The sequence below is a fragment of the Oryx dammah genome, unplaced genomic scaffold (assembly GCF_014754425.2).
Source record: "Oryx dammah isolate SB20612 unplaced genomic scaffold, SCBI_Odam_1.1 HiC_scaffold_27, whole genome shotgun sequence".
Classification (NCBI taxonomy): domain Eukaryota; kingdom Metazoa; phylum Chordata; class Mammalia; order Artiodactyla; family Bovidae; genus Oryx; species Oryx dammah.
In genome coordinates, this window is record NW_024070211.1 from 10247842 (window position 1) to 10387443 (window position 139602).

Below are 139602 nucleotides of genomic sequence, written 5' to 3' on the forward strand. Positions count from 1 at the left end.
CAGCAGCAGCAGGAGTTTATAGTGTTAGCTTTCACATTTAGGTCCCTGATTCATCGTGGTGTGTTGTCAGGTAGGGCCTGAGACTCACTCCTGCTCTAATTCCTACTCATCTTTTTTTCAGTCTTTTGGCTGCACTTGATCTTTATTGTGGTACGCGGGGTCTTTCGTTGCGGCATGCAGGCTTTCTCTAGCTGTGCTACAAGGGCTTCTCCCTGCAGTGCCTGGGCTTTTCTTGTTGTGGGGTGTGGGCTTAATTACCCCATGGCATGCGGGATCTTAGTTCCCTGACCAGAGATTGAACCCATGTACCCTGCACTGGAAGGCAAATTCTTAACCGCTGGAACACCAGGGAAGTTTCTCCTGCTCATTTTTGACAGTTCAGCTTATCCCTCACCTCCTCTGAGAAGACTTCTTTGACTGCTCCAAGACTAGATCAGTTCTTCCCATACCAAAGCCCAGAGCACCCTCTATTTTATTGTAGCACTTGTCACAATCGTAATTAAACAATTATTTGTGTAATTAGTTGTTTAACATCTCATCTCCTCTTGCATAGTGTAGCTCTCGGAACTCAGTGCCTGTAAAGGTCTTCTTTAAAAACTTTGTATTGAAATAGACATTCTGAAAACCGCGCATATCGAAATATGCAGCTTGATAAATTTTCACAAATGGAAAACACCATGTAACCAGTACCCAGACCACCATGACACTAAACATTTTCTGTACCCAGCAGTCCCTGCATATCTCATCCAGCTATGGCTGTCTTTTTTCACCCTTATATTCTTAGTACTCAGCACAGAGCTTGGCATTATTAAGCTCTCAAAAATTTTGAATGAATGAATTAGTTGGTGATGGTTAATTCTCCTGCGAAGAATTAGACGTGGAACCCGATCTCAGCTCTAGCTCCAGTTCATTGTGACCTTGGGGAGGTCCTTCTGCTTTCTGGGTCTCAGTTTGCTTGTTTATAAAATGGGTGGGTTGAGGGGATGGAAGGAGGTTGGATAATAATCCCTTTGGGACTTTTCCAGATACAGCATTTGAGGCAGAATAAACCCCTCAGGTTCTGACAATATATTGTCAGGGGCGATTGATTTTGGTCTTATGCCTTCTCATGCCTGGAAGGATTAGAAACTTGATCCAGATGGAGCATCAGGAGTCTGGGCCTAAGATTCAGAAGAGCTAGGTCTGAGTCCAAGCCTGGCCTCTGGGTGACCCAGGGCAATTCCTTCCCGTCCCTGGGTCTCCTTGCTTTCTTCACTTAAAATGAAGAGTTGGTTGGCCTCCAAAGCTTGACAAGTGGTGATGCTGGCTCCAGGCCTCTGAGCACCAAGTTTCAGTTCCTGGGGCACAGGAAACTGGCTCCGGGCTCCTCCCTTGCCAGGCACCATGGGGGGAGAGGAAAGCACACAATATGATAACCACCCTAGCGAAGAGAACGCGCAGTCCGGCCGGGGGACCCAGTGTTCAGCCAGGAACCAAGTGGAAAATGGGCTGATGGTCCAAGTGATTCTCTCTACGTGTGGGGCTGGAGGGGAGGAGTTGGAGTGTTCCCAGTAGGGGTAGGAGACCTGGGAGTGGCAGTAAGGGAAGACAGAGATGGCTTCTTTGGGGAGAAGCCTTTGGAAATTGGCAGGGCAGTCCAGGGTGCTTCCCAGAGATGGGAGGAGGCAGGAAGGAGGAAATTGGGTCCAGGTGACCACAGAGCAGCAGCTTGGCCAGGGAGTGGGCGAGGCGGGAGCTTGGGCAGCTGCCCCACAGCTGAGTCCTGAAGGGGAAGGTGGGGGCGGGGCCGGGGGCTGTTGCCTCTGCCTCAGCCCTGGGAAAGCGCCATCTTCTCAGGCCTCAGGCTGCAAAGGAGGGCATGGCTGTGAGCTCAGGCTAGAGGGGTGTCTTTTGGAGCTGTCCCCCAGAGCCCTGCCCAGCTATCCTGGAGCTGAATAAAAAGCAGAGTCCAGCTCCTTCCACAGGGCCCTCCCTTCAGCTTGGATCTCATTTCTGCCTCTTCCTGGCTTTACAACCAGGGGGCACTCAGAGCATCTCCCCTGAAGCCCGTGCCTCAGACAGATGACTGAGGCAGAGTGATTGGGAGCCAAGTTAAGGCACTGAGTTCTACCTCTGCAAATGGTAATAGGCAGCAGAGCCTAGAGTTAAGAGCTTGATTGCCAGGGTTCAGCTCCCAGCTCTGCCGCTTGTGGGCTGTGTGACCTGAGGCAAATCCCTTAACCCTTCTGTGCCTCAGCTTCCTCATCTGTAAAGTGGAATGATCATATTACTTAAAGCATAGGGTTGTTGTGAGGATTAAATGAGGCAGTGGGTATAAAGTATTTAGATATAAATCACTGCCACCTCCGAGGCAGCAAAACAAACAGACTTTTAAGTCGTTCCTCTAGTCCAAGCCTCAGTTTTTTTATCTTTAAAACGGTGCTAATAATGCCTGCCTTTCAGGTCATATGTGAATATTAGTCAGGATGAGCTGACCCCTAAGAAGAGAGTACACTGGAAACCTTTGTCTCACATCCCCTCCCTGCCTCACCATCAGCCTGTTCAAGCTCTGTTCATAGGTCCCCAGCAAACAGCTGCTCCGTGGCCAGCTCAAAGGCCTAGGAATCTACCCTGGCAGTGGGGTTTGGTCTAGGCTAGGACCATTCAGGCTCTGGGACCTAGTTCAAAGGCTTCTAGGATCTGGGTACCCAGAGTAGTCTAGAGGGGGTGGAGGTGGGCTTCAGGTGGGCATGGCCTCTTGAACTCTCTGACTCCTTACTCGGTGAGGGAAGGAGCCAGTAGAGGAGGCTAAAAGTAGACCCTCTGAAATGTGAGGGTTCCTATTTCCCTGGTTGCCTGGGCCTAAAGATCAAACTAATTAAGAAGAAATGACAAAGCCTGTAGTAGTCCCTTGGGAAATATCCATTATCCTGCTATCCATTATCTTCACAACAGCCCTGAAAAGCAGGCACTATTGAGCCCATTTTGAAGATGAAGAAACTGAGGCTCAGAGAGGTAAAGTCACTTACCTGGGGCTCACAGAGCTATATCTAGGGGCACAGCGGAGATTCAAAGCTGGATCTGTCTTATCCCAAAGGGGCTGCCAGCCAAAGGATAGGAATCCCAAGGTCACCAGCACCTTGGTGACCAGCTGGGGCTGGACCAGGGGCCAGATTTAGACTGGGCATGGTGTGGCCCCAGAATGATGACCAGATCCACTCAGGATAAAACAGTTTGATTTACCCTCAGAAACCTGCCTGTGAGCCCGCTCACCGCCCTCTAGTAGCATACTTTTTTTTTTTGGCCATGTTGGGTCTTAGTTGCAGCACGTGGGATCTTTTGTTGCCACACGGGGTACTCTTTAGTTGTGGCCAATCTCTAGCTGTGGCACATCCCGCAGCATGTGGTATCTCAGTTCCCCGACTAGGGATCAAACTCAGGTCCACTGCATTGCAAGGTGGTTCTTAACCACTGGACCACCAGGAAAGACCCAGTAGTAGCTTTCTTACTAAAATTATTTATTCTGTCTACAGACATTTCCACACCTCTTCCATACGTAGAGCCATATGCTCGGCCCTGGGGACCCTGGATGAATCAGGGTCTCAAGGTCCCTAGTCTCCAAAGGAAGACAGAGGCATGGCTAGAAACCTTATAGGGCAAGGTGGACTAAGGAGTAAGCACTGAACTGCAGCCCCCAGCTTTCTGGGTTTGAGCCTCAGCTCTCTCTCTTATTACCTTCAGAAATGGGGCAAGTCACCTAACTTTTCCAAGCCTCAGTTTCATGTGTGTAAAATGGAGATGATATATTTTTTTAAGATGTCCATGAGGATGAAATAATATCATGAACATGAAATGCTTACATATATAAAGTCTAGTATATAGAAGGACTTCCCCTCTGGCTCAGCTGGTAAAGAATCTGCCTGCAATGTGGCAGACCTGGGTTCGATCCCTAGGTTGGGAAGATCCCCTGGAGAAGGGAATGGCTCCCCACTCCAGTATTCTGACCTGGAGAATTTCATGGACTGTATAGTCCCTGGGGTCACAAAGAGTCGGACACCACTGAGTGACTTTCACTTTAGCATATAGAAAGAAGCATCCGATGACTATTAGCTGTCTGTAAATAAGTGAAATGGGGGCGGAGAGGAGAAATCTATTTTTGTTGGGCCACAGGAATCAGGAGAGGCTTCTTGGAGGTGGGGACATCTGAGTTGGGCTCTGAAGGATGACTTCACCTGGAGAAGTGGGGGAAGGCATGCCAGGGACAAGGCCCCAGAGACCAGGAGGATATGACCTGTTTGGGTGTGGCTGGGCAGAGTCAGCTGGGAAGAGTGATTGGAAATGAGGCTGGACAGGCAGTTTCAAGAGCCTCCAGTGCCTTGCTGCCCGAGTTTGGACTTTAAAGGGCCGGGGACAGAGCAGGCCTTTAAGAGCTGGGAAGGGACATGATTGTGCCTATTTTAGGAAGATGATTCTAACTGTAGTGTGGATGGAGCATGAACCGGAAGGGGAGAGACTGGATGTCGGAGCGGATCTGAGCATGTGCCCCGGGGACTAAAGTCCCCCAGGAGCTTCCCCAGCAGCCTGCAGATCAGGCCCTGACCTCTTCCTTCCTGACTGCCCCCAAGCCCCCTCCTCTGCATAGAATGTCTTCCCCTCTCCCTTCGTGGGCTAATTCCTTGTCCTCCCTCTGGTCTCTGTCTAGCCACGCTTCCTCTTGGAAGCCCTCCTGGGCATCCCCCTGGCCAGGCCTAGATTAGGTCTTCTCTTGGGGACTAAACTCTGGTTGAGCGACCACCTACTCAGGGACCACCAGGCCCGGCACATAGGGGGCGCTCAACCCTGAGCAGAGGAAAGACGGAACCTGTGAGTGAAGGGACAAGCCCGTTAGGGGGCAGGTGTGAGAGTCAAGTGAAAATGATGGGGCCTGCAGTGCAGTGAGGAGCGAGAAGCATTGACAAGACGCACGATTGATGAGAAGTGAGCACAGGGTGAAAAAGAAAGAGTTGGCGATAACTCAGAGGTTTCTCCCTCTGATAGCCTGCTGCCTTTCACCAAGAGAGGAAACATGGGTGGGGTTAGAAGTAGGAGGGGAGGGGCGGGCCAGGGCGGAAGATGGGCCCCCAGGGCTGGCTGCTCCCCGGAATGCCCTCCCCACTGCTGGGTCTCCATCAATGTCTGTGACTTGGTCAAAACGTTGCCTCCTCAGAAAGGCCACTGTGAGCCCCCCTAAGCAGGCTGGCCCCCTATAGATTACTGTCTACCAGCATACCCGCTCCGTGCCCTTCCAGCCCTCCGCAGAGCTGTCATCAGGTATCTATTGATTTGTATTTTGTTTGTAGTGCGTTTTTCTCAATAGATGGGAAGATCCTCTGTCACCTTATTGCGTGGACCACGTTGTACCTGGCAGGCTTCCTGAAACACAGTAGGTGCTCAAAACAAGATTTTTTTTTGGTAGGAATAAGTGAAGGAAAGAAGGAAGGCAGGCCTTGAATGCCATGATAAGGAATTTAACTCTTGGCCTCCAAGAAATGGGGAGCCATAGAAAGTTCTTAAGCGAGGCAGGGTCAGGATTCAGCTTGTTTTAGGAAGCTCGCCCTGGGGGCAGTGTGGAAGAGGGATTGGGGAGGGAAGGGGGAGGAATTGAGACAAAGACAGTACCTAGGGCCAGGCTTGGAAGCCCCCATGCCTGTGGGGGCCCCAGAGCCCCCTCCCCATCCTTCCCACCCCCTTCCAGGCCTGTTGTCTCTGAGCCCAGAGGCAGGCGGGTGGTGGGAAGAGCAGGGCTGGCAAAGCTGACACTCACTAATCACGGCCCTCACCCCAGAGCCGCACTGACTGTCTGGTCTCCATGGAGACAAGGCAACCTCCGGCCACTTGTTAATGGCAGCTCAACAAGGCTGCAGCAACGGGGACGGGCCTGACCAGCGTGCCCCAGCCCGGCACCACCTGTCCCAGCCTGGTCCGCCACAGCACACCCCAGGGGTGCCCGAGTTGGGGGACAAGACTAGAGGTCTGGTGGCTGGGAGGCACCCCCTCCACCCTCCACGGCCCCACCTCCCTTGGCACTGCCAAGCAGGGAGAGGGCAGAGGCAGCCTTCTGCCCTGGCTGCCTCCTCCGCTGAGCTGCTGGGAAGCTGAGCTCATGCAGGTCACCCAGGCAGGGCCAAAGGGCTACAGGGGGATGGTGAAGGGAGTATGTGGGGGGGACCGGCCTACATCTCACACAGGAGAGGAATGGACAGGGCGCTTCGCCTGCCCTAACAAACCTTTGCTCTGCTAGCCTGAGGCAGGGACCCGATTGGGAACCATCTGTCCAGAACCTCTTCTCTAGTTTGCTGTCACTACATCTGAAATCTGAAATGCCACCATTAGCAATTCACTCCTTCGGGAGGCTGTGTGGCATAGCGCGCGCGTGCACACACACACACACACACACACACACACACAAACAAAAACAACTCTGGCTTTGCAGTCAGGCAGGCCAGGATGTAAGGCCTGGCTCCGTCTTGCCATCTCTGAGCATTGACCTCCCCATCTGTAAAATGGGATAGTAATTGCACCCCACATAGACTCACATTGAAAGGCACACACATCTCTGGGCTTACTCTGATGTGTCCTGGGAGGCTGATCACAGTACCTGTGAACCCTCCAACTCCTAGAGGCCTTTCTTCACTCCCACAGCTGAGCTGGGTGTCTCCTCCCTGGCCCCCAGGACTGATACCACAGCATTCACCCCACGCAGGTAAGCGTGTATCCCACCTTTGTCTTCCCCACAGATTGCCCTGTTGGGCAGAGTAAGCAGCAGGAGTTTGTCCAGTAAACAAAGGAGGCCAGGAGGGTTGGGGGTGGGGCTCCCTCCACCTTTTGTCCTCCTCCCTCCACAGGGGGTGCTCAGCCCCTGGAGCACTGCTTGAGGGTCTCCTTCCCCCTTCCTCCCCTGCCGCTCTCCTTCATACCTTTGTCCATCTGTCTGTCTACCCAGCCATCCTGCAAAGATGTGGGAGAGGGCCCAGCTGTGACCCCAGCAAGCAGGTGAGGCAGAGGCCAGATTCCTTGGGTCAGATACCTGAGGCCCACCCACAGCTGCCTGGACCTTGCCACAGCTGCCTCCCCCAGTCATTCCCCAGGCAACATTCCAAGCTGAGAGGGCCCTTGGAAATCATCTAGTCCAATGCACTGCAGCCAGATGAAGAAACCAAGGCCCAGAGAGGACCGGGGCTTGCCCAAGAGCCCAGAGAAGCTCTGTTTCTGAGCTGACAATGTACCAATTATGTGGGCCTGTTTGGGAGGTGACTTTTGGCTCTCTTGGCCCTGCTGACAGCTGTGTTCCCAGTGGCAGCTGGAATGCTGGTGGGAGGCCTGTCTGGCCTTTGCACCCTGACTCCCCAGGGCAGAACCAGGTGGCTCTGGGAGGTTGGCGGGGGGTGCTCAGGGCCCCTTTGGGAGGGTAAGACGATGGGTGGGAGGGCCTCAGAGGGGCAGCCAGGATACCAGGGAGGGTGTGGGATGTCTGGAAGATAAAGGAGGCAACATCGATTTTAGAGACTAAATCAGAAGCCTTGAGCTGCTGTCCCAGTCCTGCCATATTCAGGGTGCATCATTTGACCTCCCTAAACCTTAGTCTTCTTATCTGGAAAATGCTGCTACCTTTGTAGAATGAAAACGTACTGTCAACGGTGTCAGCAGTACAGAGGGGAGGGATTTTTTAACTGCTGGACTGAAAAGCTAAGTGTCTGAAAGGGGAAGGGACTAGCCCGAGGCCACGGAGTGAAGCTACCTCTCCCTCCCCTGAGTTCTCGGCCCTGCATTGGATACAAGGTTTGGGAGCTGGAAGAAGCATCCAGAGCAGACTGTTCACTCACTGAAGGAGGAGGAAACAGGATCAGAGAAGGGGAGCAAGTTCTCCAAGGTCACCCAGTGGGTTTGGGGCCAATGTAGGCCCAGAGCCCGGGCTGGGCACGAAGTCCCCCTGCCCAGCTGCCTTGCCTACTCATCCAGCCCCCTTGGCTTTTGTCTCCCCCAGTGAGTGGGCGCAGAATGGGCCCAGCTTCCTTCCTGCCGCCCTGCCCGCCGTCTGCCACGTTGGCAGCCGCCCGCAGCCTTCTCGCCCCTGCTGCTGCTGCTGCTGCTACGGCATCAGCCGAGACCAGCCCGCCGAGAGAGTGTGCCCAGAACAGCCAGGGCTGCTGGAGCTGGGGCTCGGCTGGCTGACTCTGCCAGACAGGAAGAAGCGAGCCAGCCGGCGGAGGGAGGGAACAAGGGCTGAGCCAGCCCCCAATCTTCCCAGTCCTTCCCCACCCTCACCAGCCAAGACAGGGAGGCCAGGCGACTGGGGCTGCGGGCCTAGGGCTGGTGTGTCTGTGTGTGAGCTTCAGATAGCTGGGTCTCCGTGGCTGCGTGCATGCTTGTGTGTGCAAGCGTGGGGGGGATGTTGGGGGTGATTGGTGTGAGTCTACGTTTGCCTCAGTGTGCACAGGCGATGCTGTGTGTGGTGAGTCTGTGCTGGATTGTGAGACACGGGGCAGGGGGGTGAGTACCACTGCGTTGTTTGTGTAAGCACGAGGGAAGACAACAAGATGACAACTGTTAGTGACAAGGAATTGGTGTGTGGATAAAAGGCTCGGCACATGTGTCCGTCTGTGTACTCACCTCATGTCTGAGTCTGTGTACTCACCTCGTGTCTGGGTGTATTGACCCCCTGTGAATTTGTTATCGTGTCCAAGAGGATAACGATGATATTGTGAGTCTGAGCTCCTCTGTGTTTGCCCGGGGGACAGTGACTGTGTGTGCACACCAGAGGGATGCTTGCAGCTGGGATTTGAGGCAGGTCCCAGGAAGACACTGTGGAACAGAGAAGGCTGGCCCAAATGTCCAGGGCGTGGGCACGGAGTGTCTCTCCGTGCCCGGCAGGCTTTGCAAGCATGGTTCTCTCTGGTCACGCAGAGGATGACCGTGTGTGATTGTCGATTGCTGGGCTGTGTGTGCAGAGAATGGGCGGCCTGGGTGTTGTGTTCCTGGGGTTGCATCCACAGGGGCCGCAGCAGCCGTGGTGGTGTGGCGGCTGTGCGGTGCAAGGAGACAATGCGCTACGGGTTTGCACTTGTTTCTCTGCTCGGCAAGGCCCTGTGTGTGACTGTGTTTATGCGTGTCTGTGAGCACCGCGTGCTGGAAATGGCGTGCTTCGGGGTCTGTGGTAAGCTGAGCGTAGGAAGGGGGGAGCACATGGCTGTGTTTGTACTTGTCTGTGAGCCCGGGGTCAGATGCGCTCCATGCGCTACCTCCTGTGTGCACAGGTGGCCGCTGTGTCCAACCGTGTCTTTGTGTGTTTCGGGTCGTCTGAATGTGCACAGGAGGAGGACATGGGGGGGATGGTTTGAGTGCGTGCCTGTGCAGGCCCCTTTAACGTGGCAAGTCGAAGAAATGTCGGCCTTCTTGGCAGCAAATCTGGGCTTGGTTCCACTGGGGGTGTCTGCAGAGAGGGGCTCTTAGAAGGGACGTGCTTGAGCGAGAGAGACAGGAAGGGAAGGGGGGGCCAGCCCCAGCTCGGGGTTTCCAGGAGGGAAAGCCAGACATTGGATCTTGTCAACGCTACCTCCCTCCCCGCCCCCACCTCTCCTCCTGGCGCCTGAAGGCTGCTGGCAGCTGGACAGACAGACAGACAGTGCACACATAGACTGGCTCACCGGCACAGAGCCCAAATGTGAGCCCCTAAATACACAAGCCTGGAAAGCCTAAGGTCCAGAGAGGGCGAAACACATGGCTCAGGCTTAGAGGAGCACATGTGTTTATAGGCACTAGGGGGCAGGGGGTGCTGTTGGCCTCAGGTGCTTCAACCCAGGGGAGAGCCCAGGCCTAGAAGGGGGAGGAGGCTGCAGGGGTGGGGCAGCCCCTGAGGAGGGGCCTCTTATTACTCTAATCAGACTCCCAAGGCTCCCGGGCCCCCTCCCTGTTATACAACTGCTGCAGAGTCTTTGAGAATTTTGGTTGCCTCAGAAATCACCAACGGCAGCTTTCTCTTTGTTAGAAGCAGAAGAGCGACCCAGAGAGGGGCAGCAACGGATCCAGGGTAACACAGCAGAGTCAGAACTGGAATCCACAGCTGCCCCTCTGCCTAGTGTGTCTGCTATGCGTGCTGGCCCAGGGGCCAGTCCATCCTATCCTAGCCTTCCCACTGAGCTGTTTCTCCCTCCTAGTTCTTCAGGATACGACAATGACCTCTGGCTTTTGCTTTGGTTTTTTTGTCCCAAGTGATGTGTCTGCTTGATAGTCCGTCTGTTTATCACAAGGGCGCCAATACCCTCTGGGGCAGCAGAACCTGGAAGAGAAAAGGAGAGTTTGGTTCTGGGCCAAGGGCTACTGGGATGGGGAGATGGAGAAAGAGAAGGAAAGGAACTCAGAAGAGATGGAGGGGACTTCCCTGGTGGTCCACTGGCTAAGACTCTGTGCTTTCAATGCAGGGGTCCTTGGTCAGGGAACTAGATCCCACATGCCCTAAGAGCTGATGCAACCAAATAAATTTTTTTTTTTTTTTTAAGGAGGAAGTGAGGGAGGTGTGGAGGAGAGCAAAGTGGGGAGGGGCCTGGTGGCAGATCTGAGAAGCTTAAACTTTCCTGGCTCCACCTCCAGCCTGGGCACCAAGGGCAGACTCTGAGCTCTGAGGGAGTCCTGCCCCTAGCTGGGTTTCTCTAAGGCCTGGAGTCAACCCTCTAAACCCTGGGGTCAGTAGGGTTGGAATCTTGGGGGCAGAATTCCAGGCGCACGTGTGGTGTGCTGTGACTAGACTCACCTTAAGAGAAAATGGGGTGGGTGTGAACCTGGGTGTGTGGCCTCTTTGGAGCTTGGGAGTTAGGTGTGTATGCGACATTGTGAGTGTGATAAGACACTGTATGTACACCTGTGAACACAGGCACACAGGCTTGGACTTCCCTGGGTAGGGGAAGGATTGTGGGAATGTGTACATGTGTGTGTGTGCTCTAGGCAGGAAGAGGAATTTTACCCTGAGGTTGTGTGCACGTGTGTGTGTGTAAGTACATTCGGGTATGTGGAGGAGGCTGTGTGACCTTGCATTTACATGCTGTTGTGGAGGCTGTATCCTGTGTATGCAGGTAAGTAAATTATGGCTATGCGTAGTGTGTGTGTGGCTGGATTTATGTGTGTGTATCGTGTTTGCATATTTATATGTGAAGTGTATAATTGCATATGAGTGCAGCTGTGTACACATCTGTGATTGTTTTGAGGTACAAGGTGGAGTGGTGTGTGTGAGTCTTGACTAAGGGTGGCGTGTGCAGTTATGTGTATTTGTGGGACAATGAATGTGAGGGAGCTGTTCACATATGTGGTTGTACATTTTGGGGGATTGGGTTCAATGTGTGGTTCTTGAAATGGTACTTTGTCTATTTATGGTCAAACATTCCCCCACCAGAATGTAAACTTCGTGAGGCTGGAATTTTGGTCTGTTTTCTTCATGGTACCTTTTGTGTTTAGAATAGTGCCTAACACAGTAGGCATTAAATCCTATTTCTCGACTAAATGATGAGCGAATGGGCGCATGCTCGGCTATGTGTGGGAAATGTGTTGTATGTCTGAACTGTGTGTGCGTGTATCTGGGTGTATGAACAGGAACATTTTGGTGTCATCCAGGTGTGCGCAGTTTTAGGCTAAAGTGGCTTGTGAACTGAGTGTGTGTGCAGGTGTGCGCGTGTGTGTGTATGTCTAGATCCACACATAACTTGTGTACCTGAAGCTGTGTCCCTTCGGTGAGTGTTGGGAGTGTTGGGGGATGTGTCTGTGTGTGTGCACAGTTGTGTGTGCATGTGCACAGGGGCGGGAAGGCGCTGGCGGCTTCTCCCAGCCTTCAGCACTCACTCAGCTTCACCCCAGGTCGCCTGCTGCGAAATGTCAGTGGCAGAGAAGCTAAAAATATCCATTCTCCTCCTCCTGCTCACTGGTTGGGCTGATGGGGCTGTGGGGCCCCAGCAGGCCCCTCGGGCCCTGGGGGGAGGAGGAACCGCTGGGTGAGGGGTGGGTGTGGGGTGAGATAAGGAGGCCCTCCTCAGCACACCCCCTCCTTCTTCCCTCTTGGACTCCCAAACCAGGCCCCAGGCTCACCTCTGTCAGGAAGCCCTCCAGAACCTCCTGGGAGCTGCCACATGCTGGGGTGTGTGTGTGTCTGTGTCTGTAGCGTCCAGAGCTGCCTGGGAGGGAGATACAGCCTCCATCTGACCAGGGCTGCTGTGGGCAGGACCATGTCTCCTCTGTCAGTCCAGGTGGGGACTTGGGAGGACAGGGCTTCCAACCAGGGGTTCTGGGGATGGGCTATATTTTTCCCCCTCAGCCTGGGTAGGGGGCTCCCAGGGAAGAAGCTGATGCTGTTTCCTCCCTAGGGCTGAGGGTCAAGGGTACAGCCTAGGCTGTGTGGGTTCATCTGGAGCTGGTCCTGGAGCCACTAGGGCCCTCTGACCCCAAGGAACATCTGCTGCTACTCAGGGCTTGTGGGCAGGGAGGAGTCTCAGCTCGGCTCACACCCTAGGCCGGCATGTGTTTCTGTGGGTGCGGGCGGGACATGTCAGGGCCCGTGGTTCTTCAGGGACCTGTGTCCCGTCACATGTTAGGCTCCTGGGTGTGTCTTCGCTTACGTCCGTGCTGTCAGCAGCTGCCTGCCTTAAACCTTGTAGGCAATCAATGAAAGTTTGGGGAGTTGGGTGTTCCCCTGTGTGAATGTTCCTCTGTATGTGAGGCTGGGTTTCTTTCATAATGCAGACCTGCAAACCCTAGGCTGGAATGGACTGTGGTGGTGTGATAGCTGCCGGTGTTACCACATGGAGAATTCGGCGTGGCAGTGTGCTGGAGTGTGTGTCTCTATCAGATGGTCGGTGTCTGTTTGTCCTCTGAACCAAGAGATCCGCGAGTGTGTCTGCATGTTGGGATGTCCGCCATCTGATGACTCTGTTTCCGTGTGTCTGCCTGGACGTCATTTTGTCAACAGGCACCTCTGTGCCGGTGTGTGTGCCTGCTGTCAGCTTGATTTCGTGGGTCTGTGTGTCCATGCATTCCTGCAAATGCTGGAGTTGTCTGTGGGGGTTGAAATCTGTGCACAAACTGAGCACCTCTGTCCCTCAGTCCTTTTTCAGTCTCCCACCATTTCTGTGTTGAAGGCCTCGGGTTTTGTGCCATGTATGTGTGTGTGTGTGTGTGTGTGTGTGTCTATCAGTTGTCCCCAGCCCCAGTGCCTCCAGCTCTGAGATCTGTCCTCCCACTCTCTCTCCCGTTGGACTTGAGGTGGGAGCTGAAGTAAGGAGGGCAGGCAGGAACCAGGCACGGAGCCCACCACAGCCGGGAGCCGAGGCCAGGCTGCCACCAGGGCACTGCCTCAGCTTTCCTCCGAGCAAGCGGTAAGCCAGAGCCTCGGTTACATGTAAACACCAGCTGTGTCAAGACAGCGCAGCTTCTTCTAGGTCAACAGACAGCTGTGGGGTTGCTAGGCAACCGCCTGGCTCCCCCCCTCTATTAAGCCCCCACCTCCCACTGCCTCTACCTGCAAACCCTCTGCCGGCTCCCCCCCACCCCAGGATACGGCCACGCCCCCTCCATGCCAATTAAAACAGCGGGGTTGAGAGGGTAGGGGGTCAAGGCTGCGTGAAAGGGGGGCTCTGGGACTGGGATTAAGGTGTGGGGAGGTGTAACCCTTCTGGTGCCGCCGTCCTCTGGCCCCCAGTCCTCAGCACACTCCTCCACGCTCCCTCCCTCCTCACCCGTCAGACAAGGGCAGGACTGGAGGGAAGGTAACTGATGCCCCCTGCCATAACTGGAGAGATGCTGGAAGCAGATGGAAAGTGAGGGGTGCAGACCGTATTAGCGATTGGTCAAGTCCCCTCCCCCTCCCCGTCAAGCCTGGGGAAGACTGGTTGGAGGACCCTCTGGCAACGAAAGGGTTAAATTCTCCCTTTATTTCCCCCCTCTCCCAGGAAAGCCACCCCCTCCTAGCTACCCCCCACCCCCGTTTCCAAGACAGCACCTGCGCTCCCAGCTGCCAATGCCCGTTTGGTGCCCGTGCCCAGGCCAGGCAGCCCCCGCAGCGCCCCGCTGCCTTTCACCCGGCCTGGGCCTCCTCTGGGGGTCCCGCAGCGCCCCCCTCCCATCCCCGGGCCTCCCGACCGCCCCAGGCCCCAGGCTGGCTGGGTGCGTTGGCTCTCGGATTGGGGTGCGCGGGCCTAGCCGCGGGGCAGGGGCGACTCTGGCTGAGCCGGAGGAAGGAGTGGGCGGAGGGAGCAGGCCGCCGGGCAGGGGGCAGCGCCCGTGGCCGCCCCATTAGTATGCGGTCGCGCTCTGTGCTCCATGGCAACCGCTCCCCCCGCGCCCCGCCGGCCAGGCCGCCCCGGGCGCAGAGCGCACCTCTCCTCCCACAGGTGGCCGCGCACGCGGGCCGGGCACGCTCGCACGGGCCGGGCACGCTCGCACGGGCACGCACACTCAGGGCGCCTGGGGGCTCCCGGGGGCGAGCCGTGGGCGCCAGGTGCGCTGGGCCGCCGGGTCCCCGCGCCCGCCGCCTGTGGGCGTATCCCCAGGTGCTCCAGAGTGAGCCTGGAGTGGGGGGGGAGTGTACCTGAGGATGCTCTGCTTGTGCCTGGGTGTGCCCCTCGGCGCGCCTGTTGTGCCTCTGTGTCTGGTTGTCCTTGAGGGTATTTGCCTGTCTGTGCTCATTTGCCTTCTTACTCCTGATTGTGGCTCTGAGTGTGACTGCCCCAGCGTAACTGAGTGTGTGCCTGTGCCTTTGTGTATCTGTGTTTCAGCGTGTGGCTGTGTGCCCTCTTTGTGCCTGTACGCCTGTATGTTCCTTAAGGGGTGTGTGTGTGTGTGTGTGTGTTTATGTCCGTGTGTATGCCCATGGCCCTGGGTTTTCCTCTGGAAGAATGCCATGTGCCTGTGACTGTATATCCTGGTGTGCCTAGATGAGTACATGTGTATGTGTGATTTCTTTGCACGTGACTCTCGGTGTTTGGCATCCTTGTGTGTGGTGGGGCGAGGCTGTGTGCTGAACTGTGTACCTGTGTGTATGTCCTCCAGAACCTACTTCTCCATGTATGTCATCGTGTGTTCCTGTAAGTGCCCTGAGTTTGTGTCCTGGAGTGTGACTGTGTGTCCAGGAGCTCCTGGCTCTGTGCCCTTCTCAACTTCACTCCCTGCTGCCTGAATGAGCCAACACCTGCTCCCTGAGCACTGGGCCCCCTCCTCCCACCTGGCAAGGACAAGGAAGGACACGGAGACAGAGGCAGACATAGAGACAGAGACTTGGAAGAGGACACAGAGAGGCAAGCAGGCTGCAGAGGTGGTGACCTAGAGTCATGTGATCAGCCTCAGAGCCCAAAACCCAGAAGAGAGCAACAGAGATCCAAGATTCAGACATTAGAGAGACCCAGAGTCACACAGAGACCCAGAGCACCAAGTCCGGAACTGCTGAAACAGACCAGAGATCAAGGATGTGGCTCCCCAGCCTCCCTCCCTCTCTCCCTCCCTTCCTCCCACCCTAGAGTTTCCAGCCCCAGCTGTGCCTCCTCCACACACCCAAAGCAGAATTCTCTTGGCCCTGGGAGTTTGTGCCCTAGGACTGGAAGCCAGCCTCCTCCTTGCAGCAGCTGGCTGTGTGTGTGTGTGTGTGTGTGTGTGTGTGTGCGTGTGCACATGCACACGAGTGCTCCAGTGTGCATGTGCTACCATCTGTGTGCTATTCTTGGCCGGTGCCTACAATTGCACTCGGCCCTCCCAGGGCCACGGGCATACACACGGACACAAATACACACACACACACCCTTAAGGAACATACAAGCACACAGGCACAAAGAGGGCAGACACAACCACACGCTGAAACAGATACACAAGGGCACAGGCACACACACACCTCCCCCCTCACACACACACTGTTGTCTGCATTTTCACTGCCCCAGATCATGTACACCTTTATACACATGCCACACAGCCAGCCACACTCATTAACACCTGGAAACATGCCCTCAGTCTCCCTCTCTCTACACATCTATACACAGGGCCAGAAGATCCACCAAGCATACAGCTGGGGGAACCTTCTTAAGTTCCCCCAGCCTGCCATTCGTCCTTCAGCAACCCCTGAGGGGTTCCCAACACGCCACCCACAGGGAAAGACCTAAGAACAAATTTGTCAGTTCCAGCAGACCATACACACAAAGGCAGGAACCCCACCTGTCTAGTTCTCTGTTGTAGCCCCAGGTGCCTGGGCAGTTCCTGGAATCTTGTAGATGCGTGAGAAATATTGGTTGAATGAATGTGTTCACATAGTGTTTCTAACAGTCACTGAGAGAACCCATGGTAGTTTACAACCAGTCATACAGTGAAAAACAGACGGGTATCCTAGTGTACACACAAAGCATTTTATGCACACCTAGGACAACACGTTAAATATAGGTGTGTGCACACAGGTGGCTGCTTGTGTGCAAACATTCAGCACAATAGTGAGATTCAATGTTCTCAACTTTGGCTGCACATTAGAACCACCTGGGGAGCTTTTAAAAATCCCCATGCCCAGGCCCCACCCAGGCCAAGAGATAAAATCTCTGTGGGGTGAGAACCACTGATCTAGATGAATGGGCTTGAAAATGTTGACGTAAGGATTATTACCAAGAATGGGGGTAGTGTGGGTTTTCACTTTGAACAGTATAGTGAAGCAGACTCCTGAAGGAGATTGCTTGGGTTTCAACCCTGGTGTCCTCATTGAGATGTCTTTGTAAATGACCTCTCTGTACCTGAGTTTCTTGTCTGTAAAATGGGGCTGATAATCACTACAATAAAGCCTCATGGGATTGTCATGGAGACAAAATGATTTTATAGATCTAGTTTAGAACAGTAACTAGTATATAATGTTATGTAATTATTTCTTGATCTTACTTCTATCATTTAAAATTTTAATCACAGAATGGATGAATTTGGGGATGAATTTTATAAGCAAGACTTTTTCCCCTTTGTTATGAAAAAGCAATGGTTCAGAGTCAGACTCTCGGTCAACCTACTTCTGCCACCTCCTGTGGGATCTTGGGACAGGTTACTTTGTTTCTCTGAACCTGTCTTCCCATCTGTAAATGAGCTGAGTATTTTTTTCTACCTCAAAGATTGTCCTGAGGAGGGGCTTAATAAACAGTGGCAAAATCCAAATACCTAGGAGCCAAGTTGCCTTGATGTATTGCGGGGTCAGGTGTGGGACGGTGGCTGTGAAGGGCCAAACTTCTGAGCAGGGTCTCTGCTTCCCTTCCTTCAGAAGCCCGAGGGCCCAAGGGCCAAGAGAACCTTCCATGCCAAGGGCTGTGCCCTTGGCCCTGGGAGCTCCCCCCAGTCTGCTCTCCAAATACACCTCAGGTCCCGCCCTCCTCAGCCTGGACTAAGCCACAGACCCTAGACTGAGACCCCTCCCCTTCCTGAGCTCCAGGAGCCTCCTTTTCACCTTTCAAGGAGCCCCTGTCCTCCTCCCCCAGCCTCCCGCCCATCCCGGAAACCACAAGGCCTTCTCTGGGTTCCATCCCTCTCTGGGCGCCCCTCTCTTTTCAGTGAAACCTCACCCCTCCTACAGAGCCCTCTTCGAGTTACAGAGCCCCCTTGCTGGGCTATAATTACCTCCCTCAACTCCTATTTCCTTCCTGGGTCACCCCTCCCCACCCCCACCCCAATTCCTGGGCACACCACCCTTCTGTGTCCTTCCTCTCTCAGAGCCCCAACAATGCCTTCCACCGAATAATCCTGTTACCCCCTTCCCCCACAGCACCCCCACCCACTCCCGGCCCTCAGCCCTCCTCAACGGGGCCCCACCCTCTACCCAGCCTGCCCCACCTGGACAGCCTCCCTAGGTCTCCTCTGCTTCCTCAGCAGCCGAAGAACGATGAACATACTCATTTTCTCCCTGCAGGCGACTCTTGGGGCTGAAAACAAACATCTCAAGGCTTCCCCCGCTGGTCCCTTTGAGGCCACCCACCCCTTCCAACCAGCCTGCCCCCCGATCGGCCCCCAGCCCTGGGATGACTTCGTGAAAGCTTTCTTTCCTCCCCAGACAGACAAGTGTCTACTCCACTTGGATCTAGCCACGTGCAGCTTCCATCCCCTGGCTCTTTCCTCCTTTGGGAACTCCCTGGGTTCTTCGGCCTCGCACCCTGGTCTCGGCCTCCATGAAACCCTCACCAGGTCTTACCACCCCTGCCAGTCCCACCCCATTGCAGCCTGATGCCTGGGCCCTCACTGCAGGAGGGGGAGTCTTGGGACTGCAAAGGAGGGAGGCTTGGTGGGAGAATGAACCTTCATATCCACCACGAGACTGAGGTTTTAGGGGCTGTTCCTTGCCCCTGTCTGAACCCTCTGGTGTCTTCTTTCAGACAGGGATGCCCAGAAGTTGGGGGTCTATCTTCTTCTCCCAGATCGAGGGTTCCTCTGACTCTCCCAATGCCTGGGCCATGCTGCTTGGGTGGGGAGGGGGGCAGGTGGTACGGAGCTGTCCCTTGGGGGTCACCTTGAGCCTCAACAGACATAAACTGGGGCTATGGGAAAAGCTGTCTGCTCAGGACCAGGCAGCCCAATGTGGGCATTATTTGGTCATCAAGGGCAGCCAAGAGCTTGTCAAGGTCAGGGGGTGGGACAGCTCACCCTGCCAGGTCCACCAGCAATAGGCTCAGGATTAGTTTTCTTTTTCCAAAGTTTACAGAAGCTGGGAGGAAATTCAGACCTGGCATTTGGGGTTCAGGGTGGAAAGACAGGGGAAGGCAGAAGAATTGGGGTCACTGGCCTAGTCAAACCCTGCAGTTTGCATAGGCAGGTGAAGGTGTGTTGGGGCAAAAAAGTGGGGAAGGGCGGGTGCTAGAAACAAAGACGACCCAGGCCCTGGGGTAAACAGGAGACACATAAACAGGATACTCCAGTCCTTGTGGGAAAAGGGGGTGAACCACAAGGGTTCTTGCCCTTAGGATGGACTGAGTATCTCAAAGACAAGTATCCTGAACTGGAATATAACTGTGGGGCCCAAAGGCTAGGGGGACACAGGACAAATGAAGGGGCTAGGGTCAGAGACCCAGGGCTGAGGATGGAGTGAGGGGGTTGAGAAGCAGGGGGGCACCCAAGACCTGGTTTATAATGGGGGATCCTCAGGGAGAGGAAACCTAGGGCTCATGGGAGAATAGGGGTCTCAGAATCAGGGTAGACTCAGGACCTAAATCAAAATGAAGCTCTAAAAGGCAGACTGCCTGGACCTGGGTCAGAATGCAGCAGGGCCTAGAAAACTTTGGGGCTAAGACCAAAGAGCCCAGAGGCAGGGGAGACCCAAGGCCTGGTGTGCAAAGAGAGGGGCCCAGATGCAAAAGTGACACTGCTCTCAGGCAGAAGGAAGAACTCTGAGGGAGGGAACATGGCGGAGACATTTCAAGTTCTCCAGGGACCCGGTGGATGGTGATGACCCCCGGCTGTCACCCCTTCCATTCTGTCCACCCTCATTCATCCCCTTTCACAAGACACGAGGTTGTTTTTTTGTTTTTTTGTTTTTTTTTTTTTGCTTTTTTTCATTTCTTTTTAATACAAACTTGGATCTTTGGGTGTGTCCTGCCAACAGAAAACAACAACAACAACAGAAGAGAAAACCCAAAAGAGTGAAAAATAAGAAAGAAAAAAAAAAAGCTCCCGCAAGAGGTTCTTCTCCCTCCCCCCCACCATGCGAATTTGCACACCACGGGACCACAGCAGGTTTACAGAATGCAATATACAATCCACGATTTATAATAAAACAGTATATACAATAAATAGGATATTGTTCATTTTTGTCAAACGACCTGTAGATAAATTTCTCAGTGCATACTTGCAGGGGCTCTGGACACCGTGAGGCCCCGCTCGCAACCTCTTGCACACTCGCGCGCGCTCTCTCTCTCTCTTTTTTTTGTCTTTTTCTAAAACTGTGTTTTGTTTTTTTAAGTTTTGTACATTTTTAAAAAGTATTTACAATTGCTGGTTTTGTGCAGAAAGGGCTCACCTTCGGCTTCTGCGTGGAGGAGGTGGGCAGGGAGGGGTGGGAGCAGGGGGCAGGGCTGCAGGGGGTGCGGGGTGGGGGGGGCGGCAGGAGGCAGAAGGGCAGGCAGAGGAGGACGATGTGGACGCTGGGAGGGGTCTTGGCGTTGGTTTTCTGAAAGCTGCAAAGAAACACAAGAGAAGAGGCAAAACTCAGTGGCAGGGACAGACCCTGAGCTCTAGGAACAGGGAGTCTAAGAGCAGGACCCCCCACCCAATTCACCCAGAAGTGAACTGCTTTGTTCCTTCTCCCAGAAAATTCCAAACGGCCCCGCTCATGAAACTGGCCTGCTTCTGGCCTGCTCTGAGCTCAATTTCCCCACTGGTAAAATAGGTGTGTGCCCAAGGCCCACACCACTGAGGGAAAAAGGATGGGCTGGATGAGAAGGTGGAGTTTCAGGCAGAGCAACCTGCTAAGAACTTGAGCTCCTGAGTCAGACACAGCTGAGCTCAAATGCTAGCACCTCCATTTCATAGCTCTATGACCTTGGGCAAGTCAGTGGATCTCTGTGGGCCTCAGTTTACTCATCTGTAAAAAGGGGATAACAGAACTATCCTGTGTATTTGCTGGGAAGATTCAGTGTTTCGAGGCAGATTACGGCTGGTCCATAAATGCATCGTAAGTGATACTAATTAGCAGGAGTCATTATCCTCTTCGGGCTTGGACCAGCTAGGCTCTCCAAGTCTCCATTTCCTAATGTAACAGTAAGTTTAGTAATTCCTCCTACTGATGATGTTCTGAGGAATGACATAATGGGAAGACAAGGCCCTAGCACAGCACAGGTGTGAACTGTGGCTTTAATTTCTTCCAAATCCAACCTTCTCCCCATTCCCTACCACTGCCATTCTGTTCCTTACAGAGGTGAGGTGATGAGGAAGTCTGTCGGAATAAAGAAAAACAGAAGACAACACAATAGCATCTGTGTTGTCTGCAGCCCCTGCCTTCCGGAAGCTCAGAAACTCCCCCAGTCCCTACAATCATCAGACACTAGAGATATGAAGTCACCCACTTCCCTAGATGGTCCTAATTACGTTTGCAGGGCTCTGGGGACCTGATTTCCCATCCAGACCCCCAGCTTTGCTGGGGTGAGCAGGAAGATGTCCAGTGGAAAAGAGGTGATATTCTCAAGATCTCTAGTTACTATCCTGGCTCTTCTGGGGCTCTGTCTTCTCAGAACCCTAAAATTCGCATCTCCTATACTTGGTGAGTGGCCATGCCACTGAAATTAATGGGCAGGCATGGGAGGTGCTAGAACCACCTTCTGAGACTCCTCAGGGAGCCATCCACCCTCCTCCCCGGCGACACCCTCCCCCCATAGAACCAGCAACCACTGAAAGCCTTTCCTCTCTTGTCCTCTTTCTTGGCTTCCCTTTCCAGTGGGGCCACATTTAAATTCTGCTCAGCCCCGACTGCTGTCTGCCGGGCAGTCAGCCCCGGGGAAGACTTTTGTCCTGAGGCTAGACTTGCCAGGACTCCCCTCAAGGGCCAGGGGAGCCAGGTGGACCCCTGGGAGGTGGAACAGAATCCCATCCTGGTGCATCAGCCCAGGTGGCTTGCAGAGACGTGAGTGGGAGGGCAGGAGCTGTATCTCTGCTAGGCTGTCAGGTCTCCTGCTGGTGAGAGAAGGATGGAAAATTAGCCGTAGGGGTAAGAGGTGTGTTGTTAGGGTGACAGCTGTATCACAACTGGGGAGGTGGGGACCTGGGGTGCAGTTGGGGTGGGTGCCAGTTCTCCAGTTAGGGGAGTGATAAACGGGTGGGGGGGCGCAGGTTCTGCTGGAGGGCTGGGGGCATCTATCTGTAAGACAGCTTTACTGCAGTTGAAGAACAGCTGCCAAGCTAAGGAATGGCCGTTGGGGTGACAGATATGGTGTACTGGGGTGACAAGTGAGGGGGAGATTCAGGACGAGCAGCTCCAAACCACTTAACAAGCAAACTGTACTGAACCCCAGCCTCCCCTGCTTCCCCTAAGGGCCCCAGGGCAGGCTGGGAGCCTCTGCACAAATCCCTGTCGCCCCCGCCCCCCTCCAGCCCTTAGCCACTGCCAGTGACCCTCTCCAAGCCAGGTCTCCATGGTGATCTCAGCCCAGCAGGCAGCTCCTGCCAGAACCATTCCCGTGGTGCCAGCGGCCAGGCAGCAGGGAGGCTTTCTCACCCTCTGCTAAGCCACCGCTGTCTCACCTTCCTCCTCCCACCACCCTCCCCAGCTTTCATGACTTGGCCAGAATCTGGGGGATGGTGGGGGGTGGGGGATGGGGAGAGAATCAAAACCAGAGGCTCCTGAGCCAGGAAGGCAGAGTGCTATGGCCGTGTAGAACCCTGACCTCACTAGGCGCGACTCACCCCAGCCCAGAACCAATGCTGCTGGGCCAGGCGGCCCAGTGCTGCGAACTGGGGACAAGGCAGAGGAAGATGGATCTGGTTCCTGCTCAGGAGGGGCTCACAGAGCAGAGAAGGAAGCAAAGCAGACCCGCAAACCAGGGGATAACAAGGCAGGGAGATGGGGGTACGGCAAGAGAAGCCCTGGGGGGCTCAGGGAACACACTTCACCCAGCTTTGGTGGGAGACTGACTCTTCCAACTCACTGCTGAGCAGGGTGCCCAGCACACGCTGGGGTCAATGGTATATACGGACTGAGTGACATAGCTGTGACCGGTCTACGTCCGATGGGGAAGTCAAGGTCCAGCTCAGGTCTTGCACACCTCCAGACGCCTCCTCAGACCACCGTTACCATAGCTACTGGGGCACTTGTCATTCCCTTCCGAGCTCCTCCTGGGCATCCCCGATGCCTGCACGTGGCTAGTGCCCCAGGACACGGGCCGTTGTTCACGAGACTTAACCTTTTAGTACCTCCATAACGAAGGGCTGCAGAGCTATATTCCACGGAGCCCAATACTCCAGCAGTTTTACCTAGTCTGTGGAGCTAGGTCTCTCAGTGTCCTCTGCCTGTCAGTGGCGGCTGGCACTGGGGGCACCAAGAGAGAGCTGAGTTGAGCAGGAATTTAACATGCTGAAGACCATGGATAAATCAGGTTGTCCAAAGAGACCTGCTCTCCCCAGCAAAAGGAGCACGTGTTTGTGCATTCACTCAAGCAAACCAGCAGAGAGGTAGTCTAAAATATAGCCCCAGCTTCAAGTCTCTACCCTCCAGAAAGGGGGGGTTTCAACATCTTATACTACAGTGGAACAGAAGGCAAAGAGTGCGTGAGAATTTGAGACCAATCTGCTGTGTGACCTAGGTCAAGTCCTTGCCCTCTCTGGGCTTCAGTTTCTATGCAAAATAAGGGGGTTGAACAGGGAATGGGGGAAGATCTTTAGGCACTGAGATAATGTGCCAAAGACAAAGGGTCAGAGACAAACCAGGCTACCCAAAGGTGATCCATCCCTTGAGGTTTTTCAGGCAAAGTCAGGCCTGCGAGTCCCTTAAATGTGGAGAGGATACTGCTAACCTGAGACCCAGAACACTCCTGGCAGATGCGGATACTCTCAGGTAGGCAGGACCCAGACATCTATGAGGGATGAAGCTTCCAACTGGGGGTGGGCAGGCTGTGGCGTGGGTGAGTGTGGCTCTCCCTGCCCCAGAGTTTTTCAAAATCCACCCACCAGTGACCAGAGGCATTCCTTAAACCCTAGTTCTGCCAGTCATTCCCTCTTTGGGGACCCTCCCTTGCTTCCCCCCGCTACTGGGCACACAGAGGAATGCTAGTGAGACCAAGCGGGGTTTACACCCATGGCTGCCCACCCAGCTTGTGCGACTTTGTGTGTCTCTCTCACCTCTTGGAGCCTCACACTCCTTACCTCCTTACTCCTGAGAGGAGGCTATACGTGTCCCCCTAACACCCCTCCCTCTCTTTCCAAAGGGAGATGCCTGTGCCAGGTCAGGTGTCACCCACAGGTAATATGTTGGGCATGCAACTAAATGGAAGCTGAGAAGTGGCAAGAACATGGACCTGGGTGACCCCAAGGGTCCTTTCTGGCTCTTTGTTTTGTGATTTCCTGCTTGGGTGGCTGGGCGAGTCCCTCTTCCTCTCTACAAACTTGGAGGGGCTGCACTTGGAGAACTCTAGGAGCCACGAGAGTTGGAACTGGTTCATTTACACACCCCACCCTTGCTTCATCCTTGGGAGCGTATCTGGTAACAGCGGGGTTGAGAGAAACCAGCTCATGTCCGTTCCCCGAGGCCTAACCCGTTCTCTCATAGTTCTGCCTAGTCTACAAGCCCTTCTTTGACTCAAGGTCGGTGAGGGGGGGAACCCTGACCCCTGCAGTGTCCCAGACACGATGAGACACCGAGGGGACAGTGCACAGAAATGAGCAACCCGCCTAAAGGAGCTGATGGTGCAGTGAGGAAGTCATTCCCGGGAAGAGCTGTCACAGCTACATAAAGGGCTGCAGATTAACTGCGCCTGGGAAGGATCCTGGAAAGCTTCTTGGAGGAGGCAGTGTCTGAGTGAAAGATAGGACCTGACAGGTGGGAGATGGATGATGGCTAGGAAAGGGCACCCCAGGCCAGGGAACAGCCAACGCAAAGGTGCAGGCACGCTGGGGAGGGGCCTGGAAAGCTCTCCAGACCCCAGTCTAGGGCTGGGAAGGGAGGCTGTGCGAGCAGGAAGTCGGGGCTGAAGAAGTGGCCTCGAATGCCTAGAACACCAGGATAGGAGGCTGAAGGGCTGAGAATGCAATCAGAAGGTGTTACGCAATGAAGCCACAAGAGCAGATATGTCTGAATCAATTCATCCAGTAAATATTCGGGAGTGGGGAGCTGTCCAGACACAGCATCCCACAAACCTGAAGGATATTTGGCAGCCACAGCGGGGGTATGGGCTCCGGGGGAGGACAGATATTGGGGCAGAGACCTGCCAGGTGCTGGCTGGGCTGACCCAAGGTTATAGCTTCCGAAGCCTCGAGTTTGTTCAAGACTCATTTTGCTGCCCTGCCCCTCACCGGAAGCTCTTCCTGCCAGTCCTGCCCCTGGTTCAAGAGGGTGGTCTCTGGTATGTCTGGTGGGAGCGTCTCAGTCCCTCCCTTGGTGAGTGATGCCCACATGGATGCTTGTAATGAACACCTGCTTAAAGGCTGCAAACTCCATGAGGGCAGGACACTGCTCATCTTGTTCAGTGGCTCCTTTAGTACCACACGCAATGCCTGGCTCAGGCTAGGTGGTTCATTTGTGTGGGCTGAACCCAGAATTAACCTACTTTCTCCTGCCCTCCGGCACCAACTGAGGGCACTATGGTAGCCAAAGAGAGATGACAAAGTGACAGGAAATCTTTTTCAGATGATCTGGACTGAGAGAGAGAACTGGTGTGGGTAACTATGTGGAGAGTTTCCGGCCGACCTGGATCACGCAGCAGTCTGGGTCCTATTGCCCATCAGGCTTTAGGTCCGCTGGGGTGGGACCTGTGACTCACCTTGACTCTGGACCCCCCCAGGGAGGACTCAGCCCCACTGTTAAGGCATGTAACCAGGTGGCATTTCACAGTTTCCTAAACCCAAAGGCCCAAAACCTACACTAGAATACAAGCTCCTTCCCAGGAGGGATGCGGGGAAAGCAGGTGAAGGAGGGCTGGCTACAAGAGTCCTGAGCTTGGAGAAAAGGGTCAGAGGTGTGTGACTCACGCAGACTGCGAGGAGGTATGTTATTCACTCATCTACCAACCACTGATTACGTGCTTCCTGGTGCCAGGGACTGGGCTAAGTGCTTCACGGCTAATCTCATTTAATTCTCACAAGAGACTCAGTGAGGTGACATGACTCACCAGGTCACATGGCTGGGAAGGGATGGAATCAGGCTCTGCACAGAGGCCTGTCTGCACCCACAGGCCTGTTCCCAGCCACCACCCTCCAGCCTCCCTGGGTTCTTCTGGGTCCGCAGGGATGCGGGGAGATGGGAGAGGAGGGGCCTGAAAGGGCATACTCACAGAGAGATTACATTTCCAGGAAATAAGGGCTCAGAACAAGAAGGCCTCAAAATGGCTGCAGGAGAGGTGAGAGATAGGCCAGGAGAGAGGACAGCACCAGTAGGGAGAGGAGTCCGGGCAAGCCTGCCTGACCCCTGAGGTGTGGGCCTCTTGCTCAGGGCCAGAGGCAAGATCAGGTGACCTCTTGAGGTTTCAAGACAGGGAGAGACAAAGCCCAGAGCGGCCAGGGCCTGGCCCAGGTCCGGGCATGCCTGCTGACCCTGGCTGACTGGTGGCCTTGGAAGCTGCTTCCTGCCCCAGCTGGTATAACCTTGGAGGACCTGTGACATTTCTCTTGGCCTCAGGTCCAGACCCAAGAGGGAATGGGGAGGAGGGGGGGGACTCGAGATCCCTGAACACCTTGGAGGGGCCCTTCCCACCCTCGCAGTCTGTCCCCAGGGTCTAGAAGGGGCTGATCTTCAGCTGTGAGGGCCCAAGGCGGAGCCAGTCTGTCTGGCTCTGCGTTCCATCTAAGGGACTAGAGATGTTTGCCGGCCTGGGCGCCCCCCGCCCCCCTCCCCCTCTGTCAGCTCAGATCCCAGACAGTCAGGGCCCACATTCCCCGCTCGGGTTCCTCCCAGCTTTCTTCTTCTCACTCACACTGGGATGTGACCTGCCCCTGCCCACAGCTCCCTCTGCCTGGAACCGCCCTTCCCCCAGTCTCTTGTGTGTCCACATCTTGCCTATCCTTCAAGGTTGAGCTTAGATGCAGCTTCTTTCACAGAACCTCAAAATCCATTTAAAATGTCAGACCCAGACAGAGCTGTGGGGAGCATCCAACCACTCCGTCATCTTGCGGGTGGGGGATCAGGGGCATGGGGGACCCGCAAGGCAGAGTATCCAGGATCCAGGAGGGTGGGGTGCTGGGTTCAAATTCCAACTCTGCTGTTTCCTACCCGTGGATTCCCTGGGCAACCTTTGGAGCTGCACCTGCATTCCGAGAGATTCGAATCGCTGATGGAAGAGGCAAGTACCCTGACCCCTCAGGCTGCTGTGAAGGGCCAGTGAGGCTGTGTTGTACAAATGGCCCAGCACGAATACATGTCCCTTTTCTTACCAAGGGACAGAGAGGTGACTTCGGGGCCATGGCCCACCTTCCTGGTGCACGAGGCTTGCTTTTCCCTACCATCTCATGCCCAGACGCCTGAGGCTCTTTGTGGGCTTGTGTTGGCTTCCATGGGCCCTCGAGGACAGGGGCCGTACCTGGCATGGGGACAGGCATCAGAGGGTAGGTGGGGGTGATGCTCAAGATGCGAGGTTGACCTCAGTGACTGCTCCCGCACCCAGCTCTGGGTCAAAAGGGCTCGCTGCCCTGCTGGTGAATGAGTGTGTCACTGTCCTCCTTGTTTAAGCCCTCTGTTGACAGTGACTCTCCCACTGTTAACTCTTCTTCCTTACCATTCTCCTTCCCTGCATCCCCAACACTTCCTCACTCCCCACAATGCTTTTAATCAGTCCTTGGCACTGGGAGTGGGGGCTGCCCAAGATGAGGGCGTATGTGCCATCCTGGGTGAAGAAGGGGGGACAGCCTTCCCGCCATCACGGTCCAAGCCAGCACCATTGCTCGCCTGAGCTACCGCTGCTGGTCTCCCTCCAACACCTGCCTGGTGCACCGCCACCCGCGGTACCCCAGCTCAGAACCCTTCAATGGTTTCCCTTTGTCTTCGAACAAACTTCAAAATCCTTCCAATGGCTGCATGATCTGGCCCTGCCTCCTCACCCCGTCATTAGTGTTACTGTCTTCCCATCAGGTGGTCAAAGCTGAGCTGCTTTTGGCTTCCAGGCTTTACCCACTGCCGTTCCCTCTGCCCCCCTCCCTATCTAGCTGACGCGCCCTCGTCTTTCAGACATCAGCCTCAGCACCTGGCCAGCCGGCTGCAGACCTTTGCAGCCTCTGACCTTTACTTCTCTTGCATGGTCCTTCCTATGTCCATAATTACCAAATACTTTGTATTCTTGTTTCCTGTCTTTCCCTCTAAACTGGAAGCCCCCTGAGGACCAGGAGCTCACTGTGGTGTTCACTGCTGTGTCCCCAACACCTGGCAGGCAGTGGGTGTTGGACGGATGTCTCTGGAACGACTGAGTGCCTCGGTCTGAGGACTAGCGCTGTCAACTCCCAGCTCTGAGTGGGGAGCGGGCCAGAATGTGGGGCTGGATGGTGTCCCAGTTCCTCCTGCGTTCAGGCCTCACTGGGTGGTTCCATTATGTATCTCACTGAGCCGTGACCTGCCCAAACACCCAGCCCCCACACCGGTTTATTTTCCCACCCAGAGCCCCTGAGGAAAGGTTTTCAGATTATTTCACATTTTCTGGATTATCCATGAGACATCTTCCCTCCAGTGAGAAGGATCAAGAGTTTGACATTTTAAACCCTAAGCAGCTTCTCCCTGGCCTGCTTTAGATCTGTGGCTCTGCTGCTTGCAATGAGGTGCATGGGGAATGGAAGGCCATTTTAATCTTGGTTTGGCTTCATTACGAGGAAAAATATGCTGCCCCCAAGAAAGTCTGGTCCATTCTCTATGCCATGGAGAATTTCAAGAACCCAAGAGATTACCAAAGTCAATTTCCTTCAACAGATGGGGAAACAGAGGTTGGGGGGATGGGGAGAAAGAAGGAGGGGCAAAAGCTTTATCAATGGCACGTAGCAAGTTGGCCAGTTGAGGAATGGTCTTTCCCCAGGCCTCCTGACTCCCACGTGCTGCCCTTTGCCATCTCCATGCACCAAGGGAGCTGAGATCAGGCGGAGAGGGGGTAATAAGTTTCCACTGACATGACTTCAGGACCCTGAGTCACCTTGGCCTCGAATGGCCTCCCTCGAGCAGAGATGGGGCTTTCCAGAAGCCCTGTCATTCCTTCTCAAAGAAAAGACATTCCCAGGAGGCTGCAGCAGTCACAGAGGTGTGGGACGCGGTGAGAGGCTCAGACAGACCCCCCAGCCCACTCCATCTCTATGCACCATGTCCAGGTCAATTCTGCGACAGGTCTGTACCAAGAGGGGGAAATGAAGGGCCACTAAGGGCTGCATTTCTGGAGCAGGCTGTTCCATCAAGAAAATGATTCCTTCAACTCTGTCCCCTTAGACCATTTTGGGGGCATTTCCCCCTCTTTTATTTTCCTTTTCTTGAACACAAAATCTTAAAGAATACTGAAGGAGGTGACAGTACCTGATAAAACAATATCGAAATACCTAACAATACTTAACTGAATTCTGAAGGAATGAATTTGGTTTCAGGAAAGGGCCTGGGATTTTTTAAGCAGGCAACATCCTTCCTGGGGACAGACCCATTGGCTGGAGGTTCCCAGACAGTGAAATCCCAATACCCCTGTAGAATAATAGCCTTTGGGGTACCCTGCGAGGCCAGAAAAGGACATCCTAGCCACACCCTCAGCCTGGCCTTTGTCAGACTGCATCTTGAATTAAATGAAGTTCCCAGGGAGACAAGAAAGCCAGCAGGATCAGTATCCTGGATGGGCCTTTGTGGGTAATTATCCAACCTGCTTTCTTCCTTCATCTGTCTTACGCAGTGATGCAAACACCCTCCCTTACAAGAGGTCAAGTGAGGAGTGTGTGCTGGGACTCGGGTGGTCCCTGCTCAGGACCGAGCATGGCTAAGGGGAATGGACACCTGATGAACCAAACCAGTCGGCCCCACCCAGTCTACGGTCCTCCAGCCATTTAAAAAATGGGACCCCTGAATGTCTAAGCCCCAGGCTGGGTTCCCTGCTCAAGCACTCACCTCCTCCCTAAGACTGTTTCCAATAGCTAACGCCAGACCCCCTGAATCCCAACTCCCTATTCTGTTGTTGGGTCCCCAGTCTTGCCCTCAAGTCCTTCTGGCTCGAGGCCATCCTTCTGCCCCCTGCCCAAGCTCTAACATCTTCACGCCTCCCCAGCCCCAGCCCCCAGGCTTCTTCTGCCCACTGCACCCACATCCTCAGACTCACCCAGGAACAAAACCTCGAGGTCCAGTCGGCACTTCAGTTGGCACTACAGGGAGGTGACGGTGAATGTGTCCTCAGGGTGAGGTTCCGCCATGGGCCCCAGGAAGCCGCTCTTGGGGCCCCCACCCAGGCCGGGATGCGCCTGCGGCATAAAGCCTGGATACCTGTAGGCGGTATCCTGCAGGGGCAGCAGCGAGTCCCTCGGCACGGGGGACAGGGTCAAGTCACTAAGAAGTGGGCAGCCATAGCCAGCAGCGGCTGCAGCGGGGCCACGGGGTGGGCCGGGCGGCCGGGCCATCTCCAGCGGCTCCTTGTCGGCCTTGGGTGTGGCCGGTGGGCTAGCCAGGTGTGGGGCACTGAGGCATGCAGCCTCCGTCCTGCCCAGGAAGTCAGCCAGCAGCCCCGAACCCACCTTGCCTTCGTAGGGTGGGCTGCGGGCAGCTGAGCCTGGCGGGTACCAGTACGCTGCACCCTTGCAGCTGGGGGAGTCGTAGTGAGGCTGGCCCAGCGGCAGGTCCCGGCAGCTCAGGTGGGCCTGAGCTGCAGCCGCGTGGCCCAGGCTGGCCCCCTGAAGCCCATGCTTGAGGGGCTCACAGGCAGCCAGCTTTGTGGGTGGCGGCCGCAGCTCTTCCTTGAAGCCCAGGGTGGGTGAGCAGGTAGGCGAGTACGCCTTCTGCAGGCCTGCGTCAAACACCGTGGGCGGATGGGCCAGCGGCGGGAAATGCTTGCCATCCAGCTCAGGGGCCCCCAGGCTAGGTGAGTCGCAGTGGAAGCCTTGGTTGAACGTGCCGTCGGACGGCGTGGATGGGTTCATGGAGTAGGGTCCCATGAAGTCACAGGGGTCACGCTCGCCCACGCTGAAGGCCCTCGACTGGGAGGGCAGCGGGGACATGCTGCTGTCCCCACTGTAGTAGTCCAGGCCGAGGTCCGGGCTGTCCTGGAACAGGGGGTTGACGGGCTGCGGCTTGGGGATGAACTTGGCTTTGGCCGCCGCCCCGCCCCGCTCCTTCTTGGCCGAGCAGGCGCCACCACCTCGGCCACCCCGAGGCTGCCGGGGCCCGGTGCTCCGTTTGGACGGGTAGCCTGAGGCAGTGGCCGAGGCGGACGACGGGAAGCCCAGATGCGAGGCCTCGAACAGGTCCACCTTCTTCCGCCGTCCACGGCCCGGCTTGGAGCTGCTCTGGAAGAGGACGCTCTGGTTCCAGTTGTAACCAGGGGCGGACGAGGCCTCGTTCCAGTCCATCATCAGTTTCTCCAGGCTGGACAGGCTCGACTGCCCCTCGCTGCTCGAGGCCTCGCTGTTGGCACGCCGGAAACCGCCGCCCACCGGCTGATTGAATTGGGTGCTGTCGGAGGAGGACTCGGAGAAGGTCTCGGACACGGCCGTCTGCTGCTTCACCTTCTGCGGGGTGTAGTTGGAGATGTCCAGGATCACGTTGGGCTCGCTGACGTGGCAGTCGAAGCCAGGATTGTAGAGCTGACTGAAGGCCTCCGAGGCCCAGTCCAGGCCTCCGTAGCCCTGCCGGAAAGGCCACTGAGAAGCCCCCACAAACTGCCGACAGTTCTCAGGCGAGGGCTGGAAGGACGAGGACGACGAGGAGGCGGCGGAGGTGGCAGAGGCCGTGGTGCCCTTGGGCACCATGTAGCCACCAGGCGAGACTGTGCTGGCCCGGCTGTCACAGCGCAGAGGTGTGGGGGCTGAGCCAGAGAAGGGGGCCCCCTCGGAGCTGTTGAAGAAGGAGGCCTTGCTTGGTGGCAGGCAGGGCCCACCAGCGGGCGGGGGGGCGTAGCCGGCGCTGTGGGCGCTGCTGGGCGAGGCAGGTAGGCTGCTGCCGCTGCCGTACGCAAAGCTGCAGTCCTTGCTGTTGGCGCAGTCCTGGCCGGTGAAGGGCTTAGCCGGGGCAAACACGCTTTGTCCAGCCCCATAGCCGCCATACTGTGGCGGATAGGTGTTGGTGGGCGGGTGGGTGGTAGGTGAGCGGGCCACAGCGGAAGGTGGGGGTACCAGCTTGGGGAAGGTCTCTGCAGCCCGGCAGTCTGAAGCAGCCGGGGTGAGCCCATAGCTCGCTGCCCGGCCGGGTGGGAAAGTCTGGCGAGCGGGCAGCACCGGCTGGAAGGAGGGCTCAGCCCCAGCCCCGCCGCTGCCCACGGCCACTGGGCTGGCCTTGGCTCCCCGGCTGGGGAAGGTGGCCAGGCCCCGCTGGGCAGGCAGGGCGCTGGTGGGGGGCCCTGCGTAGGTGCCTGATGCCTTCCGGGACTCGGGCCGAGAGGCCGAGAGGGCAAAGTCCAAGAGGTCGGAGGAGTCGTCGGAATCGAGCAGGGAGCGGAAATAGCCGGTGAAGAGGTTTTGGCGCTCCTGGCTGAGCTCGGCCTGGCCCGTGGGCGCGGCCGCGCTGTAGTAGCTGCCACGGCCTGAAGCCCCGCTCTCTAGCCCAGTGGAGGCAAAGGCCCGGGCCTCGGTCCCCTGGAACCCACAGTTTCGGCCAGCCTGCCCGCCTGGGTGCCCGTGGTGAGGGGCCCAGCCGCCACCCTTGTCCCCAGCCCACTCAGTGCCTGCCTCCCCAAAGCCGGGGCCACTGGGCACCTGCTCCGGGAACAGAGTCCCGTTCTTCCGGGACCGCCTCTTGCGTTTTGGCTTCCCAGTCACGGCGTCCACCTCCCCCCGGCCTCGCTTGCGCGGGTGCCCCAGCTCAGTGAGGCCGGGGCCCCCGACCCCCGCGGCTGCCACGGCCACCACCTTCTTCTTCTTGCCAATGCCCTCAAAGAAGTCACTGAAGGAGCACCGGGCGGCCTTGGCTGCGTGGCCCCCTCCCCGGCCACCGAAGCCGCCCGCTTTGCCACCTCGCCGGCGAAAGCCCTGCACGCGATGCAGGAAGTGGGAGATGCTCTGGGTGTCGGGCGCCTGGTGCACGGACTCGGGTTCGCTGGGCGTCCAGCAGCGGGGTGGGGAGCACCGCCCAGCGCACTGGCTCTGGCGGTTCAGGAAGGCCAGCTTGGCGAGGACGTCTGAGTACTCGGCCTTGCTGTCGTTGGCGTCCGCCGCATAGGATGGCTGGGGGGACGCCAGCTTCTGCTTCCGCCGCCGGCGCTTCTTCACCTCTGGCATGGCCATGCTGGCTGCTGCCACGGTGGCTGCCTCGGCTGCCACCACCACCGGCTCCTTGGGCTTGCCGGGGCCCAGCAGCAGGTTCTTGGGAGGGCGGCCGCGCTTCCGCTTGAGAATAATGGGCATCTCGCCGGGTGGGAAGACCACTACCACGTTGCGGCCGTTGTTCTTCATCTTCAGCAGTGGGGTGGGCTCCGCTGACACGCGCAGGCCCAGCTCCTTGCCCTCCACGCTCAGGCTGCTGCTCAGAGACGACACCTTGTATGTGGTCTTGTTTCGCCGTCCCAGGGACACGGGGATCTTGGCCATCTTCACCACCATGCGCCGGACACCCCGGCACTTGCTTTTTCGGGGAGGGACCACCGGGGTCTGGGAGGCTTCGGGCTCCAGCTCTGGGATGGGGACTGGCCCGGGCAGGGCAGGAGGCGGAGGCGGAGGCGGCGGGGGCGGCTCCACCAGGGCAGCAGCCAGCCCGGTGGGCATAGGCAGGGGCAGCAGGCGGCCCTCAGGGCCGGCGTCTGCCTTGCGTCCCCGTCCGGCTTTCCGTCGGCGACACAGGATCTTTGGCCTATCAGTGCGCCGCAAGGCGTATTTGGGGTGACCCTCAGGCCCCGGAGGGCCATGGGGTGAGCACAAGTCCAGGCGCAAGGGCTCGGCCAGTGGGCAGGGTCCCAGGGGCTGCTGGGGCTCCAGGCGGCGGCCGGGGACGTCAAGCAACTTGGGCAGGGGGTCAAGTGCCTGCGGGTCAAGCAGCTGCGACTCCAGGGAGTCGGGCAGGGTGTCCAGAGCCTGTAGCGCCAGGCTTGGCAACCCCAGAGGATCAGCCAGGGGCTGCAGGGGCGGCAGCTCCAAAGCTTCCCCGAGCGGCTCTAGAGCCTGCGGGTCCAAGAAGCGGGGTTGGGTGTCCAAGAGCTGAGGCTCAGGCTCAGGCGATGGTGGCTCGAGGGCCTGGGCCTCCAGCAGCTGGGCCTCGGGGCAAGTGAGGGAGGCCAGCTCACTAAGGATGTCGGCATCAGCAAGTTCTGAGTAATCGGGCCCGTCGGGCTCAGGCTCTGGTGGCAGACCCGTGGCTGCGGCCGTGGCTCCGGGACTGTGGCCTTGGCCAGGCTGGGGGCTATCCCGAGGCTCAGGCTCAGGCTCATACAGCGGGTGGCTGGGCCTCTCGGACTTGGCGTGGGGGGTGGCCCGCTCCTCCGGGCTGCGGATGCTGTTGGCCAGGCTAGGTGAGGAGAAGAAGCTGTACTGCAGGTCCCCGGGGGGCGGGGCGGGGGGGCGGCTGAGCCGGAGACCGCCACAGTCCAGGTGCACGCCGCTGTGCTGCAGGTCCTGGGAGAGCCGGGTCAGGTCCTTCATGATGTCGATCAGCTGGACCACTGGACGCAGGGTCGCCCGCCCGTTGTCCCAGCGCCTTCGGGAGCTGCTGCTACTGTCTCCCGCGGGTGTGGGGCAGCGGGCCTGGGAGACAGGACGGGCTGCCCTCGGGGGCAGCGGGTCGTCCCCCTTGGCAAGGACTGGTGGGCGCCGGGTGCTGGGGTCCCGGCGTGGGGGTGGGCGCGGGTTCTCGGAGAAGGTGTGGGCGAAGGCCTTGTCGGGTGGGCTGGCAGGGGGCCGGGCAGGAAGCAAGGGCCGGGGGGTGGGGGGGCCGCCGGGGTAGTACTTGGGCTCCCGGAGGTAGTCAGGAGAGCTGCACACGGCACTGGAAGTCACCACCAGGCCCTGGGGCTTCACACGCATCCTGACCTTGTCCTCCGAGGGCCGCCGGGCGGGGCCGGGACTGACATGAGGGTGCGAGAAGCCGGGACCAGGACCTGCTGGGCGGGACAGGCAGCAGGTCCCTCGTTGAACACCCAAGCCCCCATCAGCTTCCCGTATCCCCTGTGGCCCCCTGCACCCCTCTCCTGAGTCCCCTCCCGAAGCCCAATACCTCTGGCGACCTTCAGCATTTCCTAAGTCAGCACGTGCACCGTGAACCCCCATGGGCCCCAGTTCCACTTCCTGATAGTGCCTCCACTTTTGTCTAGACCCGGGCTGAGGACTAGGGGAGAATAATTCACCTGCTTTTGAGAGGGATGCTCATGAACAGGGTGGAGCAACCACTCCAGATCACATTTAAGGGCCTGGAGGTCCTGTCAAGGACATGGCCTCTTCCTTCTTGCCCCGTCCCCCAGGTGAACCCTGGTCACTCACCCTCGGCTCTGCCGCCTGGGCTGTCACACTGGAGATCTCTGTGGGTAATAAGACAGACAAGAGGCCACCTCAGTGGTCTGGGAGCCATAGCCCAACCACTGCCCCCCTGCCCACAGGGCCCCATCTCCACCCCCACCCCAAGCCCAGCTCCCCAGGAACTCTGGCTGACCTGGAAGAGAGAGGGCCCCCGTGCCTGGGGGCTCTGCCAGTCGCTGGCTGTCAGCTGGGGGTGTTGTGAAGCAACTTTGGCCTGAGCCCAGGCCTCGGGGCGTGGACAGCGCCTGGAAAGGACCATCGCAGCTCAGGTTTAGTGAGCACCTACTGGGCGCCAGGCACTGGGCTGGAAGCTGTCCAGGCATCGTTTCATTTAATTCTTCATATCAATCCTGTGAGGTAGGGGCTATTAATAACCCCATTTTGCAGATGAGGAAACGGAGGCTCAGAGATGAAGTAACATTCATTCATTCATTCATTCATATACTCAGTATTTGTGAAGTGTCTACTGAGCACAAACACTGGGTAGACAAACACTGATGAGACAATCATAAGTGATGTGATTATTAGTGGGATAAGAGTAGCAGAGAAAAACTGAAGAGCGCCTGAGGTCCAAGATTCAACAATCATACCAGGAGTCAACAACAATAAAAGTTCGTGTCCTGGGGGCACTTTCTCTGTTGCCAAACACTGGACTAAGTGCATTATATGGATCATCTTACCTAACCCCCCCTGCAAACCTGAAATCAATACAATTACCACCCTCACTTTTACAGTCGAGGAAACCACCCACTGGAAGGTGGTAAGCACCATGAGGGCAAGGATTTCCGCCCTGCTGTCCAGTGTATCCCCCAACACCACGACCCAGAAATGTGCTTCAAAAAATATCTACCGAACAAACGAATGAATGAGGCACGCAGATCAATCAGCCTTTCTCCATAAGGCTCTCTCTCATTCTTCCCCAGACCCCAAAGTGGGACCCAGGTAGGATGTGGAAGGAGGGAGGAAGATTAAGAATGTGAAAAGGGACATTCTCCGCTCCCCTGCCACCTCTAGCCTTGGCTCGGCCCTGCCACGTACTTTCAGAGCCCCCTTTATTTCCCTTTCACAGTATTTATCAGGACTGCAGTCAATTACTTGTGTGACTGGCTGTTCAGTGTGTCTTCTCCTGGAGTGTGGGCTCTCAGGGTCAAGGACCAAGTTTGTCTTGTCTACCGTTATATCCCCTGGCCCCAGGGCCTGGGCTATAGATGCTACGTAAACATTTACTGAGCAACTCCCTGAGCTAGTCGGGCTGAGTTGGGATTTAGATCCAAGCAAGTCCGACTCCCAAAGGAGCCCGGGGACTCAGGGCCCTGGCTGATCCCCAGGAGCTGGTTTAGGGGAGCAGGAAGCTGAATGGGCCCTGATCACTGGGAGGATCACTTTATACTCCACAGGAAAACAGCAGAGCTGACTTGGGGACAGTGGTGTGGGCGGGGCCACTTGTCCACGACCCTCTGGTGGGCAGCAACATGCCATCTACAAAGCACCTCAACATATATGACCCACTGCATCTTCAGTGAACCAGGGAGACGTGGATTATTACCTCCATGTTACAGAGGAAGCAAGTCCAGAGCAGTTGTATAACTTGCCTGAAGTCACATAGCTGCTAAGTGGCAAGATTTCTAATTCTGCCAAGTCCAAAGCCTCCTTCCACTCCCAGCTCTTGCAATGCTCCTCTGGCCACTACTGAAAGTGCTTCTTCTAGAGCTGTGGTCTAAATTAAGGCTGGGAGGAACCTTAAAATCACCTAACCCTTGGGCTTATAAACACTGGGCCTGGGGAGCTGTGTAACCTTCCAGATATCCAGACCCTAGTCCAGGGAGTCTGATTCACAAATCTGAAGGGACATCTGGGAATCTGGTGGGGTTTTGTTTTGTTTTGTTTTGTTTTGGCTGTACTGTGCAGCCTGTGGGATCTTGGCTCCCCAACTAGGGATCGAACCTGTGTCCTCTGTGGTGGAAGCACGGAGTCTTAACCACTGGACCACCCTGGAGAAGGGGAAGGCTACCCACTCCAGTATTCTGGCCTGGAGAATTCCATGGACTACATCCATAGGGTTGCAAAGAGTCAGACACGACTGAGCGACTTTCATTTCACTTCACTTCACCAGGGAAGGCCCTGAGAATCTGCATTTTTCATCAGCTCCTCCCAGTGGGTACACTGTTCCAGTGTCACCTCATGCCCCTCCCACTTTTCAGACAAGGAAACTAAGACCGGAAGAGGGAAACAGACTTTGCCCAAGACCACAAGATAGCATGGGGAGGGGGGGCCCCAGCGTGTTGCTCATCCAAGCAGAACACCCCCCCGTGTCTCTTCAGGTCCCAGGCCGCAGCTGCTCCTCACTGTCCCATTTACTAGATCACTTCGGGTTCTGTTCTCTCTCATGCCCGCCTGCAGACTGTGGTCGGGCCCCTTCTAGGCCAGGCCCTCTCTGCTTCAAGAATCTCACCGCTGCTCTTGCGGGAAGAACTGTGAGTAAGACACTCACGAAGGAGGGAAGGGGCTCAGACTCTGGAATCTCCAGGTCCTATTTCCAACAGCCCGCCTGACCCGTGGCTCCCACTGCCCTCTTGGAGATGCCTACCACAAGCCACCGCCCCTCTCTCGATGAGGGTGGGGCTCACCAACCCTCCCTACTCTGGAGACCTCCCACTGGGGGCCTGAGGGTGTGACCTTGGCAGAAGAGACAAACCGCCTCTCCAGCGGCTGCTTCTGTTCCACCCACCCGTGAAGACCTCTGGGCGCGCCGTCCTGCCAGACCTCCTGACTGTCCGCGGCCTCCAGGATCTGAGGGAAGCAACTGGCTCCCCTCCCCACCACACCCAGGCAGACGTTTTCTTGGACCCCCTCCCAAGGGTACCACCTATCCCCACGTCTGTGAACAAAGTCGCAAAGGGTCCACTGTCCATCGTCTGTCTGCTTCTGGGTCAGTGTGTCTTGAGCCTGCCTGTGGGGACACCCGCCGGCTGGGAGGGGGGCTGGGGGCCCCAACCTGCTGCGCACAGTGCCGGGAAGGGCCAGCCCACATCCTTGAGTCCCCAGCCCCACCCTCCCCCGCTGCGGCTCTGACCACCCCACCCCTTCCCCAGCCAGCCTCCCCCTCCCCCACCCGCAGCCTCCCCAGGGGAGCCGGGCTGCCAGCCCCAGCTCTCACTTCCGGCCTCATGACCCTCTCTCCAGCCTCCTCCCTACCCCCACCCCCCAACCCCACACACACCATTTCCCTCCCAGCCCAGACCGAAGGCCCAGGGATGTCCTCAAATGGAAAACTCAAAGGGGGCTATCACTGCTGCAGTGAAACCTCCCCCCAGTCACCTCCCTTGGGGGGGGGGGGGCCTTCATTTCCCGGGATTTGGCCCCCCCCCCACTCAGGAACTATGCATCACCCCCTCTTCTCAATTTCCTTCTCTACAGCCCCCCTCACACCCACCCCTGAAGATCTTCCAACCTGACTCCGAACCAGAATCGTTACCAAAAAAATAACAATGATGAAAATAGTAACGGGCAGCTGTCACTTATTTGGCATGTAAACGGAGGCTCAGAGAGGTTAAGCAAAGCCCTTAAGGACAAACAGCCATGACAGGGAAGAGTGTCTGCACTTGGGTTTGCTGAGCTCCTCTGAACCAAACTTCCCCACTGTCCAGAGAGTCAGCCCCCTTCCCTGCAGCTTCCTTGAACTGTCCTGGTCCCAACGACCAGTTCTAATTTTTGACTTCTAAATCCACCCCCTCCTCTCAGTTTCTTCACCCCTCCCACCTAGGTCATTCAATGCACTACCCTCCCTCGCCACTAGGTGTCCCCTTAGAGCCACTGATGCCCCCAAGGGGAGCAAGCCCCGCCCCGCCCCCTGGAATCATCAGGGCCACCCCCCCAATAGCACAGCACACCCCACCCCACCCTACCCCCAGCCACACAGAGCTCCTTTGTGCAGCCCTTGCCCACCCCCTTCCTGCCCGGAGCAGGGCACCTGGCAAGCAGGTCTGCCCTAGACCCGCCCCCTGCCAGCCCCCTGCCCTGGGTGCCAGGTGTGCAGGCACCACCGCCAGCTCTGGCTGAACCCGAGGGTCACCCTGCCGGGCGGCCCTCCCTTCCTCTCTCCGAGGTCACCCAGGGACTGTGCTTCCCGCCTGCTCCGCCCCCATCCCCTCCTGCCCTAGGCCCTTCCAGACTCCTGTCCTTGTCTTTCCTTCTGTCTCCCGGAGGACACCCCTCCTCCAGCCCCACCAGGCCCTCCCCACAGCCTCACCACCGCCCACCTCCTTCCCCTGAGAGCTCCTTGTTCCGCCCCCCACCCCTCCCCGCCCAGGTCTGAAAAACTCCTCCTCCTGGAAAGTTGCTGCTGGAAAGGAAGTGACTTCAGCAGTTTGGCCACAAGGCTGGGCACTGCTGAGCCCAGCTTAGCTGAAGCCTTGCCCAGCCCACCTCCAAAGCACAAATGGAGCCACGTGCACACACATCCCCCCGTGTGTGCAGCCAGAACCCTCAACACATGCTTCCCTGGTGACACGCGGAAGAACCTCTATGTACATGATCCACCACACCCAGTGTGTACCCGTGTATCACCCCGGTGTATTCAGAGTCTTGTCTGCACACCTCTCCAGTGTACACTAGCACCCTGCCCAGGAACACCACCCAGCATGGCACACACAACACTCTAGCCTCCCCACATCTGCACAGGACACACCCTGAGTCCTGCACACTCACTCCCATGTACCATGTATGCAGCCTGTGAATGTCTCCCAGCCCAGTCCACCTAGACTTCTATGTACAGCACCCTGCACACCTCAGGACAGAATCCTACACACGCCTGCTTGCACACAAGCTAGAGTACTTGCACACTAGATGCCCTGTACATTTACAGTTGGGTACACCCAGCTCTGACATCCCCACCCTGACAATCCCAGGAGACTCCACCCCCCCAGACCTCAGGCCCCAGGAATGCTCTTTTGGAAGCTGGGTGGGGTCCCCAGGCAGGCTGGGCTCTAGGGAGCTTCCTGGAGCCTGAGGCTTCATGTGTCAATTTGGGGAGTTGCCTCTGCAGGGCAGGGCCGCTCCACCTGGCCTCTGCGGCTCTCTAGCCTGCTTGGGTGGGCTCATCTGGGTCCAGGCTAGGGAGATGGTCCCTGCCCCCGGCCCTGCCCCATCTCATCCCAGGAGGGCAGCCCAGCGTACCTCAACTCCCCAGGTCCTCTCAACTTCCACAGACTCTAGGAGAGAGGGGTCCTGGGGAGTCAGCATCACACAGCAGGCATTCTGGTTTCTACCTCTGCCCTGGGTTCTGGTCACTGGGACAACCCCTTTCACTGCCCAGTTCTCTCAGGTCATCCAGGTACAGGTCCCCCAACTAGGAGGCAGGACTTGGGGGAACTGGCTGTATATCCATGGACCTTGCCTTTCTGGATAACGGGGAGTATGAGTAAGTGTGGTCATAGTATTTTGATACTAAAGGGCCTCTTTTTGGCCTAAGCTGGGAGGGGAGGGATCCCTGATAGGACTGAGAAGGAAGTATCCCTGATCCCCACTTCCTGGGGTGGCCAGCAGACCCAGCTTCTCTGTACACTGTTACCTGAGCAAGCTGTGCAGATAGGCCCAGCTCAGCAGCAAAGGCCTGTCTTCGCCAGTGATTCCAGGGTGGTCTCTTCGGCAGCCTGAGAATCACCCCGAACCCAGGGCCCTCTGCATGCACTTAGCTGGGCAGGCTCTGGGGTCCAGGCCAATAGGTAGATAGGCAGGCAAGCTCCCATCTGTGAAAACAAAAACAGCACCCCAGACATAAGCACGGATACAAGATGAACCAGACAGGGGGACCAGGAGGGCATCCTAGGTGGGTCTAGTCTTGCACAGAAATTGGCTCCAACCTCACTTCACTGGGGACTACGAACTATGTCTTGAAACCCCAGGCAGTATCTCTGCATGGGCAGATATGTATGCATGAACAAGAACACATACACTATGGTGAAAAGAACCTGGTCTTGGAGTCAAAATGGTCCTTGGCTCAACTTTCATCACCTGTGTGATCTCAGGCAAGTCAGTTAACCTCTCTGGCTCTCAGTTTCCTAATCTATAAAATAGGGAGAGTTTATGAACGGGGAGAAGTGCTCTAGGGAAACTATAAATGTTAAGAGCTCACTTACAATGCAGGTGTGAGAGTTACTGTTCAAAGTGATGGTGACTTCAGATTTTCATGAGGGGTGTATACGCAGCTGGCATTTACCATTCTCCATCCAAGACTGGTTCTCTCTCGTTTTCTTTAATAACTAGGGCCCTCCTCACCCACTCTGCTTCCTGCCCATTTGTCTACCTCCCTGAGGTTTGTACTTGAACCCTGAGGGGTCTGGGAACCAGGCCTCATGGACTGCTTATAGGTTTTGGTTGCCTGGGAACGTGTATGTACATGCATGTTAAAGAGATCCTGCATGTCTGTGAGCATTCAGCTGTCTGGGCAAATACACCTGTGTGTGACTTCCTGGGTCTACTTAGCCTTCTGTATGTTTCTCTGTGTATTTGTGTATGTCTATGCAAGTATATGTGTGTTTAAGAGTGCCCATGTATAGGACTGTCTCTGTGTGTGCGTGTGTGTGCGTGTGTGTGTGAGTGCTGCTATTTACTAGAGCTGGTGTCTTCACTTATACATGTGGGTGTGTGTATCTGGGTCTGTTCAGTTCTCTGTGTGTGTCCAGCTGAGCCTATGTTCGCACACCTATGGGGACACACAGGTATATGTGCCTAATGTGTGACCAGGTGTACCCAGCTGTGATTGTGCCCATGTGTACACACCCTGCATCTGGCCATGTCAGGAGCTGAACTGACTTCCGCCCATCTCTGGATGTGTGTGCGTTGGGGTGGGGAGGGGAGTGGACCCTCTACTGTCCCCACAGGTTTCCCATCTCGAGGCCAGTGACTGGGGGCACTGGCATCACTGGATCAGTGGCGTCTCCCTCCTTCCCTCTGCCTTCCTCTGGGTTTTCAGGCTCATGGTGCAATTGGTCACAGCATCCCTGTGGGTCTGTTTCACCGCGGGCCAGTGTGTGCTTGACTGTGACCCTGCGCGTGCGTGTGTAAGACCTCATCACTGTGCACCTGTGTCTGTCAGTAGGACCTTGTGCCACGTCACTGTATGTCTGCGTCAGTGTTGACATGTGTGAGTCTGTGTGCCAGGGTGCGCCTGTCAGCACAGTGGTGCTTCAGTGTTCGTGTGATACCTTCATGTAGCTTGTCAGTGCGTGTGTGTGCACACGTGTATGTGGGACTCTGTGACAGTGTGTGTCTGTGTCACCGTTGTTTGTACGCCTGCTTCCCTCCTCCCTCCCTATCTCCTGCTCTCTCTCTCTGTAGGAGCCAGACAACTCCCCAAGCCTGGATTAGGGACAATTTATCCACAGGCAGAGAAGGAGAATTTCAACCTGCCAGAGCCTCCCTCCTCTGATCCATCCCCCCTCCCCCCATGGTTGGGTGGGCACAGAAATGCAGCTCTGCAGCTCCCAAGCCCTCAGGGAGCCCCCACCTCTGCAGCTCCCCAGAGGCCCAGGAGGGTGGAAAAGATGGAAATCTGGGTGGCCCCAGAGCCCTCCAGTGGGGGTGGCTTGGCGGCCCCCCATCCAGGCCCCTGGAATTCAGCTCATCCTGGCCCTGTTCTCCTACATATGGTGCTGGTGGTTGGGGGGGAGTCTGCATGAGGTCTGCCTGGCCCTGGGGGCTGGGGCGACCTGAGGAGCAAAGCTGCTCCCAGCCCCTCCCCAACCTGATATTCCCCAACTGATAACGGCCAGCTCCCCCACCCCTTGAGATGGAAATGACTGGGGAACTTGTGACTGTGCCCACACGGGCTGGAAGGCAGGGGACAGCATGGTGGGGGGAATGCAGCAAGGGTGGGGGGGCGGTGGGAGCAGGGGCTGAGCTGGGACTAAGGCTCCCTTCACGGTGCTCCAGGCGCAAGGCAGCATCACATGTTTCCCATTAGCTGCTCTGGCCTCCTTGTTCAGGGGGTGTTGGCTGGGGGAGATTTGTTCTGGTTGCAGACACCAGCCGAGACCACACAAGAGAGAGAGAGGAAAAGACAGAGAGAGAGAGAGAGGAAAAGACACAGGGAGAAAGAGAAAGACTCAACAGAGATGCACAGGGAGAGAGACAGAGAGACAGGAGAAGCAGAGACAAGGACACACAAACCCCAAAGCAGAGAGACAGGACTGGGTGATGCTGGGCAAGGCTAAAAGTGGGGGACAGGGCCAGCGACTGGTAAGGAGACCAGGGTGGAGAGAGGCTGGTCAGGGGCTGAGGAGCGTGTCAGCGAGGAGGCGCAGGGTGCTAGTCAGGCCTGGAAGGACCCAAGGGGAGAGGGCGGGGTGGGGGGCGCTGGGGCTGCAAGCCTGATGGAGGGGAGACTCAGGGGGAACTGATGCAGGGTCAGGGAGGGCAGAGGCGATGGGTGGGCAGGGGGAGTGGCCGCCCCGGAGCAGCCGGGCGGGGGCGGCCAGCGAGCCCTGGAGCCTCCCGCCTCCTGACCCTGGAGCCTGGGAGAGATAACAGGCCCGAATAGTGCTGACTTGCGGTTCAGAAATCCAATATCCTCCGCGGCGCACTAATCGACTACCTGAGCTCCCGGCCCGCGCCGAGCTGCCCCGATTAATCCTGCGGCTCCACAGCCTTAATTAGTTTAACAGTTTCAGGGGCAGGAGAGGCGAGGCACAGGGTCCCCCAGACTCCTGGGGACACAAGCCCCTCCGTGCCAGCCCTGCCCGGTGCCCTGCCTACCCGGTCACACCTGCCCCAGCCTAGCGGCCCTGGGTCACATCATCTGAAAAACAGCATATTCCTTCCTCCCAGGGAATAGTTCCGAGGGCTGGCACCTGGGTCACAAGTTGGATCTTGGGGAGCCCAGACCTTCCTGCCCTGCACCCCTACCCCGATCCCAGCTTGTTCCTGTGGCCATGGCCTGCGTGCTGGCTCTGGCCTTCTTTTTGAGGCCCTGCCAACTGACAGCCCCATGCCACTGGGCAACATGTCGTCTCCTTAGGGTCGAGAGACAAGCTCCCAAGTTCCTGACAGCCCCCCACCAGCACGAGATAATCACACGTCACTCCCCACACTGGCATGAGATGGGCATATGGTGACATCACAGACACATACCCAACAGTCAGAGAGACAGGCGGACGAGTGGGTGACTATCCTCCTAACAGGAATGGGCTAAGCACAGAATCTGTTACTTCCTCCAAAGCTTGAGATGGGCACACCTGATAACTCCAGACAGTCGGAGACAGAAACACAGTTACTACCCTCCGGAGGGTGGGACCAACATACAATCAGGACCCCAACAGGGTGTGAAATGCAGAGAACCTCTCCCCCCCACACACACACGCGCGCGTGCACCTCACTTTCCAGGTGTGACAAAGGTACAGACCCCTCCCCACAACACATCGAGTGTAAGCCGGGGACACAACCTTCCCTGTGAGTCCTCCCCCTCCAGACTGCAGGGTAGGTAAAGGACACGTCACCCTGGGCTGCTCTGGACAGGTGACAGCCCACCAGCCCCTCCCCCATCACTGCCAGCCTGGTGGTGCTGTCCTCTGCCTGCAGAGGCGTCACAGCTCACAGGGCATGAATGTCACCCCAGCACTGCCAGCGCCGGGCACAGCCACACGTTGCCCCAGTGACAAACACCGCTGGCCCCAGGAGGTGGAGGCGCACAGGGCTCTGGGCGTGACCTTGGTCCCTGGACACCAGGAGGGGCGGCGCCGTGGCCTCTCTCCTGGGTAACCCGGGGCCAGGAAGATGAGTGCCGGGAAGAAGGCCGGCCGCCTGGGCGTGGACAACCTGAAAATGCCACCTTCCCAAGCTGTGCCCCCACCCCCATTTCTAATAGAACGTAGTTGCTCTGGGGGGAACAGAACGCAGAGGGCAATGAGGTTGTCCTGGCCCTAATGCCTGAGGAACAAGACCTAACAGGACTTCTCAGAGGCTGTGGAGTCAGGCGGGGTAGGGGTGGCTGTCACCACACCCTCGGGGGCTGAGGACAGACAGGGTGGGATGATAGCTTCAGACGCCCTCTGCGGCCAGAGGAGCCCCTCTCTTACCAAGGCCCCCTCTCCAATTCAGGCTACAGAGCCTGACAAGGAGGCCAAAGTCCAGGGGCATGACTCACCCAGGGAACAGGCCCAGCCTGCTGGCCAGAAAGTGAGGAGGACAGGAGCCAAGAGGCCTGGGTTCAAGTCTGAGCTCCTCCCAGGGCAAGCGGAGTGACCTTGGAGCAGAGGCTCAGTCTCTTTGGCTCTGGGGAGGGGGAAGAGGCAGCAAGCCGGGAGGCGCTGAGGGGGAAGGACATGGCGGCTCACCCCCCTGGCCCACTGCTTGCTTCCTCACCAGGAACCTCTGCTTTCTGGAGCTCAGCTGCCTCCACTGGAGAGCAGAGAGGGTTCCCCGACCAGGGATCGAACGCACGCCCCCTGCGTCAGAAGTGCAGTCTTAGCCACTGGCTCTCCAGGGAAGTCCCGAAATGGGAGCTTCTTATTGAAGAGGGGAAGATAAGACTAGGAAAGGGCAGAAGGCTTGCCCAAGCCACAGGGCAAGTTAGTATCAGCTGAATCCAGCCTCTGCCTCCAGGCTTCCCGCCTGAAGCTGTTTCTGTAGGAGAGAGAGAGAGTGTGTGTGTGTGTGTGTGTGTGTCAGGGTGCTGTTGCTTGCAGAGCTGCCCTCCTGTCCAGTGAAGATCAAGAAAATGGACAGGAGTTTGTCATATAGCCCAACCTTTACCCTAAAACCCACGTGGTCCACCTTCAGAGTTCAGACCAGAAGGCTAGCTCTAAGGCAGGAAAGCAGCCTGCAGCCCAGCCCCCATGAGTGGCACCAGTACCTGGTGCTTGAAAGGACTGGGGGGGGGGGTCTTGGGATGTCAGCGTCTGGGGCCCTGTTATTGTACAGGAGCCCAGAGAGGGACAGGCCTAGACTGAGGTCACACAGCACGACAGCAGCAGTGTCCAGTGTCCTGGCCAGGGACAGCCTCAGAGCAGAGTTCTCTAGCCCCTGGGGTGGCTGGAGCTGGGGGGCCCTGAGGGACTGAGCAAAACGTGGCGACAGATGGCCTGCCGAGGCAGCGGCGATCTGGGCGGCTGGCAGGCATGCTCGCTCCCGCGCAGGGAAGCGGCTAATTTTAGCTGAGGCCTCGATGCCAGCTTTGTTCCCCCCACCCACCCGCCGAGGGGGCCCAGCATGCCTTGCGTGCAACCCGCCTCCCCCAGGCACCCCTACTCCCCCGCCTGGCCCCTTGGTGAGTAGTGCCCAGACCCAGGGGTCCTAGAACTGTCTGCCCGCCCAGGTCTCATCACACCCAGAGGCAAGGGCTAGGCCCTGGAGTCCTGGCACCACCATCCCAGGGTCTGTTTCCCATGACTCCGAGCTCATTCCAAAGAGGGGGTGTGAGGAGGAGGGCCTGACAGCAAGGGCTGCCAGTCGTGGGTCGGGGGGGAGCGGGGGCATTGTCCTCCACCAGACGCTTAAGGAGACAGGACCCTTATTCCACCCCAGCCCTGAGCCAAACCAATTCGTGCTGAAGTCCCCCTCCAGCACAGAAGTATTGGTGAGCAAGGGCGGCGGGAAGTCACTCCACCCTTTGCTTGTTCTTTGTAACCCTGATTTTGCTCCAGGAACTCATAGCACTTTAGAGGAGTCAGAGATAGAGCAAGGGGAGTATACCCTCTGTACCAGAGGGGAAACTGAGGCACAGTCTGAGGCAGCCATTATTGTATGAGGGGGAGGAACAAATCCCAGGAATCAGGGAAGGAGGCCTAAACATGCTTTTCATGGAGTTCTTAGAGCCAGGGGGCTTCTTGGGCCAGTTCAGCCCCTAAGAACTACCCTCTGCCTTTACTTACCTAGGCTGAGTGAAGGTAAACTAGATGATGGAGCCCGTCCTCTGAAGGAAGAGAGGCCTGGGAATCTTGGTTCCTTGTGCCCCACCCCCTGCCGACTCTTTGCCCTTAGAACCTCCCCATCTCATCTCAGGTTCAACTACATCTCTTTCAGTCCTTGAAAGAGGCCTCCTTTGGGGTGACTCCAGAGGGGCCCCCCCATCCCAGTTCCATCCCAGGGGCCATGAAGGGAATGACCAACTAGAAAACAGAGAAAGAAGACTGGAAAGAAATCTATGTATTTAGGAGAGAATCGGAAGAAGAGAGACGAAGGAGAAACCAAGGCAGAGAATCGGATTCAGGAAGAGAGAGGCGGAAAGAGGAAGCATGGGGGGGGGGGGGGGGGCGCAAGAGAAACAGGGCAGAATGAGGTTAAGAAGACAGAGGTGGGGGAGAAAAAGACAGAGAAAAGCTCGAGGAAGGAAAAGAGCCAGAAAGAGACAGGAAGTCTTCCCTTCAGGGAGAGAGGGATAGAGGAGGAAGAAAAAGACAAAGAGACAGAGAGACAAGCAGAACGAGGCAGAGACAAAGACAGAGAGAGCGAGCAAGACACCTGCAGAGGGGAAGGAGATGGAGAAGGCGCTGCCACAGATGGGGCAAGGCTCAGGGGACTGAAGACACCACAGGGAGCTGGAGACAGAGGGGCTGACTGACACACCCAAAGACCACCAGAGACAGAGGGAGCGGGGCAGAGGCACTCAGAGACTGGGAAGGGAGGAAGGGGAGACACTAAGTGATAAAGTGTGTGTGGGGGGTGGGGTGGGGGCAGCAGGAGTAGACAGAGGCAAGGAGGGAGGGGGTGTGAAGAGGAGGAGGGGGAGATGTCGTCGCCAGAGCTGGGGGGGACAGCGGACAGAAATGGAATGTGAGTCTGGGCATGAGGCTCACAGATGCGTCGGCTCCGGTTTCAGCTGGGGCAGTTGGTTGCTGGGGTGGGGGGGATGGTGGGGGGTGAGGAGGAGAGCTCACAAGGTGGGGGAGCCTGTTGCCATGGCTGCGGGCACGGCAGGGGCACAGTCTGCTGGCACTTGGAGGTCTGGGCATGGTAGGGGGCTGACTGGGGGGAAAAACAGGGGGGGTGGTGATGAAGAAGCCTGGCCCCTGCCCTGGGGGCTCTACCGGGAAGAAAGTTTCCAGAGGATGGGAGATGTTGGGAATGGAGGAAAGCTCTGAGCCCTGCTCCACTCCATGGGGGGCACACCATGCTCTAGGTTGCCTGTGGGCATCCCTGGTTCCCACCTGTGCCTCGGGATGGCCCTTGGGGATCCTCTTTCTTGTCCCCTCCAGTCTAGCTGAAGATCCCACATGCTGCCGCTGCTGCTTCTGCTTGCAGGGGAGCAGCAAGATTGTGAATTCAGGATCTGTAATCCTAACGCAGAGCCCAGGCCTACCGGGCTCCAGTTGCCAAGGCGACGGAGGGTCAGAGGGCAGCGCGGGGCGCCCGCTCCTCCAAGTCAGAATCCCAATTGTTAAAGCCCAAGAATAAACAGCTGAAGCGGCCGTGGGGGGGCCGGGAGGGGGGCTGAGGTCTGCATCGGCTCAGTGTGGTGTTGTCAAGCGAGATGTCACTAATTGTCTGAAGGAACGGGCTGAGGCAGCTCTTAACTGCTTCTGTACCACCGGAGACACCTTGGCTGCCTGGCCCCATCCCCCGGGTCTCCCAGCATTCCACCAGGCCAGCCTGGTGGTGGTGGTGGTGGTGGCGGGGGGGCGAAGTGCTGGCCCAGCACAAACCTTGCCTCCCCTGCACTGAATCCCTACATACCTTGGCTCTCAACCCTCCTTGTGGCTCAACTTGGAACCTCCCACCTGCAAACTAAATGCCTTATGTCCCCAGAACCAGTACCCCCAATTACTGGAACCACACTACTCCTTACATGTAGCCCAGAGGTAACGCTTTGGCCTACAAAAGCCCTCTCAGCTCCTCCATCACTGCTTCTTCCTCATCCTCTCAAGAGCCAGAGGTTCTGGTTCAAGGTGTGTGAATTGCAGAGGAAAACAGATTTCGGGTTCCTCTGATCTTTGGTCGGGGGTGGGGTGGGGGGAGAAGCCCTCCTACGGGGAGAGAGAAGGATTATGCCATCCTTCTTTGCAACTCCCTACTCTTAGTCACACACCAGAACTAAAGGCCTGAATGGAGCCTGGATACCTCATTCCTAGCTTTGATTCTTCTACCTATTTGCTGTGGGAATTCTGCCAGGATATTTTCCCTCCATGAGCCTGTCTCTTCATTTATTATCCATCCTAAACATTCAGTAGTGCCTATTCTGAGCCATGCCATGTCTGGGACCACTTCCCAGAGGAACTTCCAATCCAGTGGGTGAGAAAGGCTCATAATACAAGGTGGAAAGCAATCAGAGATCTATCAGGTAAGATATTCCATGAAAGACCTGTAACGGCCTGGTACACAGTAGATGGTTCAGTGGACAGCTGCTGGTGTTAGCAGCAGTCAGTACTGGTATGACAGAGAGTCGCTAAAAGGGTGTAGGTAATAAGAAAAAAGATTGGTGGGGGGTGGGGGAGAGGTCGGTTCTAGAAGGCTTCCTGCAGAAAGTGGTACCTGGTAGGATTTGGACAGGTGGGCAAGAAGGCTGAGTGCTCCCGGAAGAGAGGAGGTCTCAAAAGAGAGCAGCTCGGTTCGCTCTCAGGGTCGTGTGCTCAGCCCCGCCCAAGGCAGGAAGGGCGAGGCCTTTCAACGGTCTCCCCGCCCCATGGGCCGGCCCTGCCGCCTCCTCCACCCACGGCGCCTCCAGATCTCAGAGCGCGGAGCCTGGAAGGGGCCCGTGGGCACGGCTCCTGGAGATTGGTAGCACCTGGGGTGACGTCACATGGGCGGGCCAGGGCTCTGGGCACGCCCCCTGCCCCAGACCACACCCCGCCCCCCGCACCCCCAGCTCCAGGCCCAAGCGTGGGTCCCCCGGGAGGGGGCACTCAGGCAGCCTCGCAGCCCCCTCAGGTGGCGGGCGCGGCTGGGGCGCTGTCCCGTGGGCTGAGAGCTGGGCGCAGAAACAGGGGATCCCCCAGAGAGGGCCCAACCCGCCCCGGGGTTGGGCTTGTACAAAAGGCAACTTGTTCTTTCTTGGGATGCCTGCGCCTTCTCAAACATACCTACAGCCACACTCCGGGGGACAGGCTACACCCACACATGGCTGCACAAACCCGCCGGGGTAGGCAGCAGAGGGGCTGTCGCCAGCCTCAGAGGTCGGCTGTTAAAAAGAACCTTGCCCCAACCACCCCTTGCTACAGACTAAACATCATTTACCTCACCCCATCCAACCCCAAGTGACCTGGATACTCCCACAGCCTCACGCAGAGCCCTTGGGACACTGACCCCGTCACAGTCTTGTAACTCTCCTCTTCCTCAGACCAGCTGTAGCTCACCAACTCCTCTGGAGCCTTGGGACACAATGAGGCCCATTAAGGGTTACTTTTTACTGAGCACTTGTTCTCTCCCAACCCTCACGATTGCCCTTTATCCTCCATCAGTCCCATTGTGTAGTTAGGGAAACCGAGGCTTAGGTTAAAAAGTCGGAGACAGAGGCAAGGATTTGAACCCAGGTCAGGCTTGATTTCAGAATCCATGTTCTTCTGTGTATTATCTCTGCCTTCCCATCACACCAGCCTATACTCTATAACGATCCCATCACACACAGCAAAGCCATCTCAGAGACACCACCCCAAACACATCCCAATGTCACTGTCTAGTAGCAGGCAGCTTCTCTCCCTCATCAGTGTGTGTGTTGAGGGCAGGGAGTCTCCTAACTTTAAGCCTCCTCAGTCCTCAGTGTTGGCCATCAGAGTCATAAATGGGACACAGAATGGGAGCAGGGCCACGACACGCTACCTCTAACCTCTCCAGCAAGCTCACCTACACCTTCCCTGACCTTAGGATGACAAAGCCCTGCCAGACTGGCTGGGGCTCCAGGCCTGGAGCTCTCCCTGACCCCTTGGGCCAGGACCCTCCCCTACCCCTCATTGCCTGCTGAGAACAAGTCGAAACAAACTCTTCCTGGGGATGTCAAAGCACCTTTCCTGGGGGAGGCAGCTCTGTGATCCCCTGAGCAGGGCTAGGGAGAAGGATCAGGTTACTCCTTCCCCAGCTGTGCCTGGACTCCTTGGGGCTGACCTTTCACCTCATCCAGGCCAGGACCCAAAGGGGGCTGGAGTCCAGCCCTCACCTCCTGTTAACCCTCTGCATTCTTCATCTTAAAATTCCAGAGCCCCCATGGGGTGGGGATGGGGGGGGGGTGGTCCTCAGGAAGTCCAGCAGGGCATGCCAACCTTTCCTCACCCTCCCATCCTGGGGTTTGGTTTCCCAGAGAGCTTTACAGAATGCTCTTCCCTGCCCCCTGCCCAAGCTGCCCTGCCCTGGCGGGATCAGATACCTCCGCCCAAGCAGCTGAAAATGACCTGGGCTATTTTCGCTCTGGGATCACATTGCAAACTCCCCCTGGAGCTGGCAGCGTCCCACAGTCCCTCCAGACCACTGCCCCTCACTTCCTCATCCCTCATCCAGAACCACTGACCAACAGGACAGGAGGGCTGTTAGAGACCACTGGCCTAAACCCCTCAGATGGGGAGACTGAGCCCACGGGGAGTCAGGCACAAGGTTGGGCAGAGAACCAGGCTGCCTGGGTCCCCGCCCAGGTCTCTTTCTACTGTCAAGCACAGCCTGCTCTGTACCCTAGATCTTAGAGCCTCTGACCCAGCCAAAAATCCAGCCGACCTCCTCCAAGCACCGGAAAGTCACAGTGGAGACTACCCACAAATCTCTGCGCCATCCTACATGTGGGAAACTGCTTCCGCAACACACTTTTCTTTGTTTAGAGTTGGGACTGCATCTGTCACAGTGATGAGGACCACGGGAATGTTCTGGGGGTGCAAACTACGAGGAAAGACAGGGAGACAATTCCAGAGGGACAGGAGGCTGATTCAGGCTTCCAGAGGTTTACATTGCACAATCCTTCCAGGTTCCCAGCAGCAATGTGCCCCACCTTCTCGGTACCCCAACCCTCCAAATCCTATACACCCAGCCCCCTCCAGGTCCCTACCTCTCCACCTCAAGCCCCATCCTCCTGGGCAGGAATGTGACTGGTCAGGTCTGAGTTGACCACATGAGTGGCTATAAGGCGACAGACCCCCCCCCCTTCCTCCCATCTCCCCAGCCTGAGGGGAGCTTACATACCAAGGTGGGGGGAAGAAATGCTTTAACCCTTTGCAGCCAGGCTTTCAGGGTGAAAAGAAGGGTCCTCCTCTATTTCCAGCGGCCCCTCCCCTACAAGTGCTGCCAGCCTGGGCGGTGCAGGCAGAACCTACTTCACCCAGGAGGTGGAATGGGGGTATTTGCCCTGCGAGTCTCTGTTAAGGAAACTTATCCTTTGCTACCCCAAATGTTTAGTCTCATCTCCCATGACATTTAGAAAAACAGTCATGAACTGGAGCTGAGGGAAGAGAAGGAAAGGAGGTATCATGAACCCCAACCTCAGGAGCTCCTAGTCTGATGGGAGAAATACAACCTCGCCCTGGGGAGTCTGAGGGGGGAGACCAGGCACAGAGGCTGGGACAAAGAGCTGAGAGCAGAGAAGAGCACGGAGCTGCGCCTAAGTGGGAGGAAGCCAGGGCAGGAGCAGAACAAGCCAGGTGGGGTCAGATCGGGCAGGCTTCCCGGAGGCCCCTCGGCCCACACCCCTCCCCCTAGGCTCTGGAATCTCGGGGGTCAGGGCTGAGGGACAACCCCGCCCCCTGCTCCCCTCGGGCTCAGGAATTCCACCAGCCAAGGGTTGGGGGGGGGGGGCGCGCCTGCTTCGGCCTGAGTCCAAGTTGGCTCTCATTGGACCGGGAACTACAGCTCCTCCTTGGCCCCCCACCCCCACCCAAGCCCCTGGGCTGGCCCCCGGGTCCCTCCCTCCCCCTCCCTGGCTGGCACGGTGTGTGCCAGGCACTGGCAGAAAACAAACCCGCCGGGGTGGGTTTGCAGGGAGCGGGGTAACCTTGACACAGTTGCGGCAGTCGCTAATGGCAGACACACACTCCGCCTGTTCTGGGGGGACTGTTGCCGTTGCTAGGAAACCAGCAGCCGCGTGAATGGAAATGGGTCAGTAAACCTGGGGAGAGATAGTGTGACACTCGAACCACTGCAGCTGCTCCAGCCCACACTGAAATCCCTCCTCTTCAATATTTATCACTCCCGCCTGGGCCCTCAGCTCCTGCCAGGCCCTGCACCAGCCTGGACCTCAGCATCCACCCCGCGCCCCACCCCCAAGGCTCCACAGAGGAGGGGGAGAAAAGAGATGATGGTGGGGGCTGCTTATCCGCTCCTTGGGGGGGCCCCCCCAGGAGAGATGGAACTGGCTCTGGAGGAGATTGAACAGGAAACAGAGTCTAATCCCCTGGCGGGGAAGGGGTTAAAAGGTCAATTCACGCCTGTTCCTGATTTAGGCACCGTGGTAAAATTACTGTGAGTGTGAGCGGGCTGTGACTGCCTGCTAGCCTACCTGCGGGGGGACTGATGAAGACAGACCTCTCTCCCAGCGTGTAAGAGATGGAGGAGGAAGAGGCACCTAAAGCATGGCCAGGATGCTCCCACAGCCTGAGAACACCCTCCCGAACCACCTGGCAACGTCCCCAAGATGGCTCAAGGCTTCCTAGCAGCTAGACCCGACGCCCCTCGTACAATCTGACAGCACCCCAAATGGACAAAAGCTGCCTAACTGCCTTATAATGCCATCCTGTACAGATACTCTCCGCAAACAGCCAGACTCTTGCTGATGAGTAAACCTTGACAACACCCTTACACAGATACCCCCACATCAGAATGTGACAACAGCAATTCCCAACAGTGCATTTCAGCAGAGCACCTATAAACAAGCTGACAATCCTAGACACAGGCAAAACTGTGTCAGACTGTTGAATATTCCAACACTTCCCCGTGAGGCTAGTGCCTCCCCAACAGCCTGCCCTAACCTAAAGCCTGGCTCTGTGGTTCATCTGGGTTTTTTTTTCCTCCCTCCCATTGTCAGCTTCCTTGTCTTACACACACCAGTAAACTGGCCCTGTGACCACTCTTCTGGACACACCATCCCACAAGCTAACTGCCTCACGCACCGCACCCCCTATTCCCTGGAGGCTGACTGGTCCCTGACACACACATTCCCTTCTCCTAGAAGCAGAGTCTCACAGCCCCGCCTGACACCAGCTCTTGTTCTTAGGCACAGGCCTCTCTATTGACAGGGAATCAGTAGCACCCCTTGGGTGAGATGCCCCCCTCTACCCACCACAATCTCAGCCAGTATCCTTGGAGGGTGTGTCTTGGGGAGGGAGGCACTCCAGCTTTCTGCGGGGGGGCGGGGTGGGTGGGTGGAATATACCTCAACAGGAATCTCCCAGCTGACTCGGTTCTGTGTGCTCCTATCTCCTAGGATACATCAGTCAACACAGGCTCCGAGCCTGTCAGAGCTGGAAGGTGCCTTAGGGAGTCACTAATCCAGCCTCCTCCTCTATGCAGGAGGAAACCGAGGCCCAGAGAGGCGAAGCGGCCTGCACAAAGCCACACAGCCCTTCTTTTCTAGTCTCTGAGAATTCTCTGTGATAATGGGGATGGGGTGTAGAGGACACTCAGGCTAGAGTGAGATGGAAGTGGATTAGCTGGGAGAGGGAGAGTCTGTAGTCCTGGAGAGTTTATGAGAACTGCCCTGCGGTGTCTTCAGATACATGGGCCCCAGGCAGCCCCGGAATCTGGTATCCACATAGATTTGCTCGAATTTGTACTTTGCCAAAATGATCTGGTACACATTCACCCCAAACCCACTTTCTATTCCAGGGCTCCAGAGAGTTCCCTCTCCAAACCAAAGGTGAAAGGAGGCTGCTCTGTTCCCTATACCTAGCCTAGAATGTCTAGGGAATCTCCACCTTTTTATTATTATTACTATTTTTGGCAGGGGCACATGCGAGCTGAGTTCCCAGACCAGGATTGAACTTGCGCCCCCTGCAGTGGAAGGGTGCAGTCCAGAGCACTGGACCACCAGGAAGTCCCTGCCTTTTGTTATTCAAATAGATCTCTGCCAGGGAGCCTTTGGGATGCTGCGAAAGAGATTTTCTGCAAGGTAATTTTTATTTCAACTCCACTTTGCAGAAAATCAAAATGAAGTTCACAAAGGTGGTGTAGTTTGCTCAAGTTCACACAGACAACAAATGGAGCCTTGAGTTCCTTCCAGTACAGAGGGAAGGCCCATCCAACAGGAAACAGGGAGAACTGGGGGGAGGAGGGGTAGGAGGAGAGGGAAGGGTGGGAGTTGACACAGGCCCAGGCCCAACATCCTGGGCTGAGGGGGAGCCAACAAGCATTTGAATTTGAATCTGGGTATCTGGGTTCCACCCCCACCCACTCTAGCTGAGGTGGAGTGAAAGGTCAGCAAGAAGATGAGAGGGAGAGAAAAGCAGAATTCCATCGGCTTCCCAGCCAGCCTGGACCATACCCCAGGGAGCTGGGCCAGGGGCTGCCCCAACTTCTCAGGCCCAGAGCTCTCTGCCAGCCCCTGCCCCCGCCCCCATCCCAACAGCAGAAGGAGTGAGGAGACCCCACCCTTTCCCTGGGCCTCAGTTTCTCCATCTGTACTAAGAGCTAGCCTGTGGTGGTTTTGTCGCTAAGCCGTGTCCGACTCTTGCAATACCCTGGGCTATAGCCCGCCAGACTCCTCTTTCCATGGGATTTTCCAGGCAAGAATCCTGGAGTGGGTTGCCATTTCCTTCTCCAGGGGATCTTCCCCACCCAGGGATTGAACCCGAGTCTCCTGCATTGCAGGCAGATTCTTTACCAACTGAGCTACCAGGGAATCCCCAGGTTAAAAAAAAAAGCCTAGCAGGATTTCTAAGGGCCCTTCCAGCTTTAACAATGTGGTGACCATCCTGATTTCTCAGTCTCCAGAGCAAATGTGTAAGTCTCTCCGCCAGACTGGAGCTGAGAATAACCGTAAATGTGTGTTCAGTGAATAAATGAACACTCACTAGAACCAACCTCCTTCCATCTTTCCCAGCCCAACTGAGAGGCACTACTTACCTTGCAAAGCCAAATTTCTCAGGGCTTTTGGAGAAGAGATTCAAACACTTTTGAAGGCTCTTGAATGGGGCTGGCTGTCTCATACACAGGTGCCCTTTATTTCCTGTCCTGACTGTATGCAGACACTATGGGAATTGCTTTAAATATTGTGCAACTTTAAGCCCCACCACAAAGCCGCGGACTACCTTCTAATTCGTTTTTGTTTTGTTTATCTTTGTTGTGGCCTACCTTCTAACATCCATTTCAAATGAGCCAAGGGACTAAGGAGTGAGGGGGCTTGCTCAAGGTCACTCAGCCAGGGAGCGGCAGAGAAGATATCAGAACTGTACCTTCGATCCCCTCGGCTTCTTTCGCGCAGTGAGGGTTTGCTGGGTTGGGGCAGGACATGAAGGGACCACTGGCAAGGGCGGAGGCGGGGGCGGGGGTGGGGTCCAACCCAGGAGGGGGAGGTGCCTGCCGAGTTGCCAAAAGGTTCCTCGGTTTGCAGAGCACCAAATGGTACTGGAACTAGCGAAACGGTGGGAAAGCATCCCTTCCCCTCCCCCACAAAGGGCAAGGTAGACCTCTTTCCCTCCCGCAAGCCAGCGTGCCAAGAGTGAGCCCTAAGGGGTCACTTACCTACTCCCCTGGATCTCAGGGCTCCTTGTAAAAGGAGGCCCTCCCGGGAGCCCTTTTCTGGACTCCCAGACCTCCAAGGTGCAGAGCCGGACCCCCAAAGAAAGCTGCCGCCCCCGTCGAAAAAACTATCCAGGATTTTTCTGGCACATCCGACCCCCACTGGGTCGCAACTGCGAGGAATGGGGGTGGGGGGTGGGGGTTCTTGTGAGCTGGCTGCCTCACCTCCCTCCTAGAAGCCCTTGGGGGTCCATGAGCTTGAGCAGGAGGCTCTGGTCTGCAGCCCCATCGGTTCTCGGGCCGAACGGTCCGCGCCTTTTCCCGCCGCCGCTTCTCCGGCTACCTGGCAGGCCTGCTCGGCCCCCAAGCCTTGCCACCCCCGCCCCCCACCCCTCCCAGATGAGGCCTTAGAGCTACTGACTCCTGGAGGAGGTGACGGGCGAGAGGGAAACCAGGCGGCTGGGGGAGGGGCGCCGCCTGCACCTGGTCCCTCTAGGCCGCCCCGGCCGGGAGGGGGCGGGACTGGACCCCAGCCAGACCCCCCGAAAAAGCGCGGCGGGACACGGAGGCGGTGTGTGCGGCTCGTCTCAACTGGTGCGCCGTGCGGGGGCGGGGCGGGAGATCTCTTACCCTCCCCACCCCACCCCCTATTACCCTCGCTGCGGGGGCGCCCCCTAGGGTCGGGCTGCAAGGCGCCCCTTCCCGAGCCGCGCGCTCAGCCCGCTCCCCCGGCCGGCCGCGCTCTCCAGCTGCAGGAAATTCCAGAAGCTCTCCATCATCCCGGCGCAGCGCGCAGCCCGGGCTGCCAAGGCTCCCCGAAGGAGAGCCACATGCCGGCCGGCCGCGCGGCCCGCCCTCGGCTCCCCCCTCCAACCCCCGCCCCAAGCTGCCTCCAACCCGGCCGGGCAGCCACGTCGGGCCGGGCGGGGGGCCCGGCCGGCCGCCCCTTCCCGCGCCCCGGGCCCAACGGAATGCGTGGCAGCCCCGGCCGGGGGCTATTTTCAGCGGGAAGGGGAGCGGCCCGGCCTCGGTGTTTTTTGGCTTTTTCCTGGCCCCCGGCCCGCCAGCCCGGGCCCTCGGCTGCCCGCGCAGTGGAGAGGGGGGTCACGTGGCGGGGGGAGGTTGGTGGAAAGGGAGGGCCGCCGCGATCCGGCTTGGGGCTCGGGCCCCGGCCCAGGCCCGGGAGGCGCCCGGCGGCGGTGCGGACCTGCGCTTCTCGGCCGAGGCCAAGCGGCGGGATTATTAATAGCGCGCCTGGCTCTGGCTGCGGCTCCACGGCGCCCGCTACCTGCACGCCCCTCCTCCGGTGAACACGGGTGGCGAGGGCACTCCCTCCCCAGCGACGGACTCAGGCCTTACTGGATGGCGCTGCTACGCACCAGTGGCCAATCACTGGCCTCGATTTCCTTACCTGTAAATTGGGGATGAGCCTTACCTGGCTTTACAAGGGGGGTTACGGAAATAAAGGTTTTGCTCGCCGTTTGCCTCTCCTTGGCCAAAACGCCTTCTCTTTTGGGAACCTCAGTTTTCTCGTTCATAAAATGAGGGAGTCCGAAAGGACTCTTAACAGAGGAAGAATCCCTTATATTTGAATAATGCATTTTCACTACAACCCACGAGCTCATGGACTACCCAGGGGCAAGAACCAATACTGGGCACTTGTCCTGTATAATCTGCATGGAGTAAACTCATTTAATTAAAAAGTTCCCATAAAGGAGGTAATGTTCCTTTTTTGCTGATGAGGAAACTGAGGCTCAGGTAAGTTAAGTGACCCGCCAAAAGTCACACAGTGGCAGGGGCCAGAATCAGATAAGCTCTGGCTCCAGAGTCTGAGTAACCACTGAACTAGAGTGCCCTGAGACAAGCAGGACAAACACTGTCCCCTTTTCATCGAAGGGTAAACTGAGGCTCAAAGCGATCTGCACCAAGTTGCCTTTGGCCAGTTAGTGGCAGAGCTGAGCATCTAACACAGATTTCCAACTCCTAGTCTAATGCCCTGTGCAGCGCTCTGAAGCTGTTCAGCACTCTGAAGCTGTTCAGTTCCTGCCCTGGGGTAGTGAGTGGGGCCCTAAGATGGGATCTAGAAATGGGCACAGATCTGTGTCCAGGGCCCTGAGGGATCACGCTCTGCTCCCAAGGGTCAGGCCCAGACTCCCAGGGCCCCAGGATTTACTAATCCACCAAATCCTAGATTTAGCCCAGCCTTCCCATGAGGGTGAGGACACGTGGGGGTGAAGAGAGATGACATGCAGGGGTAACAGCCTGGGAGAGGGCCTGGAGTTGCTTCCTGTCCCCCTCCACTACCCCTTAGCAAGGAAGCACAAAGGTTGGCAGGCCCCCTACTCCGCCCCGGAAACCTGGCAGTTTATTTCTGTCTCTGGGCCCCCTGTTTCCACAGAGTCAGTCCAGGAAGGCTGGCAGCAGCTGGCTTGGAGGGGTGGAGCTCCTGCTCCCTCAAGGGTCCAGCTGCTACCCTACCCCACCCCCACCTGCCAGATCAGACCGGACTCCAGAGTCAGAGGTGACGCTGGGAGGAAGGAGGGAGGAGCTGGAGGCCAGCTGGTTAGGACTCCAACGGAGGGACACCACCACCACCAGCACCACCACCTCCTCCTCCCAATCCAGAGGCTAGATGCTCTCCCAGGATAAGCCAGTCTATACCCAGTTCACGTCTGCTAAGAATATAACCTCCGGTGTGACCAGCTCTATTTACTCCAGGTCATTCTGGCTCATCACTCCTCGGGACCCTGGTCCCAAAGAAAAGCCTGCTTCCAAACTGCCCAACGCTGGAAGAATATGCACCCACTGTGGTAGAAACTAACCACTGGGCACTGGGAATGTGGCTAGTTGGAACTGGGATGTGCTGTAAGTATAAAATATACACTAGCTTTTGAAGTCTAAATATGAAAAAAAGAATATAAAATAGCGCAATGATTTTTACAATGGTTTTATGTTGAAATGATTTTATTTTTGATATATTGGGTTACATAAGATATATGATTAACATTAATTCACTTCTTTCTTTTTACCTTATTTAATGTGGCTACTAGAAAATTTATATTCATATGTGTCCCCTATTACATTTCTACTGGACAGTCCTGTCCTAGATCATATGGTGTTCTGGCTTTGGACCAAGACTTTGCTTGCTCTAGATCAATATCTGTGTGGCTTTAGCTCATCCACTTCCCCATGTTCAGACCACAGCCTTATGTGTGGGTCTAAATCTTACCACCCCACACCAGCCCTTCCCAGCTTTCTGTGAATCTGGCTCAGCCAGAGATTATGCCTTCGTCTGCTTAAAAGCATGGTCTAGTACATTTCTTGATCACGAGTTCTCAACATCTAGATCCAGCAAGAGAGTGGCTCTAGATCACCCAGTCTTGTTTGCTTAGATTACTGTCTAGTCATATTTGAGATCTAGCCATCTACAGGAAGAATAAGGTTCTAGACCAGGGGTTGGCAACTATGGCCCAAGGGCCAAATCTAGCTTGCTGTTTGTTTTTAGGATTCAAATTTGATTGGTTCAGAGCCATGCTCATTCATTTTATGCACTATGAATGCTTTCAAGGTACAGTGGCAGACCTGAGTAGTCATGACAGAGATCCAGTGGTCTATAAAGCCTAAAACTTTTACTATCAAACTATTTACAGAAAGTTTCCAATCCCTATTCTAGATGACCAACAAGTCCCACCCACCATAAATCTAGATTCCAGCCTGAGATGATGGCCTGGTCTAATCCAGAAAACCTCCCCCTAGATGGTACTGCTGATTCGGATCTAAACCAGAACCTAACACGCACCCATGCTGTTTGGGTTCCAGATTCCACTCTGATCTCAGGAGATGGGCCTCAGTACTCTTTTCTGGGTTGGAAAGGGTGTTCCCACTTCCGAACTTTCCTAGAGAGATCAAGGCTCATTGGCCCTTGTCAATGGCCTTGGGAAGGGGGAGGGAGGGTAGATTCCAGAGACAGCACTGGAGGCTGAGTCAAAGAGTCAGGGGTAAGCTCTTCCTGCCAAGGGGGCAGGACATAATCAAGCCAAGAAAACAGAATAGCCCCTCCCCTTCCCAGCAGGCTCCAGAGCAGGTCACTTAGCTGGGGGTCATGTGGGACAGCTACCAAGCCCCTGGAAGCTAGACAAGGCACCTCCAAATGGACTCTTCCCCTACAACCACCTGTGCCCATCATCCCAGGACTCCATGGTTTTACTCTTGCACTGCTTCTCCACGGCTTTCTTTGAAAATCCTCCCACATCTACTCTCCTCTTGCCATTTCTCCTTCCTCCATCCAAAAATCCTAGCCTTTAACCAAAGAGGCTAAGATCTCAAGCTCTAGAGCTGACAGAGCCAAGCTTCGATTCCAGCTCTGACTTTGGGCAAGTCACTCCTCCTCTCTAGGCCTCCTCAGCTTCCTCATCTGTTAACAATAAAACAATGGTACCTGTGCCTCATAGGGTTGTTGAGCAGACTTAACAGGATTATGATGTATATAGCACTTTGCCCAGCACCTGGCCCATAATAAGCATGTAATGCTAGGGACTTCCCTGGGAGTCCAGTGGTTAGGATTTCATGCTTTCATGTGCTCACTGCAGGGAGCACAGGTTCGATTCCTGGTTGGGAAACTAAGATCTCACATGCTGTGGCATGCCCCCACCCCAAAAAAGAGCATGTAATGCTAGCTGCTGTTTTTTCTATTATTGATCTAGTTTGTTTCCATGAATGGTGTTTGACAAGTTTATGAACCTCAAGCAAATTTTAACCAAAATGTGCTTTAGTATTTTTTCTGAAGAGGTCCATCATCTTCTCAAAGTGGATTCTTAGCCCACAGGGTTAAAAAAAAAGGGGGGGGGTGGCTTTAGTTCAATCCAAATAAGGAAACAGGTAAAGAGGGAAAAGGACTAGCCCTGGGTCCCTCAGAAAATGAGAAGCAAGGAGTACCCTGGTGGACTCAGTGTTTTCACTGCTGAGGGTCTGGGTTTGATCCTCGGTAGGGAAACTAAGATCCCTCAAGCAGCACGCGGCAAGTCCAAGGAAAAAAAAAAAAATGCGAGGCAGACCCAAGGCTAGCACCTAGAAGCAGGGTCCCCCAGGCCCCCTCTGTCCATTAGTCCAAGAGGTCTTTCTGGTCTGACTTCTTGCCCAGTCAGCTATGGCAGTCCTCCAGAGGGCTCCTCACTTCCAAATGCCTCCCCTGAATCTGCTCCACCTAAGTGCTAGATTCTTCTTCCTCAAATCTCATTCTCATGACACCCGTGTCCCTGCTCCAAAAACTTTTAAGAGCTCCCCACCGCTGAGGACAACATCAAGGCCGAGGTCTCTATCCTGCTATTCAAGAGCTGGATGGCCAGCTCTGGCCCTGCAACCTCCTCACTGTTCTCTCTTGTCTGGTCAGCCCTTCCCCCTCCCCCATATTCTCCATACCACCCCCACACTCACTCAGTTCTGGACAGCTTCTGCCCCTCTGTTCAATCATGCAGTGTCTCAGGGCCAGCCTGCTGCTGCCCCCGCTCTGCCCTCAGGGTTGCCCCTGGGTCCGGCCACTTCGCACTCACTCTGATCAGGCCACGCGGAGGTATGCTGACCACAGCTCTGGCCCTGGAAGGAGGCCTCTGCCCCCTCTCTCCAGCTCAGCCCCACTCCGAGATGCTGACCCACCTTGGCCCCTGTCTATATCCACCGCCCCCAACCCCCGTCCCCCCCGCCTCGCCCCGCCCTGCCCCCCCGCCGCCCTGATTAACCTCTCTCTCTAGACTTTTAGGAACAACACTCTTCTTGTCACAAGGAGTCATTAGGAGTCAGGCGCTGCAGCCTGTCCTCAGAGTCATGATTCCAAGGTCAGATTCTTTTCTTTGAGCCTCAACGTCCTCATCTATAAAATGGGAACTGCAATACCTACACCTCGAGTGATTCTAATGAAGGATAAATACCTCATAAACTGGAAGGCACTTTTTTCTGCTACAACCTGTTCTGCAAATAATGTTATAATATAGCCATACAATAATTCTACACAATAGCCTCCATTTGTAAGTTTACTTAAAACTGCAACCACGCCGTAACCCGGGCAGTCCCCAAGCCCTTTCCATGTTTTATTTTTCTCCTCGGCACATATCACCATCCAGCAAGCCATGTATTTCACTGGTTTTCGTGTTGTTACCCTCTGAATATAAACTCTTTGAGGCCAGCGATTTTTATCTACTTTGTTTTCTGCTGTGTGCCTAAGGGTGCACTTGGTAGTTGGGGAATAAATGAATGAATCAAGCGCTTTCTATGTGCCCGGCACTGCACGAAACCCCCCTCACAGATGGTCTTGTCTTAGGAGAGAGGTACCTCATTTTGAGAAGGAGACATCAAGCAGCTTGCTCTGACTACACGGTAGGAAGTAGCCTGACTAGAATGTCCAGGACCTGCCCTCTTGATCACTGTGCTCTATTTCCTGTCCAGATGGGAGGTTATTTCTATTTCCACATTAGCTAGGCCTCTTGAATCTGTCACCCTCCCTATCTCCCTGGGGCTGTCACTCTCCCTGTGCCCCTGAGGCCTCCAGCCCTCCCAATCTTCTTTCTGACCTCCCTCAGCCATCTCCTGCCGGTTCTCAGCCCTATGCCATGCTGCGTGCTGACCTCAGGGCCTTTGCTGATGTTGTGCGCTCTGCCAGGAAGGCACTGGCTTGCCATCGATTTCAACTCGGCCTGTTTCTTAAGACCCATCTCTTCTGAGAAGCCTGGCAGCTAATCTTCCCTCACTCTCTTCCCTCAGTTGTTTACTGCTGGGAAAACCCACCAGAGAGGCAGATGCTGACTTGGTCCATTCCTCACTATCTGCCCAACCTGGAGGCTGTGCCCACGTCTGTCCCTTTCCTGGCCAGGTCTCTCCCTCCTCCTCTCCTGGATCACGGCCCCCATCCCATGCCATCTCTCAATCAAGTTTAAAGCTTTGTAAATCAAGAGCCTGGCCTTTGAGTCTCTCAAATCCCAGCTCCACCTCCACTAGCTGTGTTTCTTTGGGCAGGTCACTGCACCTCTCTGGACCTGTTTGCTACCTGCAAAAGGGGGATGACATGACCCCCTGTCTCGTGAGCTGACCTGCCCAGCACATAGTAAGCACTCATCACCTATCAACCTGTGATCAGGATGTCGTGCCTCCTCATTTAGGCAAAGACCCTGAAAACCCTCAGCCTCCTCTTTTTCTCCTCCCTGAACAGTCCCCTGCCCTCTGAAAATGAATGATGAAGATAATAAGATCACTAACGTGTATTGACTATTTATTATTTGCGGTGAATAGAGATATGTCTGGCACCCAGCAGGTGCTCAATATTGCTTATTATTTGTTTATTTGTTTATCTGGCTGCACCGGGTCTTAGTTGCGGCACACCGGATCTTCTATCTTTGTTGCGCCGATAAGGTATCAAACCCAGGGCCCCCGCATTGGGAGTGCGGAGTCTTGGCCACTGGATCACCAGGGAAGTCCCCTCAATACTGCTTATTGAATAAATGAGTTAACTAGTTTAATCCTTTTGGGGAGGGCACTATTATTATACCCATTTTACAGACGAGGAAATCAAGGCCCAGAGAGGGTAAGTGACTCGCCATGGTTGGGATTTACACCTAAGCAGCCTGACTGCAGAGCCGAGGCCCTCCCTGGCCTCCTCCTCTTCACTATTCCCGTCTCGATCCGCTCCAAGGCCGGCCCCAAGGGCAGGTCCCTTTCTCTCTCTAGGTGGTGGGCCTTCACATCTAGATGGGTGCTCCCTGGGCTCGAGATGCAGAGCTCAGACCCTTCACATTTCGTCTCGTTTGAGCCTCACAGAACGCTATGGAGTCAGTGCCAGCATTATTTCCCCGTGACAGGTGAGGAGACTGAGAGCGGAGGTCAAATAGCTAAGGCCACACAGGATTCCAAGCCCAAACTGTTTCAGCTGCCTCGGATTTTATGCTGTTTCTCTCCCACTTTCTTACACAACTGTTGCTAACTGGTCATACATGCCTGCCTTGTTTTTCCAGTCAGTCAGACGGCAAGCTCTCTGAGGGCTCAGTTTGAAGCCAACGCTTTCTTCAATGTCTCCGTGTCCCCCACCCCCTACCGAGGCCAGCACTGTGGCTGCAGGCCCACGCTCTACAGAGGCTTCCTAACTGCTGACCTGCGCCTCCCAGCCAGGCCCACTTGGACACTCTGCCAGCTTCCCCGACAAAGCAGCTGTTGATTTGTGGGCTCTCTCTGCCCTGTGAGATTTGGGCTTGGTGAGCACAGGGCTGTATCTCCCTTCAACTGAGACTAGAGGCTCCCCGAAGATGCCACATCTCCTGGGAATTCAGGGCTCCCATGTAAAGCATCAAGGGGGTGGGATGGTTAGGGTGGCTCAGAACAAGGACTAACGGATCCCAGTGTTGCAAGTTCCAAGGCTGCTCCACCAGGTACTGGCTGTGTGACCTTGGACAAGTTACTTTACCTTTCTGAGCCTTACTTCTCTGATATGTGAAATAAAGATGATAATAATGCAGCTACCATGATGACTAAATGAATATCTATTTATAAAGTAAAAGAGTATCTGGGACACAGTTAAGTGCTATGTGTTTGTTAAATAAATAAAAGTAGACTTCCATCTAGCCACGGAAGGGTCACCCTGGTAAAGTACAGTGCAAGTGACAAAGGGAGCCCCAGTTCCAAACAGATAACTGAAGACACTGAGGGAAATGGAAACAGGTGGCAGAGACCTCACACCTTGGGAAGCCCCTTATGGCAGGGACCCACTCTCCTCCTCTCCCCACATCCTCAAGAGCCAGAGGACCCCATTTCCTGGCCTCTTCAGTCTTCGGGACCTAACCCCCCCTACCCTAAGCCCCAAGCCACTTCCCCTCCCTTCCCTCTACCTATCAACTCTTTCTGTGCAGCCAGATTGATTATAGACAGAGTCCAGGCCCTGCTTTCCCTCGTTGCTGTGTGACCTTGGACAAGTAACTTAGCCTTGGACAACTCACTTCCTCCTCTCTACAGGGGATAAGAATCCTCCCCGGAAGTCTGTCCTAGAAATTAACTGATAACTGACATCACACCTGTGGATGTGTTCACAGGTATCTGAACATGTGAGTGTCTCACAGGCCTGACCACACGGGATGGGCAAGCTGTTTGGCACCAGGGTGGGGAAGGGAGCTGCCATTTAAAACTGACCCACACTTTATACAAGTTTCCCCAACGGCCCGTAAGCACCACTTAGGTTGCAAGCCAAGTGCCCTGTCCTTTAGTCCACGACCTATGACATAAAAATACAGTTCTTGGGGGACAGGCAGGGGCTTCATGTTGGCCTCTCTTCATGAAGTTACAGCATCTGAGGCCCTGAGGCAGGTCTGAGGGGAGAGGAGGAAGAAGTAGGAGGGGCTACCAGTGAGGGGGAAGGCGAGGGCACTCCTTTAGAGAACTGGGGAGAACAGAGAAGACCCCTGGAGTGAGGGAAAGAGGGGCAGAGGGGCAGGCCCCCAAGGCTGTCCAGCACCCCCACTGCCAACTTGGCAGTTGCCTGGCCTGGCCTTCCACCCTTCCGAAAAGGAAGAGGAGCCGGCGGCAGGCAGCAAGTTACGATAGACCATTACCCGCCGTTAATTAATTAAAATAAACAGCAAATTAAATACAGCAAAATTAAAATAGCACAGGAAATTAATTCTCTGCCAGCCCCACCTCACAGGTGAGATTCTTAAAGAGCCCCTTGCAGCCAGGATCCGGGCGGCTGGGGGGTCACCAGGACTTGCCTTAGACCACAACTCCAGGCAACACCAAGTATCCATGAACCCAGCCACCGTGGGCGTTTACTGGCTCCGCCACCCTGAGATTGGCCTCCCAGCTCCTGAATCTCAGGGGACTCTAAGCTCTGGGCCACATTCCTGAACCCAAGCCCTGTTCCTCTGTCAGTGGGCAAGAAGGGTCCTGATGCCCTCTGGGCCAGGGACTGGGCACTGTGCCCTCCTGGGCACATGGCCCACATCTGCCGCCATACGGGTCAGGGCAGGAGGGAAGAGGGACCTTGGCTTTCTCTTCTGGGCTTCCTCTGGGGCTGGAGGTGGGTCCTGGTAGAGACTTCTCCCTCCTGTGCAGGGCTCCTGGCCCCTCATTTGGAGTGCCCAGAACCTCCTCTGGGGAACCCCTCATTTTGCTCCTTTCTTTGGCAGAGAATGCTCAGGAAGGAAGCACTGTTGAGGCCCAGAATCCCATGTCCAGCAAAGCCGGCGGGACCAATCCCAGGACATGATACTGGAACTCCCTCCTAAACAAGACTAAACACTTCATCACACAGATGGGGAAACCGAGGTCAAAGAGGGCAAGGCATCTGTTCTCCGTCACTCCATGGCTTCCTGGCAGAGCCTGGAGCTAAGTTTCTAATGGACACATTCCACGTCACCGCCAAAACATGGCATTTCTAGAGTGCAGCTCAGTCCTGTGCTGACCTCCCTCTTAGCCTGGCCACCACGGTCTTGCCTCCATAATCCCATCCCACGACCCCCCTTTCCTGTGTCCCACACAACAGCTGGATTAGACTCCTTGCCCTTGGGCTGTTGTTCACATGGCTCCTCCTTGCTGAAGGAGCCACCTTCTCCCACCTCTGCCCGCCCAAGTTCAACCCAGCCTCTTTAGGGTCCGGCTCAGTGCCAGCTCCTCTGGGAGCCCCCAGAGCCCTCCTTCTCCCTTAACCTTCCAAGGTGCTCCACCCCTGCCCCATTCCCCACTCTCTGCTGTCCACGTGAGCTATGGTTGTGGCGTGTGAGCTTCTTGAAGCCACAGACCACTTCGCCTCTGGGCCCCAGCACTTGGCACGGTACTCAGCACTCAGTAGATGTGCAGTCTCCTCTTCACCTGATGCTCTGCCCTGTCCTACTGCTATCGTTTACTGAGCATCTACTACAAGCCCAGCCCCTGTCCTGTCCCATCCTCCCATGATGGACCCAGGGCACAGAGGTTGTGTGACTTCCCTGAGATCACAGCTCTGAAGCTGGACCCCTACCACGGGGCTTTGCTCCTAGATGAGTCTCCTTTCCTTCCTTCTAGGTCAGACCACCTCCTCTAGGTCAGACCACCGTCATCTCCACACCGTGTCCTGTCACTGAAGACTTCCCATGACTCCATGGGGCCACTGGACAAAATCCAAACCCTTGAGCATGGCCTCTGAGCTCTGTGACATCTGGCTCCTGCCCTCTTGGCAGCGGTTCCTCCAGTCTCTGAACATCACCTTGGTTTCCAGCCTACCATACTCTGATTCACTGGTAGGTCTGGCATATGCTGTTCCCTCTGCCTAGAACACCCGCCCCATTTCTCCTCCTGTGAATCCCTACTCATGTCTCAACATCGAAGATCAAGGGTTATCTTAACAATCGAGTCAGATGAGACAAGCAGCCAACAAATTGGTCACAAAACCGAGAGCTCGACGAGGGAAGGACCTCTGTCCCCACAGTGTGTGCGTGTGTGTGCTCAAGCCGCTCAGTCGTGTCTGACTCTGTGACCCTATGGACTGCAGCCTGCCAGGCTCCTCAGTCCATGGGATTCTCCAGGTAAGAATACTGGAGTGGGTTGCCATGCCCTCCTCCAAGGGGATCTTCCCGACCCAGGGATCGAACCCACGTCTCCTGCACTGCCAGCAGATTCTTGATCGCTGAGCCACGAGGGAAGCCCATCTCCACAGTAGCCCCAAAGCTGAACCCCCGATCAGTGCTCCATCAATTTATTCATATGCTGAATGAATTAAATGGACACTCCATGTATTACTGTTGACTAAACAGAGAAATGACCAAAGAGCGCAAGGCCCCAGTATGCGGGTCTGGAGATGGAAGGGAAGAGCCTGAGGCCAGGGAGTACGTGATGGAGAGCAGTGACAAACACTTCGGGGGCTGCTCTGCAGCAGAGCCACCCTCTTGGCAGAGGGAGTGTTTGTGAGAGACAGAGGAAGGAAAGTGATGGTGTGAGGGAGGCTCTGAAAGTATGTGTGTGTGTGCACGCATGCATGTGAGAAAGTGGTGGGGATGTGTGCGGGGGAGTGTGTGTGTGTGCGCGCGCTGCATTTGTGAATCAGCCTGTGAGCAGCGGCGAGGAAGGTTGTGCAGGGGCGCACAGACGTGGCTCGTGGGTCTGGGAAGGAGAGCCCGTGCGTTATCCTTGTGATGGGGGTCTATGTGAGGGGCGAGGGTGTGGGCCATGAAGGCTGTGGTGCTGGGGGCTGTGTGTGCCTGCGGGGGCAGGGGGCAGTGACTGGGGAAGACAACCAGGAGGGGGACACCTGAGGGGGTGTGAGTGAGGAACTGTCAGCGTGTGGGCGTGGAGGGCGTGTGGGCGTGTGCAGAGGAGACAGTGCGCCTGAGCGCGTGCACAGTGAGGTAAAGGACGGCAGGCTCTGCTGAGGGTGTGGCTGCCACGGCCTCGGCCACGGGCCTGGCGCCAGAGGTGGGGGCTGGCCCTGGGCCCAGGGTGGGCGGGGGGGCTCTGACTGAGCAGAAGATTCCTCAGCGTTCTCCCCCGAGCCACAGGCGCCAGCTGACCACGTCCCTAGGCAGGCAGGTCGCGCAGGAGGCCCAGCCATGTGTGTGCGCCTCACATGTGTCCACAGCAAAACCTCTGGGCACGTATTTGTCTTTGTCTGTGTCTGGGTGTGCACGCCTGTGCTTGTGCGCGTGCTGCTGGGCTGTGTGTCGCTGTCTGTCTTTGTCTCTGTCTGTACCTGGGCCTTTGTCTCGGTGTGTGTGGCTGTTGGTCTAGGCCTGCCCACAGGACTGTCTCTGGGGTGGTGTGTGCGTCTAGGTGTATCTGTGTCCGTGGAGCGCTGTGTGTCCTTGAGCTGTGCATGTCTCAGGAGGGCTGCCAGCATGCCCTGGACCGCCTGTTTGTGTCTCTGATGGCCTTGGTGTGAGTGAGAGAACTGTTGTGCTTTTGAGGCTGTGGGTCTAGACCGCGGGGTACCCCCGTGTGAGTGTGTGCTTGTGTTTCCGTTCGTGAGACTCTCGCCACGCGTGGTAGTGTGGAAATGCTCCTGTGTGCCTGTGGGATGTGTGTTTGTGAGACCAAGGATCTGTGTGTGTGCCTGTGTGTGTGGATGCGTGTGGTGGATGTGAGGGTGTGAGGGGTTTGTCACAGACTGGTGAGCAAGTTAATCTCAGACTCCGTGACACGTGGAATAAAATCACGCTCCCATAATGGGATCATTCGTCTTCCTGTCCAAGGAGAGAACCAACTCTTCACCCTCCGCCCTGGGGGAGCCCGTGGGGCCAGGGCTAGGCTTAGGCCCACGTCCAGACCCCCTTGTGGCCTCAGAACCCCACCCCCACCTCTCCTCTGCCACGCCAGGCCCATTCTGCCTCCAGAGTGCCCTGGTGCCCACTGCGGGTTGGGCTAGGCTCCAGGACATGTGATGGAGCCTTAGAGGCCTGTCCTGGGGGCCCCCAGCCCCACCCACTGCTGAGGAGGGCCCTGCCCCAGATGGGAGCGGGGGTGGGGTGGGGTGGGGGGGGTGGTGGTGGTGCAGGAAGGAATCTCTGGGCCCCTCCTCCTCCCAGACGGGAGGGATGAGCTGCAGGCCCAGCCGGGATTTTCCATCTCTCAGCAACAAGATTCCTGGTGAGCAGGCTGCGGGGCTTGGCAGGGCGCCTGCTGGAGACCCGCCCTCACCCGCCAGGACGCCTGGGTCCCTAGGGCCAGGCAGCAGCGGGTTCCCTGGGGAGCTAGGAGGGCCCCAGAACTTGAGGCTATAGCTGTCCAGACCTATGGGAAAGCCAGACCCTTCCAGGCTCCAACCCCAGCATCAGCAACGGCTCCCCGGCCCCCCAGGCACAGCACCACCCTTCTCCTGGCATCTCCTCAGCTGTAGCCTTTGCTTCAGAGGGCCTTTGCAGACCAGCCACCCAGCACCATCCACTCCCTGCCTGAGCCTCTGCACACGGCCAGCCTGGGTTGAAGACCTCACCTCTGGGGTCTGAGGGCTCCCAAGGCCAGGGCTATGTGTCCCGCAGCTGTGACGTCCTGCTTGATCTTAGCATCCCTTCCTGACTGAGCAGTCAAGCACTAGGCGAAGGTTTCAGACCCAAGGCTTGGGAAACTGAGGCAGTGGAGCCTTCTGACCTGCCTGTCATCATGAAGCAGAGGCCACATCCAGGAGTCTAAGACACACAAGTTCTTAATTCTGCCCAACAACAGTGGTGGCAGCTCATTCTTCCCCATAGAGGATGCATTTGCAGGATGGGGGAAGCATCTGTTGGAGGCAGAAGGGAATGAATGAGCCAGGTGGACTCCCTCAACCCCCAGCCTTGGACGAGCAGCCGGAGAGCAGGTTTGGTAAGAGATTAAGGTCGAGGAGAAGAGAACTGAGACGCTCCAAGATTTATGAACCTAATTCTTCTCCCTTAAATTCCCCTCCAAGCCCCCCAGCCCTAGCCTGGTCCCTCCAGGGTCATGCTATGGCCCCAGGCCAATGTCAAGGCCCTAACCCATCCATCAGCTGTTGCCAGGGAGTTTCCACCCCAACAGGTCCCAAAAGGAGGGGGCTCAACTGACATGCAGGGGCAAGATTGATGGGGATGGGGCAAGGCCCTAAAGAAGCAGCCAACAGCCCCCTGCACCCTCCCAGGAGGTAAGGGCTCACAACTTCCAGGGAAGAAGTTAGGCAGGAGGGTGGGGCCCAGGAGGAGGTGACCTCCCAGCCCTGGCACCACACCCAGCCCTGCCCTTCCAACAGGCCAGGAGACCTGGGATCCAGCGGGGGGCCCTATAGTTCACAGGGTGTGTGGCCTTGGGCAGTTGCTGGTCCTCTCCAGACCTCAGCCTCCCCACCACATGACGCAGGAAGTGGTTCAGATCCCAGGTGTCCCCCCTTTAGCTCCGCTCCTCAGTGCTAAGACCTGACCTCTCTCTAGTCCAGGGCTGTCACCGAGAATCTGGGCCAGATGGGGTGAGGCCTCGTGGTTACCTGGAGGAGTCCCTGAAGGCACCCAACTCAGAGCTGAAGAGCCTGGTGATTCCCCCCACTCAACCACGTTTTCCAGAAGAGTGAAACTGAGGCCCTGAGAGAGGCTTGGGGTCTGCACCAAGACCTGAGTTTTACTGGTGGGATGGTTAAGAGCATGTGCTCCGGGGTCAGAAAGACCTAGATTAAAATGCCAGCTGCAGCAGACACTTGCTGTGTGAAGTCCCTTGCCTTCTCAGCCTCAGATTCCTCATCTGTAAAATGGGCAATAGTGCCTCCCTCCTATGGGCTGTTGAGTTGAAATGAGAAAAGATGCATGTAATGGGCTCGGCCAGTGTAGCAAACGCTTCGACAATGGTAGCTATCCTGACTGTGGGTAGTATTAACGCAAAGTCAAGTGGCCAGTGGGGAAGAGAAGGATGGGTCCCGACCTGGCTCATCCTCCAGCCCAGGAGGGCCAGCCAAATTCCTCGAAGCCCCCACAGCTGTCTCCCCTATTCGTTAAAGGCCTCTCATTAGTGAGCCTGGGCACCTGCCCCTCCACACGTAATAAGCCTCATTAGTATCTTAGCCCCAAGCTCTGAGCCCAGAGTCTGTGCATGTGCACACGCGTGCGGGTGGGGGGCTGCAACAGGCCACCAGCCAGGAGGCAGCATCCCCGCCAACCACACCCCCTGCCTGTCATCAGCAGGGCCCGTCACCACCCAGCTTGTCACCTGCCTGCCTCGCACCCGCACCACCTGTCACCCACCCAGCTCGTCACCCACCCAGCCCATCACCTGCACCACCTGTCACCCACCCCGCCTGTCACTGGAGCTGCCTGACAGGCATCTGGGTGGGGGGACAGGAGATGGGGAGGAGAAGACCACAGGGGTGTGGAGCTGGGGGCCCCAGAGACCCTGTAGGACCCCCACTTCAGCTCGGCATCCTGCAGCATCGCCATGGCAACCTCTCAGCCGCAACCACTTTCCCAAACATCCCCCACCCCACACAACCCCCCCCAGGCCCTGCTCTTAGCTGAGCTGAGGCTGAGAAGAGTCTTGAGTGACAGTAGAAGGGGGCAGGTAAAAGATGCTCATCAGCTGGCTGGCCTTGGCCATCCTGCCCTCCCTGGACTCGGTTACTCCATCTGCAAAATGGAGGGGCTGGGGACAGGGGAGGTTCCTGTTCGGTCAGTCACTCCTTCCCAGCCTGGATGTGCTGAGCCAGTGGCCAGTCAACCTGTGAAGCCTGGGGTGGAGGTGGGTGGGGTACAAGAGGACAGGGGATTCTAGGTTCTTTCACATGCCTTTGCCCCTGGTCCAGTCCAGAGAGACTAGACCTCTGGCCCAAGCTCACACAGCCAAAGAAGAGGAGCAAGCTGCAAGGGAGAGGACCGCCAGCTGGAGCCGATGCCCCCAGGGGGTGACCCAAGGTGACCGGGGGGTGCTGAGTTGGCCCCCACCTCCAAGCTGCTTTATTTATAAAACCCAGCGCTCCAGGCCCAGTAACAGCTGCAGTGCTGCCCCTCCAGGGGGCACAGGCCGCAGCGGAAGGGAAGGGTGGTACCTCCCCCAGGAGAGGGGCGCCCTGGGGTCCCAGGCTCCCTCCACCGCTGGCCGGGGCAGGGGGTGAGGTGGGAAGGGGGCATCCGCCCGTTCTTTCCCTCCCTGCCCTCCTCCTCTCCTCCGGGCAGGCGGCGAGAGGATTACTTCTGCATGACTGCCTGCTCCACAGGGTTCCTGAGACCCTCCTGCCTGCAGCAATCTTTAAAATTCCTCCAGCCCGGCCTTGCTCCCTTTCTCCCCACGGTGAAGGCTCCAGCTCCTACTGCAGTGTGCCCGCAGCTGCTACCGCCGAGCCTGCTGGAGGCCCAGGTCCCTGGACCCATCCTCGGGGTGTAGCCCGGTGTCCCCTAGGAGCCTCTGAGACCCAGGCCCTGGCCCATCCCCTCTGGCCCCTGGTGCCCCTCCAGCCCCATAGGGCGCGGCTCAAGCTGGGGTCGGGCCTGCCAGTGGCGCCAAGGCAGGAACATATGCGTAAACACACCTGGTGGGTTTTGACGTGCCTGCTCTCGTCCTCTGCTGCCAAAAACCCCAATGTCCCCACCTCGGTTCTAACCGCCCCCTCCCTACCTCACCAATTCCTTGCTACCCCTGGGGTGGGCAGACAGCTGGGCCAGGCCAGTGCCTGTGTCTCCTCAGAGCTTAAGAGGCAGGCAGGAGATCGATCCACTGAATTTTTTAAGGCTCTAATGGAGCCTGCATCCCAAGACTTGGGGCCTGGGACGCGGGCGATGTCTCAGGGTCCCCTCCCTCGGCACTGCAGTTGCTTCGTCTTTCAGGTCTACGGGGTCAGAGCACCTTGCTAGGAGCCTTCCCCCAGCAAGAGCAGAGGCACAAGGGGCCCCTGGGGAAGAGGTGGGGTTGGGGGGCTGTGAGCAATACCCAGAACCCCCCCACCCCAATCTCCTCAGCCCTAATGCAGGCAGAAGCAGCTCAGCCTCTAAATCACTTCCCTCACGCTGCCCTCTGAGGCGGATTCTGTGCATCTGTAATTAGGGGGTGGAACAGATGGTGGAGATTCCGTTTAAAATCATGCATCTAGTAAAGTAACCTTCACTGTCGGAACTGACTCCCAGGGAGACCAAGCCCCAAGCCCGGATCTGGTTGGGGGGGCAGTGTTTGGGGAGGGGGTATCAGGTTAAGCCAGCACCTTCCCCATCTTTTCCCCTGAAGTCCCAGGCCTGATGTCCCCCTTCAGGTGAGCCAGGGAGGAGGGGGACTTGGCAAGCACCTGACAAAGTGCAGGCTGGGGGTAAATCCCCTTGCCCAGCCCTGCGCTCCGACCCCGCCCCCCCCACCATACATGCCAGAGTCAGGGCAGGGCTGGGTACTCCCAGTTCTTGGCTGAGAGACCAGGATGACCAGGTGCCAAGAGCCCCCAAAGAGGCCTCAAACCCCCAAAGCCCAGGCCAGGGTGCCCAGAGCACAGGGTCTTGGGTGGGGCAGCTTTGAACCAGATGTACAGCCTCACTGTCCAGGAATGAAAGGCCCGGGGCAATGAGGCGGGGTGGAGATGCCTCCCCAGGCAGAGGAGGCACTGAGACGTGGGGGAGGACCGGGCAGCAGAGAAAGAGAGACAGCACAGAAGAGTGGGCCAGTGTGTGTGTGTGTGTGTGTGTGTGTGTGTGCGCGCGCGCGCAAGGCTGAGGCTATACAGAGGGGGTTTGGTGGGCAGGGGGTGGTGGGGGGTGAGGGGGAGTTGGGAAGAACAAGGGAAGCCGTGCTGGAATGTGCGTCAGTGGGAGTAAGGCCTGCAGGCTGAGGTGGGGGTGCAGGGGGTGCAGGGCAGAGATGCTCTGAGGGGTGAATGGGTGCAGGGCTGTGATGGAGCTGGGTGTGTGTGTGTGTGTGTGTGTGTGTACGAGTACGGGACTGGTGTTTGGAGAGAGCTGGAGGCTGTCCCTGGACCCTTGGATGGCAGAGCGAGGTGCTGGAGCTGGAGCTTGTGGGGATGTACAGAGGACCGCTTGTTTGAGATGCTGTGGATCTGGGGTGTGTGTGTTGCACATGCATGCCCAGGAAGGTATGAGAAGCTGGGGGGACACTGCCTGTTTAAAGATACAGTAGAACTGAAGCCATATTTGTGTGTCTGGGGTGAATGGCATGGCCACAGGAGGCGTTGCTGTTTGAGTGGTTGTTGCGGCAGCCTGCGTGAGGCAGTGTCCATGTCTGTGTCTGTGTGAGGGGTGGGAGCTGTGAGTTTGGAAAGGTGTAGGGAGGCATCCTGGGGTGTCTATGGACATGCTGGGCTCCAGCTGGGGGAAATATCAGGGCTGTAGGAAGAGTCCGTGGTTATCTTGTTAGGTGTTGGGGCTCTGAGAGTCTGGGTGTGCGGGAGGTATTAGGGCTGGAGTAGGGCCCTGGGTTTATCTGGGGAGGTGCTGGGGTTAGAGAGGGGAGTTGATATGTTTCAGGATGTGGTAGAAGCCATGTGTGTGTGTGTTGGGGTGTTTGGGGATATATTGGGGTTCATAAAAAATCTGGGTTTTCAGTACTAGAGCTGTGACTATGTGTGTGGGGGGGTAGGCGTGTGGTGGTGGTGTGTTGAGGCTGAGAGTGCACAGAGCAGCAGATATGAGGAAGGTGTTGGAATGTGGAGAGGTTGTGTGTTTGTGGAGAAGCTGGGGCTGTGTGTTTGGGGGTGTTGCCGCTGTGAGTGGGGAAGTAGCTGTATACTCAGGAGGTATGAGGGGGCTGCAGTTGGGTCCCATCCGGCTGCCCCAACAGGTGGGGGTGCTGCAGGGTGAGGTGGGATACCCCTCTGAGGAGGTGAAGGGCAGAGTCCTGGCCTTTGCTCAGGGACCCACCTGGGGGCTGCCTACTGCTGGAACTCCTCTGCTGGGGCAGGGGGGTGCCTGCCCGCCCTCAGACCCCCGTGTGGGGGTGTTGAGACCAGCTGTCCATCTGTCTCAGCCTGTGCCCGGCCAGGCCGGAGGAGCAGAGCCGCCTCCTCGCTCCCCGGGGTGGGGGGAAGGCAGCAGCAGATCCCAGCCCACCCATCTGCCTTCAGATGGTCGAGGCAGGAGCCTCCACAAAGCTGCCTGGAGGGCATCACTGTGTTTGAAGAGACACAGGCTGGGGGCTGGGGTTCTGCAGAGAAAACAGCCTTCATGGAGGCTCCTCTGAAAACCACCGACGCCAGGAGGGAGAGCAGGGGAGGGTCTGTCTGTCCTTGGGCGTCTGTGTGGGTCAGCGCCTGACTGTGCGCCTTGGAGCCCCTTCTTCGCATGTGTTCATGGAGGCAGCCTTGCCTTGGAAAACAGCCCTCCCTCCAAGCCAGGCTCCACACTCACAGGTTCACACAGGCAGCTACCCCTCACACATGCACCCTGCCTACACTCCCGCACACACGGCCCCCAGACCTTCACATCTGCAGAACAGTGCACCCTGGCATACGTGTACCTGCACCCCAGGGTCCCAGTCCTTGCATACGCGTGCCCATCACACCCCACCCCACGCTGCAAAGCCAGGTACGACCACACACACCTGTCACATATACATGCCTACACACACACATACCTGACAAGCAGCGATCACACTCACACCCACACGCCACACACCTCGGGTCTCCCTGTCACACCCAGAGCCCATCTCACATGCATTCAGTCTCTCATACACACCGTAACAGACACTCGCCATCCCTTACACCTGCATGTATGTGCCCAGGCTTACACATGTGCACACATGCATGCACACACACTCTCACCAACTCTCAGCTCTTTCACACCAGCCAGCTGATCAGTGTTCAGGACAGGCCTTGTCACTTCCCAGGAGGGCTCCCACCAGCTCAGAGGGCCTCCACTCCACTCAGCCAAGTCAGAGTGGGGGGTAAACCCCTTCCCCTGCCCCCACAACACCATGGCTCCCTGGGAACCCTGATCTTCCCCTCCAGAAAGTGTCCTCTCTCTGCTGTGGAGTGACTGCCGCTGTTGTGTGAGTGTGACTGTGTATGAGGGTAGGAACAGGTCCTGAGAACCCACGATGAGTCCTGGGTGTCACTGCCCATGTGGGTAAAAAGCCCAAGGACAAGTTCACTGGGTTCTGTCTGTGAGATTCAAGAGGAGTGCGAGAGCCACAAAACGTGTGTTTGTGAGTGTGTGTGAGGCCAGGCCTGTGTGGACAGGTATGAGTATGGGGCGGGGGGGTGCACTTATATGAAAAGACACACACCCAGTGAGTGGGGAGGATTCTGGAATATTTCCTGAGACAAGAGGCATGTACATCTGTGAATAGGGGTCAGGGCCAGGAGAGGTGCCCTCTGAGACTCCCTGCCCCCACAAAGAGATCAACAGGGAGGGTCTCTGGGATCTGGAGAGTGTGTGTGTGTGTGTGTGTTTCTTTCTTTCTTCCTCTCTCTCCCTTCCTGACCTCTTTAGCAGCTGGAAACTGAGCTGGGGGTGGAAGGAATGGAGACTTGGCTGGCCTGGGGGTTTGGGGAGGGAAGCAGGAGAAAACACCTTCCAGATTCTCATCAAATCCTTGTTTGTGGTTTGCAGCCTCCAGCCTCTCTTTCTCTCAGTCTGGGTTTCCCCCTCTCTCTTTATCTCTTCCTGCCTCTCACTCTCTCCTCGTATCTCTCCTTCTCCCATCTCAGTCACCTTGTCTCCTTCCTTGGATCTCCCTGTCTCCAAGTCTCTTGTCTGTTTCTCTCTCCCCAGACCCTTCCATGCTTCTGACTCCTCTCTCTGCCAGCACCTCTGTCTGTCCGTCTCCCTGTCCTGGTCCATCTGTCCGTCTCTCTCTGCCTGCCTGTGCGTGGGTGTCTGTGTCCATCTGCTCCGCCACCCATCTGTCTGGTTGTCTGTGCAAGTCCTTCGGAGGGTACCCGCTCGCTCACCAAGGCACCCTCCCCCAGGTCAGCACAGGCCTCTCCTGGCTCAGAGGGTGGGGAGGGGAGTGCAGAGCTGCAGCTTCTGGAAGCTTCAGGAGCAGCTGGGCTGAGCTGGGAGTTCGGGGCTAGCCAGCTGCAGAAGCAGTCCCTCCCCTGGGCTCCCAAGCCAAGGACCCCAGAGCAGAGAGGAGAGAAAGCAGGGCCTCTTGCAGCTGAGTCTGTGTATGTGTGTGTGTGTGTGTGTGTGTGTGTGTGTGTGTAAACAGGAGGCAGGGGGCCTCACTTTGCCCTCATTTCACCGTTTCCCCCCCAAAGCCAGGCCCTGGAGGAGAGGAAGCTTCTATGCCCACCTTCCTCACCCCCTCATCCATGCAAGAGACACTAGGGGATACAGAAGGGAAGGGCTGGGGGATGCCAGGCCTTGGGTAAAGGAGGGGCTGCAGCCACAGCTTCCTGTCAGCTGGGTGGGAGGGGGGCTCCTCCCCGCCTTGCCTCCCTTCCAGGCAGTCCCTGGGGACCCCTCCAGTCCTGGTCCCAGCTCCAGACAACGACACGAGGGGCTGCACATGCAGTTCTCATCAGCTCCACAGGGGCCATTCCCACCTCCCCGCTGCCCTAGAGCCTCTGACCCACAGGGATATGGCAGGCAGAGTTGGGGGTGGGTGGGTGGAAATCACTCAAATGTCTCCCCCCCTTCCCCAAATGGAGGTTGGTTCTGGACACGTAGAAACCATTGCCCTGTCGAGGCACTGGCCATCCTGAGAGACCCCAGGCAGTCCACCTACCACGGCCAGCCCAGCACCTCACACCCACATATACACACACTGCCCCCCACCAGCACTCACAGCCCAATGCCCCCACTCTGTGGCCCAGCGACTCAAGACGGCTGTATAGGAACCCGACCCCAGAGACCTGCCCCCTACCCCGACTGGCAGCGGCCTCCAACAGGCTCTCCAGGCAGGAAGCCAGAAGCTGCAGGAGGTAGCCCTCAGACCCCTCTCAGGAGGCTCTGTTCCCCCTACTCCCTCTCTGAGAAGAGCTCCCTCCCGATCTCATGTTAGATGGGGAAACTGAGGAAGGGAAGGGGACGACACAGTCAGGAGCTCCTGAGACCCTGGGGTGGGGCCACAGATGCCGAGAGGGACCTGCAGGGGCAGGACCTGGCTCCTTCCTGACCCGCCGTGGGCAGAGTCCATGTTGGCTGCACCCTCCGCAGGGCAGCCCTGCCGCTGGGCCGGGGCCAGGGGCTGGCTCCCTCCCTCCAGAGCTCTCCTTGCCCCTGGCTGGGCCCCCTCCCTCTCCTCGCTTCGGAGCAGCCCTCCCTGCCCTCTCCCTCCCAGCTCTGGCTCTCTCATCCTCAGCTCTTGGAAGCCTGACTCACTGTTTCCCTCCTCTCTCCCCTCCCTCTCTCTCTCTCTCCCGGCAGGCAGCGGCGCCTCCCCCTCCCCTGGGGGGGCTCTGGCCACAAGGGTGCCTGCCTGCTCCTCTCCCCAGGCTCTGGCCCCCACTCCCGTGCACCCAGGAGGCCCCCCTGCAGCTGTTACAACTCTCTAACTACAGAGAGGTGGAGGGAAAGAGCCTAGGTCCCAGATCTGGCTCTGCTGCCTCTGACCCCTGGCAAGCAGGGGCTGGGGGATGCTCTCTAGACTGGGTTTCCTCCCATCAAACGGGGGGGGGGGTGCAGTTGCATGGGACCCTGGTGCCTCTAATGTTCCTGATGTTCCCCGCTTTTAAAATCCTAATGCCTCCTGGTGCAGAGCGCCCACAATCTGTGGGGCGCTGTACCTGCCTCCGGCCCCGCCCCCAGATCCAAAAAAGAGCCAGGCTCCAGCCGCAGACATCTGGGCAAAGCAGTGGGGGAGACCCTGCCCTGTGGGGCAGCAGCCTCAGTCTAGTGACCCTTGGAATCCCCCAGTCTCCCCGTTCTCCCCCCTCCTGTGGGAGTCCTCCCTTCTCCCCCTCCCACCTGTCTGTCCTCCTCCCTCTTCCCTGAGACATTTGCTTGTCTCGCCTCCAAACAATCCTAGCAGCATTTGATTTTGGGCGAGAGGCTCTCAAGTGCCCGCTCATTTCGGGCTTTGAGGTGGGGAGTGGCACACGCCTGGGCCTTCTAGGTACCCTGGACGCCCCGTCTCCTGGGGTTTGATCCTGGCTCTTCCTGACTGTTTTCTCTGCGCCCCCTCTCCGCGCTCCCGGCTATCATCATCTTTCCCTCTCTCCACCTCGCATGACTGTCTGGGTCTCTTTCCTCCCCACCTCCCCCTACCCCAGCTCTCTCCCTGGGGGGCCCATCTGCTGACATTAGCAACAATGTTGCCCTTGCTTCCCCCCCTCCTTCAGTTCCCAGCTCCACCCCATCCTGGCTGCCCCGGCTCCGGCTCTGTCCCAAGAGACCCAGGGGACCCAGCAACTGAGCTAGGCTCCATCCCATAATACCGAGTCTGCTTGACCTCACGAATCAGACCAGAAGCGCCTGGGCATCTGGTACGGAGAAGGCAGGGCACCCTGTGGTCTTGGGTGGCTGGCATGAGACACAGAGCTCTGTATTCCACAAACCAAAAGAAAAAAAAGAAGTTGACCTGGGGTGGGGCAGAGTGGAGAAGAGGGGAAGTGGAGGGGATCAGGTCTGCCTGGAGGAAGCCCCTGTCCAATGAGGAACAGAAGCGACAGGGGGCAGTGGCTCCAGCCAGTGCTCCAGGTTGACCTGAAAACCAGCAATGTCCCTTGGGGGCTCTGCCGATCCGTAGCATCAACCCCCTCCTCAAAAAAGGGTCCTGCCCCTCAAGCCTCCAGCACAGGCACACCAAGCAGGTCAAGATCCCATCTCTTAATCTCCTTGAGAGTCCAAATCCATCCTCTCTACAACACACCTCCACTTAGCTCAGCAGGGGGTTCCAGAAGCCTCCCAGCCAAAATCTAACCAGGTGGAATGTGGAGGGGGGAACAAATCCCCCAGCTCCCAAGCCCCCTAACCAAAGGCCCCATCGAAGGCTGGAGAGCAAGGCAAGAGTCTTGGAAACCACACACCTCCAAACTGAGAAGCACTGCTGTCCATCACGGCACCTGGGGGTGCTGGGGCTCGGGGCCCCCACGACCCTGTTCCAGACCCCCTAGCCCAGCAAACATAATAAACAGCAAGCTCTTTTTCTTTATGACACCAAATTCCTCCAAGCCCAACAGCTCCTTCCATCACTACCTCAGCCATAGATCACATTAAAAACTCACAGAGGGCAACTTAAACACATCACATTTGTTTCTCTCTATATTATTTCAAAAGTAACGGCATTAAAAATGGATTTTACTACAGAAAATAAATATCAGCACGTGGGCCAGGAGCCCAGGAAGGGGGAGAGAGCCCACCAGGAGAATGTCCCCTGAGGGCTTGGGCACAGCTTAGGCGCTGACCAAGGAGGTGGCCGAAAGGACAGACTAGGGGGAGTGGGGTGGGGGGGGATGCCTGTGGAGGGGGCAATGCCTGCCCACCTGGGCACCTGCCCCAATCCCAGACAGAGAGGGACAAGAATCACCAATTTGAACTGGTGCCCACTGGCCCTCCAAAACTCATGCCCTCACTGATCTCTGCAACCTCTGGAGGGTAGGAGCTTTGGGGCAAGAAGTTCATTCGTCTCTGGGGGTTATTCCAACTATTGACACAGCAGAAGAGAAAAAAAAAAGAATTCAACTTACTATCCAGTTTGATTTTCCATTACTATAAAAATAAATATACATCTGTTCAAAGGAGAGACATGGCAAGCTGCAGGCACATGCCACCTAGGGGGGTCCCCCACAGCTCACCACCACAACCCAGCCTGCCCCCAACAGGCAGGGGGTGGGGTGGGGGTGGGGGGGTGGGGGTGGGGGGTGGGGGTTGGGGGTGTGGACTGACTGGTAATCTTTCACTTACAGCCCCAGCTCATACAGCTACACACACCGGGCCACACGGAACAGGAACAAGCCAACAATAGAAACACCCCAAATGCTCCTGGCAGGACTCTGCCCAGGCCCGGGCACATGCCCCCGCCCTGCCGGCGGCGGCGGCGGCGGCAGCAGCAACAGCAGCAGCGGACAAAATGTGGCCACCCTGACCCAGAGGCAAAGCTTGTCCTCACACCCTGAGCTCTGCCCAGGGAGCTGGGGCCAAGTCCCGCCTGACACCAACTGGTCCGGCGGGAAACGCCTGCCCAGCCAGACAGGCATAGGCCCCCCAAGGGTCCCTCCTTGTGCTCAGGGACCAGGCTGGTGCAGGCTGGCCCTGCCTCCCAGGGTGACGCCTGGGCCCAAATTCAGCTGGCCCTGCCAGTCAGGCACTTGGTGCAGAACCCAGGGCACTAGGCTCAGCCCCTCCCAGCCCAGCCCCCGGGGCCCCCAAGCTAGCAGGGAGGGGGGACTCCCCACCCCTCCACATCTGGCCCCGGCCCCCAGGGTCTGCGGTAGAGAATTCCCGCCCCCGCTGCTCTCCGTCTCCCTCCTCCCGCTCGGTGCCCGCTGCCCGCCTCGGGGACAGCCCCAGCTCCCGCCTCGGGCCAGCAAGGCCCACATCCTTCCTCCCTCGGCCGGCCCCTGCGCCTGGCAGGAGGCTGGGGGGTCAGGCTGCTGGGGAACCCCTCCAGCTCCCATCAGTCTTCATCCCCAGCCCCCAAACTCTCTGGGTTGCCGTCCCTTTTCCTGTAGAACAGGAAACAAGGTTATTTCCTAGACTCGGAGCCAGCCCCCTGCCCCTCTGGCTCTGCCCGGGGACCAAGACCCAGCAGGGGAATGCGCCCGGAGCCAGAAAGCGGAGGGATTCAGCGATTCACCCCCCAGCGACTGGCCCAGGGGGCTGACAGCTGTCACTCAGCACCCCAAGCCCTGGGGAAGAGGGGGCCCCCCGATTCAATCAGAGCCTCAGAGGAAACGCATTGATGGGCGATTATTTATTTATTTATGCAAAAGTGAGCCGACTTTGTTCGCCAGGTAACCGGGCACGCGGCCCAACCCCTCCGGCCCCGGCCGCCCCCAAATCCCTCCTCCGCCCCACACCCCCACCGGGTCATTAGGTCCCCGCCCCTCAACTCCCGGAGCACAAGCGGAACCTTGGGATTTGGGGGTTGGAGGGGAGGGGCTCCTCCCCTCCGCAGTCTCCCCCTTTCCCAGCGCCGTTCCTAAAATCCAGCCTTGTTCTCCGCTCCCACGGTCCCCCCCTTCACCCCCTCCCCCCCCCCCACATTCTCAGCAAGCTGGAGAGCAAATTGCAGTTTTAAATCCAAAGACGGAGGGAGGGGGAAGGAGGAGGGGGCGCGCGGCAGCGCTGGGCGCGCACCTCGCCCCCGAGCCGGGGGAGCCGCGGGGCGGCCAGGAAACCCGAGAACCCCCCCTCCCCGCCCCCCCTTCTCGTCCACCTCCCCCTCCCCCTTCCCGGCGCTGCCTGCCAGGCTTCGAGCCGAGCCCAGCCGAGCCGCGGGCCCCGGTGGAAACAAAGACCGATCGCACCGCGGGCACCGCAGCCACGGGGTCCGGCGGACCGGACCGGGGCGCGCGGAGGGGGCGCGGGGCCCCCCCGGTGCGCTGCACAAAAGAGCCCGGCCGGCCGGTCCCCAGCGGGGGTCTAGGGCTGGGGAGGAGGCGCCACTCACCGGAGTGCTGGGCTGCCGGCTCCGTGGGTCCGAGCCAGGCGAGGGGCTTCGGGGGGCGTCTGTTTTCCGGCGGCGGCAGCGACGCGGGCGCCCGGCAGCTGGGGAGAGGAGTCGTGGAGGAGCCCTGAGCCGCCCGCCGTTGCTGACAGCATGGCTCGCGCCTCGGCTCACATTCTCCGCCGCTAACTCCGCTGGACCCGGCCCCCCAGCTCCCGCGGCGCCCCCCACCTCGATCACTCCTTCGCTCTCTCTCTGCGCCCCCTTGCTCCCCCCACCACCACCACCGCGCACACACTCTCACAGCCCTGGACACCCCCGCCCCCACCCCCCCAATTGCAAACCTGGGAGGGAACGCGCCCCGCGTAGTCCTCCTCCTGCTCCTCCTCCTCCGCCCTCCTCCCTCCCGCTCTCTTCTGGCTGTCTGTCTGTCCCTCTGACTGTCTCAATCTCTCGCTCCCTCTGCCTTTCTCTGCTCTCAGAGCTGGGTGGGAAAAGGAAATGAGGACAGAAAGCAGACGCTGGCTTTGGGTGGTGGTAGCTGGATTCCCTCTCTCCCTCCCTCCCCCTCCTCCCCTCCCTCCTCCTGCCTTCTGCTCTCTCCGCGGCGAGCGGGGCTGAGCGCAGCCTGGCGGGTGGCTCGCGTTGCCCGCCCGCCCGCCTGTCTGTCTGTCTGGTCTGCCTCGCTCGCTCCCTCCCCTCGCCGTCTCTCGCCCTCGCCCTGCCTGCCTGCCTGCCTGCCTCTCTCCGTCTCCGCCGCCGCCGCCGCTGCCTCTGCGAGCTCGCCTTACCTTCGCCGCTCACCATCCGGAACCCCAGGGGGGAGCGCGCGCGCGGCTCGCCGGGACTTGTAGTCCCCGCCTCGGCTGCTCCGCGCGCGGGGCGGGCGGGGCGGCGCCGGCAGCTCCGACGGCGCGGCCGGGAGCCCGCGGGGGGCACCCAGCGCCCGAGCCCTTAGGGAGAGGGCGTGCGTCCTCTTTTACCAAAGGGGGATTACGTTCTTCCCTAAGGATCACCAACGTTCCCCACGTTCCTCGTCCCGCTGCGGGGGTCTCTGGCCGGAGCGGAGGTTGCGGGTGGGAGTGAAGGGGCGGGGTCTGAGAATGGAAAGAGTAGAATGGGGGAATCGCTAAAGGGCTTGAGACTTTCTGGGGGCGTCCCAATTAAATGAGAGAGGAAGCGGGAAGAGGAGACGGCTGGCTCCCTGAATCTGGAGGCGTTCTCCCTTCATGAGAAGGTTACCTATTGAGTAAAGCGCAAGGGTTGATGGAGAGAGGGCTGCTCCAGAAAACTCAAAGCCCGCCCGGACCTCCCCCTCCTCACTCAGGGACCCCCAATCTCAAGTTCTGAACTCTGGGTTTAGACACCCCCAAACAAAGTCTAGTTTTTCTAGAAGTCCGAGGAAGACAAGAGCATGAAGTCCTGGATTCTCCACAGATCTCTCTCTCTGTCAGACACACACACACACACACACAACCTTGCCTTCCTGAATTCGACTGAGCTTCTTCCTGGTGTCAGGAAGCAGCATTCAGATTCAACAGTTCAGAGCTCCTGCTGGGCCCAGGGGGCTGGACTCAGCACTTTCACCTACCTCCTCTGCAGGTCACATCTGTTATCCAGCCCCTAGCTCCGGCCCCCTGCCTGGCCTATCCCCACAGATGGGAATGTACACTGCCAGGGCCTGGTTACCAAGGAGAGGTCTCTGGACAGTGCAAGAAGGGGAACTGCTGGCTGCTGCCACTTTCTGAACACCGCAGGGCTCTTGAGTCCTGCAAAAACCTGATAGAATGATTTTGTTATCATTTCCATTTTAGAGATGAGGGCACTGAGGCCCATGACCCCTACCAGGGTCTGTTCCATTCCAAAGCTCACTGCTTAACCTCTGGGTCAAGCAGGGAGCTGCGACTTGCCAGCTCTCCATCTGACCTTCTCTCCCGGCGTCTGTGTGTCCTCCCTTGGCACTTAAATTCGGCAAATGTTAACTGAGGTGTGCAGGGCTCACAGGGGACACGGAGATGAATAATGCATGGTGGCTGTCCTGTCCCTGGCGTCTACCAGCCCCGGCCCCGACTGGTCCGGTGCTAGTCCCACTTCATCTATGTGTCTGACAGTCCTTTGTCCAATGTCTGCTGGCTTTTTCTGTCTTGCCCTGTGTCTGAAGTCCCCTCAGCAGTGCCTTTGTCCTTGGCCCACCTGTTTCGGACTCTTCCTTTGGCCCTGCGGGGTGATATGAGGTGATGGCCAGTGTGTGACAAAAGGCAGGTGGTGTCGTTTTGCCAATGGCAGCTCCCTGTCACCACCTGCAAGCTCCTCCTCTAAGACAAAAAAGGGGGGGGGTCTGGGGGACACTCCGTTGGCCCTTTGGAGGGACTGGGGGCACCACAGCCATGGAAGAGGTCTAGGGCTCTAAATAGTTCCATCTATTGATCTGGCATCATCGGGCTGCTGACCAGCCGCAGAGGCCCCCATTTGGGAGCAGCTTCTCCTTACAGGCAAGCCCTGGGTTCAAAGATTTATCAATTGAATGGGAACCATTGTAAGATCAGATATTAACGAAAGAAAGCAATGGTTAAAGTTGTTAGGGGCTTTTTGCAGCTCCCCAGCCTGACCTAAAGTTACACAAATAGATGAGGCTTTGGCATCTTGCCCCAGCTGGTCCCCCACCGGTGAGACTTTAGCATTGGGGAGGCTAGGAAAGGCCCAGGTTCCCCTTTCTTTTACACCCTCACAACATCCTTACCTATTAGGCTCTGCCCCAGGGCATAAAGACCCCATCTAAGCTGAATCGAGTTTGAGGCAGGAACTGAGGGGCAATTCAGGATGGCTTCTGGGAGATAGGGAGCCCCAGGTGGAGTGGGATGAAGAGGAGTTTGGGAAAGACACAGGAGAAGAGAGATTAGGTGATGAGGTACAGGGGCCAAGATTAGTAGGGCCCATGGCTCTGTAAGTGAAAGGGGAATAGAGGTTAGGTAGGGTTGTCCATGCACATCCCTCCCACCTCAGGCTGCTTGAGCAGCCCCCTTCCCAGGGAGGTTGAGTGCTCTTAGCCCCCAAGGTGTTGGGCATTGCTGGAAAGCAAGCACTACAGGGTTTCCCAGTCATCTGGGGACTGGTCTTTCTCTTGGAGCCTCTTTAAATTGTATTGTGTGTGTGTGGTGGGGGGGGGGTCCTCCCCAAACTCAAGCAAAGTCTTCCTGTGGGTGGCTGCTGCCACCTAGTGTCCAACTGCTATATCTGTTTACCAGCCTAGTCCGAAGGGGTCTCAGTTCAGTCGCTCAGTGGTGTCCGACTCTATGCAACCCCGAGGACTGCAGCGCACCAGGCTTCCCTGTCCATCACCTACTTCCAGAGTTTACTCAAACTCATGTCTATTGAGTCAGTGATACTCATCCAGCCATCTCATCCTCTGTCATCCCCTTCTCCTCCTGCCTTCAATCTTTCCCAACATCAGGGTCTTTTCAAATGAGTCAGTTCTTTGCATCAGGTGGCCAAAGTATTGGAGTTTCAGCTTCAGCATCAGTCCTTTCAATGAATATCCAGGACTGATTTCCTTTAGGATGGACTGGGGGCTACCCGGTCTTTAAAAACAGCATCTGGAGTAGCCACAGGCTGGGCAGGGTAGCTGTAAACTCCCAGAGAGAGCAGACTTGAAGGAGAGAAGAACCTAAATCTTCCCTTTCTAGGTTCAGCTCACTGCAACCGCTTTTGTCTCAGTGTAAGCAGAAGGTGTTATGTAGCTAGACCTAGGAAATAGAAGTGAGAGGCCAGAGGGGCTAAAAGTTGTGGGGCCTAAGGGTTTGGAGGGCATGTGGAATAGGAAGCAGGCAGACCTGGTTCTTTTTATTTTTCAGCTGTGCTGAGCAGTTTGCAGGATCTTGGTTCCCTTCCCAAAGATTGAACCTGGACCCCCTGCCTTGGAAGTGTGGAGTCCTAACCACTGGATAGCCAGGGAATTCTCCAGACCTGGTTCTGATTCTGCTTTTGCTTGCGTGTCCTTAACTCTCCAAGTCTCCATTTCCACATGTGTAAAACTAAGAGTAACCCCTTCTCTGTATTACAGACAAGGCTGTTGAGAAGATTTACTGAACACATGGATATGAAAGCAGTTTGAAAAACTGGCACAGGCATGCTGAGGGATTATTGAGCCATATAATAATAATAATAACAGTAACTGAGAGGTCACAGCAGCCTGGAGCCACATCCCTGGAGCTCCTGGAAAGGGCAGAGTGAAGTGAGACTTGGGCAGGAATGGGCACTGCCCTCCCTGACTACAGAAGTTCTGGGGCTGGCCTCATTCTTGGAGCTACCCCCAGGAAAGGTCTGGATTGTTTCAGAGGAATTCAACCTAGTCCCCAGAAGGAGAAACTGAGGCCCAAAGAGGTGGAGGGCCTGTCCTGAGCCACTGAGCTACAGATCTGGGAACAAGAGGCCCGTTGGACTGCAGCCATTACAGCCTTGGTTTTCCCCTCCTCTGGATGGGAACAGCTCAGAGCTGGGGCCCCAGAGACCATGGAGGCAGGAAGCTCTCCTTCACTGTGGTACAGTGGGAATCAAGGCCCCCAGGTCCCCATTATCCCTCCTCCTGTGCTGGCCTCCCCGCACTCGCCCCTCCCTGAAAGTCCTCCCACATTCCTCCGGGCAACAGGAAACCCCAGCTGCAGCCCAGACTTCAAACAGCTCCTCCCTCTGGGCAGGGGGTGTGGGAGGAGAGGCCAGAGGCCAGGGGGCAAAGGTCAGCTTTGTTCCTGCCGGAGGTGGTGAGGGACCGGGGGTGGGGGTGGGGGTGGGGTGGGTCAGGGTAGAGCCCTTGACAGCCACACAGTGCATGCGGGTAAATTCCTGTGTCCATCAGCGTGTTCGGTTCTCACTGTCAGCCTGTGTCTGGGAGTGAAAGTGTGTCCTCGGCTTCCTTCTGGTTTGAGGTCCTGAGTTCTAGGTTTGCGTATATGTTATGTGTGTGTTTGTCTGGGTGCTCAGCCTGGGGTCCCACTGACAAGTCTGTGGGTGTCGTCATCTGTGCTGCTACGTCTGGTTCACAGGCTTGCCCAGAGCTCTGTGTCCTATGAGTGTGACCTGGTGTGATTCTTTGTGTCCAAGAAAGGTGTTCCTCTCCCGCCTCTTCCCTGCCTGGCCTTCCTCCGTGTGGGTCACCGGTGGGTTCCTTTTGGAAAGTGAATATGACTCTCTTACTCCCCTGCTCAGAACTCTTCAGCGACTTCCTGTGACCCAAGGTTTGGAATCCTAGCTTGAGTACACAGCAGACAACCCCTGCCGACCTCGCCATCTTCATTTTTAGCCACAGATCCCCCTCAAAATTTTCACTCCAATCACAGCTACTTAATTTTAACTCTCTTCACAGTCCCATTTCCTGCCTCTGAGCTACTTAATTCTATCAAGTCTGGATGCCCATCTCTTGCTTTTATCAAGCAAACTTTTATTCCTTTTTCAAGTCTCTGGTAACACCTCCTCTGAGAAGATGTCCCCCTCCCAGCTGGGTTAGGACACTCTCCTGATCTCCAGCATCTGCTTTGCCTGTGCCCTTCACGCTCACCACCAGTAAACTGTGAGCTTTCTGAGAGCATGAACTGTACTGAATGACTATCTCTCCCATCCTCAGGATGGTTCTGAAGGTTTCTTCTATCCCAGAAAGTTTCCTGCAGCGTTGGATGTAGTGCCCAGAATGGCCACTAGAGAGAGTACAGACATCACTGCAAGACCATCCAGGGGTGGCTGGGGTGGGTCGGGGTGTGTATCTCCTGGAGTGGGAGGGAGACTTTGATATGGTACCTGGGAGAGAACTCCTGGAGTGGATAGTGGGTCCACCCAGCTCAGTACCGGAGCAGTGGAATCCAGAATAGACTCATCCCAATATGTCCTAGGCCACCCAGACTTTTTCTCTCTGACTTTTCTCAGCTCAGGGACCATAACCCTTGGTTTCCTGACCCTCCAGTATCTTTTGTCTCTGGTCTTCCAACCTCCTTCTTCCATGCCTCATCCTTTGCCTCAACCCGCCCATATATAATTATTTGTACTTGCCTGACTTGACCTTGCTCTACAATACCTCTGGACCTTTGCACAAGCTATTCCCTCAGTGGGAGATGATCTCACCCTCTGGCTGCTTCATCAGGCAGACTTGTCTTTCACTTCCTCCAAGAAGTCTCCCTTGGCCTCCAGACTGACCTTGCCCCTATGTGTTGTAATTGTTTACTGTTCTGCCTCCTGGTCAGGACCAGCCTACAGGAGACATCAGTAGATGTGTATGAAATTAATAAATGAGTCGGCTCTTTTATGAAAACAGTCCAGCACATGTGGGGCTACCCCCACCCCCAATCTGCAGTATGTCCTCCCTGGGCCTGACTCTTGGTTAGTATCACACTTTCTCATGCTGTTCCATCAAATAAGGGAATGAGACACAGAGGGATGCCCGAGACTCTGAAGTCACACAAATCTGGGTTCAAATCCTGACTCTATCATCCAGCTGAGTGACCTTGACCAAGCGTTGTGGCCTTTCAGAGTCTTTGTTTCCACTTTGGTAAAACGAGAATAGTCCTACTTCTGCGCTGCCTCATGGTGAGGCTCGAATTAGATGGTGCATGTGAAACATCCAGCATTAGTCAATTAGGTGTCCTCCTCCCCCACCATGAACTTGGAAATAAAATTGCCCTCTGAGTCTTAAGCCAGTAAAATCATGCATCGCAGAGGAGAAGAGCCAGGTGGGGGAGTGAATGAGGCGAGAGATGGTTTTGTAAATGACTGAAGAGTTTTGTGAACGGTGGAAACCGCAATCAAGGTGACCCGCCTGTAATCTCAGGGAGGCAGGGTGAGGATGTGATTGAAATTGAGAAAACAGAGGCCTAATCAATTGCATTGTGCTCTATCTGATGGGAACAGAAGGATGCACAGAAAAGGGGGTGCAAGGGAGAATTCATTCGGCTGCATCAGAGGGAGGGACGGGGAGCCAGTAGACAGAGGGATTCCAGGCTCAGGCAGCTCTGGTCTCTGCTGAGGACTCACAGGGACCTGGGGGACTCCAGGTGGCTCACTGCCCTGCTGGGCCATCGTCTAAACTAAATGGATATCCAGGTACCAGGCAGAGCCCCTTGGGGGCAGACAGGAATATTCTAGTCCCAAGAAAAGACTCTAGAGACTAAGAGCACTGATTTTGGAGTCAGAGGATTTGGTTCAAATCCCTGCTCTGCCATTGATGTCCTATAGACTACTTCACTGTGCCTCAGTTTTCTTATTGGTAAAATCAAGATATAATAGCTATTTCCTCATAAGACTTTCCGAGGACTAAATGGCAGCATGCGTGTGTAGGATGCCTCACATAGAGTGAATGATCTGTAAATGGTAGCGACAAAGACAACTAATATGTATTGTACGTTTTATTGCCATTTCCCAGAAGAAGAAATTGAGGCTTGGAGCGATTAATAGCTTGCACAACATGACGCAATCAGCAAGTGGTAGAGGCCAGTTTCACGACATGACACCACAGCTCCAGAGCTGTGCTCTTATTTGCTTACTCCACGGCAAGTGGAAACACTGCGTCTCTGATTTAAACATCAGGTTCTTGTGAATTTCGTTGGCCAGAGACCATGGCCTTCTGGAAGCCTTGGCCCCTGAGACTTGGAGTATGCAAAGCAAAGGCTCCCAGCACTGTGACCGCTTCTCTAGGCAGCCATTTGGCTTCTCTGCATCTTATTGCTCCGGTTCAGCCATCCCTAGCAGAGGGCTGAGCGCGGGGAAAGCTCCATCTGCACTGGTCACCTCAGCCTGTTCCTTTGGGGAGTCACTCAACTTGGGGAGTTTCCAGGGAATCCTTCTACCAATATTTAGAGACAGAAGCATCCCCTAAGCATCCACTGGGGCAGACAGGATCCTTTCCCAAAACCCAGAGGTAGCAAGGTCTGATAGACAGATCATGGGCCTTGGTTCAGATCCCAGCTCTGTCTCATATATATGTGTGACCTTGGTACATCAGGTAATCCCTGGGCCTTAGTTTCCTCACCTGTAGATGGGGGTGCTAATCATAGAACCAGATTCAGGACTCTGTTACATGAAAAGATGACCATAAACACATCAGGCATTCAGCTGATATTTAATAAATGAGTTATTATTATTACTACTATTTCTCCCCAGCCTGACTATGAACTCCTTCAGGACAGGGACAGATCTTGTTCAGGTCTGTGTTCCCAGGCTCCTGCCTAGCAAAGGGCCCTTCACAGAGCCAATACTTAGTCACTGTTTGCCAAGCATAGCTGTAATTCCCAACTCCCAGGCTCTTTCCCCTGGCTATTCTTTTAGTAAGTTAAGGGTCAACACTTCTTGATGGGAGAGGGGGAAATTCTTATTCCCTGTTCTTGATTCCACCCAGAGTCACATCAGCTGCAGGAGTTTCTCAAAGGGGGACCCAGGGGGTAGGACAAGTCTTCACTGCACAGGTACATGTCAGGATGTTAAGTACCCCACTCCCTGTCCATAGCATGCCAGCAGGAGCCCACCCCCCCATAACTGTGACTAACAGAACTGCCTCCAAACCTCTCCAAAAGCCCCTTGGGGGCAGAGCTGTCCCAAGTGAAATCCAAGGAGCTAGACTCTCAGGCCTCTGCCCATCCAGCCCTACCCTTGTCCCTTCTGGGGAGCTTCAGAGGACCTACTGTGGTCCTCCCCCCACCTCAGTGGAGGAGGCCTGAGGTTCTGCTGAGGTGCCTGTGATGAACAGTAAATCTGCTGAAATCAAGTAAAGACTTAGTGAAACCACTGCATGCAGACTGAAAGCCACATCAGTAATAAAGGGGATATTTTGATCTCCAGTTACTTGATTCTATATCCATCTCTCAGTTCATCCTGAGCTCATATGAAGATGAGATTCAGGACTTTGGGGTGTCCAAGAACACACCTTGGGTGCCTTGTGATTAGCAGCCATTAGGGCTCTCTCTAACCTCCTCCTCCCAGCAGCTAAAGCGGGCCCATTCACCTCCCACAGACCACCGTCCCTCCCACAGGAAAAGATTTTCATGGCTCAAGGATTCATATGATCACTCTTCTTATTTACAAAATCAGTAAACACACACATGATTCAGAGAGGTGATGAGCCCTCAGCAACCCTCTCCTTCGCCCTGGGCTTGGACCCCGGTCGTGTACTACAGCATCCAGCCAGTGGGAAAGGGATCCGCCAGAGACTTTCCCTGTGTTTGTAACTTACAGACATGAGAGAATTGAGTAGGTGAATTCTGGGGGTCTGGACCAGGGTGGGTTGACAGGTAGGAAAGCAGAGACAGGAGCTAAGTGAGGGAGAGGATATACAATTTTATAAATAACTAGAAAAAAATCTCAGCATTCCTTTTTGCGGGGGAAGGAGCACAGGTAGGAAAGCTAAAGGCATGTAGGGGCTTAAGTGGGAAGAGGAGAGATAGAGCTTGGGGCCAGAGTGGGTGAGGGATGATCTCTGAGCCTCGATTTGTCCCATCTTTAAAATGAACAGGTTGCCCTAGATGAACCCAAAGCAACTTGCTTGCTCTGACATGCTAGGACTCTACAGGGTTCTAGGCCTGGGGGTTTTGGGACCAGAGCCCTAGGAATAGGAAGGGGTTGGCGGGCACCCCCAGAGAGGTGGTTGATGCCCAATCAGGCTATGTCTCATCCCCAGGCTGGTACTGGGGTTCTGTGGAGGTGAAATAGTCCTCAAGGAAGGACTGCAGGTACTCGAAGGTGGGTCTCTCCTCTGGGTCTAGACGCCAGGTTTGTTCCATGACCTCGTACAGGGATGCTGGGCAACCTGGGGGGCACGGCATGTGGTAGCCATGCTCCACTTGTTCCAACACTTCGCGGTTATTCATGCCTGGAAGGTAGGGCTCCGTCAGTCAGAGGGCCTAGCCCCTCCTGAAGAAGCAACTAGGAAGAAGCTCTTCCCATGACCACCATCCCACCTCCCCATCCCCCAGCAAACCTGGGTAGGGGACTCGGCCCTTGGTGATGAGTTCAGTGAGCAGAATCCCAAAGGACCACACATCTGACTTGATAGTGAATCTGCAAAAGAGGGCAGCCTCAGGGGCTGTCCACTTGATGGGGAACTTGGTCCCTAGAGAGATTGAGGGAGAAGAGAAAGTTAGTGAGGAAATCCCTGGGAATAGCTGGATTAAGAGAATGGCATCTTTGGGAATGGTAACCCTAAGCACAGAGGTCTCTGGGCACAACAGGAAAGACCTGGTATCTAGCCAGAACTTGCTAAGAGTGTAGTATACTGCTGGGCACTTTGCAAACATTGTAATAATTCTCATCATAATTATAGCTAACACCTGTATAGCCTCTACCATGTGCCAGGCACTGTTTTAAGCAATTTACATGCAATAACTCATTTTAACCTTCAGGAAGACCCTGTGAGTTTTATTACTATTTTTTTTTCTTTACTATTATTATCCTTATTGTGTAGAAGAAGAAAAGGTGGCACTAAGTAGTTAATAACTTGCCCAAATCATAACAACTTTCAAGTGGCTAAGATTCAGACCCAGGCATTCTGGCTACAGCGTTTTTGCTATTACACTCTATGGTCTTTCACTCGAGATTTATAGAGGTGCCTGGCACATATGAGGTGCTTGATAAATATCTATTGTTTGAGTATTTTCATTGGGATTGTTCACTGAGAATCCCATTGTGAGAAAAGACAGCTCCCAGAGAGGTTAAGTGACTTGCCCAAGGCCACATGACTGGTAAGTGGAGGAGCTGGGTTTGAACCCAGAGTTGCCTTTTATATTATATTGGAGTAGGAGTGTCCTGGATGGTCTGGGAGGAGGCGGGGCCCCATGGTAGCCCCTTGGTGCACTGGGGAGCTCTTGGAAGGTGGGGTGAGGCAGGGCACCTTGCTGGGGGTTGTACTCGTCATCCTCGATGAGTCGGGCCAGCCCAAAGTCAGCGATCTTGCACACCAGCTGCTCCCCGACGAGGATGTTGGCTGCCCTGAGGTCACGGTGAATATAGTTCATGCGCTCCATGTAGGCCATGCCCTCAGCAACCTGGGGGGCGAAGGTACAGAGAGATGAGGACACCATATTTGTGTAAGTGATCATTTGAAAAATCCTATTTTTCAGACTGAGACCCAAAGAGAGGGGCAGGGTCCTGCCTCAGGTCGCACAGACGGTCCAGGCGTTGGGGCTGCACTTCCAGGAGCAAGCTGGGTGCGGAGGACCCAGGGGTTTGTGGAGGACGCTAGGAGGGGCTCCGAGAGATAAAAGCGCTGTCTCAGCTTACCTGTGCTGCCACGTCCACCAAGTGGGGCAGCTTCAAGACATGGCCCTCCCGGTCCTTGAGGAACTCCAGCAGGCTACCTGGGAGAAGGACTCAGAAAATCAGCAGCAAGAAGCAGAGGCTGGGGTGAGTTGAGAGAATAGCACCCAAACGTATGTGTTACCAATAGTGTGAGGTTGATGCGGGAAGCAGGGCACCCAAAGCTGGTGCTCTGCAACGACCTGAAGGGATACAGGTGGGGAGGGAGGCGAGAAGGACCTTCAGGGTGGAGAGGACACAGGTATCCCTATGGTCCATTCATACCGATGCATGGCAAAAACCATCACAGTATTGTAAAGTAATTATCCTCCAAATAAAATAAGGTAATTAAAAAAAAGAAAGAAAGAAAAGCAGCAGTTAAGACCCTGCTCCCAGCCTTGGGCGTGCCTTCTCTCGCTTGGCCCCGCCCCCTGCTCCCAGTCCTCTCACCCTAGATCCGCGTCCCCCCAACCCCCCACACACACCCCCTCGGGATCCCGCCAGGTGCCTCCACCCCTCACGGATTTCGCCCAGACCGTATTCCCACCGACAACCCTATTCTGCCCAGATGTCTTGGACCGCCCCACAAGGCTCCGCCCCCGGGCACAGACCCCGCCCTGGCTAACTTGGCCCCCGCCCAAACTTCCAGTGTTTTTGTTCTCATTCCGGGGCCCCTCACTCGGACTCTGCCCAGCGTTCCTCGTCCCTTCACAAATCGCCACCCCGGTTCCTCCCCCAGATACACCCACCTTAAACTGGGACTCCCCCTGAAAACCCCGCCTTCCCAGACCCCGCCTCCTGACCCCGCCCCTCACCGTGGCACATGAACTCCGTCACGATGTAGATGGGCTCCTCGGACACCACCGCGTACAGCTGCACCAGCTTGTCGTGGCGCAGCAGTTTCATGATCTGCGCCTCTGCCAGGAAGGCCTTCGGGGACATGGTGCCCGGCTTTAGCGTCTTCACCGCCACCTTGGTGCTGCCGTTCCACGTGCCTGTCGCGTGGAAAGGCTTGTCTGGACCAGCTCCCCGCCGATCCAGCCCTCGCCCCGGCCTCGGGCCCGATCCCCCACACCACCACCGCACCCACAGCCCCTCCCCTGCTCTCGAGACCTCCGTACCCAGCCACACATCCCCGAAGCAGCCGGTGCCCAGTCGGCGCTCCAGCGTGATGGAGCTGCGGCTGATTTCCCAGGCGTCCTTGGCCAGGCCCAGCGTCTGCGGCTTCACGGTGGTGCAGGCCGCCGTGAGCAGATGGCACAGCCCATCGTTCACCTCTGGGCAGTGGGGCATTGGGAAGCTGAAGGTCAAAGACCGGCCGGGATGCTCCACATATTCCTCACCCCCACCCCAGCCTCCAAGACCAGTTAAAAGGCACTAGGGCACAGCTGAGGGTCACAGGCCAGGGCAGAGGGCAACCTAGCCCACTGAGTAGGTGAACATGTTGGTGCCCAGGGAAGGAGGTGGCACCGGAGGGAGAGATGATTCCTGTAAGGATTGACGGCCTTCCCATGAGAGGTGGCCTCCAGCTGGGCCTCCAAGGATAAGATGGGATTCTGACAGGTGGAAATGGACTTGGGAATTCCAGACAAAGGTGTGGACACGAAGCCTTCGCCCTTCCACACAGCCATGCTTGGCCTAACCAACCAAAGCAAAAACCAGGGTTGGATGCTAACCTTCTCCTCCACCCTAGAGCCCATCCTCCAAGTCAGGTCCATTCAGTCTCCTCCTCAGCTCAGACATTAGAGAGGCGCTCTCCAGCCATGCAGAGCTTCATGCCTCAGTTTCCTCTGGAAACTTACAGAGCAGGATCCTGGGCCAGGCGTCCAGACACTTGGGTTCTAGTTCTGGTCCAGGCACGATTGCTTTGGGAGCCCCTTCCCTTCCCTGGGCACCTCAGACTCAGCCAATTGGTTCAGGAATCTCAAATGCACGCCAACCTGAAGGGCGGCCCTCACCAAGGTAGTGCTGTACCAGCTCCTGCACGGAGTCAAACTGGGCCCTCGTGGTGATGTAGTAGCCACCGGTGTCCAGTTTGCGGATCTTGTAATGCTTCACATGATCGCCTCTGGTCTGGTCCCAATCCCGGATGGACAGGGAGTAGGCACCTGTGGGCAAGGGTCACCTTTGGGTCTGCTTTCCTCCTCACCAGCCCCAGTCAGGAAGCCTGGGGAAGCCCAAAAGGCTGGGGACTCTGAAGTTGGATGGCCACACCCCTTGAACTCAGTCCCCATCTTAGCTCAGTCCCTCCAACCCTGTCCCAAGCCCCACCCCACTGCTCCTGCAAGTGAAGTGAAAGTGAAAGTCGCTCAGTCGTGTCCGACTCTTTGTGACCCCATGGACTATACAGGAATTCTCCAGGCTAGAATACAGGTGTGGGTAGCCTTTCCCTTCTCCAGGGGATCTTCCCAACCCAGGGATCGAACCCAGGTCTCCCGAATTGCAGGCAGATTCTTCACGAGTTGAGCCACAAGGGAAGACCACTGCTCCTAGCCCCACCCAAATGGCTAGGCTGCCCCCACTGGGTGGGCAGTGGCAGAGCCCTCACCTTTGGTGGTCTCACTCTCTCTAATGAGGAAGGCCCCGCGGGAGTTCCCTGGGGAGAGCAGCTGCCTCTCAGCGTCCTTCCTCCCGATCTTTCCGAAGTACCACCTGTTGGGAAAGGCCAGCAAGAATCATACACCTGGCTCAACCCCCAACTCAGCCTCCCAGGAAAAGTCACCTCACTAGCCAAGATTCGATTTCCTCACCCAGGAAATGGGGATCACACACCCATTTTGCAGCCTGACAAGGAGGATCACAAAGCAGGGACACAGAGCATGCCTGGCACACAGGAGGTGCCCAGTGAAGCTTAGCTTTCTCCTCTTCACTCTCCGGGTTTCTCTCTTATTCATTTATTTGGCTGCAAGGGATCTTCCTTTCGCTGGGAGGGCTTCTCCCTAGTTGGGGCTCACAGAATCTAGAAGGCAGGCTCAAGAGTTGCATGCATGGGCTTAGCTGCCCCCGTGGCACGTGGGATCTCAGCTCCAGGACCAGGGGTCAAACCCCTGTCCCCTGCATTGGAAGGTGGATTCTTAATCACTGGGCCACTAGGGAAATCTCCTCTCTGAGTTTCTCTTGAATTAAAATTGCTAGACTTCATCAGGGGGTCACTACAGCTCCTTCCATAGGCTCATTTACAGATGAGGAACTTGAGGTTCAGAGAGGGGAACTGACCTGCCCACAAGGCTAGCTGATGAGCTCTATCTAAAACCTTTGCTTCCACCCTTTACTTCTTTACTCACCAACCCACGCAGTCACTCAGATTCCTCCCTCCACATACTCCTCAATCCCTTTCCTCATTTGGCATCCAGAACACCCTTTTCTGCTACTCTTCTTTCTTTTTTTTAACCCCCTTGGCCATAGAGCGTGACTTGCAGGATCTTAGTTCCCTGCCCCAGGGATTGAACCCAGGCCAAGGCAGTGAAAGCGCTGAGTCCTAAGTACTGGACCACCAGGAAGTCCCCTTTTCCCTCTTTTGGACTGCAACTCCCCAGTTCTGACTGCTGCTTTCCCTCCACTCTCTAAAGCCTGGTTGTTGTTCTAAGTCTCAACTTCAACTCAGACCTCAAGCATTCCTGCTGTCTCTTGTATATACTTCCTGGGACTGAGCTGTAGCCTTGAACCGATGGAGGGATTACAGCGGGAGGAGAGCCAAATGACCATAGGTGCCACAGAAGACTCAGGTGTCATTTGATCACTCAGGCTTGTGGTCACCTTGGGCTGAATTAAAAGGAGCACGGTTTTCAAATTAAGGGAGGTGGCAGTCTCAGTGAACTCTGGGACGTCAAGCCACACCTGGTTACCAGGCACAGTCTGGGGAACAAGGAAAGGCATTAGCGAGTAGTGTCCAGGAAGACAGGCAGGGTGGGGAGAGGAGAAGCTGTGTAGACAGATCACATTCTCAAGTTTTTTCAATGCTCTGCCCCCTCCTCACACCTTGACATTAGCTACTTCCTTAATCATTGACATAACAATAACAGCACCTATTCTGTGTCAGGCTCTGCTGTCTTACATGTGTGTATTCATTTCATTCTTATAACAATATTGTGAAATAAGTCCTGTTATTAACCCCCATTAGACAGATGAGGAAATTGAAATACCTAGTGGTTAAGCAACTTACCCAGCTACACGGCTGTTAAGCTGTGCTGCCAGAATAGGAACCCAAGCTGTCTGCTCTCAGGCCTGCACTCTTAACCACGACAGCGCTCTTAACCACGACGCTGCACGGAGCACCTCTCAGAGCTTCACGACACTGCCTCTGAGATGTGGACCCCCAGATCTCTCACCTGCCTCATTACCTCCTCTCCTCCAAGAAGCCTCCTATCACCCTCTCCAGATGAAGGCCTCCTGCCATTTGAGCTCTGGAGCCTGTCCACTGGCCTCTGCTCAGGGACACCTCTCCCCCACCGACCAGCCCACATCTGCCTCCTCTTCATCCCACCAGCCCCTACATGTGGCCATACTTCTTCTTTCCCCAAAGGAAACCATTCTAAGTTCTATCTTACCACCAACATTCTGCTGTATCTCTCACCTTCCTTCACTTGAAAAAGCCCTTCACACTTGGGTCTCTGCTTCCTCACCTCCCACTCCCTCCCAGGCTCTGCTGTCTGGCCTCCACCATCACATCACGTGGAGGGATGTCTCACCAAGGTCAACCCTGTTGCCAAATCCAGTGGCAGCTTCTGACAGTCCCTCTCTCGTTTCCTGAAACCTCCCTCTGCCTTCTTGGTTGTTCTGACTTGGCCTGGCCTGGTCTGCCAACAGCTCCTTCTCCCTCACGCCCGGCTTTTTCCAGAGTTGGGTCCTAGGACCAGTCTCTTTCATTTTCTTCCTTCATACCTCTGTGCAGCTCTGATGATTCTTTCTACTCTGAAGAGTCCTGAACTTCCACCCGAGCCCAGGCGTGACCTCTGCAAGAGCCACAGCCAGCAAACTAAGGAATCTCAGTACTAGTTAGAAAAGGATGCCCCTTCATCTGGGCTAATTCAGGCGCATGGCTTAGCATGGGCTGGGCAGCTCTCATGCAAAGCACACCTAATCTAACTGCTGACTTAATTGTGGGTGTTCCTCTCCATGAATTCAACCTCACAAGCCCCTTCTCATGTATCTGTACCTGTTCCTGGGCTCCCCACTTTAGCAAACAGCACCTACTTGGCTCCACAAGAAGCCTGTGGGTCACTTTGGATTCTTCTCACTTCCCACAGCCCAGCGGCAAATCAGTCACCAAGTCCTGGTGACTCTCACTCTGCAGTCTCTCCAATCTCTACTTTTCCTATATATGGATGTATATGTGAAGCTAGATTAAAAAGTGTTTGTGAGCCTCAGTTTCCTCATCCTTAAAATGGGATAATAATAGTATCTATAGAGAATTAAATGAATCAAGGTATGTAAAGTACCCATCATAGTATCTCAATTTCATCAGGGTATTAAAAAATGATATTTCTCTGATTGCTTAACAGAATTAATTCTAAGTAATGTCTCCTTCTATGTGTTTAGCACTTCATAGTGTTTTAAAAAGCTCATACACAGTTGTTATCGCTGAGAGAATATATATCTATATATGGCTTCCTTAGTGGTTCAGTTGGGAAAGAATCTGCCTGCAGTGCAGGAGACCCGAGTTCAGTCCCTGGGTTGAAGGAAATGGCAACTCACTCCAGTACTCTTGCCTGGAGAATTCCATGGACAGAGGAGCTGGGCAGGCTACAGTCCACGGGATTGCCCAAGAGTTGGACACGACTATGTGACTAACTTTCACTTTCATAAATATATAACACTTAGCAAATGTAGCCAGACTAGCTGGGTTCAAATACCAGCTCCATGTACTTACTAGCCATGTGAACTTGGGCAGGATATTTAATTTCTCTCTGCCTCAGTTTCCTCATTTGTAAACCAGTATAGTATTAGTAGGGCTTCTCTGGTGGCTCAGAAGTTAAAGCATCTGCCTGCAATGTGGGAGACCTGGGTTCAATCCCTGGGTTGGGAAGATCCTCTGGAGAAGGAAATGGCAACCCACTCCAGTATTCTTGCCTGGAGAATCCCATGGATGGAGAAGGCTGGTGGACTACAAAGAATCGATTTTGTTAGTAAACAGAAAGCACTCTGAATAGTGCTTAGAACATGGTGCATGCTGGATAATATTACCTACTATTAGTATCATCTCTCTTATCTTATGGTATCCTCACAATGACCTTACTGGATTATAGATAAGAAGACCGGCTCAAAGTGTAACTGCGACTTGCTCAAGAGTGGCTTGAAATCTGGACTCCAGAGCCCTGCCTTTAAGGCGTCCCCCTACTTTACTCACTCTTCAGCCTGGATGGAGTCCACAGGGGCCACGTAGTTGCTGGGAATGTAGCCAGTGTGTCCGGAGCTGAGGGACCGAGCCTCCCACCAGTCACCCTCGCTGGAGACACAGAACAGAGGGTTTCGTTGGCAACCTAGCCCCTGGGGCACCATGGGGCCAGGCAGGGTCACATCAAAGATCAGGCGAACACTGGCCCTGCCAACCCCTCACCCGGAACACACCACCCCCAGGGTTTTTGCCTGTTTTGCCCCCAGCCACTGCAGCTGCCCTGGGAGCTTTTCCCCGCAGAAGGAGTGTGTGTGGGGACATCTGGGCCTCCTGGCGTTTTTTTCTGGCACCTCAGCTGGGCTGGGGTTTGGGCAGGCAGTGAACAGCTAACTAGGTCACTTCCCCATTAAAAACCCCTCCAATGGCTACATTTCCTTCTTGATAAAATCCAGACTCCTCAAGATGGCTTAAAAAGCCCTGCAGACTCTGTTCCCACCCAGTCCTCCAGGATCTGTTCCGCACTTCAGACTTTATGACCCTCCTAATCTGAACCACTTGGTGGTTTCCAGAAGTCATCATTTAGTTTCATTCTAACTCTCTTCCTTTTTTGTCACCTCTTCTTTCAAAGTCTCTTCGTTTTTCTAGTCTCAGCTTAGAAATCATCTCCTCCAGAAAGCCTGCCCTGATCGCTGCTACCCTAGAGGCCGTGGTTGGTGCTCTTTCCATGCGTATAGTTCCTCAGGCTTCCCCGACATAGTAGCAGTTACCCAGAGATTGTTATTGTCCTGTCTCTTTCTCCAGTTAGACTGGCATTTCCCGAGGACAAGGACCAGTCCTGAGCTGGGGGGCCTGATCACTTACGTGTTGTTCAGGATGTGGAACTTCTCGCCCTTGGTGAAGGTGAGATCATCCTCCGTTCGGGCCTCATAGTCATAAAGGGCGATGAACATGGTCACCCCAATCCCTGCAGAGTCAGGGTTACTCATCAGAGGGCCCCCGGAGGCTGCACCCCCAGAGTCCTGCTCCTCAGACAGACGCTCTGCCTCTCCACTGCGGCAGTGCCCTGGAGCTCAAAGGTCTTTGGAACCCAGTGGATTTCTGATTTGGACCCTATGGATTCAGGACGGACACCATCGAGCTCATCCCTCCTCCCTTGGGGGCTCCCTGTGAGTCCCTTCTGCTCTCCCCCACCATGCAGACATCCCACTGGTAACTGTCTTCAGAGTCCTTTCGTCAGACGGGGAGCAGAGCTCTGTCTGCCCCTCAGATGGGAGTTCCTGAGGGTAGGGCTGGACGGGCTCCCTCAGACTGTGCACTAAAAGCAGGGCTGTGTCTCCCAAGTCATCCTGGAGGTTCCGAAGGACAAGGCCAAGTCTCTTCTCCCCTGAGGTCCTGTGAGGGTCCAGTCAGTGCTTGCCTCCAGCCCCCTGGCCTCACCTGAGATGCCCCGGATGGTGCCCGCATCGAGGAAGGCGGGGCTGGCGGGCTGAGGGGAGAAGCTGTTGTAGTTGGGGATGTGGGAAAAGGAAGATGCAGGCCGGCTCTGAGTAGGGTCGGGGCCATAGCGGTCTGCAGCCCCATAGTTCCTGAAGTCCCCTTCTAGGCCATCATCCTCTTTGGCCCCCGGCTCCAACTTCTTGCAGAACACACAGCCCATGCCAGGTGCCCTGCTACAGAAGGGGGGCATGCTTCACTCAGGGGTCCATGTGAGACATGCCACCCTAGGCACACCTGCATGCACACTGACATACAGTGTGCAGAGGCGTGCAGCTGCCTCACTCAGAACTGAGGGGGCGAGTCCTCCCTAAGTGAGGGATAAAGGGGGGCAGGGTCTCCATTCTGTCCTCCGCCGCAGCTGCTTTAGTGTTTCTGGAGAGCATATATCTCCTCCACAGGACTGGTTTTCTGTTTCGAGATGTTTCTGTGTTTATGTATATGTTTTTGCCTCCTATTGCTTCAGTGTGTTGGGGTTCTATGAGCCCCCTCAGAGTGCTTGTACGTGTGTGTGTGTGTGTCTTTCATGTGTCTCTTAGTATTTGTGACTTTGCTCGTGGGTACGTGTCTTTGTGTGTATCTAGGCAGCTCTTTGTGAATGTCTATGTCTGTGTGTATGTGAGTGTGTTCTTGTATGAAACGTCTCTGTGTGCTCATGTCTGTTGGAATGTGTCCATATGCATGCGTTTCTGTGTCAGCGTGTATGTGTGTGTCTCTGTGTTTGCAGGTGGGTGTGAGTGAGTGCATCTGTGTGTCATGACCGTGCATGTAGCCCTGTGTGGGAGTATTTGTGCCTGCCTGCACGTGTGTATCCGTGTGTGCAGGTCTGCGTCAGTCCGTGTGGGTATGTGCATGTCTGTGCATGTGCGCATGTCTGTGTGCCGATGCGTGTTTGTGTGTGAGTGTGTGTGAGGCCTGTGTGCCTGCACCTGGAGAGTCCCTGCAGAGGGGGATCAAGGCCATTTCCTGTCGTGGGTCCAGCCTCTGGCCTTTCAAGCTGCCTCACTCTCGCTTCCCCATCTGTTACCTAGCAACAGGGCCCTTGTAGGAGGAAGGGGCTGTGAGGAATTGTGGGGCCCAGAAAGGCCACCGCCACCCCATTTCCTGACCCGGGGAGCCCTCAGCCCCCACTCACCCCTCAGGCCTCTACTGCTGCGTCAGTGGGGCTGCGGCATGGTCCTGGGGAGGGGCCGGAGACCTGAGGGCTGGACAGAGGACACGGAAGATGAAGTCCCTGCCAGGCTTCTGGCGGCCAGATGCCCACACGCATCCTCTCCAGGGAAGCCAGGGGCCTGGGCTCTGCCCCGACAGGACTCCTCCTTCCTTTTCCTCCTGGCCTCCATGGCTCACTTAATCATCCACCCTCACACAAGACCCAGCACCCACACCAGCCCTCTCACACTCGTCTCCATCTGACACATCGGCACCCGAGCAGCACACACGGCGGAACAGTCACCCGCGACACTCACAGCGCAGCCCTGCCGAGCGGGCTCAGCAGCACCAGCACACGGCAACACAACCAACTCACGCGAGCCCAAGCTCCGCGGCACGGCAGCGCGTGCACACGCACCTGCACACAGGTTGCCCGCTCAGGTTCACAGACTCGTACACTCACATACACACATCTCTGGGTTAGATCCAGGTCTCTAACAGGATTTCTATCAGCCCTGTTCAATTCCCTCTAGGCCTCTGGTCACTGTCTCCTAAAACCAAGCCCTCCCTCTGAGCTCTGCCTTGGCACCCCTCTCTGGTCTGGGTAAACCCCAGCAGCCCCAGGACTACATTGAATAGCCAAGGGAAGATGGACACCTACCTCCAGAGCTTGTTCCACACCACGGAAAGGCCCAGGTCAGAAGTCAGGACCACCAGGTCCCTTGGGGAGCCCTCAAGGGAGCCAAGGCTTTCCCGGTAGCTGTGTCTTCTGAGTGACAAGGCAGGCGGGTCATTGAGCAAGGGCTCTCCACACCCTGCCAGAAACTCTGCCATTGCAACACTCAGAGAGGAACTGCCGGGGAAGGGGCTCGACTTCCTCAGATGTGAGCTCTGCTGCTGCTGCTGCTAAGTCACTTCAGTCGTGTCTGACTCGGCAGCCCACCAGGCTGGGATTCTCCAGGCAAGAACACTGGAGGGGGTTGCCATTTCCTTCTCCAATGCATGAAAGTGAAAAGTGAAAGTGAAGTCGCTCAGTCGTGTCCAACTCTTAGCGACACCATGGACTGCAGCCTACCAGGCTCCTCCGTCCATGGGATTTTCCAGGCAAGGGTACTGGAGTGGGGTGCCGTTGCCTTCTCCGGATGTGAGCTCTAGGGTGGGGCCAACCCGGTGTGCCTTCATTTCTCCCAGAGCACCCTCAGGACAGGTGTCCCGCCTTGCCTTTCTCGACTCCTGAGTCCGGTTCCCTTCTCCTCTCTATGGCTCCTGCCCCACCTGTCCAGCCTGCACCACTCACCTCTTCCAGGAAACCTTCCTGGATCACTGGATCTAGCTGCTTGGCTGATGGCTCTGTCACATCAGTGCCTTGTGATCCCCGCTTTAGACCCACCAGCCTGTCTCATGCTCCGCTGCGACCGTTCTCCCATGTATGTGTAGGGGTGACACCCATGTGGTGAATTATGAGGCGGGCTGTGGTTTGAGCTCCAAAATAGCCCCTGTTCACCAAGCCATTGCCGAGATCTTCACCTCAGGACCTCAGGACCCCTCCCCTGGGGTGAAGCCACTGTCTGAAGGGCTCCAAGGGCTACAGGGCTGGTTAGGCTCAGGGAGAGAATAGACGCAGAGGTGGAGGAGGGGCATCTTGAGCCAAGGGAGGGGATTTCAGGCACCCAGGGGACAGATGGGGGTAAGAGGAAAACACAACCTACAGGGTGAGAATGGAGGTCTTCTCACAGGAAGACACACGCACATCTCAGATGACACACAGCCCTCCCAGCACACTCTCAGACACCCCGTCCCCTCAGCTACACAACAGTGCCTCACATGGACTCTCTCGCTGAGCTCCTCTGTACAGATTCACAGACATAGACATCTATGAATAGACACACACCTTCAGCCTTCACCCATTTACACACACACACACACACACAGAGCCTCTCCCATTATAGCCTTCCTCTGTGTCAGCCACTACATTAAACACTTTATACATATTACTTCATTTTATCCTCACGACAACTCTACAAAGTTAAGGATTATTATTAATGCTAAGGCACCCAAGGCACAGAGTGGTTTAGAAACTTGCCCAAGGCCACACAGATGAGGTATCCTGGCGCTTGGTTCCAGGATCTGAACCACTTCTCTCCATTGCCTGGTCACAGACACAGAGGATTCCAGCCATTCCTTCAAGCACACACCCGTATACTGAGCCTCCACCGGGAAACCCAGAGATATATGTAGTCCTCCCCTCCCCCAGTCACAGATCTACACAGAGCTCCTCTTGATAAGAGTTTCAAACTTATACGATCTCTTGAGTTCCCACTTAGACATGATGCTGCCACTTCCAACAATACACAGGTACCTGTTACTCCCACCTTTAAAAGTCAGCCTAAGGGGATCCCCTAATTCTGCAAGCCTGGAATGGGGAGGGGTTTCAGAGACCCTCCAAGAAGGAGGCAGAGGGAGAGCCCTGGCAAGGTTGACGGTGTGGGCGGGGGGGCAGGGGTGAGGGTGTGCTGGTACACTGACTCTTAAAAGAAAAGGGGGAATAAAACGGCCCAGATTTGTAGCATTTGCTGATTTCCATGGTGTAAATATTCCCACCATGGCTGATTTCAAGTTACTGAAGCGACTTGCTGAATGCTGGGCTGGAAAAAGATTTGCAGAATCAGCTCCCCAGGGCCGGTACTAGGTAGCTAGCTCCAGCATACCGCTGCCGGATAGAAACAAAGAGACAAACAGAGACTGAAATGAGAGGCAGCGAGACAGAGACAGACAGAGAAAGAGAGGGGTCGAGACAGAGAGAACTAAAGAGGCAAAGACAGACAAAAGAGAAAGGGAACACGGAGGGGCCTCTCTGCCCAGCATCTGCATGGAAACAGCCCCCAGGAATCTTTGTCCAAGGCTAGCTCTCATCTCAGCTACCAATGCCTAGGAGCATAATTTGACTTCCAGAAGTCTGGGGAAGCGGGTGGGAAGGTAAATAACTATTAGTTTTAAAACATTAAAGTATTAAACACCTACTCTGTGCCTGGGGCTTCCCTGGTGGCTCAGACAGTAAAGACCTGCAAATTCGAGAGACCTGGGTTCCATCCCTGGGTTGGGAAGATTCCACTGGAGAAGGGAATGGCCACTCACTACAGTATTCTGGCCTGGACAATTCCATGGACAGAGGAGCCTGGCAGGCTACAGTCCATGGGACTGTAAAGGATCAGACACGACTGAGCAACGTTCACTTCTCGTCACTCTGTGCCTGGCACAGTGCCAAGCAAGTCCCATGATTGATCTCATTTAGTGACCCTATGAGGTAGGTTTTATTATTACCCCTATTTTATAGATAAGGAAACTGTGTCACAAAAGTGTTAAATAACTTCCCAAAGACTATCTACACAGTGAATAAGGGGAAGCTAAAACACAACCCCAAGCAATTTGGCTCCAAAGTCCATCATAAGCACTGCTGTATTTTGAAGTCCTCGTGAAAGCAATGCAGTTATGTACCTTCATGAGCCCCCCGCAGAGTGCCAAGCCCCGTGCTACACACCCTGAATCCTCCTTACAGCCCAGTGAGGGGGAAGTGACCTGCCCAAGGTCTCTCAGCAACCACCGATTTTCAATAGCCCTTAGAATCTGAATCCAAGTCTGTCTTTTCTCGGGGCTGATATAGGTTGCCTGCTTACAAAGGGAGTGGCTCAGAGACCCGCCACAAGTGTTCTGGTCACTGCAGGGACTTGAGTCTGTTAATAAACAGGCCTCTTGGACATCTGGTTGACAGGAGTTGGCTTCCAAAGTCTGATCTGGGTCAAGATCAGGTTGTGGATGTCAGAACTGAGGTCCAATCCTGGACCATGGTGTTCCCACCTTCAGCATCTCTCCCTCTGTGTGGCCCTCCCAAGTTTTGGGGCTTTGATTGAATGACATCAGCCTTCTGAGCATCTGTTTTTGCATCTGTATCTTCTGTGCAGTTGTTAGGAAGGCTCTTGGCCAGTGTGGTTAAGGGAGGCTGAGAATCACAAGCAGCAAAGCTACAAGGGCCCCCAGGGATGATTTATCTGTCTACCTCTCTCTTGTGTGGAGAGGGGAAGTGAGTTGCTGGAGGTCAAACAGCCAGACCTGGGATTCAAAGCCAGGACTATTAATTCAAGTACAGAGTTCTGTTCCCAGCTGTGCTCTCCAAAGCTGAGCAGGGGGATCATGTTCTCCCTGATTGGTGAATGTCATATTTCCTACCCAGTCCCCGGACAACTGATCATACCACCCCTGCCATATATATGGCAGCTGGCCATAAAGTGGAGAAACTGCCCACCTCCCACCCCTCCTCCTGGACACAGGAGCCCCAGATGCACCCATCCTTTTCTTCTGTCTATACTTGCCAACACCACATCAGGGCTTTCATGTAGACACAGGATGGCCTGTTCCCCCCTGACTTCTGCCAAGTATCTGTGGGATCTGGAGACTGATTTCGGCTCAAATTCTACCTGACTTGAGACATTAGGCAGGTCGCTTCACTTCTCGCTGAGCTGCAGTTTCTTCGCCTAGAAAATAGGAATCTAAATCTCTGCCTCCTGGGGTTGCTCCTGAGTCTCAATTGTGGTCAAGCCCCTGAAAGCACTGGGGGCCCTGTAGTTGCTCTGTGAACTTTCACTTCTCACCCCTTCCCTTGAGGAAGCCCCCTCCAAGGCCGAGGGAGGAGAAGTGACGAGGCAGAGAGGAAAGAGAAGTGCTCAGGGTGAGGTGGGAGGGCTGAGCCAGCCCAGCCGCCTGGGGGATTTCACCAAAAGGGAACTGGGACTGAACAGGGGCAGGAAACCACCATCCAGCAAGAGTTCCGGCTTCTCCTCAGGGCTTCAGGCTGGTCCGGTGGGCAGGCCCGAGTCTCAGGCTTGCCGCACTCCATCCTTCACCAAGGCCTGACCCTCTGATGAAGGCTTCCATTCCTCACTGAGACCTTCCACCCCTCCCTGGCTCCAGTGCCCTTCCTGAGCCGCCATCTCCCTCACTGAGGCCTTCATCTCTCATAGAACCTCCAACCATCTCACATCACTCAGGCCTTATCACACCCAGGGGCTAAGAAGACATAGCCGGCTCTGATTCTATCACTTTAGCCGGCTCTGATTCTCTCACTTTGGTAAAGCCAGTGTGTGGGGGTGAAGGAGGGGCCACACTAGCTTTTCCCTCCACAGGGTCCTCACCGTGTCAGCTGAATTTTCTTCACTTCTTGTGGGTATAAGTGTTTTCTCATCGGTTGCTGAAAACCTACCCGTTAGCCTCTAAAATAGAGATCTTGAGGGACTTGAGATTCTTGGGGGATGGAAAGCCATGAGCTGGTCCAGGGGGAACTGAAGGAGTAGGAGTCTGAATTTCACAGTGTGCCCAGACAGGAAGTCCCCTTCCCCAGGTCCAGTCAGAAGCCAGCCTGGTTGAGTCTGTGCAGGAAGGGCTCTGGGTCCTCTTTCCCCAGCCCCGGGGTCCCCCTACCCATCCTCCCAAGGTCTGGCCACTTCCTTTGCCACATCAGCCCCAGGTGGCTGCAGAGAACACCCAAACACCCACACACATGCTCACATGCTCACGCTCATTCACTCAAAGCCCAAACCATACTCACAAACACTCTCCACCCTCACTCACAGCTTCACACCCACTGGAAAGCAAGAACCAGCCACACAGCCCAGGAAACCCATATGTTCTTTCACCACTGCCCACCCCGCCCCCCAACCCAGCTTCCCTCTCCTCTCCAGAGGGCAACGGAATTTGGTAGGGATGAGGAGGGAATGTAGGCTTCAGTTCTGTCTACATCCTTCACCACATCAGGGACAGGATGCCCGGCTTCTGGGTCCCTACTGCTGACCTGTCAGTTATTCACTCCTGAACCTCCATCTTCCCATCTGAGAAGTGGGAACAGACCCTCGCTCTCCCACCACCACACTCACAGACGGAAGGATATCAAAAGACTCAGGGATCACTGGTTTCAATAAAATGAAGTTTCAGAACTTCCCTGGCAGTCCAGAGGTTAAAACTCCACGGTTCCAATGTAGGAGGCATGGGTTTGATCCTTGGTTGGAGAACTAAGATCCCATGTGCCACGCAGCATGACCAAACTTTTTTTTTTTTTTAATAAAACAATTTAAAAAAAGAAAATGAAGTTTCAATAAAATGCATATTCTTGAACTTTGCATTATTTGGAATTGAGAAGAGCAAAACTTGCTGACAAACCAGTGTTTATATCATAAACATACACACACAAAAATCACCAAAAAAAAAAGCGGGGGAGGGTCAAGGACAGTCTCATACTGGCTGACTTTCCCAGTATGGGGCCTCAACAGACCCACAAATATTTATTTTATGAGAAGTCACCTGTGTTTTGGTCCCTGGAGGCCCTGTCAGGCTTTCTGGTCCAGCTCTATGCTTATGAGAAACTGAAGAGGCTACAGGACACCGGGTGGGGTGGGGGGTGGGGGGGGGGGGGTGGGGGGTGTGGGAAACAGCTTAGTGCACCCGAGTCCCACGACTGGAGATAAGCTGGGGGATGGAAGCTGGGTAGGGCCAGGGATAATTTCCTACACAATGCAAATGAGGAAATTAAGGCCCAGAGAGGCCCCATAATTTGCCGAAAGTCACATAGCAATCAAGGTTCCAGTCTGGCTAAGACCCTGAGACTGCAGATCCCCTACAGCCCCGATCCCTGAACACTTGCACACCCACGCCTTACTCCTCGGCCTCGCAACTCGCCGCGAGCTAAGGACTCAAAATTGGGGTGGGGGAGGAGACCACGGAGGGCAGCGCGGGCGCTGAGCCCCGAGGCAGCCCAGCGCTGGGCTCTGTCCCTCCGCCCTCTTGTTACCATGGAGACAGCCCCTCCCGGCAATCGCGGTCAAAGGCAGGATTTCCGTCGGGGCGGCCAGCAATTCCCGGATCCCGAGAGGAACGTGGACCGAGATCACCGCTGCGGGAGGGGAGGGGGCACCCAGAGAGGCCCATCCCTGCCGAGGGCGGGGACTTCCCCAGGAAACCAGGACCCACGCCTCCGGCGCGTTGCAGTAGTCCCCTCGCCAGCCGGGACCCGCCCACCTGTGCGGGGCTGGAGCGTCTAGGGGGGCGCTTGTGAGAGCCTCCCCTGCCCTCCCGGCCGCTGGCCTCACCCCACCTCCGACTTCTGCCGATTCCGGATAGAGGGACTTCCTGGACCCTCGGGATTGCGACCCACATTCCGCGTCCTCCAGAAACGGTTTTCCTTGACTCCTTTTTGGCAGACCCCCCTCCCCGCCCACCTAAAAGTCGTTCTTCTCTTCCAGACCCCTCAGCTTCTCCCCAGATTCTCACTTTCAAGGTCTCTTTTAGTTTCTCAACCCTTTTGAGGATCCCCTCAGTTTCCCTCTTCCGACTCAGCCCCTTCCCAACTTCGTCTTTGCAGGTTCCCACCAGATCTTTTTGGGGGGCGTCTTTTTAGTCTACTTTCCCGGCCTTCCCTCAGCCCTCTCCCCAGATTGTATCAGTTTTTCACTTTCCAGGGTTCCTCCGTTTTCCTTCTTATGTCCTTTTCGGGGTGAGGACCCTTTGGCCTTCAACGCCCTCAGCTCCCCTCCCCAGGTTTAGGGCTTCCTCTCCGCACCCCACGTCCCCCTTTCCTCCCAGGCACGAAGGGACTGGGGGCGGGGCACCGCCGGCCCTTCCAGCTCCCCCGACGGCTCCTACCTGGTCCCAGGCGAGACCGCTTCTGACTGACCCCGGGGCTAGCCGGCCGGGGCTCCCAGCAGCCACGAGTGCCGACAGGGGTGGGGGCGAGCAAACGGGGGTGCTGCCCGCCTCTGACCGCGGGCCCCTCTGGTCAGGGAGGAGGAAGCCGCCTCGGACTTCTCTTATTGCAGCCGCGGCGGCGCGCGCGGTGGCGGTGGCGACGGGGAGAATTTGCAGTCACGCCCCAGCCCCAAGCCAGCTGCCCGGCGGCAGCGGGGAGGGGCCCTTACATCCCAGGCCCTCCCGCCCCCGCTTCCCACCTCCCCCGAGTTACCGCTGCTCGGCTTTCCCAGGCCTCCCCCCGCAACCCCGACCCCACCCCGGCTCCTCTCCCCAGACCTGAACCCTAAGCACAGACTTCCCCGAGACCCCCTTCAAAGGGGCAGATTCCTCACACCCAGAAGCACCTGCTCATTTAGAATTATTGCATTTGAGGTTAAGAGGGGGCATTTCTCCACCACTGCTCTGCTCTCTGGCCTTTGCAACTGAGAAAACTCGAGGACCACACCGGGACAGGCCTTCACCCGAGTTTTCACAGCCAGTTGACCCAAGGCTGCTGTTATCAGAGCCACTAGGTCTCCAGTCACCATGCTCTGCCATCCTTGGAGACTGGGCACCGGAAAGGTTCTAGGACAGCGAGGAGGAGCAGAAGACCCTTCTCTGCTTTTCAGAGGAATCAGTCATTCCGCTACACTGAGCAAGCAGGAAGGTGTCCCCCACCCCACCCCCGACTTTTAGGAAAACTAAGTATAGCAATTTCTATCACAACAGTTCTAGCCTTTCCAACTAGTAGGGTTCGATGCCCCTCCCCTCAACCTGGGGTTCAGTTTCCACCACTGTTACTTCTTCAGCCTTCAGCCAGGACCACCAGAATCTCTCTTGTCAGGGGAGGATGAGATGTGTGTGGAAGGGCTGTTTGGTGGAGAAGTATGTGTGTTGGGATATGGTGGGGAGGTCGGGAGGGGGCGTAAGCACAGATGTGTGAGTGTGTGGTTGTAGGCAATGAACACGATGACTGCAATTTTGGAATCAACAACAGGGACGCATTATGTAGGCATGTGGGTTTCTGTGTGTGAGCAGGGATGCCTGTGAATTGTCTCAATATGATTGCGGGGCAGCAGAGAACAGTCGGGTACAGGTAAGAATGCCTTTCATATTGGAGGAAGAGTGGGGAGGAAGGCACAGGGGAGGAGCTGGAGGTGCAGGGACTTGGGGAGGGTGGCTTCACCTTGGCTGGACCCTATCACCTCCCACCATCAAGTACTTCCTGCCTGACCATTGTTCCACCTGTTCAATTAACAAACAGATATTTATCATTGCATGTCAGGTGTCAGGCTTAGGGACCACAGACATGAAGGACTGGTCCCTGCCCCTGGGGACCCCCCACCCCAATCTATCAGGCTCTGTCATCCTTCAAGGTCTGGCTTCTCATTTCCCGCAGAGCACTCAGCATCATTTGCTTGGTGACCACTGGTTCCTGGGGTGTGGGGTGTGGGATATGTTTTCCTCAAGGGCAAGGACTGTGTCTGGCTCTTGGCAAGGCCCCTGGAGTCCAGGCAAGGTTTGGCACAGAGAGGCAGGTTCTCTGAGTACAGGAGTGCATGAGTCAATCAAGAAGCAAAGGAACTAGCGGGCAAACAAATGAAAGTCCAGTGAAAAAAATAAATGGATGTAAGAATTGAAGAACGAATGAAAATATCCAAGAATCAATGACTGACTATCCAAATGAATGGAAGAACAGAACTGTTTCTGCTTTTAAAATACAGATCAGACCACATAAGTTCCTTGTTTAAAACGCTAATGACAAAAAAAAAAAAAAAACCCCAAAACTAAAAAACCCAACTCTAATGGCTTACTTCCCATTCTGCTTGGAATAACAAAAATACAATTCAATAATAGTGAAAAATAACTAAATCCAAACCCTTTTCGTGGCTTCGGAAGAGTCGTGGCCCCTACCCACCTCTTAAGTTCCTTTTGGGCCATCTTCCTCTTCAGCCACACTGCAATCTTTTTCAGTTCCTAGAATACATTAACTTTTTGCCTCAAGATCTTCTCATATGCAGTTTCCTCTTCCTAGAACACTCTTTCCCTTGTTTTTCACAGCACTGGCTCCTTTCTGTCCTTTACCTTAAGTGCCGCCTCTTCAGAGAAGCCTTCCCTGACCACGTCAGCTAAGGAGGTCCCTTTATTTTTGCCCTTAGCGCTGAGTTTGTCTCCTTCATGGCAGGTGTCATAATCTAGAACAGAGTAGTTCTCAGTTCATTGTTGGTTGACTTGGCTCTCTCTTGACCAGATCTGGGCTCTGACCTCAAGAGATACGTGGCTTCACCCAGGACAGAGATAAGCCGATTCTATGACTCTCATTCATCCATTCGGAATATCCTGGTGATGAGGAATACCGGCTCTCTGGGCCCAGACTGCCTGGTCTGTAGATCAGCTCTGCCTCTTTCTAGCTCCATGACTTTGGACAAATTATTTTAGCTTTCAGTGCTTCTGTGTCTTCATCTGTAAAATGGGGGAGTCTACCTTACAGGAGTCTTGGGAGAAATCAGTGTGCTCGTACATAGTAAGCGCTATATCAGGTGTTTGCTATCATTCTTTCATTCAGTCAATCAAACTCCACTTTCCCTGTCACTAGCCTGTGCCAGGCTGGGTGGTGGAGGCTCGAACAGGAGTCAGGTCCAGTCCTTGCCCTCCATGTGGCACTTGCTCCCCACGATGGGCACAGGCAAGGAGGCTATAGGAGGGGCCTGTTGAACACCCTCTCCCACTGTCATTAGTGCTTGAAGTTCCCATGCTTGCATGTTCCTTTAAATAAATTCTGAAAACTGATATCAAAACTAAACACGAAGGGCCAGCAAGCAGCTGAGCACTCCTATCCATTTCCCATCCAGCCATCACTCTTGCTCTCATTTCTGTTTTCAGCCATATTGGATTCTGTGGTCAGCGGTGCTGGTGCCCCTGTGCTACACCCCTCACCCTCCAGGGTGCTCGCCTGGAAAGCCCCAGACCTGCAGCAATCTAACTGTCTACCTTCTCTGGGTGTGGAAGAGAAAAGCACCTGCCAGACAGGGTGACAGCTCCCAGATTCCAAGAACACTAACAAGGCCCAGCGGGCTTCCCGGGTGGTGCTCGTGGTAAAGAACCTGAGGGCCCATGCCGCTGACATAAGAGATGTGGGGTCAGTCCTTGAGTCAGGAAGATCTCCTGGAGGAGGGCATAGCAACCCACCCCAGTATTCTTGCCTGGAGAATTCAGAGGAATTCTGAATTCTGGACAGAGGAGCCTGGCGGGCTACAGTCCACAGGGTCGCATAGAGTCAGACATGACTGAAGCAACTTAGCATGCATGCAACCAAGCCCAGCAATCCTCCAGCACATGTCCACCCAGAAGGCCAGTTCACATCGTTTCTTCTGCCCTCCCCTTCCTTCCTCCACTTGCACTCCACACCCTCCCACCTTTTTAGGACTTCACACCTTCTGTGACCTCCTCTCTTGCACCATGTCTCTCCCTCTCCAAAGAATTAACCTCTCAGCATACAAACAGATTCTAGAAGTTCCCACTCCCCCCAAAAACACAAAAATGTGTTAGAAAATGTAGCATTTATCCTGCCTTTCTTTGGAGAGGCTGCTGTTCATTGCTACTTGAAGGAAAGCTTTTCTTTGTAGAAAAATGTCACCTAATATACTAGAAGGAATGCGAGAACTAGAAAAACTCCATCTTGTAGCCTCAACTGATAATCGATTTAGGCAAGAACTCTCAATGATGTTGCATTAGTCACCTCGGTCTGCCATACCAAAGCCATAGATTGTGTGGCTCCAACAGCAAGCATTTATTTGTCACGGTTCTGGAAGCTAGCAGTTCCAGATCAAGGTAAGAACTCTTCCTGGCTTGCAGATGGCCACCGTCTCTGTGTCCTCACCTGGCAGAGAAAGAAGGCACTCTCCACTGTCTCTTCTTATAAGGATACACACTGGATTACAGCCCCATCCTTACGGCTTTGGGTATATGAATGCATGCTCAGTGTCTGACTCTTTGCGACCCCATGGACTGTAGTCCACCAGGCTCCTCTGTCCGTGGGATTCTCCAGGCAAGAATACTGGAGTGGGTTGCCATTTCCTCCTCCAGGGGATCTTCCCAACCCAGGGGTCAAACCCATGTCTCCTGTGTCTCTTACATTGGCAAGTGGATTGCCACCTAGGAAGCCCCTTATGGCTTATTTAAGCTTAATTATTTCCATAAGGGCCCTATCTTCAAAGATAGTTACATTGGGGTTCTGGCTTTGACTTATGAATTTAAACGGAGGCCACAGTTCAGTGTATCGAAGGTGCCAAAAACACTAGGTAAAGGGATTTCTTTTGAGTTAAAAATTTTTTTTTTTTTTTTGGCTGTGTTGGGTCTTCATAGCTGCATGTGGGCTTTCTCCAGTTGGAGAGAGTAAGGTCTGCTCTCTAGCTGGCGGTGTTCGGGCATCTGGTTGTGGTGGCTTCTCTTGTCTTGGAGCATGGGCTCTAAGGTATGTGGGCTTCAGTAGTTGTGGTGCACAGGGCTTAGTTGCTCTGCAGCATGTGGGAGCGTCCCCAGCCAGGGATTGAACCCATGTCCCCTGCATTGCCAGGCAGATTCCTAACCACTTAACCACAGGGAAGTCCCTAGGTGAAAGGTTGTAAAGAATACAGTGTTCACGGGGTGCAGAAGGAGTCCTGAACAGCTGACCAGGCTTTTGCAAAGAGGCTCTCTCTTTTCAATGGAGAGATTTAGTGGACATCCCGTAACTCACCCGTAACTGGTGTAAGTTGGCCCTTGTGCCTCCTCCTTCGATAACTGTTAGATAATCACCATCACTATGAAGAATTCTTGTTACAGATGCTTAACCTAAATCCAATTAGGGCTTAGCAAACCATGGATCAAAGATGGTCTCTGCCTGTTTTTGTGCAGCCCATGAACTGTGAATGGTTTTTACATTAAAAAAATATATTTATGTTTTTGGTTGTGCTGGGTCTTCATTGCTACATCCAGCTTTTTTCTAGTTGCGGCAAGCGGGGGCTCCTCTTTATTGCTGTGCTCTGGCTTCTCACTGCAGCGATGTCCCTTGTTGAGGAGCACAGGCTCTTAGGCATGGGGGCTTCAGCAGTTGTGGTACATGGCTTAGTTGCCCTGTAGTTTGTGGGATCTTCCCGGACCAGGGATCGAACCGGTGTCCCCTGCATTGCAAGCAGATTCTTAACCACTGGACTACCAGGGAAGTCCCAGTTTTTACATTTTTAAATGGTTCCCTCCAAATCAAAGAATAATATTGTGTGACATATGAAAATTACATTAAATCTCAGTTTCAACATCCTTAAATAAAGTTGCACTGAAACGTAGCCATACTCCATTTGTGTGCTGTGTACATGTTACAATGGCGGTGCTGAATGCTTGCAACAGAGACTGTATGTGCTGCAAAGCCCCGAATATTTACTTTCTGCTCCTTTACAGGAAATGTTTGCCAATCTGTGCTCTCCACCTAACTTCCACTTACAAGCGATACCGGATTTAGAGGAAGAGGATAAACAACACTAGAGGGAACCTTCACACTCACCTATAATGTGGAACATTCTGGAAGACCACTGACCTGGTCATTTGAAAAACTTGTTGTCTTTTTTTTTTTAAAGGCAAGATGGGGGTCACTGTGCTATATGAAAAGAGACCAAAGAGACAATATCATTGCCAAATGTAACATATAAAACTTGGCTAGAGAGTTCTTGGGAAAAACACCTCTATCATGGTGCGTATTGGTCAATGTGTTTTCCTCTCTCCCTCCCAGGCTTTCGGCTCCACTAGGGCAGGGGTTTTGTCCCTAGATCTTCCCAGCATATCAATAGTTCCCAGCACATCAGTAGATAGACGTTGGTTGAAAATAAGAATGAAACGAATGTCCCTGGTGGTGCAATGGATAGGAATCTGCCTGCTAATGCAGGAGACACAGGTTTGATCCCTGGTCTGGGAAGATCCCACATGCCTTGGAGTACTAAGCCCCTGTGCCACAACTATTGAACTCTCGGTCTAGAGCCCATGGGCCACAACTACTGCTGAGCTCGTAGCTGCAGCGGTTGAAGCTCACGTGCCCTAAAGCGCATACTCTGCAACAGGAGAAGCCATTGCACACTGTAAAGAAGAGCAGACCCCACTTACTGCATCTAGGTGAAGCCACAAAGACCCAGCACAGCCGGAGATAAAAATAAGCGGAATAAAGGAAGGAACAAGCCTTGCTTGAGGGAGAAGGATGGCTCCCCAGAGGAGGGAGTGTCTCATGGGTTCTCAAGGAGAAGTAGGAGATGGCTCACTGGTGAGAACTTTGATAAAGCCGCTCCCCTACCCCAGTGGCTCTGGGTTGATGCTTCTTCTGGAGATCCGGACAACAGAATTCTGACCAGCGGGCGCAGCCTCGGGCGGCCGAGTTTCAGTTTAGGAACAGGAAGAACCACGTTCTCAGAATAGCTCAGCAGCAGAATGGTTGGTCTCAGGAGGCACCAGGATGAGCCACAGAGGGCATCCTGGTGGACTGGCCTCGTGTATGGGCAGGGGATGGACCCCCTGGTGACGCACATGAGTCCGATTGCCAACCCTTGGCCCAGCGGTCCCCCTGACCAGCAGCCTCTCTCTCCTCTTTTCTTGTCCAGGCTCAGTCTTCTAGGCAGGCAGCATTTTTTTTCCCCCCTTTTCTGGCTGTCAGTCACTTCTGGTCTGTACTGTGCTAAGTCGCTTCAGTCCTATCCAACTCTTTGCAACCCTATGGACTGTAGCCAGGCTCCTCTGTCCATGGGATTTCCCAGGCAAGGATCCTGGAGTGGGTTACCAAGCCTGCCAGGCTCTTCTGTTCATGGGATTCTCCAGGCAAGAATACTGGAGTGGGTTGCCATGCCCTCCTCCAGGGGATCTTACCGACCCAGGGATCGAACCCATATCTCTTATGTCTCCTGCATTGGTGGGCAGGTTCTTTACCACGAGCACCACCTGGGAAGGAGGGCTTTTGGCATGCTCTGTCTTTTACAGCGGAGAAGAAAATGGCAACCCACTCCAGTACACAGCAAGTCTTCACTGGGGTAAGAGACAGGGCCACTCATGGGCTGTGTGACCCACCTCTGGGCCTCTGTTTCCTGATCTGTACAAGGACAGGGTGGGACAAGATGCCCTATGAGGGCTATTCAACCTCCAGATGTCTGGCTTGGAGTCTAGTCTCCTTGTCTTGTATGGACCAGAGACTCTCGGAGGACAGAAGTGGTCCTGGTTCCAGAAACAGACCTGGTTCATGGAGGGCAGTGGGGTGTGGTGCTGCTCTGACCTCTTCTTTGTCAAAGGCAGGATGGACCAAAGTTTAGGCCCCATAAATTACTATGTTATCTTAGACCATGGCTTAACAACTCTAAGCTTTAGGTCTACATCAGTAAAACCAGAACTCCTCATCTCCCAGGTTGAAGAGTAAAGGATATGATGCTTTTGAAAGTACCTTGTACATAGCAGGCATACAACAGGCTGTTGGAGCCAGGGAGGGATGTCTGAACTGGAGTTTTGGAATCTCTCCTCTACCACTCTATACTCTACCTTCTTCATGCTCATAAACTGGTTGGTGCAGGGAGAAATAATAAATATATTATGTCTATGTCTGATGCAGATCTGGTACATAGTAGGCACTCAATAAATGTTTATTAAATGAAAGATTCATTCTATACTAGTTCACTTGAGCCTTGAAGCAAACTGGTACAGGGCAAGATAAGGGTTATTATCTGGAGACTCTCCTGGTGGTCTAGTGGTTAAGAATCTGCCTTCCAGGGACTTCTGTGGTGGTCCAGTGGCTAAGACTGTGCTTTCAATGCAGGGGGCCCGTGTTTGATCCCTGGCCATGGGACTAGATCCCACATGCTCTAAGACCCATCACAACCAAATAAATAAATAAATATTAAAAAAATAAAAAAGAATCTACCTTTCAGTGCAGAGGACACGGTTTAATTCCTGGCCAGGGAACTAATATCCCATATGCCGTGGAGCTACTGAGCCCTAGTACCACAACTAAGACCCAGTGCAGCCAAATAACTAAATATTTTTTTTAAAGGGATTATTACCTGTTCCACTAAGCCACTGAAGCTCAGAGAAGGTAAGTGATTTACCTAAAGTAACACAACAGAGCTGGGCTTGGAACCTAGTTCCTTCCATTTGCTAACCCATAATTAAAAACCCTTTCCATGGAGCCACCTTGTGGTCAGGGGCTTGCTAGATTCTGGCTACATTCACATAAGGGTGACCCAGTGGGTGACACTTAAATAAGCACAGAAAAGGGCTGGTGGCCCCCAAACCTTCCTCATGGGCCCAGTTCTGCTCCCTGGTGACTCGGGGGCCATAGTGGGTCACTGTGTTCTTTGAACAGAGGCAACTTGGCCTGGGCCTAACTGCCTTATTATCTTAGACCTATGGAGCCACAGGACAGGTGTCTCAGAGAAGCACAAGGGGGAAACCGGCCAGGTGCTGGGGCTGAATGAACCTGTAGGATTACCCTGGGTGGCTGACCCAGGCAGGGAGCTCCTGACCAGTCAACCAGGCAGGTCAGCAGTATACTCTCCCCCAGACCCTGGGTGTCCCTAACCTTTGGGGACTACAACCATGTTTGGTCAGTGGGGCTCTTAACTGGGGCAGAGCTGGGGGAAGATTTCTAGATTTGGCTGGAGGACTGTGAGGAAGCTGGTGGGAGCCTCCTCCCAGAAGGGATACTGACACTGTGCGCTATGCTGACGTCCAGGAGCCATATGAGGCCCAAGAGGGCATCGGAACCAGCAGACATGCCAGAGTAAGAACTACCTCGCAGTGTGTCTTAGACAGGCCTGGGAGTCTATCTTTGGGGCCAGGCAGAACATTCCAGAGGTTTTGGGCTATAGAGTGGGCCTGGAGTGTTACTGAAGGGGCTGGAGATCTTCACTGGGGATGGAGAGTATAATGAGAGTGAGGACGACAGTACTTTAGCAGGGTGAGGAGTATTAAGGACGTTGGCATGTTGCAGACAGAAAACAAGAGTGCTGAACTTGGAGCACACATTTAAAGTTGAGCTGCAGTTTAAAAGTGGAGTGCAGTTTCAAAGCAAGGGCTGGAGTACTCCAGAGACGACTGGAATATTGTCTGATGCGGAGCAGGTGAGCTACAGGACTTCACCAAGGGCTGGGTTATTTCAGAAGATGCTAGATCAGGGGCCCCCAACCTCTAGGATCTAATGCCTGATGATCTGAGGGTCGAGCTGATGTCATAGAAATAATCTGAAATAATTATAGAAATAATCATAGAAATAAAGTGCACAGTAAGTGTAATGTGCTTGAATCACTCTGAAACCATCCTCCCACCCCTGGTCTATGGAAAAATCGTCTTCCATGAAACCAGCTCCTGGTGCCAAAAAGGTTGGGGACCTCTGTGCTAGAGTATTATGGGGAGTGAGGAGGATCTACAGTATTTCAGAGAGAAGCTGGAATGTTAGAGAGAAGGTTGAAGTCTTCTGGGGGAGGCTGGATTATTTCAGAGGGATCAGGAGTCCTTCAGAGGCAGCTGAAGTCTTTTCATGGGGTGGACTGAGATATTTCAGAGGTGAGTGAGAGTAGTGGTGGAGATGGTGTATGGCCTTGGAGGCTGCCAGAGAACCCCTTCAGGCCTGATCTGCAGCCCAGCGATTCTGGAGTCCCTGGAAGTCCAGCCTCACGCTCTCTCCCGCCCCTCAGGGCTGGTTATCGGACTCCAGTTCAGCCACACACAGTCCCTCAGTATGGCCTCCAAGGTGATGCTGGTGGCCAGGGCCTTGGGGTCCAATATCCAATGTTGCCTCCAAGTCAGTGGCACCAAGAAGAAGCCAGTCCTGATGTAGCATCCCATTGGCACCCTGGAGCTTCCAGATAAGGGTCAGGTTAACTTGGCCATCCCTCTGCCTCTGGGCAGGACTCCTTTCCTTTCCTCAGCAACCCTTTCTCAAGTATGGGACTCCCGGTTGAAGTGGGGAGCGTTGCTGAGTACAGACCCTTGCTTCCAAGGATGTTTCCGCAGTCTACCGGCAGCCCCTCCTGTTTTATAGGGGGCTTGCTTATTTCCTTAGTATAGGAGCCCTGCTGGGGTTGGGGAGGTTACTCTGCCCCAGTGCTCCCTGGTATTTCCTGTAGCCTGTGAGACCCGAGGCCCTTGGGGCCAGGGTGCTAAGTGAGGTGGTGTCAATGGGTGGTGGGCGGAAGAGAGTGGGCCAGTATGGGTGACTCAGGCCCTCGGGGTACAATTCCTGTTTGCTCCACCATGCGTAGCTTTAGCGACCTACTGGGCTGTCACTCTGACAAGTACCAGCTGGACTGTGCCAAAAGACGTCCACACAATGCGCTCTCCTCCCAACAGGCTGTGGCCCCAGCAGGCCACTCAACATAGAGCAGAGGGTCAGACACTTCCCCCGCACCCACCCCCTGCTAGAGTGCCAGTGCTTCTATCTCCTGTGTGCACACCACAGCCACACACACACTGTGCAATGAGGTAGCACAGTGCTGTGGTTTCCGTGTCAGGACTGGAGCTGGGATCGCCCCTTTCCGCTTGGGCTGTGTGTACCTCAGACTGGACACCATCCCCCAGGTGGCCGCAGGCTGAGGCTCCCTGGGAATGGAGAGACCCCGGGAGTGGGGATGCCCCCAGAAGACCTCCGATCTTCATCAGTATGGGAGGAGGGAACACCAACAGTGTCTCAATTCAGCCAGGTTAGCCCACAGGCCTGAAATCCCTACCAGACAAGGGGAAGAAGGGAGAAGGCAACGAAGGAAGGGGGCAGGGACCCTCTTTTATTGAGCACCTACTGTGTGCCAGGCCCTCTTCTAGACATTCTACCTGCATTATCTCCCTGTAAAGTAGAGTCATTCTTCCAGTTAATAAGGTTAGAGGCCAGAGAGCTCCAGAGACTTATCCACAGGCACACAACTTGTGAATGAGTGAACAAGCTGGGGTCTGACCCAGGGTCTGCTTGAACTGATTAACACTGCCTTCTCTCCATAACCCTGACACTGGCCTCTAGACAAATCCTGACTCCTTGATTTACTGACTGTGTGACCTTGAACAAGCTCCTTAAACCTCCTCATCTATAAAATGGGTATATTAATAAAATCTGCTATGTGATGAAGTGAAATGATGCATGTGAAGTGCCTGTTGGGTTACTGTGCACAGTAAATGTACAGAAAGGTCAATCTCATTGTTCCTATTTTACATATGGGGAAACTGAGGCCCAGGCAGGCTGACTTACTTGTCCAAGAATATAGAGACTCGGTGACTGTTGTCCCTCAGTATCTGGGGGGATTGGTTCCAGAACCAATGAGAAAACTGGAGCACAGAGAGGCTGGCTAAATAAATTGCCCAAGATGACACATCTTCTAAGTAGCTATATTACCATTAGAGCTTCAAGGGTTGCTAGAAGAAATTATCAAAAACGGGGTAGCTTAAAACAATAGAATTCTATTCTCTTACAATTCTGGAGGCTAAAAGTCCAAAACTGAGGGGTCAGCAAGGTTCAGCCCTTCTTGGAGGCTCTGGGGAGAATTTGTTCCAAGCCTCTCATCTCCTTGTTTCAGGTGGTTGCCAGCAATTCTCGGAATTCTTTGGCTTGCAGACGCACCACTCCAGTCTCTGCCTCCGTCTTCATATGTGTGTGCCTGTCTCTGTGTCCAAATGTTCTTCTTATAAGAATACCAGTCATACTGAACGTAGGGATGACCTTGTCTTACCTTGATTACATCTGCAAACAAGACCTTATTTCCAAATAAGGTCACATTCATTCCCAGGTTCCAGATGGACATCAATTTTGGTGGGACACTATTGAACCCAGCCTGGCACCCAAAAGTGCATTTGCACTCAGGCAGTCTGGCTTCTGAGCCTGTGCTGTTAATCACTGGTTATACTGCCTTTCAGTAAGATTATGAATATATAGTCGGCATTTGAACAGCATGGGTTTGAAAGGTGTGGGTCCACTTATATGTGGATTTTTTTTCCCAATAGATATGGTACCTGGACAAACCCCAGCTGTAAAATGGGTATATTAAGATCTGTAGGAGATTTCAAGGGATTTCATTTCAAAGATCTTTAAATTAATTGTGTGGGGGAAAGTTTGTGTTTGATTAGAAATCCCAGTACCTGGAATCAAAAGAACTGAAGTTTGAATCCTGATTCTATTTGAACTGTTCCCACTTCCTGCTTTTTTTTTTCTTTCAAATATTTATTTTTTATTTATTTGGCGGTATAGATTCTTAGTTGTGGCACGTGGGATCTAGTTCCCTGACCAGGGATCAAACCCAGCACCCCTGTACTGGGAACACAGAGTCTTAGCCACTGGACCACTAGGAAATTCCCCACTTCCTGCTTTTGTGTGAGTCATTTATCAATTCCTTCGTTTTTGAGGCAGACATAGCAGTTCACAGATCTTCGACTGTGCAGGGATTCAGAGCTCGTAACCCTGAATTGTTAGAGGGTCAGCTGTATATATAATTCTCCCCCTTTTTCCTACAAAAGGTGGAATATTATATATGCTGCTCTGCACCTTGCTTTTTAAAATTAAACATATATTTTTAAAATGTTTATTTATTTGTTTATTTTAAAAATTTATTTGTTATTTGACTGTGTTGGGTCTTAGTTGTGACCTGTGGGATCTAGTTCCCTGACCAGCCTTGGGAGCATGGAGTCTTAGCCATTGACCACCAGGGAAGTACCTGTACCTTGCTTTTAAAACTTACTATCCCTTACAGATCCTTTCCCTGTCAGGATGCATGGATCTCCCTTATTCTCTTTCATAGTTAAATAGTATCTCATTTTATGGATGGATTGTACTCTGCCTAACCCAGCACTTACTAACAGACAGTTGAGTTGTTTTCAGTCTATTGCTATTGCAAACAGCGCTGCCGAGAATAATCATGTCCATACACCATTTCTCACTTCTGCGAGTATATCTGAAGGATAAATTCCCAGAAGTAGAATATCTGGATGCATTTGTAATTTTGATAGATTTTGCCAAAATGCCCTTTTGGGGACTTGTACCAATTTATATTTGCAGGTGTGAGAGTTTGGTTTCCTTACAGAAAGGCCCACAGAGTATGTTATTAAACTTTTGGATTTTTCACCAGACAGATAAGACATGGTATCCCACCATGTTTTTCCTGATTTTCGTTTTTTTCAATTGTGTTTGATCTTCTTTGCATATGTTTAAAAGCCATTTGTATTTACTTTTCTGCAAACTGTCAATTCATATCTTTGCCTATTTCTACTAGATTGTTGATCCTTTTAGTGGCCTTCCAGGAATTCTTTATAAATTAGAGAGATGACCCTGTGTCTGTGATCTGAGATGTGAATCTTTTCCTCTATTTTGTCATTCATCTTATGACTTGATTTATGTGATTTTTATTTATATGATTTTTTTCCATGCAAAAGTTTTTTATTTTTATATAATTGACTTTATCAATCTTTTCTAATGACATTTTGGTTTTTGAGTCGTCAATTAGACTTTTCCCACTTTGAGATTACAGATTCTCTCGTTTTCCTTTAGTGCTTTTATTTTAATTTTTTAACATTTAAAACTTTGACCCCTTTGGAGCTTATCCTAGTGCTCTTATTTGAGGTAGACATCTCATTTTCCCTCCCAACTGGCTACCTAGCTGTCCCAACACTATTTATTAGAGAGTCCATTCTTCACTTTGAGATGTCACTTTCATCAAGTACTAAATTCTTCTGTACAGTTGGGTCTATTTCTGGACATTCTAGTCCAGCCCATTCCTTTGTCTCTTCCTGCACCAAAAGCAAGTTGTTTTAATTACTGAGGATTTAAACATTATTATCTATAGTAGTATGGTGAGTGTTGCCTTTCTTTTTTTATAGTTTCTTGATACTCTTTCCTCTCCCTCCCCCACCCCCTTTTTTTTCCCCTGATGGGTAAGGAACCGTAGGAGATTTCATGGGACTTACACTCTTGTAAGTAGGGGAACATACAATAACCAAATAATTATCTGTCACTTGATAATGCCAAGAAAACATCAATAAAGCAGATTAAAGGTCAGAAGGCAAGTAGGACGCAGTATTCAGTATTTCAAGGAAACCCTTGAATGAGTTGGTAACACCTGAGTGAAGAGAGGAGGTCACCTGGATATCTGGGGAAGACATTCCAGCAGCACCAAGGGCAAATGCAAAGGCTTGAGGCGGGAGCATGCCTGGCATGTTGAAAAACAGCAAGGCAGCCTGTGCAGCTGCAATGGAGCTCTCAGAGGGGAGAGTGGGAGGCGATGAGGTAGCTCAGGCAGGCCGTCCAGGTCACAGCAAGGACGCTGCCTTTTCTTCTGGGCTGGGGAGCTGTGGGAGGGGGTTGAGCGGAAGAGTGACATGTTCTGACCTCCCTTTTATCAGGGTGGCTCAAGCTGCCGAGTAGAGAGCAGACTGCACTGCTGAGGGCAGAACTGGAGAGGGCAATAACATTGGGGATGGGTGAATGAATTATAACTTGGTTTCCTTGTCAGTCTCCTCCTTTGCAAGGACTGGCACTGAGCTTATTCAGTGACGGATGCACAGAGTAGGCATGGATAAACAATTGGCGAGGGGAAGGGAGAGAGGATAACAGGAGGAGGCAGGAGAGGCAGGGTTCCCCTGGGGAACAGCTCTGCAAAGGCCACAGAACGGAGAGTGAGCCGAAGTGATGAGAGAGCCAGTTCCCCAGCAGAGATGGAGGCCAAGAGGGGCTGAAGCTGGGGAAGCTATGGCCCCTCCCCTCACCTGCTGCCTGCCCCACCCAGGATCTGTGACTTCCATCAAGGACCAGGTTATATGCAGTTTATACTGGCGTTTTGCCATCACAGGGACCCTGAAGAGGAGGCCATGCTCTTTGAGAGGGTTCAAGGGTGTTTTAATTATTGAGGATTTAAACATTATTATCTATAGTAGTATGGAGAGCTGGGAGAGAGAAGAGCAGTTTTCCTGAAGACCGGCACACAGAGACCCTGGGGAGGGATAATAGTCCCCCTTTACAAATGATAAACAGAGGCTCCAAGAAAGGAAACCACTGAAGGTCATGCAGGAAATAACTGGCCCAGTCTAGTTTCAGAGGCTTGATGGTTACCAGAATGCTCCTTGGCCACTGCCTAATTTTAGTCTAGGTCCCTCCGTGGTTTGGGGGAGTGGTGATCAAGTACAGAAGGAAGGGGCGACTCCTGGCATACAGTCAGCTCTTAGCTGGCTCCCGAGGCCCCAGTGCGGGTAGGATCCAGCTGGATCCAGGAGCCGTGGACCCTCAGGACCTCATGATGCTCTGGTAGCAGGGTCAGTAGACAAGAGGCAACAAGCTGAGAGGTAGAAGAAACAGGCTGGGCTTTCAAGTCTACCCTGGCTTGGCCACTATCTCATTTGTGCGACGTTAGATAAACAGCATCCAACCAGAAACCCCAGCTCATGCATCTGTAAAATGGGAACAGCATCTTCCGCCTTACAGGGCGGGCTTGGAGTCTGACGGAGGCAATAGGAATCCAGTGCTGCTCCTCGTCCAGCTCTCTGGGGCCTGAGTTTGGGGCGGGGGTTTGGGGAAGAGATGAAGCGTGGGGTGGTGGTGGTGGTGTGTGGGGCTGTGTTTCTGGGACTTTCCTGGCTGAGGTCAGAGGCCCGAAATAGTGGCGCTCCGGCGAGCGCGTAGAGGTCTGGTCGCCAGTTCTCTGCCCCGCCCTCTGCGGGGAGCGGTTCAGCCGCAACGCGGGCCCCCTGCGCTGTCCCATCTCCCGACAGAAGGGCGAGAGCCTGGCCAAAGGCTCAGCGCTACGTGAACGTGCCCCAGGGGACCCCGATGAGCGGAGGCCGGCGCAGCTGCAGACGGCGTCGCCGAGGTCCACGGGGACACCTCGCCGAGGTCCCTCGGCTCAGCTCCCACGGCTTCCACGCCGACGGCAGTGGCGGTAAAAGCCGCGGCCCGGGGAGCCCGCCAATCAGGAGGCAGAGGCCGACTCCGGGCACGCCCCATGACGTCACTCATCCGGCCCTGGAAGTCCCGCCCAGTGGCCGGGCCTGGGAAAAGCCTCGAAGGGCCAGTGGGTGGGGCTTGTCGAAGGGTGAAAATAATTCCCTTGTAAATCGCGCACGTAGCTATAGCTACCCTGAGAAATATATAGGCAGGTGAGTCGTTTTCTAAGTTTTAAAATGTAGTTATTCACTCAGTCACTCATCCACCCATTCATCGGTCTGTGCATCCAGCTGTCCATCTTAACTGTACGCTCAGCCAAAGCTTCGGCGCGTCTCTTGTGTGCCGGGCGCTGAGCTGGGTGCTGGTGATAAACACCGATGAGCCCTGTGCTTGTGTCTCAGAACGCTCAAGTCTAGTGAGCAAAGTCTGACAGTAACAAATGTTTACACCCATCATGCTTTTATTACAACCGTGATCAATTCTAGCAACATACGGAACCGGCTGCCGGAATAAAGGAGTGTTGAATTTAGATTGGGGGCTCGGGTCTCTGGAGAAGTTACCTTCCAGCTGACTGCTGAAGCGACAAAAGTGTTCCAAGCAGAGGAAAGAACTTGTGGAAAGACATTGAACTTGGCAGGCTCTTGCAGGTTTCTGGGAAGGGAAAAGAGGCCAGTATGGCTGGAAAAGAGTTGGGGGAGGGGAAGCACAGTGAGATAAGGCTCTGGAGATTTGGGGGAGCCGATTATTAAAGACCTCAAGGGCCAAATTAAAGAAGTAGAACTTTATTCTAAGTGTGATGAGCAGCTACTGGTTGGGTTTTTGGGGGAAGAGTCACTTGATCTCCTTTGTTTTCAGATCTTGGCCCTGTGTGGAGAATTAATAAGAGTGAACACAAGGATCAAGAGTGGACACAGGGTAACCTCTTAGAAGGACTTTGTGGGTGCCCTCTAGGCCTGAGGGTAGTGACCTGGATGCTGAGAGGAGGGCCATGTGGGTGGAGACTGGTGAACAGACTCAAGAAATAATTAGAAAACAGATCTACAGGTTGCCTGGTTGCTCAGTTGAATGGGGTTGGATGGGGGAGGCAGAAGGAGATTAAAATTAAATTCCCTGGTTGGGCAGTTACTTATAGAGTCCCCTCTGGAGGCCAGGCAGTGTCCTAGTGAGGCTGACTGGGTTCAAGTCCTGGCCTGTCACTTGCCAGCTGTTTACCTTGAGGAAGTGACTTGACATCTCTCTACCTTCATTTCTTTTCTGTGAAATGAGGATCCTAATAACCTCTAAGGAGACTGTGGTAAGGATTAAATGAGGTGATATAAGTAAAACCTTGGATCTGGGTGTTTGGGACTAGTTTCTGAGGTTCCTTAGACTTCAATTTGGGGCTGAGTGTTTGGGTCTGTTTCTTAAAGCAACCAAGGCTCCATTCTTTAATTTTTTTAAAAAAGATGCTCTCTTTTTAAAACTTTATTTTTAAAAAAATTATTTATTTTTTGGCAGTGTGGAGTCTTTGTTGCTGCATGCAGGCTTTCTCTAATTACAGTGAGCTGAGGCTACTCTCTAGCTGCGATGTGTAGGTTTCTCATTGCGGTGGCTTCTTTTGTTGCAGAGCACGGGCTGTAAAATGCAGGCTCAGTAGTTGTGGCACAGTTGCCCTGAGGGATGTTCAATCTTCCCAGACCAGGAATCAAACCAATGTCCCCTGCATTAGCAGATAGATTCTAACCACTGAACCACCAAGGACGTCCAAGTCTCCATTTCTTTACTGGCCTTATACAGAAAATTAAAACAGGATGACATGCTAGCCCAGTGGTTCCCACACATGTCTGTCTGCACATAAAAATCACCCAGAGATTTTTTTTAACTTCCAAAGCCCAGGCTACACCCCAAACTAGTTAAATAACAATTTTTGTGGGTAAGACACATATCAGTATGTTTTGATCCCTCCAGGTAATTCCAGCTGTAGATAAGTTTGGGAACTGCTGTGGTAGTGAGAAAAAAGGAGGCTTCTTTAAAGTGTGGTCAAGGAGGGTTTCTTGGAGTAGGTGATATTTGAGTGGAGACCCCAGAGTAAAGAAGGCTATCATTGGAAGGTCGGTGGGGATAGGGGGCCCCTTTGGTCAAATGTCTAGCCTAGGTTCCTACATACCTGGAGGTACCTTTGGGCCTGTTTCTTTGAGCCATCAAGACCCCATTCCTTTACTGATCTGGTACAAATGAGCCTCCCCTAATCTGACCTCCCTGTGGCTTCACAGAACCTGGAAAAGGTGTGACCTTGCCTGTCAGTACTGTCTGTTTCATGGAAACCACAGAGGGAAAGGAAATAGAAGGCTGCTCTGGGCCTCTTCATAGGGTCTTCCTGGGGCCTTCTCCCCCTGAGCCAGGAAGTCCATGCTCCCTAACCTTCTGCCCCTCCCCGACAACCGGCTAGCTTAAAGGAAGTGGCTCTTCAGTTCTTCACAGGAAGCCACAGGCCTCTGCCTCTACTCCCTCCAGCTACTGCTGACCCAAGCCCTCTCCTGGCCCAGGTCCCCTTCAAGGCTGGGTCCAGAGATGCCCTGTTCCGGGCATCACCATCTTCCGCCCAGAGAAGAGGGGTCTGTGTGGAGTGCTCCTCTCATTGTCTTTAAATCCCCCATGACTCAGGTCTGGGAGCACAGGCTGTGAGCCTGGAAGTGAAACCTGGTCGCAGGGTGTCCTGATTGCTGTGGTCAGCAGTTTGGAAATCCCAGCATTGCAGGACCGAGGGCCTGGAAGGAGAGGAGAGGGCAGCCCTGCAGGCATCCTCAGAGCTGACCACTCCTGTGAGCTTCAGGAGCTCTTGCCGCAGAGCCTGAATCATTTTAGTCTCTAGCATCCTTGGTGGGGCTGGCCCCAGGGAGAGCTGTTGATCACAGTGGAGCTGCGGGAGGATGAGTCAGGCTGAGGCGGCTTTCAGGCTGAGACGGCACTGACACCTGGTGGTCATACTCGTGCATAGCACAATGGGACTGTGGGAAGCCTGCCCGGAGAGGGAGTGAGTGGGACTTCCAAGGGTCTTGGGGGCCAGGGGGCTCCTTAAAGAATAAAATAAATCTCTAGATAAAGGGATTTTTATCAAAGAGCAAGACACCTCTAACTTGAGGACTTTGGAAAGACATTCTAGGTCTAGATGAGAGTCCAGCTCTCCCCTTCCTCTGTTTTATAGCCTAGGATCTTGAGGTCCAGAGAGAAATGATGATGTCAGAGGACCTCAACGTTGTTTTCCATCAAGTCAGCCACGCAGATGGGATCTATTTTTGGATTTGTCTTAGGGTGCAGTCCCAGAGTGAGGAACGGCCCTGCTACTTTCTAGCCACCCTTCTTTGTGACCAAATAGGCATCTCTCAGCACCATCACCCACCTTAGTCACCCAAGTTGGCACCACAAGGTGGCTTTTGGCCGCTTCCAAAAATAAAACCTCAGAGGGCTGGGACCTGACAGACATAGGCGAGTCAGAAGGCTGTGCTTCAGGCTCGGCAGTTTTAGAGCAGGAAGTGCCCAGAGACTGTGATGTCCAACCTCCCCTTGTTTTAAAAATGAGGAAGCTTGGACTCAAGGAAGGCAAGTAACCTGCCTGAGTGCCCCACTTGGGAGCTGGACCAGGATTTGGTGTTGTGTCTTTCTGAAGACCATTGCCAAGGAGGAGTCCAAAGGTGATTAGCGACTCCTGACTTGTTGTACTAGCGAATTCTGGGTTTACACTCATCATTCTGTCTCATACTTTATAGACAAGATGATTGTGGTCCATGAAAGTTGACAAGGGCCAGGATGGGTGAAAGGAGATGGGGGCAAGGAGGTGGTGACAGGGAAGGAGAAAGGGGGGGAGGTCATGAATATTCTGAGGGGCTTCTAATTTGTATGCAGGGGGCTCCAAGTAGGTAGGAACTGGGTCTCTTCCACTGCGGTGTCCTTAATATTTGGCACAGTGCCAGACAGAGTGAGTGCCCAGTAAATGCTGTGGAATGAAAGTCAAGAGTTATCCTGTACCGGCCCAAAGGGATCCTGTGATAGGCACAGGATAACCTTAAAGACGGGTCATGGCCAATGTCACTCAGCTTGAGAACTGCTGAGGCCTCAGGTCTAAAATCTGGGGCCAGAGTGGTCCACCTCTCTCTGGCCTTAAATGCTGTTCAGGACAATATGATATCTAAGGACAGTGTATGCCCCTGGGGGCAGGATGCCCACCCTTAGGAAGAAAGAAGATCCAGGGCTGTGAGCACTAGAAAGTAAACCTAGGCTCCAAAGTTAGATTATCTAATTCTTGGTTTTATTTGGCTGTTTCCTCTTTGCTTTATGTAGGTCCCTATTCATAATAATGGACATTTATTGAGTGTTTAGCGTTTGTCAGGCATCGTGCTAAACTCTGTTCATGATTTCATCTGATCTCATAAGAAATGGCAATCCACTCCAGCATTCTTGCCTGGAGAATCCTATGGACAGAGGAGCCTGGTGGGCTACTGTCCGTGGGTCACAAAGAGTCAGACACGACTGAGCAACTAACACACAGAGGCTATTATTGTTCTCGGTTTACAGGGAAGGGAGGTGCAGCACAGGGCAGTGAGGGAACTTGTGCAGGGCACGAAGCATGGTAGGAGAGGGCAGGGCAGCTTTGAACCCAGGTCTGTGGGACTCCAGAGGGACACCCCTAACCACTCTGCTCCACTGCTTCATGGAAAACTCAGCCTCACCTGTGCTAGAGAATACTGAGCAAAAGTTAGGGGCCTGTGTTTACCTGACCACAGCATTAAAGGGGGTTGAGGCCTGCATGGCGGTGACAGCGGGTATTATCAAGGGCTCCCCAGGAAAAGAACAAGCGGTCCAGCCCCTGCCTCCCATGAAGGTTGGGGGAGGTGAAGGGACAGGTGGATGGAAGGAGACTGGCCTCATGTTCAATTCTACGCACATATATTGAGCACCTGCTGTATGCCAGGCACATATGAGTGAGGCGATATGAGTGAGATGCAGTGCCCTCTGTGAAGGGGCTTAGGGAACACACTTCCGTCTCTGGGATATCGACTCTGTGGACAAACTGGGGTGCAATTAGCACGCCTGGGGGAGTGTGACGCCTGAGACATGGGCAGAAGTCCACCGAGGCGGGGCTCAGCTGATGCCTTGTGCTGACTCTCAGGGCAGGGCACTCAGCTCAGCTTCTGCTCCTGGAACAAACTGTGGAGACGGTGTTTGAGGTGCTGGTGGGGCCTCCAGCACCTGTGCCCCCTCTTTCACAAACCCGGCTTCTCTGGGGCCCTGGGGCGAGCCAGCTGGGGCCAACCGTTTGCCACCCGCAGGGTGGCGTCGGACCTGGAGACAGGAGCGAGCACGATATAGCCTCTTAGCCGCCTCTGCATGTTGGCAATCGAAGGAGAAGTTCTGAGTTAGAAGTGAGGCGGGGTGGGGGAGGCCTGAGGACAGCTGGCTGGGCCCTTTAGTGACCGGCGTTTGTGGTTCACACACGGCCACTTCCCTGGGGATGCGGATCTCTCTAGAAGGCTGGTCTGGAATCGCGGCTGGCACGCCCACTCAGGCCGGAACCAGAGTCTGTCTCTGCATTAGTGCCAGAACCAGCCCGAGCTTTACTGAAGAGTGGTTTCCGGGGCCTCTTTGCCCTTCTCCCCCCCTGCCGAGGTCCTGGCACTCTGGTTCCCTGGACAGGCCTCCCGAACCTCAGATCCTCCCAAGGGCTGGGCCTCCCCTTCCCCCTCAGAAGGCGTGTGGGCTCCAGCTGCAAAGTCCCCACCCTGTCCCCAGAGCTCTCTAAAGGAAGGGAGGCTTCGCTGACCACCCCTACCCCCCAAAAGCTGCTCTTAAACTGTTTCCCCATGACAAAGGTCTGGCCTTATCTGAGGGAGACCCCTCTAGCGCTTCTTTGGAAACTAGAGATCTGGCTTCTCCATCTCTGTCTGATCAGGGACATAGCTGGAAGCTTCTCTCACTGAGAACAGAATCTGCCTCCCCAGGCACCCTGTGAAATGCAGCCTGGGCGCCCAGGCTGTGACAGGGGTAGCAGGAAGGCTCTGCCAGGAAGGAGTCCCAGAGGACGAGGTATGTCTGAGGTGGGTTGTGAGCTTCAGAAGGACGTCCTAGGCCGAGAGACCAGAACACACCAAGGCTCAGAGGCAAAACCAGCTGGTCGTGCTCCAGGAGCTGTGATGGGCTCTAGGGAGGGAAATGGGGGTGGGGTGTGTGGATGAGGCAGACCAGAGCCAGATCTTGTTGGGCTTCTCATAGCAACCACGACTCACAGCAGGACTGAGTGTTTTCTGAGAGACGTTTATTCTGTGTGTATGTGTTTTTTTTTTTTTCTTTACCTCAGTCATTGCTAAGTGTGACAGAGGAAGCTCTGGACTGCAGCTGGAAAAGGAAGACGAGGAGGAAGGTGGGGCTTCCAGGGAGCTGCTGGCTACTTCTCCTTTCTCTCTGCTTGCTCTTTTTCTTTCTCTTCTCCTTTCTGTCTGCTTTCGACTTGCTTGTGGACAGCATAGCCCAGAAAGGCCCCGATCTTGGCCATGAGGGCACTGCCACCACTAGCGCCTGTAATGCAAACGACAGCCGGGTCCCTTGGAGCCCAGGCACCAGGCCCGGGAACCCAAATGTCGGGAAACAACGGGTCAGGTGTACCCTTTTTATTTCCAGCTAGAGGAACAGAGGCCCAGAGGGGACAGGACTTCTGCGAAGGGACTCCCATCGCCACCCTCCCAACTTGCCATCTCAAATCCGAGATGAAGATGACAAAAGTAAGAGCGCACTCTCTTCATGTCTGCGGTGGACACGCTGCGCTATTAGTAATGCTGACCGCCTCCTTGGTGGAGGCCTCGGTGGGAGCTGGTGGTTTGCAAGTGAGACATGTCAGCCTTGCCCCCGCCATGTGTGACAGGACAACCTGTCAGAGCCCTGTGACGCGTGAGAGGACAGCCGTCTCACAGCACAGGACTGTTGCTGGGCTTGCCCACACCCTTCCTCTCCCACCGCTGGGGGTGTGGCTCGGGCTGTCTTCCCGCTGCCCGCTCCGAGAAGGGCCGTCTTCTTGGGCCGCTTCTTTGGGCTTTTGTCATCCAGAACTTAGGGGAAGATGGAGGGGAAGGCAGAGGGGCAGTCTGTCAGGGGTGGTTTTTCTGAAGGATGTGGGAGGCCTCAGAGAGAGGGAGAGAGGGAAAAAGAAAAGACAGAGCTGGATGGGGAGACAGAGAGAGAAGTGAAAGCACGTTTTCCAGAAGCACCACCCTGTGCTCTGTGTCTGTCCCCGTCCCGGTGCTCAAGAAATGCAAGACCAGGCTGAGCATGAGATTGAACTGGGTCACTTCTCCCCGGTTCGTTGCCACTCTGATTTTCTGGGATGGATGAGATTCATAAAGTGTTAAACTGAGGATGCCTATCCTGGTTAACAGGGAAACAGACTTGTGACTTGGCCAGAGCATCAGTGAGGCCTCTGGCGTTACAGGCTGAAAGCAAGAAGGCCTACTCACTGGGCTTGAATACTGGCGGTGGTACTAACTATATGGGAGAATTTGAGTCAATTCCTTAATCCCCAGGAGGGTGCCTCAGTTTCCCCACGGTGTGTAGAGCCGAGTTAGGCTGTGGAAAGGGCTCAGGGCAGTAAAGAAGGCCCCTGGCCTGGGTGTTCCCGCCTCCAGGAACCCTGCCCGGACTCACCCAGGCTCTGCAGCGTGGCCACCAGCCCCCCGGCCGGCACTCCGCCTCCGTTCACCGCGGCCGACCAGCTCATCAGTGAGGAGGCCACCGAGTTGGCGGCGATGCCGGTGCTCGAGAAGCCCAGCATGGGCAGTGCCGCGGCCATGAGTCCTGGAGGAAGAGGAGGGCGGTGGGTGAGGGACTCCGGCTGCAGGGCCCGCCTGCATCTTCCTGCGCTCCCCTCACTGCAGACCTACCGCCTCCGACGGCCATGTAGGTCACCATGCCCCAGAAGCTCGAGTCGCTGTTTTCCTCTGAGTGTCTTTTTTCGTCTGGAAGGAGAATGGACAAAGGCCAGTGGGGAGCAAGGTCCCCTATTCTGTGCCCGAAGCTCCAGACCACCCGGACAGGTAGGACCACTATCCTCCCATTTTGGAGCTCCTCAGTGAAGGATAGCGGCTTTTCCCAGGTCGCCGGGCCTGGCACAGAACTGGCTTGAATACATTTCGAGAGAATGGACCAATGGACAGAGAAGAGATTCGAACGTGGGACTCTGGCTACAGGGAGCCCTCCCCACCTCCCCGCCACCCCGCGCTGTCCATTGGAATAGCTCCTCTCATTCAGAGGCATGCCTGGGTCTCTAAACGAGGGATCCTGAAACTCTCCGCTTCTTTATCCTTGGGTGCCCCAAGATCCTTACCTTCCTCCTCGCAGCAGCCGCAGGTGTAGAGTAGCAGGTAGCACAGGAAGAGCGATACCGCCTTCTGCCGCATGGTGGCGCAGCTCAAGGCTTTGTCACCGTATCTGGGTTAGGGGCAGAGGGAAGAGACGGTCCCCTTATTGGAACCACGCCCGTTCGGTGGTAATTCCCTTTCAATTGGAGGATGAGTCCACAAAAAGCAGCAAGATCCTCTGAAGTGAGCCCAGGACCCCCTCTAAGGAGCCACAGGCTTTTCGTTTCCTCGCTGCACCAGCGGCGCTGATGTTTCTGCCACTCTATTAGTCGTGAGAATTACAGGAGAGAATCCTCTTCTGGTACTATGCCTGGCATGTACTTCACCAGAAATCAGCTAGTATCCTTACTGTGGTTTTTGTAATTGGCTTTTTTTCTGGCTGTGTGACCTTAAGCAGGATACCTGGGACTTCTTTGAGCCTGTTTCCTTAACCCTAAAGTGGGGGTGTTAATAGAGCCTATTTTAGGGGGTGGCTGCGGGTTTTTGCAACTGTGCACCGCTGTATCCCTAGCGTTTAGAACAGTACCTGTCACATAGGATTTTCTAAACAATGGTTGTTGATAGATTTATTCTTCCAATGCATTGAATATTTACAGGCACCACATACTGCCTCAGATTAACTTCATTTTTCAGAAAGCAGAAAGGGGTAAAGGAACTTGCCCAAGGTCACACCCAAATCCTGTAGCCTAGACACACACTCAAGACCGTCAGAATCCAAAACCTATGCTCTTTCCATTACACCACAAAATAGAAACACAGTTCCCTGCCCCCACCACAGTTTACCTTTAATGTGATCTTTGTTCATTCAATGTGTTTTCCTTGAAATAAAAACAAACAAGCAGAAATTCCCCAAAACTTCCCCTGGACTGAACACTTACTCAGCACTTTATGGCACAAGGTTAATTATACCTATAACAACCTCATGAAGTAGGTACCATTGTACTTAACCACATGTTATAAATAAGGAAACTGAAGCTCAGAAAGGGGATACTTCGGAACCTACCCAGCTAGAAAGAAGCAGAGTCAAGATTTAAAGCCACAGTTAACTGATGCCACACCCACACTTTGAACATCTGCTTCTGATCACTTCATCTATCCTCAAAGATAAACTCACCATCACATTAGATCCTGTAATAACGGGGTTTCAGAAATCATTCAGTCCTTTGGGCAGGTGAGGTAGCTTGATCCTCATTTTTACAGAACTGAAGCCCAGAGAAATGGAGTGGCAAGGTTAAGGCCACAGACCGCTGACATGGCACCTATAAGCTATGTCTCATGACTCCTTGGGTTTTGCATCCCAAGCCCCTAAAAGCCCACCAACCCATCCCTTCAGACCAGTCTTGGTCCAAGGCACTCAGGAGTATAGCCTCCCTGAGGAATGGGCATTCTAGCCCTTATGGAATGAGGCTCCCAGGCAGGCAGCCTGGCAGAGGTTGGCAGCTTGACACCCACACCTTATAGCTTCTGGGTTTACCTTGGAGGAGAGCAGAGAAGGAATCTTCCTGCCTGGATGGAGCCTGCTGCTAGAAGGGAACAGCAGTGAACAGTCCTCAGGCTGGTTTTTTTATAGCCCTTTCAGATTGCCTCTAAATGGCCAATCAGCATCAGAGTTTCCAGTTTCGGTTTCCTGTTCAGTTTCTCGCGCCCTGCAGCATGTTTTCTCCTCCCTTCCAGTTCTGCTCAGGGACAGCATCTCTGCTGAGCTGCCTAGTGGCTAAAAGACGTAATTCAAGCTGGAGACTTTCTGAACAGCTCAAAGTATTCAAAGCAGGTCAAACTAGACTGGGATCCACAGTCCTACTGGGCTTAGTGAAGCCAGACCACCAGTTCCTCCTAAGGCAGAAAGTCTCTTACAATTCAACTGAATTAATAATAATGCCTACCATTTATTGAAGAGCCTCCCTGGTGGCTCAGAGGTAAAGAATCCACCTGCAATGCAGGAGACTCGGGTTTGATCCCTGGGTCGGGAAGATCCCCTGGAGAAGGAAATCACAACCCACTCCAGTATTCTGGGAATACTGGGGAATCCCATGGACAGAGGAGCCTGGTGGGCTACAGTCCATGGGGTCACAAAAGAGTCAGGCGTGACTTGCATGCGTGTGTGCTCAGTGGCTTCAACTGTTTCCGATTCTTTGAGACTCCATGGACAGTAGCCCACCAGGTTCCTCAGTCTATGGAATTCTCCAGACAAGGATACTGGAGTGGGTTACCATGCCCTCCTCCAGGGGATCTTCTGACCCAGGGATTGAACTCGCATATCCTGCATCTCCTGGATTGCAAGCAGATTCTTTACTAACTGAGCCACTGGGGAAGCCCCAGACACGACTTAGTGACTAAACAGCAAGTCATATATTGAGCACTTGCTGCACACAAGGTCCAGGAAAGATATCCAATCTCACAACAGTCTTGAGAAGTACTGTCACTATTTATAATCGTGTTTTGCAGATGAGGAGATTAAAGCTTGTGGAAATGAAATCATTCCATTGTTCTCTTAACCTGGCTGTTTCTGGCTGATGGGTATGTAGTAACACCAGTGAACCCCATGTTCATGAGGCCATTGTCTCAGATCCTTTGCCATAAAATGGGTCTTCCTGCGCTGGGTATTGGATTGAGCATTCTTTCCACCTTTGGATGGTGATGATTGAAGAACTAGAATGCAACCCATATTTGGAGTAAATAACAACTCCAGATTTTTTTCCAGTATTTTTTTGGGCTCCAAAATCACTGCAGATGAAATTAAATCACTGCAGCCATGAAATTAAAAGACGCTTGCTCCTTGGAAGAAAAGCTATGACCAACCCAGACAGCATATTAAAAAGCAGAGACATTACTTTGCCAACAAAGGTCTGTCTAGTCAAAGCTATGGTTTTTCTAGTAGTCACGTATGGATGTGAGAGTTGGACTATAAAGAAAGCTGAGCGCAGAAGAATTGATGCTTTTGAACTGTGGTGTTGGAGAAGACTTTTGAGAGTCCCTTGGACTGCAAGGAGATCCAACCAGTCTGTCCTAAATGAAATCAGTCCTGAATATTCATTGGAAGGACTGATGCTGTAGCTGAAACTCCAATACTTTGGCCACCTGATGTGAAGAACTGACTCACTGGAAAAGACCCTGATGTTGGGAAAGATTGAAGGTGGGAGGAGAAGGGACGACAGAGGATGAGATGGTTGGATGGCATCATCGACTCAATTGAATGAATTTGAGTAAACTCATGAGCTGGTGATGGACAGGGAGGCCTGGTATGTTTCAGTCCATGGGGTCACAGAGTTGGACACGACTGAGCAACTGAACTGAACTGAACAATTCCAGTAAGATGAATCATTTCCTCTCCAAGCTGGAAGGGGGTTGATGTAACTGACCTGTGCCCAGGTGACTGGCTGCTCTCCCTAACCAACATTTCTGTGCAGCTGCCTGCTGCTGCCTGGTTGGCTAGCTGTTGGCTGTTGTTAGGTCAGCCTTGATGAAAGGGAGCCCAAGTTGTCAGGTGTACTCATAGCCTCCATCCTTGCCACCTGGGCCATCCTTTTATGGGTCTTTTGCAAAACATCAGGGTGGCTAAG

General features: G+C 54.9%; 3 protein-coding genes across 15 annotated transcripts; all 3 read right to left on the reverse strand.

The window, feature by feature from the left end:
* Window positions 1-19514: 19514 nt before the first annotated feature.
* AHDC1 (AT-hook DNA binding motif containing 1) lies at window positions 19515-84472 on the reverse strand. 7 transcript variants are annotated; one of them, XR_005719146.1, is made up of 8 exons: window positions 84090-84472; window positions 83749-83846; window positions 40835-41012; window positions 35399-35510; window positions 35230-35267; window positions 29940-34850; window positions 28788-28977; window positions 19515-20156 (listed from the first exon to the last, which is right to left on the reverse strand). XR_005719146.1 is itself a non-coding variant. In XM_040229720.1 (7 exons), the coding sequence occupies exon 6, from the start codon at window positions 34774-34776 to the stop codon at window positions 29983-29985; it is 4794 nt and encodes a 1597-aa protein (XP_040085654.1). In that variant the 5' UTR covers window positions 34777-34850; window positions 35230-35267; window positions 35399-35510; window positions 40835-41012; window positions 83749-83846; window positions 84090-84472; the 3' UTR covers window positions 19515-20156; window positions 29940-29982. The 7 variants fall into 7 exon arrangements, 6 of the variants coding, with proteins under 6 accessions (XP_040085654.1, XP_040085660.1, XP_040085658.1 ...); XM_040229720.1 differs by lacking the exon at window positions 28788-28977; XM_040229726.1 differs by lacking the exon at window positions 28788-28977 and having other exon boundaries at window positions 19515-21648.
* Window positions 84473-91827: 7355 nt separating this feature from the next.
* Window positions 91828-111836, reverse strand: FGR (FGR proto-oncogene, Src family tyrosine kinase). 7 transcript variants are annotated; one of them, XM_040229788.1, is made up of 13 exons: window positions 111674-111836; window positions 103971-104033; window positions 102779-103011; window positions 102203-102305; window positions 101354-101452; window positions 97556-97659; window positions 96966-97115; window positions 96129-96284; window positions 95823-96002; window positions 94993-95069; window positions 94604-94757; window positions 93695-93826; window positions 91828-93586 (listed from the first exon to the last, which is right to left on the reverse strand). In XM_040229788.1, the coding sequence occupies exons 3-13, from the start codon at window positions 102996-102998 to the stop codon at window positions 93378-93380; spliced, it is 1584 nt and encodes a 527-aa protein (XP_040085722.1). In that variant the 5' UTR covers window positions 102999-103011; window positions 103971-104033; window positions 111674-111836; the 3' UTR covers window positions 91828-93377. The 7 variants fall into 7 exon arrangements, with proteins under 7 accessions (XP_040085722.1, XP_040085724.1, XP_040085719.1 ...); XM_040229790.1 differs by having other exon boundaries at window positions 102779-103008; window positions 103971-104040; XM_040229785.1 differs by having other exon boundaries at window positions 103971-104040.
* A 22093-nt stretch (window positions 111837-133929) lies between these two features.
* Window positions 133930-137739, reverse strand: IFI6 (interferon alpha inducible protein 6). The gene is made up of 5 exons (XM_040229848.1): window positions 137517-137739; window positions 136009-136112; window positions 135566-135640; window positions 135330-135479; window positions 133930-134210 (listed from the first exon to the last, which is right to left on the reverse strand). Exons 2-5 carry the CDS (start codon window positions 136079-136081, stop codon window positions 134080-134082), a joined length of 429 nt encoding a protein of 142 aa, XP_040085782.1. The 5' UTR covers window positions 136082-136112; window positions 137517-137739; the 3' UTR covers window positions 133930-134079.
* Window positions 137740-139602: the final 1863 nt, after the last annotated feature.

What these genes read in the sequence shown, in the direction of transcription:
- AHDC1 (XM_040229720.1), bottom strand. Translation starts at nt 34,776, where the DNA reads ATGCGTGTGAAGCCCCAGGGCCTGGTGGTGACTTCCAGTGCCGTGTGC.
- FGR (XM_040229788.1), bottom strand. Translation starts at nt 102,998, where the DNA reads ATGGGCTGTGTGTTCTGCAAGAAGTTGGAGCCGGGGGCCAAAGAGGAT. An exon ending in CTTCGGGGATGTGTGGCTGG is followed by an intron (nt 96,003 to 96,128) that starts GTACGGAGGTCT and finishes TCCACGCGACAG; the next exon opens with GCACGTGGAACGGCAGCACC. An exon ending in GGGCCGAGTCCCCTACCCAG is followed by an intron (nt 93,587 to 93,694) that starts GTTTGCTGGGGG and finishes CCTACCTTCCAG; the next exon opens with GCATGAATAACCGCGAAGTG.
- IFI6 (XM_040229848.1), bottom strand. Translation starts at nt 136,081, where the DNA reads ATGCGGCAGAAGGCGGTATCGCTCTTCCTGTGCTACCTGCTACTCTAC. An exon ending in CTACATGGCCGTCGGAGGCG is followed by an intron (nt 135,480 to 135,565) that starts GTAGGTCTGCAG and finishes CTCTTCCTCCAG; the next exon opens with GACTCATGGCCGCGGCACTG. An exon ending in GGCCACGCTGCAGAGCCTGG is followed by an intron (nt 134,211 to 135,329) that starts GTGAGTCCGGGC and finishes TTTGCATTACAG; the next exon opens with GCGCTAGTGGTGGCAGTGCC.